Raw genomic sequence first — 144179 nt, forward strand, 5'->3', positions numbered from 1 at the left:
GGGAGAGCGGAGAACGATCTCCGCTTCCCCCCACCCCTGCCTGTCACACAGCACAGGTCCGAAGATCGGCGGGCGCTGTTTGCCGGGCTTGTCAAGCCCAGCAAGGAGCGCCCGCCGATCTTCGGCTCTGTCCCCCGATGCGCGACGGCTCGGGGAAGCAGGCAGGGAGCTCCTGCTGGGTCCCGCGCCTTCGCCTCTCGCTCGGTCGGGGCTACACGACATGGCTTATTTTCGGGGTATGTCTTATTTTTCACCAACCCTTAGAAATCCTGTCATGGCTTATTTTTTGGGGATGCCTTAAAATATGAGAAACACGGTAGAAGATGCAGGAATTGCACATTATGGTAGCTACTCTGTGCAACTGGCTCTTTCCTGCTTCCTGCTTCTTCTAGGCCAGGGGCTATGTCTTGAGCACACACCACTCCTTATACGCGAAACCGCATCCACGGCAGCAGCAGCAGCAATAAAAACTGCGGAGCCAAGTGAGCCCACGAAATCAGTTCAGAAAGAGGACAATCCCAACGGACAAGTTTCGCAGGGAGCTGAGAGACTCACAGCCTATGCACGCTTTTCTGAGGGGAAAGATCCACGGTATTCAATGCGATTTACTTCTGATTATGTAAACCAAGATTGCCCTGCTAAGTTTCCTTAGAGGCTGGAATGGTGGGGCAGAGCGGCGGCTGCAGCCGGTTTTTGAAATGTAACTTTTTTTCAAAGCGAAGGCCAAGTTCTCTCAGAGGTAACGCCCGCCCTTCTGTTACCGAGAGAAAAGCGTTCTTGGATGGGCGAGGGGGAGACGGGAAAGTCCCACCGCCCCTTCTTCTTTTTCTTCTTCCTCCTCCTCCTCCTCCCCGAGGTGGGGCCGGCCGGTCTCTGAGGAGGGCGGGGGGGGGTGGAATTGCAGGGAGGAACGTCTCCGCGCTCTGCGCTACTTTGTCCCTGCGAGGCCCCTGTACTACCCGCGGTGCCCAGGCTGGCCGGCTGTGGAGAAAAGTTTCTGCAAGCACGAAGGGGCTGAAGAGCCGGCCCGGGGACCGAGAGGCGGGAAAAAGCCGCCGCCACCACGGCAGGGCAGCGGGGTCGGTGAGGTGTGTGCGTTTGCCGCTGCGAGGCGAGGGACGAGAGGGGGACGGAGGGAGGGAGCCAGGGAGGGAGGCTGCAAGTTGTCCGGTTGCCATGACGACGAAGAGGATGCCGGCTGCATTTGGGCGCCCGGAGCGGCCGCTTCCTGGGAGGGGAGCGCAGCATCTCCGCCGCTTGTGGGCGCTTTTCGGGGCTGCCGGGTGCTGGGTGAAGGAGGGACCTGCTTGTGTTTTTATCAGCCAGCTTCCTTTGGGGTCTCTGACAATCCGTGCGTGTGACCCGCCGGGTCACTTATTCGGAGATTCTGCCGTGTTATCCGCTCTCAAAAGCAACGTAGAGACTGGTGGCAGCTTCCTCTGCTATTATAGTTTAATAAAATCGATCTAAGACGTTGCATGGATATATACGCGGGGTAGGCAGGCTTGTGGAGGACGGAGGGGAGGTACATAACCTCTGGCAGTGATGTTGCGGCTTTAAATGCACGTGTTTTTTATTCATTTGATTTATTTATAAAAGTACTTATATACTGCTATAGCGTAAGCCATCTCCAAGCGGTTTACAGCAATAGTATATGCATAGAATAAAAATGCATTAAAAATTAAAATCAGATGTATTCTTAATTGCCTGTATAAGCTTGGTAGCAGAGCAAGGTTTCTGCAGGCTGAAATAGGTGCCTGCTGAATCTCTGTTGGCAGAGCATGCCACAGGACAGGGTTGATGACACCAAAGGCACGGTTTCTTGTTGCTGTCAGGTGAGCCTTGCCAGCTCGGGGGAAGACTAATGATGCTCAGTGATCAAGCTGGGGTAGAAGGGTTTAGGCGGTCCTTAAGGTACCCTGGACGTAAGATGTTTAAGGCTTTAAAAATTAATACAATAGATATGCAGCCAGTGCAATGATTAGGCTTTCAGTCTGCCAATAGTCTTGGATTTTTCCAGGCCTTTTATCCTTTCTTGCGAGTACATAACTTTAAGGAAATACGCTATTTCAGAACCTTCTTGTTTCCTGGACTAAGCAGTCCTGGTGCCATAAGGCAACATGGAAAGTCTTTGTCATAAACCCACAGTTCTCTGCAGAAATATTACTGCACTTTTGTATATTATTGTTTTGTTACTGTTTTACAATTCAAATTGGAATGTTGTCTCTGTAGCTTTTACAGAATTGTCTGAATCAGGAAAAACTATCCACTAGTTAAGCATGCTTAATCAGAAGTAAGTCCCACACAGTTCAATAGGTCATGTGATTATGCTTAGGACAGCAGCCTTAAAGTGTTTTCTCATAAGAGACCTAAATTGATTTGGAGCTTTTTGTATGCTGTTTATATACAGTGAGCATGGCGTGTGACATAAACTTTATGCAAAAATATAGCATAAGGTAAAGGTAAAGGGACCCCTGACCATTAGGTCCAGTTGTGACCGACTCTGGGGTTGCGCGCTCATCTCGCATTATTGGCCGAGGGAGCCGGCGTATAGCTTCCAGGTCATGTGGCCAGCATGACAAAGCCGCTTCTGGCAAACCAGAGCAGCACATGGAAACGCCGTTTACCTTCCCACTGTAGCGGTTCCTATTTATCTACTTGCATTTTGACGTGCTTTCGAACTGCTAGGTTGGCAGGAGCTGGGACCAAGCAACAGGAGCTCACCCCGTCGCAGGGATTCGAACCGCCGACCTTCTGATCAGCAAGCCCTAGGCTCAGTGGTTTAACCACAGCGCCACCTGGGTCCCTAAAAAATATAGCATAGATAGAGAGAAAATATAGCATAGATAGAGAGAAAACATCTGGAATGCAATGTAAATTTTATACTGCTTAGCATTCCAAACCCAGATGAAGCAATGGCTGCTTTTAAGGTTGACATGTTTTAGAAAGTTCTTTCTAATATACCATCTAAACCTCTTTGGTTACAGTTTAAGACAGGAACTGGGACCCTGTGGCTTGCCAGATGCTGTTGGACTCCAATTCCCACCAGCTGTAACCAGCATGGCTAATGGTTAGGTATGATGGGAGTTGCAGTCCAACAATATCTAGAGGCCACAGGCTCGCCATTCCTGGTTTAAGATTTCCATATGTCTCTGGCTGTTACTTTTTCATTCTTATGTCCATGCTCCCTCTGGTGGGTTGTAGCTATGTGCACATCTGTAGGATACAAAAGTTAAGAAAATATTTTTACTGGGCAAGGTGCTATCTAGCATTCTTAGATGAGGCTACTTATCTAGATCCATTTCAATCTCATTATGGTTCATTTCCATCACTAAAACAGCCTTGGATACCCTGATATGTTATCTGGTTGGGAGACCAGAGGAGAGTGTGACCTTACAATTTTTTCTGCCACTCGCATTGGCTTTTGGTTTCCATAAGCAGGGGTAAAGGTAAAGGTAAAGGTACCCCTGACAGTTAAGTCCAGTCGTGAATGACTCTGGGGTTGCGGCGCTCATCTTGCTTTACAGGCTGAGGGAACCGGTGTTTGTCTGCTCCACAGACAGTTTTTCTGGGTCATGTGGCCAGCATGACTAAGCCACTTCTGGCGCAATGGAACACCGACACCAGAGCAGCGCACGGAAACGCCATTTACCTTCCCATTGGAGCGGTACATATTAATCTACTTGCACTTTTTTGCGTGCTTTCAAACTGCTAGGTTGGCAGGAGCTAGGACCGAGCAATGAGAGCTCACCACGTCATGGGGATTCAAACTGCCTTTTGATTGGCAAGCCCTAGGCTCTGTGGTTTAGACCACAGCGCCACCCACGTCCCTAGATCAGGGGTTGTCAACCTTTTTATACCTACCGCTCACTAAGGCATCTTTCTTGATGGTAAAATTTCCTTACCGCCCACCTAGAATCCTGAAATGCCCACTAGTGGGCGGTAGGGACCAGGTTGACAACCCCTGCCATAGACCATGCTGGATTGGCCGATTTAGTTGGGCATTAGAGACTCTGCTGTGAAGTGGTTACATTCCTATCTGGAGAGCAACTTTCAGAAAAAGTTGCCGGGAGACTTCTGCTTAGCCCCCTGACTTTTAATATTCTGAGTTCTTGTCTCCCATGCTGTTCAGCATTTACATAGAACCATCTTGCTGCTTTTCTCTGATTTGTTCAGAAATGTTATACAACTAGCCATGGCTTACAGCAGAAATGAAACTATAGTGAAGTAACACTCTAGAGGCTAGCAAAATGTATTACTGTATTGCTTAAGTGTACATGGATTTCAAAAAATGAGACATCTGATGCTGTGGATTTTAGTCCCTAAATCCTTAGGCCATAAGAAATTTGTTAGCTGTTAAGATAGTAGTATTGTTCTTTTTGTTGTTGCACAATGGTCTACAGAGTTGTGACGGTATAAAGGTAGTAAAACATTTTGATAAAATTAAATTAAAAAGCTATTTGTAAAATTGAAGTTCTTAAGTGCCCACAATAGCAAGGGAGGATGATGATGAGAAAACCAAAACAACTTGGCTGCACCCCATGAACTCCTAGCATCCTTAGTAGGTCTAGTGGGCAGCCACACCACTGATTCTTCTAACCATTTAATGGAAATGAGCACTTTTGCAACATGGGAGTTCTCTGTGTTGGTGGTAATTACTGTACTAGTTTTTATTATTGTAGACCAAACTATAACTTCTGAAAAAAATATAGCCACTTGTTAAAAAACAGCACACTGTGATACATCTCCAGAAGTGCTAACAAGGCTTAATGCCTATCAGAGGCATAGTCTTGACCCTTGTTTCCTACATTACATGATTTTTGACAGAATTTTCAGCTACTTTATTAAATTTGATTAGTTCACCCTTGAATGTATTCAATTATATGAATCTAATTCTTAAAATCCCTTCTGTGTTGTTGAAATAAAAGCCATCTTATGGCTACTGGGCCATAAGACACAAGGGCAATAGACTAAGATGATTACTAATTTTCTCTCTGCTTCTAAATGAGTAACTAATTATGTTATCTAATTTTCAATAGATAGTCATATTCACTCTCCTCAAGAATGTTCACAGCAGCCTGTAAAATAGATGCTTTAAATCAAGGATTCACAAATCATTAATTTGCTAAAACACATTAGGAAGGAATGGTGGGAGTACTTTTTCCTGTAAGGGAGGAGAGAGAAGCCAGCCGTCTTGTCCAGAAAAAAATTACAAAACGGGGACAGGAGCTGGTTTTCTTTACCCTGTGAAACCAGTAAGTTTAGTGTAGCACAATTTTGTCCATTTGCAACATTAACAGAAATGCTACCCCACTGAATTGGCACTACTTAGGTTCACGAACTGCTCCTAGAAAAAGCCTGCTAATTGTACTCCTTGACACTTAGTCCTCCCTGTGCATAACTTTTTCATATTTTCTAGCTTGGAACCTCCTTCTTAGCTGACATTCCCTTCACCCTTAACACAAGAACAGTCCTATTGGATCTACCTGTAAAACAGAATCTACCTGTAATACTGTAATACAGAATCCTCTGTGATTCAGTTTCATTGGATGGAGTTCTGGTATGGAAAAGAGAGAAAAGTGCTATACTTTCTCCCCAGCCCACCTTCTCTACATTGTGCACGGTTTTATAGATTTCTATTATATGCTTGCCGATCGGAAGGTTGGTGGTTTAAATCCCCGCGGTGAGGTGAGCTCCTGTTGTTCGGTCCCAGCTCCTGCCCACCTAGCAGTTCGAAAGCACGTCAAGTGCAAGTAGACAAATAGGTACCACTCCAGCGGGAAGGTAAACGGTGTTTCTGTGCGCTGCTCTGGTTCGCCAGAAGCGGCTTTGTCATGCTGGCCACATGACCCGGAAGCTGCACACCAGCTCCCTCAGCCAATAACGCGAGATGAGCGCTGCAACCCCAGAGTCGTCCGCGACTGGACCTAATGGTCAGGGATACCTTTACCTTTTATTATATGCTCCCTTAGTTACTTATGTCAATATTTATTAATGGGGTGGGGAGGCTAAAAAAAAAGAGAAGGTTCCCCCCTACGGTAGTTCCCACTTGACAGTTCCCACTATGAGAAAGCCTGTATGAGTCTAGCTTACACATGTTAGAATATCTCTATTTTCATTGGAGAAATGTTGGAGTGTATGGAGTTAACTGACCCCCGAGCTGTCTAAGGGCAATCCTGTATAGGAAAGTTTGGGTTTTTTTTTTAAAAAAATGTTTAACGTTTTATTATGTTTTTATATATTTTGGAAGCTGCCCAGAGTGGCTGGGGCAGCCCAGGAAGATGTGTAGGGTATAAATAGTAAAATTATCATTATGGAATGGGATGTCCCTATTTTCATTGGAGAAATGTTGGAGGGTATGCAGTGGGGAATTGCACACCTCTACAATCATATCTTTATGTTGTACAGACTGCATATCCAGACCATAGATGTGATATAAGAGCCTTCTAACTTACTCCAAAGAATGTTACATTTACAATATGATGTAAACAGGGATACATTACACTGACTTGGACAGAATTGGGTTCTCTGTAGTGTGTTGAACAGCGCAGTCTAAAAGCAATTTTTTTATAGGAATGTTCAAGCACTTGAGGAAGTGAACCAGACAAGAATGCAAAAATCCCACTGAAAGCAGTGCTCCTAGCAACTAGCCAAGGCCTGCAGTAAACATGAGCACAGCAAACTTCTTTGTTATGTGAACTTTTGTGGTTTCCATTTACCGGTGGGGCTCTCTGGACAAGATTTTATCTGCAGTTTGTTAATTTGAATGTGGAGATCATCACAATGAGTCAATTTCATAATTTCACTGTTAATATTTCTATCCCTTTATCTTAAGGCAGTCTCTTGTTTAGGATCTTTTACACCTTTATCTGAATACAGTACATGCTTTGTTGTGGTCACATTGTATGGTGATGGGGTTATTTATGCCCTGATCTTTAGAGCTGCTGAGTCAACAAAGTAGAATCAGTTCACAAAATTTGGTGCAATGTAACAACCAGGATATCACACTTGGGGTATGAGCTAATGCAACAAGGTAGTATGGCTTGATAGCTAAGATGCTGGTAGGATATTGCAGCAGAGTTTGTGAGGGCAGTACAGTGGTACCTCGGGTTACAGACGCTTTAGGTTACAGACGCTGCTAACCCAGAAATAGTACCTCGGGTTAAGAACTTTGTTTCAGGATGAGAACAGAAATCGTGCGGGGGTGGCGTGGTGGCAGCAGGAGGCCCCATTAGCTAAAGTGGTACCTCAGGTTAAGAACAGTTTTCAGGTTAAGAACAGACTTCCAGAATGAATTAAGTTCTTAACACGAGGTACCACTGTAGTATGCAAAATTGGTAGAAAGGGCTTCCATTCAGCAGGGACCCATCTATATTGGTGCCAGCCCATGTAACTGGATTTTTTTAATTTTTAAAATGTAAATCATTGCTGTCAATCTCTTTTTTGTCAGCTGTGTCACAAATGGGAGTTGTGGGATGCAGTAGTTTTGAGCTTGGAAACATTTTACCAAAAAGGAGAAAGGTTATTTTGGTTAATGGATACAACTGAGATTCAAATGATGTACTGCCATTATCCCCTCTCTGGAAATTAACTGAAAGGGAATAGCTGCATCACTTAATTTAAATGTACAGTACTCAAAAGTAGAACGAGAAGGGCTAGTGCAGGCACCCCCAAACTTCGGCCCTCCAGATGGACTACAATTCCCATCATCCCTGACCACTGGTCCTGTTAGCTAGGGATCATGGAAGTTGTAGGCCAAAACATCTGGAGGGCCGCAGTTTGGGGATGCCTGAGCTAGTGCAATTTTGTTGTGCAGTTATCCCGCATACTTATTTTGCAATGTGTACCTCCCAACATCCATGATGAAGGAGGTAATTTCCTGATGATTTAGAGAGATCAAATTGCACAAAATGTCTGTAGATTTAATATATATGTATATTGTGCTGCAGATAGCTATAGATAAGAAACATTTTCTTTCACATAATGTTTGAATGGAACACTTGGGTGACTCTGAAGTGTAAACCACAATAATGTTTCTTCACTAAAAAGCAAAACAGTGTATTGAAAAACAAATGCCAATTGAATGTGACCATAGAAAGCAGATACTGTATCGTACTAAGGTGCCATCTGGTGGGGAAAAAACAAATGACACAGTTAAGGAAATCACTTAATACTTCACAGGGTTGGATTAACCATTAAGCAAAATAAGCACTTGCTTAGGGTATCAAGGGAGGGCACCACAGATTCATTGTCAGATTTTTAGCATTAATGGTCACAAATTGCTCAGTTGAGCGTTCATTTTCTCAGTTGAAGTATATTAAAAAGTCCCAACAGAACAACTATGCAACAAGGTAGGCCGGATGCCTTATTATCTCTACTAAGTATGGAGGCATATGTCTTATATAAGATTTGTTCTAAGGAGCTGATGAAAGACTTTGCAATGAGAAAAAGTAGGAGAATTCACCCCCCCCCCATATGAATAAAGTGGAAGTATACAAAAATAAACATTACTCTCCATCTTTCTGTAGGTTTTATTTCATGTCAAAAAATAAAATTTTGAATTAGATAAATATGGGGGCACCAAGATCTTTTAAGTGCCTAGGACCTTCAAAGGTCCTGCTTCCACCACATGGTGCAAGACGTCAAGTGCTAAACCAGCCTTGAAAATAAGTCCAGACTTAGTTCCGGTTTCCGCCTGCAGGAATGGCGGACCTGTTTTCCATCCCTCTGACCTTCGTAAGGAATTTGGCGGTTGCTAGGGGAGTAAATGGCAACCCCCTACCCTCTCCGGGGTTACGAACCCCGCGATGCCCCCAGACCCACTCCGACTGTTTATGGAGTGGGGGGAGCTTGGGCTGAAGCACTTACGAGGGCCAGGACTCCCGGACGCTAATCTGCATGGCGGGGATTTCCATGATTAAAGAAGATAATTAGGCTTAAATCTATGGACATACTTCAGAAGGAGGGGCAGAAGCGCTGTTTACTGCCGAGAAATCTATGCTGCTGAGGGTGAGGAGTTAAAGGCTGTATTTCATCTGGAAGAAGAATTGATGGGGACGGAGCGATAAGGGAAGCGAGTCTTTTTTATTTATTTTTCATATGAGTTACTTCGTACCTTCCCAGACGTGATGTCCTGGCTTGTTTGGAGTGAAAGAGAAGCAAAAGACTGTGTGAGTTGAACTTTATAAACTGTTGTTATTGAGCATATTTTTTGAAGATGAGGAGTTGCTGATGAGAAAAACCCCCCTCTAGTTGGATGGGAGGAGTGCCTGGACGCGTTCGGAGGATTTATGAGTTGTGACGCACTTTGAATTGGAGCAGCGACCTGAAGCTAAGTTCAGCTATAGGGCAAGGAGATCCATTAATTTACCAAGAGTCTATGCATGGTGTGAGGTTTGGTTCTTCTGCCTGGAAAAGCTGTAAATTTTATAAAGATCGTTAATCTATGAGAGAAAACGAAAGTGATTTGAGTTTTTTTAAGATGGCGCTGCTTCGTGTTGAGAGTCGACGCAATAGGGACGCTCCAGACCAAGAAGATTTATGGGGAGGCTGGACTGATTAACTCACACAGGAGAAAGAACATTTGTGAAACTTTGTTTGACATTTATCTCAGCAGCTGGGAAATAATCGGTTGAAAGAGGAAAACATCTATGTGACTGTAAGGGAAAGATCTGGATTATTATGAACTCGGAGAGACGATTTGAACTTTAGAAAAAAGACGGCAGTGGACGGTTGCGAGGAATCCCCAATTTCTTGAAGCATGGGAACCCCCCCCCAAAAAAAATTCTAGATGATTTGGCATAACATTCGGTTTGATTGATATATATGTGTATAATTTGAAATAATGAATGTGATATAATTGGTTTGAATTGGAAAAATCAATAAAAATATATTTAAAAGAAAAGAAAAGAAAATAAGTCCAGACTTTGACAAGCCTGGCAAAGCCTTGGCAAAATAAGCCCCCCCCCCGGCAGAACTTTGCTTTCATATGCTACGCACAGAGGCAGGGCAAAGGATGTAAGCTCTGTTCCATAAAACACCAGATGTAGCAGCAACCATTTTGAAAAGGGGACATTCATTCTTCATATGAGAGCAGCACAGAAGAAAGCCCAAGGAAAAAGCACTTTAAGGCGGTGGGGGGGCTTACAGGTAGCTTGCACAAATTTACAATACTGCCAAGACAGAACAACACAGTGCAGGGACTGCTAAGAATGGGATTTTTAAAATAATTATTTTTCATGTAGATAGAAGTACGCACTTCTGTAGATAGAAGTGGTTACTCACTTTTTCTTAGGCTCCATTAATAAATGTAACTATTTATGGGATAATTTATTCCTGAGGAGACTAAAATAGGATTGCAGAACCCCCTCAGACCTGTATAGGAGAGAAACAATTTTACACTGTGGGGCCGGACTATATTTTGAAAGAAAAAAAAAAGAATGAATTCCTATGCCCCACAAATAATCCAGAGATGTATTTTAAATAAAAGCACACATTCTACTCATGTAAAAACACCAGGCAGCCCTACAAATAATCCAGAGATGCATTTTAAATAAAAGGACACATTCTACTTATGTAAAAACATGCTGATTCCTGGATCGTCTGTGAGGCGGTTTGAGAAGGCGATTTGGCCAAATCCAGCCCCCAGGCCTTAGTTTGCCTACCCATGGTTTAGATGCTTTGTCACAGAAGCTACAAAGAAGAGAGGTTTATGTTTATGGTGAATCCATGGCAGGATAAATTCTGTGAAGTTTTATTAGTGGTCCATCAACCCCTCCCTTCCCTCCTTTTCTTGTCCCACCTTCCTCCTGGAGGAGCCTGGGGCAGCTGGTTTGTCTTTCAGCCTGCACTGAGATGGGGATCAATGTAGGATGTGTGGTCTGTATGCTTGCATGCATGCGTGTGTGCATGTGAGAGTGTGTGCTCTAGGAATGTGTGTGCATGAGTGAGAGAATGTGTATACAGTGGTGCCTCGACTTACGAATTTTATCCGTTCCAAAGGCACCTTCGTAAGTCGAAAAATTCGTAAGTCGAAAAACGCCATTGGAAACGCGATTTCCCATAGGAATGCATTGGAAACGGAAAAATTCGTAAGTCGAAGCAACCCTATCTAAAAATTCGTAAGTCAAAAAATCCCTATCTAAAACCACCGTGGTTTCCTTTCGGATGTCGAGACATTCGTAAGCTCGCGGCCATTACCCCCATTCGCAAGTCGAAAAATTCAGTTGTCGAGTCGTTTGTAAGTCAAGGTACCACTGTACTACTCCTAGTGTGTGCATGGGCACCCTCCTAAGTCTGTTGTGGAATGTGATGCAAAGTCATAAACAGGATAGTTTTTGGTGCCCCCTCTATGCCCCTGAAGTTCAGTTAGCTTTTACCAGGGGCCAAGCTTTTAGTTTGGCAGTTCCTGCCCTTTGGAACTCTTTGCCAATAGAGGTTTGGCAGGTGTCATCTCTGTTATATTATAGATCTCTTTTAAAAATTGTGTTGTTCAGGCAGGTCTTTGAAATACATTTTTTTTTTTACTGACCGTTTTTCATTGATATGTCATTGGCATTTTTAAGGTTCTTATGACAGTTCTGTGTTTATAAGCTGTTCAATGCCTTGTTTTATTTTCTATGAAAGTGTGGTTTTGAAATAGCTAAATAAAAAATGAATAATAATATCAGCTGAGGAATACAGAACGCAATGGAACTTAAGAGAACAGCGAGAGACATAGGAGTGTTTGGAGACGGGTTTACTGAAAATCCATTGTGTAAAGATTTGATGCCAAACCATACAGCACACAGACTCCCCATTCTCTTATGCCATAAAGTGTAAATGGATGAAGGAATGTGGCTTGATTAAAGAAATCACCAAGCCTTTCATGACAGTACAAAAGTGCCACCTTGTGGAAAAAACAAATAACTGCAGTGCTAGGTAACTTATTACTGTAATGAAAACACAGACGTATTTGGGTCTTTTAATTTGGTTCTGATCATAAAATATTGCAAACATTGAAAGTTAGTCCTGTAGGTTTTTAAAGGCATTTCCCAATTTTTTTAAAATATACTAGTTTATGCTACAGTTTTTAATTTCAGGGTTGAAGCACCTTCCGGTTAGCTAAACTAGACAACTGTCGTTTATGCTTCAGCACTTGATCTTTATTATAGCTGCACTTTTCCTTGAGCACAAGTTCCCAAGTTCACCTTAAAAAAACCATTAAAAAAACTTCTTATCAAGTTTGTACCTTTCAGCATTTAATTTTCTGCTTGCAGCAATGTTGCATTAAACTATAAGCTACATCACCCTTGGTCTTTGAGTGAAGCTTCATTGAAGGTATTGTCTTTATCATATGGCAGACTTGTAAATAAATGTTAAACAATTTTGTTGAAGTTCAGTGGATAAAAAAGGTCAGCAGTCTGCCTTCTTTATTCCCGATAAAACTACAAAGATAATAGCTTTGATTTATTTCCCTTTGAGGAGAGAATAACACAGTGCAGTATAGAGAATTTTTCACACTAGATATCTACATGATTTACATACTCTTTTAGAGAGTGCTGTTTTCTTCAACTTTCTCCCCCAAAGAACTGTTAACTTCCTTGTCTTACATAGGCACACAAAATAGAAAGTCTGTAGTACTTTCCATTTTTTCGAGATGAATATTGTTCAATTTGTTTTAGCCTTTGAGTTGAATATATCATTAAGTTTTTCAGAAGTCCTTGATTACATTGTAACAAGGCAATTTTTTGAGGGTGGAAAAGAATTGCTTAGAGCTTTTATATTGTTACCTTGTCCCTTTCCTGGGGGTGGAACTGCAAGCGATCTGGGAACTTTATATTTTCTGCGCTCTAGCCCTGAATGCAGAGGAGCTTTGAGTTGCCTGAGTGCTTTGCCTGTATCGCTGCAGCACCGAAGGGGAGAAAGACGGAGGCTGCCCTTTTTTTTTCTTTGCTATAATTAAGAACAAAGTAAAAACGTTTCCCACCAACTGAGAGGCTGGAAAGGGGGGGTCGACTTTGGATTAAGCCAGCAAGTGGCTGAAGAGGGGTTTATTGCTGGGGAACTGTGGATCTGGGATTCTCCCTTATTTGGATTAAGCCTACAAGTGGCTGAAGTATTTGGCTTTTTTTCTTTTTCTTTTTTTTGGGTTTTATTGGAGCGAACTGTGGATTAAGCCTATAAGTGGCTGAAGAGTTGCGAGACTTGGCTTCTTTGTTTCAGGTTCCAAGGGTGCTTTGACTGCTGGAGGGATAAAGAAGGAACTTGCTAGAAGGGTTTGATTTAATGTAACTAGAAACTGCTGGTTCTCTGTCTCTGGGAGTGGAAAAGTACTGGAAAGACTTGAGGTTTCAGAGTAATCCACCCAGTGGCAGACGGAATAACTGTTGATTCTAGGTATTGGAATTTATTACAGCGCCATCTGGGGGTGGTTGGGTTATTGCAGGTAAATTGTAGGAATTTATTAATACTGGTCCCCCTAGTGGTGAAGAGGGGAATTTCCCCTCTTTCCTGTTTTTTTGTAGAAGAATGGCTGGTAAAGAAGAAAGGAAGGCAGCAAGCACACCAAAAGATAGAAGAGGTTCAAAGCAAGAAGAAGTCAAGGATTTAGAAGCTCTATGGCAAAAAATTAAAGATGAATTTAAACACAGTGAACAACGAATGGATAAAAAATTGGGAGAGATCGATAAGAAGATTGAAGGAGCGGTGGGAGAATTATCAACCCAAATAAAAGATCTGTCGGTGAGATCCAAAACAATGGAAGAAACAATCAAGAAGACCCAAAAAGAGGTAAAGGAGGTTAAAAAAGAGACTGACAAAGTGAAAGATAGTATGAAGAAAATGGACCGGGCACATGAACAAATGCTTGATAATTTGGCATTAATTGAAATGAAGCAAAGGCAATTGAATTTGAAATTAAGGGGTATCCCTGAAGAATCGGGAGAAGATATTAAGTCAAGGATAATTGCCGAATTGGCGAAATGGATGGGAAAGACGGATGAAGAAGTGAGCCAGACAATTGTGAATGTATTCAGAATTAAGGTAAAATCAGCAAAGGCCAAGGCAAGGAAAGCACCTGGTGATTGCGTGGTGGTTCTCAATACAATGGAGATGAAAAATGAGATTTTAAGTTTGAGCTTCACCAACAAGCTAATCATCGGAGGCAAGCCTATAATCGTGTTTAAAGAAATTCCTGGAAGATTTTTGAAAAAACGTGACAATTATAAAGCAATGGTGGCCCTGCTTAGGAAAAATGGAATCCAGCATAGATGGGAATACCCCGAAGGAATAATGTTTTTCTATAAAGAGAAAAGACATGTGCTGACAAGTATGCATGACATTGGGAAATTCTTGAGAAAGTACGAAAAATTCTTGGGAGAGCTGAGCCCAGACCTGGTTATCCTAGCTGAAGCGACCGCAGAAGAGGAAGAAGAACCAAAACCACAAAGAAGGAGAAGAAAGAAAAAAGAAGGAGAGGAAGAGAAATCAGAAGAAGAAGAACAGGAAAAAGAGGAAGAAGATAAAGAGTCAGAGAGTGAAGAAGAGGAAGAAGATAAAGATTTAAGTAAAGAACCCGACCAAGACTAGATAAAATCTTATCTTCCTGATATTAGGAAGTAAAATGGCATCATTGAAGATACATACTTGGAATGTACATGGATTGAATAATAAAGTGAAAAGAAATAAAATTGATCATATTTTGAAGAAGAAAAATTTGGATATAATCTGTCTTCAGGAAACACATGTGGCGAAAAAACATAATTATATTCTTAGAAATAAAAGGTTGGGTAAAGAATTTATAAATTCAGTAGAAAATAAAAAGAGAGGAGTGGTTTTGTATATAAAAGACAAATTGGAACCAAATCTGATGTTTAAAGATGAAGAAGGAAGAGTGATAGCGGTCCAAATATCGACCCAAGGAGAAAAAATGTTGGTGGTGGGAATTTATGCACCGAATGAGAACAAAGCGGAATTTTACAAGAATTTGGAAGAAAGGTTAGCAGAGTATATGGACCAAAAGATAGTGCTTATGGGTGATTTCAACGGAGTGACAGTACCAGAATTGGACAGGACAAAGAAAAGGAAGAATGAAGGCAAGTTACCAAAATCCTTCTTTGAATTGGTAGAAAACCTGGGCCTAGTGGATATTTGGAGGTTAAAGCATCCTACGCTTAAACGGTTTACATTCTTTTCAGAACCAAATCAAAGTTCTGGAAGAATAGATCATATATGGATCTCCAAAGAACTAGTACCCAGGGTGAGTAAAATAGAGATAATACCACGAACACTATCAGATCACAATTCAATATTCATGGAAATGAAAAGCAAAGATCAGAATTCCTTTAGGTGGAGAATGAATGAGGAGCTTTTCGAAGATAAAGAGGTGGTAGTAAAAGCTAAGAATATCCTGAAAGATTATTTTCATTGGAATCTACATAAAGACACTGGACTTGATATGGTATGGGATGCAAGTAAAGCAGTAATGAGAGGCTTTCTAATACAGCAAAATAGTTTCCTGAAACGAAAGAAAGAAAAGAAGAAGGAGGAAATCCTGAAGTGTCTCATGGAAAATGAGAAAAACCTGATAGATAAACCAGAGAATCAACAAATCAAACATAACATAAAGATGCTACAGACACAATTCTCCATGTTGATCAGTCAGGAGATAGAATGGAAAATAAAGCAGATGAGACAAAAAAATTTTGAATTAGCGAACAAAACAGGAAAATTATTGGCATGGCAATTAAGGAAACGTCAAAATCAAAATATGATAGTGAAGATAAATATGGAAGGAAAAGTGACTGAGGAGCCAAAGGAAATAAAGAAAGCCTTTCAAAAGTTTTACAAAGAGTTGTATTGTAAAAAGAAAGAAGAGGAGAAGAAGATCAGTGATTATTTAAGCAAACATGGATTGAAACAAATCCCAGAAGAGGAAAGAAAGAAACTCAATAATAGGATAACAAGGCAAGAAGTACACCAGGCAATAACGAGAATGAAAGTAGGAAAAGCCCCAGGACCAGATGGATTATCAGCAAAATATTATAAAGTTTTAAACGGACAGCTGATACCGATTTTAGAAGAAGTGATGAATGATATTCTTGCAGGAGGAAAGATCCCAAATACATGGAAGGAAGCGTATATTACATTGATTCCAAAACCAGGAGCGGATGGCTTAGAAGTCAGAAATTATAGACCAATTTCTTTATTGAACAACGATTATAAGCTGTTTGCAGACATTATGTCCAAGAGATTGAAAGAAGTTTTGAATGAAATGATATATAAGGATCAAGCTGGTTTTCTTCCTGGTAGACAGTTAAAGGACAACGTTAGACATATAATAGATGTAATAGAATATCTGGAAACCAAGATAGATAAGCCAGCAGTATTAATGTTTGTGGATGCGGAGAAAGCATTTGACAATATATCATGGCAGTTTATGAAGAAAAATCTGGAATCAATGGTTGGCAAAGATTCTTTTTTGAATGGGATTGAGGCAATATATTCAGAACAAAAAGCAAGATTGATAATTAATAACACATTAACGGAATATTTTGACATCACAAAAGGAACTAGACAGGGGTGTCCCTTATCCCCTTTATTATTCATCATGGTCCTGGAAGTACTATTGAATAGATTAAGAGATCTTTCAACTATTAGAGGAATTAAAGTAGGTGCAAAGCAATTTAAAGTGAAAGCCTTCGCGGATGATTTGGTCTTAACTCTAGAAAATCCTAATGAAAGTGTTGCAGCGGCTATAGAAGAAATTGAGAAATTTGGACAATTAGCAGGATTTAAATTAAATAGACAGAAAACAAAGGTGATGGCAATGAATATGACGAAAGAGGAAAAGCAAGAGTTACACCTAAAATATGGGTTCGATGTGGCAAAAAAAGTAAAATACCTTGGAATATGGATGACAGCAAAGAACATTAATTTATATAGTGATAATTATGAACCAGTATGGAGAGAAATAAAGAAAGACCTGGAAAGGTGGACTAATATGAACATGTCATTCTTAGGAAGAATAGCAGCAATTAAGATGAATATCTTACCTAAAATGTTATTCTTATTTCAAACTATACCTGTGGTGAAGGGTACAAGACAATTTCAAGAATGGCAAAAGATTTTGTCAAGATTTCTCTGGCAGGGGAAAAAACCTAGAATAAAACATAAAATCTTGGTAGACAGAAAAGAAAGAGGTGGTTTCTCCCTGCCAGACTTAAGACTTTATTATGAAGCGTCTTGTATGTGTTGGATTAAAGAGTGGATAACGTTGAAGAATACTGACCTGCTAGATTTGGAAGGTTTTAACAATAGATTTGGGTGGCATGCATATTTATGTTATGACAAAAAGAAGTCTCATACTGGGTTTACCAATCATGTGATAAGACGATCTCTGTACGAGGTGTGGGAAAGAAATAAAATGCTGTTAGAGACCAAAAAACCATGGTGGGTTTCACCAGCAGAGGTATTAACAGTGAAGAAAGTAAATATGGAGGGGAGGTGGGCCACTTATGAGGAAATTTTGATAAGAACTGATAAAGGATGGAGACTTAAACCCTATGAAGAAATTAAAGGAGTTTTAACAGGATGGATACAATACCATCAAATAAATGATGTTCTTAGGGAAGACAGGAAAATAGGTTTTGAGGACAAAAGGTCCAAATTCCAAATAGAAGTGCTAGAAGGCAAAACAAAGCTTCTGTCAAAAATGTACAATTTGTTATTAGAATGGTATACGAAGGATGAGTTGACAAAAGAAGTGATGATCAAGTGGGCAAAAGATTTTGGGCACAATATTGAGTATGACGCGTGGTTGAAATTATGGACTCAAACGTTGAGATTTACAGCATGTACTGCTTTGAAAGAAAATGTGTATAAGATGATGTATAGATGGTATTTAACACCAGTTAAATTAGCCAAAATGTATAGAATGAGTGACAAAACTTGCTGGAAATGTAAAGAGAGAGATGGTGAATTTTATCATATGTGGTGGACATGCGATAAGGTAAAAAGATTTTGGGAGATGTTATATAATGAGTTGAAAAAGATGTTTAGATATACTTTCCCAAAAAAACCTGAAGCATTTTTACTAGGAATAATGGGAGGAGAGATTAGAAAAGAAGATCAAGTATTGTTTATGTATGCGACAACCGCGGCTAGGACTTTGTTAGCCCAAAAATGGAAATTACAAGAAATTCCAACGATTGAGGAGTGGCAGATTAAAATGATGGACTATGCTGAACTCGCAAGGATGACTTGCAAGATCCGCGACCAGGGGGAGACAAGGTTTCAAAAAGACTGGAGTAAATATGTGGATTATATGGAGAAAAACTGTAGATCTTTAAAAACACTTGCAGGATTGAAATAAATCCTATGAATTGACCAAACAGTCAAAAAGGAACTGCAAAAATGTAGTAAACAAGAAACCCGCATGAAGGGAGGGGGGGAAGTCGAAGCTCGGCAGAGCAAAATGTTAGATGAAAATTTATAATGTTGTGTATAAAAGAATGTTTTTTTTTTTTATTTTAATTCGGATAAATTGGAAATTGAATAAAAATTATTTAAAAAAAAAAAAAGAATATATCATTAATTTCAGCTTGTTAGCATGATGGAGTGGTGCAATTTCTTCTGCTGACTCCAAATCCATGTATATATCTGCAGTTATTTGTCTCCAACACCAACTCTGCCTGTGTCATTATCTGATGAGGAAGGTTGTTGTGTACAAAAACTATCATTGTTATAAATTAGTTAATTTATAAGGTGCTAGGAAACTTTGGGGTTTCTTTCTAGGCTGGACTTTGTGTACCAGAGTCTGCTGCTGTCTGAGAATATTTCTCAAATTAGGAGGGTGGACTTCCTAGATGAGTATGTCATGTGCAAGGAGCACAGATAATTTGACGCCTGCTATTGAAAACAGGTACAGTATCTGTGGATTTCCCAGAAATGTGGACTTAAATCTGCTGCATTTGCTGGAATTGGATCATAGTACTTAAGGCTGAAGATGCAGTGGTCAGATAGAGGTGTGTGGGTGCAGAGGTGGAGGAGGCAGGAAGCAGAGAGGCATGGAATGTACATGAAACTGCACTAAGTACCGGTATGTAAATAGAGTCATACCTCAGTTTAAGTACGCTTTGGTTTGAATACTTTCAGTTTAAGTACTCCACGGACCTGTCTGGAACGGATTACTGTAATCCACTTTCCATTACTTTCAATGGGAAAGTTTGCCTCAGGTTAAGTACACTTCAGGTTAAGTACAGACTTCTGGAACAATTACACTCATACTTCGGGTTAAGTACGCTTCAGGTTGAGTACTCCGCGGACCCGTTTGGAACGGATTAATCCACTTTCCATTACTTTCAATGGGGAAGTCCGCTGCAGGTTAAGTACAGACTTCCGGAACCAATTGTGTACTTAAACCGAGGTACCACTGTATAGGAGCTGTCTGTAAACCCTAGCCATAGTATGTGGTGAGGATGTCTACAGTTAAACTGCTATGATGCAACTGCAGTTGAGGAATTTCCCTTTTGCCCTTTGAATTGAGTATGTGATTTACAGGGATGGGGTTAACAAAAGTGAGATTGCCACCTCTCTTATTTTATTTTGTGATTATTATCATTGATATTATTATCAATAGGTATGTGCTTTTGTGTGCATGCACACTTCTTCTGAAGAAGTGTGCATGCACATGAAAGCTCATACCAATGACAAATTTAGTTGGTCTCTAAGGTGCTACTGGAAGGTTTTTTTTATTTTTTAAATTTTGTTTCGACTACGTCAGACCAACACGGTTACCTACCTGTAACTATTATCAATAGGGTTCTACATAGCCCTTCATCTTAAGTTTGTGGGAAGTTTACAGGTTAAAAACAGCATTACCACCCAATTTTATTTTATTTTTTATAAAAAAAAATCAATAATAAAATAACATTGGTTTGTACAATCCGCTAAGCCAAACCTTGTCCTAGCTCAGTGTGGCAGAGGAGCAAAAAAGGACCAGAGATGGGCAAAGTAGCTGCAAGCTCTTCTCCAGAAGTCTGTATGCTTGTGCAGCCTCACAAAGACAGTGTTTGCCAAGTGGTGCAAAGCTGGTAAGTGATTTAAAAGCAGCAGAACTGGATAAAATAAAAACAATAAAGTCTTTGTAAAAGTCTTTTTTTTTGTAAACCCCCCCCCCCCCCGGGAGAATAAAAGACCTGGCACAAAAAAAGAAAGCACATACGTGCCAGGTGAGTATTTCTGGGAGAGGAGTACCACAACCAAAAGTGCCCCTTCTCTAGTTGCCACCTGCCTTACTTGCATCAGGGGGATGTTCAAAGAAGAGCATTGGCAGGTGACCTAAGTGTACAGTCTGTATTTGGTCTCTGTATTAGATTTTAAGAACTGTTGAGTTTCTGAGAAATTATTTTTGTGAATCACATAACAGCAGCAGTGTTTGCTTTGATAGCAAGCAGGTTTTTCTTGATACTTTGTGCACTGGAGTGCTTTATTCCTATAGCTATGTCTTAGGAGTCGCAGGTTCAAGATATGTGAAGGTGGGGATTTGTATCTTACGCCAGATGAAATGAAAATCTACTTGGGCAATAGCTCCTCCATTATCTTACTTCAACAGATAAAGCAAACACTATAAATCAGCATTTTATTACTAAGGCAAGATACAAAAGATGGCTTTAACAGTCCTGCACAGAGGGAGTAGATAAGAAGCATTTGTCCTTTCATTAGTGTATGTAATACCATATTTGAATTAATATTCAACACAATAAAAAGTGAACAAAAATTGGCAACAACTGATGGTGGTGAGCAGCCATTCTGAATTATATGATTTTAATAATTTGTGGCAATCTTTCCTTTTCTTATGTAATTATTTTTTTGGAAAGTAAAAGGCTACAGCCTTACAGCAACGTATAAGAGATTTTAATAGAGATTGAACAGAGAATGCAGTGTAGTGGATTTGAACAGGGAACATACTTTCCATACAGCGTATACTGGCATTTCTCTGGAATATATAAAATAGGTATGTGAAATATACCGGTACCTCACAGACGTAGGCTGCAATCCTTACTCCCTGATGGAGAGAGTTAGGATGGTGTGTAGAGTTTTCCCACTGGCTTTTGTCCCAGCTCCACCAAAGTCGGTAGAAAGCTACTGTTGGTGGTTCTTATTCTGATGGTAGACAACTGGAAGGATAGAAGCAGATTAGTTTGTTTTGAGATGGGGTGGATAATACTAAATATCTGATGAAGCCACCTCTTGTGTTTTATTTTTCTCATTGGCTGATAATGTTTTCTCACTTCCAGCTGTGTTGTATGTCTGTGTGTGAGATTAGTGTTCATAGCAGTATGAAGCATTAGTTAGCGGCTTGACTAGTTAAATAATTACCTTTACTTGTACAGACTTGGCCCTTGTTGTCCTTGACAATAGGATGCTCTCATGTGCAATTAAACATTAATTTGCCCCCACTCTCCTTGGGTCTCTGCTTATGGATTTTCTTCACTTCTAGTTATGCCCCACTGATTATAAAACCTTGGTTTCTAGCCTCTGAAAACCCAATTAGACTTGTGCTGCTCTGATATAAGGTTGATTCCCCCCTCTAAACTTTCTAGGCTTACTATTTTGGAGCAGCAAGTATAAATAGCAAGTAAAATATTCGCTCATTCCTTTTTTAAATATAGGGAATGGGAACATTTTGAAGTTACAGTGGTGTTTCGTGCGACCAATCAAATGTGAGTGTATCAGGTAAGAATTATTTTTTTGTTAATAATCAATTTTATTTTCAAATGCTAGGTTTGTAGAAACACAATAGGTTTCTCTTTTAGAAAAAGCACATACATGCGTCTAAACATATTTCTTACGCTGCAATGCTATACACCCATCACAAAGCAGCAGAGTTCTACCACGTACCACTCATAGTAGTTACTGAAGTGTGATAAAAGACAGTATTTACCACACTGCATGTCTACAGTATGCATTGCAATGCAATGTTGTACACTCACTAGTTCGTCACATTTAGGCTACTTAGTTACTTAGTCAGTCCAGATAATAAGTAGGCAGAAGTAAGAAAGATGAACTCTGAAGCTATGCAGTAGTTGGGGAGATACTATATTTTGGCTGGCAGGTATTAATTGGCCAGTCATGTATCAATGAAGAACAAGAAGGCGATGACTACAGTGCTTCTTTCAGGTTTAATATCAGTCAGATCAAAGAATCAGATATTAGGTGACCAGAATGGAGTGTAAGTCAGTCAGATACGCAAGGAACCTCTAGGCTGTAATGTTACTATAGCAAGAGTTAGACTGCATATAGTTCCCTCTCAGTGGACGTTTCTTTCACTGTTCTCTGTTGTTAGACTCTAGTGCACAAACTCCGTAAAGCAGTCCAGACTAGGTTTTATGGAAGCAGTAGTTTGCTGACCTAGATGGGGATTTTGCTGGAGTTGGTGATATGACAGCTTAATTTCTGGAAGAAAAGCAGAAGGCCTTGGAGGGTAATCATACTATGTGGCAGGGTAGCCCCAGATACTGATGGAGTGTCTTTTTTTTGGTAAATAAATAATAATAATAATAATAATAATAATAATAATAATTCTCTTTGTTTTAGGTGTAGGTTGTGACTTCTCTTGAAAGTATATTTTGTAGGATCTAGTGACTGCTTCATTTCACACATGTTATAGACAGTTGTGGACCTGTGAAAACAGGTTATGTAGGCAGTAAGCTTCATATATATGACAGGTTGCAGAAGTCCCTTGTTTGTATATTCCTGTTCTGTCATCAGTCATTCTTCCAGAAACAAAATCATTTATTTACTTTGCTTTAAATTTTGCCCTGCTGAAGGATGCAAGGTGTTGATATAAAGTACAGAACACTATAGGTAGACCCTTGCCCCTTGGAGGACTTGACAACAGAGACGTACATTGACCAAGAGAGGATGGAGAAAAATAAACAAATACATAAAATAAAACATTAGTCTTCCTGCAAATACATGCATAGAACAATATCAGAGTTATAATTATAATTCATATTTTTAAAATGATGCTGTGCACTGTTGAAAAAAAATCCAATCATAACTGGCAAGAAATCTGCTTTTTTGAGATTAGAAAAGGAATTTTCTTGTCAAGTGTCTTACAACAAAGGACAGATTTTTTTTTTTAACTTTGAGGAAATGACATGGTGATGTCCTTTCAAATGAGGAAATGAATCCTCTTCCTGTGAAAATGAAATCCTCCACATATCTCAGTTGCCTTTTAAGCCTTTCAACCTGTCAATGAAATTGTGTAATCAAATAATAGCATGCCTGAAGCTTATAGCCTTTTCTTGAGAAGTAGTATCATCAAACGATGCGCTCTATTGATTTTAATCACACTGAACCAGATTTTTTAAACTTAGAGTAACAGTATTGGCTTCAGTAGGATTACTCCAGAATTTATATCATATAAGCTCAGAATTCTGTTCATTTAAGAAAAATATTATCCACTATAAGGTATGGAACATCACTATGTGAAAAAAATATGGTCGGATTTTCTTTTTCTGGAAGCTATTCAAATAGTCCTTCCCTCTGAACACCTGCTAAAATTGTCAGATATTTGCTTCCATTTTGTGATGAGTATTCAAAGTTATTGCAGTGCTCAACATGCTGCTTTACTTTTTCTTCCTAGTCAGCCTGAGTTCTTGTTCACTTTTTCATTTTTTATCTATTATATATTGTACTTCAACACTGCTATGCTAAAAGTGCATTTTCTTTTTAGTTTATTAAAGGTATTTTCCAGTTAATCCTAACACATCTGAGCATGTCTACTGGTTGCCACACATGTTCAACCACTAAAACTTGCATGCTCTTTACAGTTTTATTATTTATTTATTTTGGGGATTTATATATGTACTGCCTTTCAAAACATTTCTTTCCAACTACCATAAAAACATCATTCAATACATCAATACTATAATTAAAAGAGGAGTATAAAGCAGTTTGATAATTATCCTTTGAGCAGAAAACTTTCAAATTCTGCTAAATTTTGCTTTGCAGGAGCTTAAATGAAAGAGTATTAACAGTATGTTTTATTGACTTTGTTTTTCCATTAATTTTTCACTTTATAAATGGCATGGGCGTACCCAGGATCAAAACTAGGGGGGGCAAGGGGAGGGGCCAAGGCACGGAAGGGGAGGGGCCACAAAGTGGACGGGAACGGCGAATTCGCGCTCCGCCGGGCTGTGCCCCTCCCTAGAAGCAGGGCTGGTGGGCGGAAGCGGAGCCCAGCGGAGCGCGAGTTCAGCGTTCCCGCCCGCCGCGCCGCGCTCTCTGGTTCCCCGCCACGCTTGGCCTTGCCAGAGGGCGCGACGGGGAGCTGGAGGGAGGGCGCAGCGCGGCGGGCGGGAACGGCGAACTCGCGCTCCGCCGGGCTGTGCCCCTCCCTAGAAGCAGGGCTGGTGGGCGGAGGCGGAGCCCAGCCCAGAGGAGCGCGAGTTCGGCGTTCCCGCCCACCGCGCCGCGCTCCCTGGTTCCCCGCCGTGCTTGGCCTTGCCTGAGGGCGCGCCGGGGAGCTGGAGGGAGGGTGCGGCGCGGCGTGGCGGGAATGGCGAACTCGTGCTCCGCCGGGCTGTGCTCCGCCTCTGCCCACCAGCCCTGCTTCTAGAGTAGGGCAGCTGCCCTAACTTGCCCCGTGGTGGGTACGCTCTTGATAAATGGAGCTATTAAGTCCTTACTTCACTATAGAACGTTTTAGTTTGTCAGGATTTTGTAGGTGGTATGAAACAAACTAATTCCATAAACACAAGGATTTTGCCCCCTCTCTCCCCCTTTCATGGCCCCCAAATCTGTTCTGCGGTTTTTTTCCTACCCTCTAGATCAAATTTGAGGAGGATGTGGGGTTCTCATGCGCAGGGAGGAGGGAGTTCTGGTGTGTAAGTGGGAATTTTTTATGCTGAAGGAAAAATCTAGTTGGACAATACCCTGTAAACTGTCTTCTGAAAACCCTTCCCCCAGCTCTCCAGAACAGATTTGTGCCAGTTTGTAGGAACTACAGGGAGCAGCAGGATTCAGCAACCTCTAACTCAGTGGCTGTCACTGCCCCAGAAGATCAAGCACCTATTGTTCATAGCAAAATAAAAAAATTCCTTCAGTAGCACCTTAAAGACCAACTAAGTTTATATTCTGGTATGAGCTTTCGTGTGCATGCACACTTCTTCAGATCTGAAGAAGTGTGCATGCACACGAAAGCTCATACCAAAATATAAACTTAGTTGGTCTTTAAGGTGCTACTGAAGGAATTTTTTTATTTTGCTTCAACTCAGACCAACACGGCTACCTACCTGTAACTAGAACTATTGTTCATATTTATTGCAAACCTTGAAAGTATTTGATGGGGGGGAAAGACTTAAGATCTTGCAAATCACTTTCTGGTTTTGTCACTTGCCCCAAATATGCTGTCCGAGATGCTTTCCCCCTATATGGTTTCTCTTTCCAAGGTACCTCCAGAATTTCAGTACTTTCCCTGTCCCTCCCCAGTCTGCATCATCCTGATCCTGGTCCGAACCTCCAAATTCCAACCACAAGATAAACTCTTTGCAGGAAACATGGCTAAGGTTATGCAAATTTATACAAGTTCATTTTATGCTATTCAAAAATCTTTTGGTTTCTTCTTACAGAGTCTGTATTGCCATGGTGCAAAATTTGATTTTATTGGGAAGAAAACTTCACAGTGACCTTCAGCAGAGTAACTAGAATAATAACTCAGTGAGTTGATACACTTTGGCAGTACAAAAATTAAAATAAAATAGTAGCAGGGAAGCATATATTTGCTTTGAGATGCAACTAGGCATATATAATGTGGTGAAGCAAATGTAACCTGTTTCCATTTAGACAATTTTGACAGTGATTGATTTTGATCTATAATGGCATGGCTGAAATATTGATAAACTTGAGTTATCACCTTCAAATGTTTGAATGCGACACATCACAAAGTACATAGGTGAGATGGCAGACCCAGTTGTGTTATTGCTTGTGAATGTACTCTTGGAAAAATAAAAGGATAATAATAGAATCATAGAATTGCAGAGTTGGAAGTAATAAAATTGTGTGTTTGTTAAGCAGAGATGAAATGTTTGGATACAGTTACATAGTTTTGTTTTTTGTTTAATTATCTAGCTATTGATTTTAGACTTTAATAACAGGGCACCATTGCACTTGAGCTTCCTATAGCATTCTGGTCAAAATGTAAAGGGTCCGTTTCACCTGTAAGGACTTTACGCACCTTTTGCTTTGATTACTACAAGCTTTGGTCTGTCCAGAAGGGATTATAATTATTTATCCTGCATTTGTTTAGATAACTTCTGTTCTTCTTTGATATTTTAGGAATGCTTTAAAATGTACTCTGGCTCTCTGCATAAAAAGAGATTAGGAAGCTAGCTATAAATTTGATACGCTTGGCTAACACAAAAAGTGTACAAGAGATTCTTTAGGTTAATTATTCTTCAGTATCCATGTGGTGGGTAAATCACATTTTCACTTTGCATGGTTGACCATTAAGCTCATTGATATGCTGCTATATGTCAGGGATCGCTGACTTCTGCATTGTTGGGACCATGCCGTTCTCCTAATCACCTGGTGGTAGGAAGTGTCTATTAACTAGCAACCAACTTTCTCATGAGTAGTCAAGCTCCATAATAAAGTAGGTGCAGTTCAATACTTAGGGTATCACAATTATAGAACCCATGTGCTCAAGGTTTAGCCAGGACATTACACACAAAATCCAAAAGGGAGTATGTGTGTGGAATCACTATTTCTTGGGAATGGAATCTATTTTCCTTTTCCTTACAGCTGAAACTGTAGACCAACCTTTTATGACACCATGCTTAGAATTTGGTAGGGCTGTAGAGGGTGCTGTAAAATGATATGGGGCCGGGCTTGCCAGTTGGTCTTTCCTGTCATATATTTAAAGTCAAAATTTTAAATCCTTTTCATATAGTCTGGTAGCAAACATTGGAACAAGCAGAGCTGATCAATTTGTAGAGATGAGCAAAACCAGGACCTATGTTAGACCCACTGCCAACATGTGAGATGCTGGGGCCACCTGATTCCTGGCATGCCCATGGCAGCAGCCAACAGGACTGAGGGGGCAGCTTTGACTGGAGCTCTGGACTACATGCCCAAACTCACCATCCTGCCATATTAATTATGCTGCCCTGGTGTGCTTCTGGCATGGAATCCGGAGCTCCAAGTGGCAATGGGGACTGCAGGGGGCAGCTCAGCAATGACACAGATCAGAGCTATCTTGATTACTGTAGTTGAATCCAGCCCAGAATGATAAAGTAACTAATAACAAACAACAGAACATTCTAGCATGCTGCTTCTGTATGGTTTTTTTTGGTGTGTCTTTTAGTTTATGAGCAGTAGGCAGATTGAACTTAGTCTGTAGACTTCAGTGGTTTCTTTCTATCCATTCTTACTCCAGCTCCCTTCCATGACAGTGCTACCTATGTCAACATGGTCCTCACTTTTTGAGGTAAGATTTTAGGTTGTACATAATATTCCTTCTAATATTACATCATAAAAAATGTAGCATTATATATTCCCCTTTTGTAAGCTGAAATAATCAAGATAAATAATTTCCCCTGCTTAAAAAAGCTAAAGGACCCCTGACAGTTAGGTCCAGTCGCGAACGACTCTGGGGTTGCAGTGCTCATCTCGCTTTACTGGCCGAGGGAGCCAGTGTTTGTCTGCTCCGCAGACAGTTTTTCCGGGTCATGTGGCCAGCATGACTAAGCCGCTTCTGGCGAAACCAGACAGCACACGGAAATGCCATATACCTTCCTGCCAGAGTGGTACCTATTTATCTACTTGAACTTTGACATGCTTTTGAACTGCTAGGTTGGCAGGAGCTGGGACAGAGCAACGAGAGCTCACCCCATCATGGGGATTTGAACCGCCGACCTTCTGATCGGCAAGCCCTAGGCTCAGTGACCTGAATAAATAGGACCTTTTCTTGTCTCTCATTGTGGCCTACTCTGCATGGAATCCATTTTTAACCCCCCCCCCACTGCCTTGCAAGTCTCTTCTTGCATGCATTCTACACTTTGCGCAATGTGAGGAGCGATGTTTATTTGATCCCACACCATTGCTTCTGCTTTTATGGAGAGCTAATCTTTGATATTACTGGTCTCTCTGAAAGAAAGAAATGACTGCTCAAGAAAATATTTTTCCAGTAATCAAACTATGTTAGACCTTTAATAGAACAAGAGTTTTCGATTATTAAATTTTGAGTAGTGTTTGGGTTTAAATGTTTTGGGACTAGACAATTGGGGCAGAAACCAACCAAAATTGAATACTTTTAAGTCTCATTGATTTCAGTGGAAGAGCTTCAAGCATGTGCTCAACTCTCCTATTAATTCATTTGTCATGTTTACAGCTGGTTTGTTCCATGTACTTACACTATGAACATAGACCTGTATATGTAATGTTCTCTAGCTTCAGTATGCCTGATTCCCCCCCACCCCCAAAATAATAGAAAAGAAGAATGGAAATGTGCAATCTCAACCTCTTTTGTCTGTAGGCCTAGTTCGCTCTTGAGAAGTTAAGCAGGCTTAATTAACCAATTGAGTTGCGGTAATTTGGATATAATAATCATTTCCCATAGTGGAATTCAGAGTTTATAATTTCACAGTAAAATTAAGAATATTAATAGAATAATATACAGTATAAAAATAAGACAGAGGAGTTCTGTTGTTCCTGAATAGAAAACAAACTCAGAATATGAAAAACGCTACTAACTTTAGGGTCACACTGGATATTATAAGAGAGACAGAGCTATCTCTGCTCAACATCTCTTTGTAATGTCAATCATGAACAATACAACACCATTACACTGTGCACTTTCCCAGCCTCCACAAGGCAATGATGTGAGGCATGGGTGGGGAGACACAAAATTGGTAGATGGTATACCGTGCATAGTTTATATTGGGGACAGCCGCTTCACGTTTGATCCTTTAATAATGTTTACACACACAAATACCTATATGAAGGGAAATACTTGGTACTTCTCTGTAGTGTCCTATTTCAAGAAAATCATATTTTAAAAGATGGTTAACTTACAAATTTGTTTTTTGCAATAAATCTAGTCTTTTTAATATATTTTGCTACCTTAGATTGTATAAAAATGTGTGTGTGTGTGTGATATATAGAGAGATCGAGAGAGGTCAGAGGTCTGTATTACAGTACAGTGGTGCCTCGTAAGACGAATTTAATTTGTTCCAGGACTCAATTCGTCCTATGAAAAATTCATCTTGCGAGTCGCGGTTTCCCATAGGAATGCATTGAAACTTAATCCTATGGGTTCCAGGGGACTGGCGGCGGCATGGGATGGGGCTTCGGAGAAGGAGCAGCACTTTTCCGAAGCCCCGTCTGATGCCGGCTGTGTGCGAGGCGGGGGGGGGGGAGAAACGCTTCTCCCCGCCTCTGCCTCCCGCCTGTCTTCCCCGGCATGGGACGGGGCTTCGCTGAAGGTGTCCGAAGCCCCATCCGATGCCGGCTGTGTGCGAGGCGGCAGGGGGCAGAAGCGCCACTGCCTCCTGCCTGCCTTCCACGGTCTCCGAAGCCGCGTCCCATGCCGGCTGTGCGCGGCAAGGCGGCCGGGGGGGGGAGAAGTGCTTATTCCCGCCGTCTCCTGCCTGCCTTCCCCGGCATGGGACGCAGCTTCAGAGAAGGTTTCCGAAGCCACGTCCCATGCCGGCTGTGCGCGGCGGGGGGAGAAGCGCTTCTCCCCGTCGCCTCCCGCCTGTCTTCCCCAGGGGATGGAGCCGAAGCACGGCGGGCGCTGCTTGCCCCCGCCTGTCTTCCCCGAGCCAAGGGGAAGACAGGCAGTGGCAGCCACCGCACCGCTGCGCTTCGGCTCCGTCCCCCCTGGCAAAGGAAGATCAGCTGTCAGCTTCCTGCGCTGACAGCTGATCTTCCTTTGCCGCCTTCCCGCGCTACATTCTATGGCCGCGCTTCGCAAGACGAAGCGGCGGTCATAGAAAACCTCGTCATCTTGCAAATGCCTCGCGCAACGCAAAACTCTTTCGTCTTGCGAGTTTTCCGTTGTTCGAGGCATTCGTCTTACGAGCCACCACTGTACTGTCATTGCTTGAAGCCATTGCTAGTCACAACACATTTTAATGTCACCAGACCACTAACTGTGACCTTCCGATTACTTTTCTCAGCTTTTTGTTCTGCTTCCTTCAACAGTGGACACTGAGGTGCCAATCTTTGTGCTACTGTTTAATTTGCACAGCAGGATCTACACGACCAAACAGATGGCTGATCTCAGTCAGGAAAATACAACTGCAAAATGCACTGAGTGTTGCACATCATTTGAACCAAGCAATGGTGTACTTTTTTGCCCCCGTTGCAATAATGGCACCATGTGCCCTGAACAAGCTGTAGTAGAGACCTCAGATTCACCAACTACTTCAGTGAGTGAATGTTCGGATCCCGAAGACACCATGTCAAAGAAACAAACATCTTATTTAACAAATGTAAGGATACTAACTTCAAATATTTTATTTTCTTCCTGTTCCACCATCCTTCCATCACCCCAGTGTATATTCAGATAACTTTCCCTTTCGTGAAATGCCTTTGTGAAATCAGGCCAGCGATATTAACGTCAGGCAAAATAGGAAAATGTCAGGATTCAAACCTATAAAGCACTCCCCTCTAGGAAAGCTGCTTACCCATTCAGCCATAGAAACAGGCAGAAGTTGGGTGCTGGATGGGCAAATTACTTGTTTCTTAATGGACCTCTGCTCCATCTTCCTGTGCTGTTTTTCTTGGCCGGCTAGCTCTGCTAAGTTATTGATAATATACATACCTTGTTCCTCACCACCACCACCCTGCCAGTTGATGGACTCCTTTACAGTGGCAGCAGTAACTGTTTCACTTGTGGGTTCACAGCGGCTGCCCACTTTGAATGGAGGGCTCACTGAACTTAAATCCTGGTAGTAGAAAAAGCATTGGGGCCCCTCCCAGTTAAGACTCTCATCCTGAAGCGAGATTGAACTAGGATGGGAGAGGGGATCCCTATCTGCTAACTCCCAGTAACAAGGAAATGGCAGCTGTATAGAATCTTTTTATTGAACGGCATGACAGATGGAATAGCGTCTGAAACAAAGGCAGGTGGGATTGACAGCCTTTTGTCCCAGCAGGGGTTTGTTGCCATTGAAAATTGCATAACAACAGGCAGAAGAGTTGCAAGTGTTATGCTCATCATGGCTTCTTCTACATGTTGGATATTCCTTTACCTGTTAAGCAGCTGCCTGCCTGTCATCTTGCAAAGGTGCAGCAGCCTGTCTGGTAGCTCCACAGAGGAAAACCTACAAGTGTTCTGGTGACTGCTAAGGATGAGTATGCTGTCCAGAACTCGCCTTAGACTGACTCATTCTCTGATCCCTCCCACACCCCACTCAGGCCAATTTGAGGGCGTCAGAAAAAACATCCACTATTCCCAGAAGCCCTTTCTGCCGGTCCTCTACCTCTGAAACGCAAGCTCCCTAACCTTCGTCTTTTAAAACCTAATAGGCATGGCACTTTGAGCAGTGACAGCAGAGAGATGAAACAAGTCCCCCTTGCAACAACTGGTGTGACATCATGAGATCAGTTTCAGTTGATGTTGAGAATGTAGAAATGTTGAATCATTTGATTTTCTTTGAAATAATAGCTCAGATTTAATCTCACAATTTTCAGAAGTTACAATAATTGTGTGGAGAAATTAAGCAGAAGTTGTGATTGACCTAAATTTCTATTATTCCCCTGATGCTTTTTATAGAAAAGATGTACAAAGGACATTTTCTTTTGTTTTCAGTCCACTGCTATATACTGCATTTATTTGAGAACACAAGTATTTTAAACTTGTAGAGCACAAATCTTTAAAAGCTTTTGTTGCAAAACCCCCCCAACCCAAACCTGAAATAAATACACGTTCAAAACAAATGGGATGGGAAAGCACTTAAGATTGAAACTCCAGAGGATTACCCATAATTTGGTAAATTAACACAAATTGGCCTCCTTAAAGTAGTGCTCTTAAAAAGCGGGATGCAAACTTTGAACAATCTCAAATAAACTTTGTTTGAACATACCATGAGTGATTTACATCTGATATAAAAAGATAATATAGTAACCTATGATTATACTCTTTATGTCATATAGTATAATCAAAAAGAATTACTTCGTTTTGCTATTGGCAACTGAGTTTTATATCTCGGGTGGTCAGTGGAATGCATAGGATGTTTTGAAAAGCATGAACATTAAAATTAGAATTGCCGTACATGAAATCCATTATTGTTATAGATTTCTTTACTTTTTTAGTGTAAGATTCATATCATATTAGCACAAATAATTTTAGCATCATTTTGTTCTCTTGGTTATACATTTACTTGTCTTTTTTCCAACATCAGCTACTTCATTAATTTAGTATCTAATTGATTAACTTAATGCAAGCACTTAATACAGTGTCATTTTCTGTTAGCGTATACCAGTTGGCTGATTCACACAAAAAGAATAATCTTCTACTCTGCTCAATAAAAAAATGTATTAGGCATTAGTAATTCTAGGGTTCTAGGATTTTTATTCAGGCTTTTCAACACCAGTAGCATTTACAGTTGTAAATACAAATACATTTCCACTACAGTTTATTTAGTGGAATTCCTTATATATATTGTCCAGTATCAGTTTAAAAATGATATTTTAAAAGCAGCCATTAGGCTCTTCTGCTTGGTTGGCTTATATAGGTGCAGATTGGATCAGATTGCCCTATTTTATTTTAACACGGTCCCTTCCAACTCTACAATTCTATGTTTCTATTAGAAACATATGAATACAGGTATATGAACCTGCTTTATAAAAAAAGTTTTATTGTGCATTGTCTTGGCTATTTCTGGTTTGAGGGTGCCATACTGCTATATAAATATTTTGGAATAAAAAAACAAAAATTGAATTGGATCATTCGTTCATCTAGCTCAGTACTGTTTCTTTACTGTGATTGGCAGTAGCTTCTCCAGGACTCAGACTGAGTTTCTCCCCAGTCTTGAGACTTGTATTGAATATGGGGTTTTGGATTGACTGTAAGTACATAGAACATAGGAAACGGACTTTTAACCAGTCAGACCTTCAGTCCATCTAGCTCAATATTCTTGACACTGGCTAGCAATGCCTCTCTGGGTTTCAGGCAGGGATCCTTCCCAGCCCTCCCTAAAAACACCAGGGATGGAACCCGAAACCTTTTACATGAAAAGCATATGCTCCACCACTGAGCCATGGCCCTTCCCCTGCAAAGCATGTGCATCACCCTTAGGGAATGATCCCTTTGGGGACCATAGCTGGTGTGCTGCCAGCTATCAATGCAGGATGGTGCTGTTCATGGTGGCTTTCACTCTTTCAGCTTGTGGTACATGGGGGTAACTGCTCACCTGCTACCTAGACATACTAGTCCTCTTGTAGAAATCAAGGAAATAGAGAGGCTTATTGGGATTGGGAGACATGCTGCAGAATCTGGATTCTGTGAGTGAGACTTGCTTTTCAGCAAGCATTTCCTAGAACTGAAGTAGAACATAAAAAAGCAATGCAGGCTTAAATTACTTTGGAACTCCTTATTGATATAGACCAAATGTATCAGAATGGAAAAAGAATACTTATTTTTATATAAGGTGTCTTTAGACCAGGCATCCCCAAACTGCATCCCTCCAGATGTTTTGGCCTACAACTCCCATGATCCCTAGCTAACAGGACCAGTGGTCGGGGAAGATGGGAATTGTAGTCCAAAATATCTGGACGGTCGAAGTTTGGGGATGCCTGCTTTAGACTCTCTCTCTTTCCACTTATTCATATTCCGACACAGGGGTAGCCAATGTGGTGACTTCCAAGTATTACTGGACTTCAGTTCCCACTATCCATTACAATTGGCCATATTTGATGGGGCTGAGGTGCGCTGGAGTTCAACAACAATTACTACATTTGTCTGTCTCCTGCTCCATCATACATTTTGATTGTTTTGCGATCTATTGTTTTGAAATCTAATAAGTTCACCTTTTCTAGGTCTCGTCCCACTTCATATATTTTCTCGTTTTCTTGTAATAACTTACATATAACTTACTGCATGTGCCGGAAGGTACATAAAATAGCATATAGCCTTTTAAAAACAATGGTTTGTAGTTTAATTTCATGCTTCTCTTTTTATGTCCCCAAAGATGCCAAAGTCAGAACTAACAGACTCTCAGAGGAAAATGCTCATTACCACCCCAGGCATTCGTGGCAGTAATACAGAATTCAAAGTTCCTCACACGCGAATAGAAGATGGAGCAGCAATTCAGGTTCGTAGCTGTGCATTCCTCCAAACTTTTGGTACAATTTTTAATTAGAAGATGGCAAAAATAGCTGTGTAAATAGCTGCGTTGGTCCATGGGTGGGAGAGTGGTAATACCTGTATAAGGACCATCCTGACTGACATAATATCATAGAATCACAGAATTGCAGATTGGGATCCAAAGGGTCATCAAGTCCAACCCTCTGTAATGCAGCAATCCCAATGTCAAAAGCAAGCTTTCAAGTTCCTCAACACTCTTCATTAGGCTAGATGTCAGAGACTGGGCAGAGGAGGAATGGTGGAGAACGTCTCCCTAGCCAGACCCTTCCAGAGAAGGAGACAGTTCAGAATTACAACAGGTGTTTGAGGGAGGTCACAGCTCAGAGGCAGATGAGGGGAAAAGCTGGGAGGAGGAGGAAGAGGAACCACCAGGGGAGAGACAGCTGACGGACTCAGTGTCTTTAGGAAGCATTCCAGACCCCACCTCCCAGAACCCGGCAGGAATTGAAAGTAGGAGAGCAGAGAGCTTAGAGGCAGAAGGCACAGCTCAGCCACAGTAGTGACGATGCATAATGGGAGAGGCGGAGAGGGTGCAACACCATTACTCCAAGAGGCTGCATTTCTAAGCCTCTCTGTGTGAATATTGAATAACAAGCATCAGTAAGAATTTTCCTTGTCTTATCCATTCCTGGCAACCTACCATGGGGGGTTGGATGCTCTGACTCCTGACACTGTATATTCAACAAAGCAAGATGGAGGGGGGCAATAAAAATGGTCATTTATTGTTGTTAATGTAATATAATATTCATTCAAACGCCTTCTTGTTTGCATTTCTATATCTATCAGAACAGTTTTGCTGTTCTGTTACAGTGGCATCCTCAGGTTGCTTGGCTAAAAGATCTAAAGCAACCTGGTGAACACAATGGAACTAAAAAGGGCTAGAGTGGACACAGCTACAATATACAAATGGATTAACAGGATGACAAGCGGTTTACGTGGTGTTAAACCCATTTTTCAAACAACAAATTGTTAGCAAAATTGTGTACTTTGTAGATACAGCACTTGGGATTCTCTGAACTTAAGAAGAGCCCTGCTGCCTTGGATCAAAGGCCAGTCTAGTCCAGTTTCCTGTTCCCACAGTGGCCAGCCATAGGCCTATGGGAAACCTCCAAGCAGGTCATGAGTGGAATAATGCTCCGCTTCTTGTGTTCTGTAGCAAGTGCTATTCAGAAGCAGAATGTCTCTGATACTGGAGATAATATATATTGATAATAATGTCTATTAGCCATTGTTAGCAGTAACAACAGCAACTTATAAAGTACTTGCGGTTTTCTAAGTACTGAACATACATTAAAGGAAAGGCAGCCTATACATGCAGGCTGACAATCTAATAGACACAATACAAATGGAGAAAAAAAAGAAATGGGGAAGGGAAAAGGAAAGCAAGTATTAGAGCAGCTGCTCCTTCATCAGCCAATAGATGGGGCTGATTTCCTTGGAGGCCGCTCCTGTTGCTTGATCATTTTGAACGCTCTCATGTGCAACTTTTCCAGTTCTACAATATCTTTTGCATCCCGGGGTGGCCAAAACTATGCCCTGTAATCCAAGTGCAGCCACACCATATATTTGTATACAGTATTATGATATGGGCAGGTTAGTTCCCCCCCCCCTTTCCTAATGATTCCCTGGCATGCAATTTGCCTTTTTAAAGCAGCTGCACACTAGGCTGATGCCGTATTTTCATTGAGCTATCCACCATACCCCCAATATCCTTTCCTGATCAGTCACCATCAGCATGTATGTAAAGTTAGGATTCTTTTGCTCCACTGTATAAAATGGAAGCATCCTCGAAAATTTGTTTTGCAAGTGCATTCTTTTCCAAGTGCAAAGCACACTCCATTGCTGTCAGCCCACTGTTCCCATCATCACAACTTGGTTTTTTGATGTCCTGCAAAACTCAATGTTCCTCAGTAATAAGGATTTGAATATTTAGTGAAATTCATGAGTCTTGATCTTTTCCTCATATATATTTGACTACTTATATACGTAACTTAGGGGCTCATCCACACTTTCACTTGTCCTGTGACAGGTTTGAGCAGTTTTCTGTTTGCCACAGCTTTCTGGGCATAGGTCTGAGCAGTTTGCCCTTGTCCCACAGATTTCCCTGAGAGAACCTGCAAATGTCAATCCACAGAAAGCCCAGCTGGCGCTTAGTCCAATTCAGCAGCAAAGATTGAGTTTCCCCGGGGGGGGGGGGAGTGGTGGGGCAAGGACAAGTCTGGATGAGTCTTTACTGAGTGTTCCTCTGTAACATTTGACTTCTTAATTTTTTTTATTTTTTTTCTTATTTCTGCAGCAAATTTATTCATTTGGAAGGAAATTAGGACAAGGCAGCTTTGGTGTGGTGATTGAAGTAACAGACAAAGAAACAGGCATGAAGTGGGCAATCAAGAAAGTGAACCGGGAAAAGGTAGGCTTTAATTGTATTGGAGTATGAGTTTTTATTTTTCAGACAATGATAATATTATTTATTACAAATTAATCACCACAATACATTTATGTGCCCCAAATTCACATAGCAAATGGAGAATATATTGATTTTCACACTGTCATCAGTTTTCTTCAACTTTCATTTCTCAGGTTACCCATTTCACTGTATCTGAAGAAGTGTGCATGCACACGAAAGCTCATACCAAAATAAAAACTTAGTTGGTCTTTAAGGTGCTACTGAAGGAATTTTTTTTATTTCATTTCTCAGAAAACATGAGACATAATATCGTGAATAACTCTGAGACCTATGGATAAAGGGTGATATACAAATATAATAATAATAATAATAATAATAATAATAATAATAATAATGCTAAGGGACCCAGGTGGCGCAGTGGGTTAAACCACTGAGCCTAGGACTTGCTGATCAGAAGGTCGGCGGTTCGAATCCCTGTGACGGGGTGAGCTCCTGTTGCTCGGTCCCAGCTCCTGCCAACCTAGCAGTTCGAAAGCACGCCAAAGTGCAAGTAGATAAATAGGGACCGCTCCAGCGGGAAGGTAAACAGCGTTTCCATGTGCTGCTCTGGTTCGCCAGAAGTGGCTTTGTCATGCTGGCCACATGACCTGGAAGCTATACGGCGGCTCCCTCGGCCAATAATGCGAGATGAGCGCGCAACCCCAGAGTCGGTCACAACTGGACCTAATGGTCAGGGGTCCCTTTACCTTTACCTTAATAATGATGCTATCATTTTCAAACAAATGGTTCAAATGAAATAAGTGGCTTCGAACTGCCTAGTATGTTCTGAATATTTTAATTCTAGGAATCGTATTTGGATAAATAATTGCAGAATCAATTTTGTAATTATTGAGTTACGTAGTGCATGATCCTATCCTGCACTGGTTCATCACCCAACCACAGAGGGAATGCTGTCGGGCACAAGAGTCTCCTGTTTCTACCCTCCTCTTTCCTTCTTGGTGAGAAGGCAGTGGCATATCACTAGGCCAGTAGGGGAATAGAAGGCTTGCACATTCCTTACATATCTCAATTCAGCCTGCTGCCTCTGATTGTTGGCATTTCAAGCCTGAGCAGAGGGTCAAGGCTGCATGGGGATATTTATTTATTTATGTATGTATTTGGAGCACTTTTAGCACACACCTCAACATACAGTTCCAGGGTGAGCTGTCCAATTAAAAAGAAAAGAACACTAGTTCTAATATAATTAAAAGAGCAGGTAAAAACAACATATCCATTAAAATACCATACATAAAAAGGCCTGTGACTCTGGTGGGATTTTATTGAATACATAAAAAAAGAAAAATTATATTTGTCTCTTCAACAAGTCTCAACAAAATTAGGACAACTAACATCTAATTGGAGTAATATAGAGCCTTTTATTCTTGGTACTCCTTGTACCTCTGATGGTTTCAGATGGTTTATAGGCTTATTTTTCTGTGTATCTTGCAACTCATGCACGCCATACCTCTTGCTCTCTCTTCACTTACCTGTCTGTATCTTACTGCAAATATCTGGATAGTTTTATCATTCATCTTATGAATGTAACAACCCATGCCAACCTTGGCTTGGTTTAGATTTTTATGTGTTTGTCTCATGAAGTTCTGGTAGGGGTGTTTGACAGGACTAAGGCTATGGAACCTGACTTTGAAGCTGCCACAAGAAATATGTTTCTCTCACTCTTAAAGGCAGGGAGTTCTGCAGTAAAACTACTTGAAAGGGAAGTGAGCATCCTGAAAACAGTAAACCATGAGCATATAATACATCTTGAACAGGTGTTTGAGACTCCCAAGGTAAGACATTATCAATAGAAATCCTATAATGCAGTTAACCCAAAGGTGCAAACCGTGTGTGATGATGACAGATGGTTGTGTTAGAATTGTGTTGCGGTTCAGTTCCTATAAAGTGGAGATGGGGCTTTATAGAGTGGGAGAGGCTGCTGAAGCTCCCAAGCCACCCAGCAGTGCTCTGATATAGTCCCACTAGGAATAAAAGACCTTTGAAGAAGGTGAAGTGGGTGGGGCAAAGGGTCCTTAGCACCTGCCTCCCACCTCCACATTTTGCACCTTGAATGACTCTTCTTTTAAAAGCACTTATAACCAATATCACTTTATATTTTCAGTTTTTGAATGTTGTAACATTTAAGAACACAGTCGTACCTTGGGTACCAAACGCCTTGCAAGTCGAACGTTTTGGCTCCCAAACTCTGCAAACCCGGAAGTGAGTGTTCCGGTTTGCAAATGTTCTTTGGATGCCGAATATCCGACAGGGTTTCCATGGCTTCTGATTGGCTGCAGGAGCTTTCTGCAGCCAATCAGAAGCTGCGCCTTGGTTTCAGAACGTTTTGGAAGTCGAACGGACTTCTGGAACAGATTCCATTCGTCTTCCGAGGTACCACTGTAGTTGGCTGTTCAAAAATATGAAGAATATTAATTCTTCAATTTTTGTAAAACAAAATTATTTTTCTACTTTTAACTAAATATTTGAGGCATTTAGATTGAAAATATATATTAATACTTTATTATACACATACACACACACTTATATTGTTTATTTATTAATGTTAGCGTGTGTACCTTGTATTGGAGCTATGTGAGGATGGAGAACTTAGAGAGATTCTACAAAGAAAAGGTCAATTTACGGAGAATGAGACACGGCACATCATTCAGAGTCTTGCCTCAGCAATAGCATATCTTCACAAAAGAGGTAATGTGATAATTATTACATTTTTATAGATTATTATATCTCATCATCACAATTTTGTAGCTCTTACTTGTTTCATAGTATAATTGTGGCCCTATCAACTGAAAAGCAACATTCTTTTAACACACACACACACACATTTTCTTGTTGCTCATTTACTAGTAAAAATGCCATTACTTTCTCCTATTTTTTCTAATTCTTTTTCTTTGTTCATTACATTAAGGGGCCCACCTTAATGGGACCTCCATCTTAGGAGGAAATGTCGCTGAAGGGTTTGCTAGGTGAGAGAGATTGAATCCTATGCAGAATAGTGATCCTCCCTGCCTCTGTTCATCCAGAGTTGATGCTGAACTGAATACCCAGGTGGATACAGCTGAGTCGGGTCAATGCCCTGCTTACCCACCTATGTTTCAGTAATACTTGCCAGCAAGGCTTTTTTTCAGCTGGAACTCGCCTGATCTAAACAGCAGCAATACCTCGTTGGAGACACAGTGGCAAATAGGCCAGGATTCTAAGTCCTGGAGAAAGAGCTAGTAGTGGAAATAGCTTTTAAACTGCTGCCCTTTATTCTCCTTACCTGATGAAGAGTTAGCAAGTAGATAGAGGTGACAGCTCATACACCCTCTGGGCAGTGCCACAGAGCCCAATCCTTTCCAACCTACTGCTCCGGGAGTTATAGATATATTAGCATGTGATTACTAGTGGCTGCTTGCTCTGCACACGAACCCAAGCCCATGCCATGCACCCTTGCCAATCGTCGTTCAACTGCCACTCCATCCCCTCTACACAAAAATAAAATCCCTTATCATTTCTCTAAAATTTCTGTTACTCAAATGAAGTTGTGAAAGTTTATTCAGATCCTGCCAGTGAATCCAGTCCATTCTGTTGTTTCTGCAAATAAACTGTAAATGGTTCCCAGACTCTTTTGAAGCCCTTTTTGTCCTTCTCTCGTAGTTTGTCTGTTAGCTTAGCCAATTCTGTATAGTTCATCAGCTTTTCTTGCCATTGTTCCTTTGATGGTATTTCTTCCATCTTCTAATATTGGGCAATCAAGATTCTTGCTGCTGTTGTAGCATACATAAATAATGTCCATTTTTCTTTTGGTAGCTCTTGATTTGAGATACCTAACAAAAAGGATTCAGGGTGTTTGACAAAATTAATTTTAAACATTTTTTTCAATTCATTGTATATCATTTCCCAATATTTTTAATGCATTTGCATTCCCACCACATATGATAAAATGTTCCTTCCTTTTCCTTACATCTTCAACATCTGTTATTTTCTTTCCTAAACATCTTTGCCATTTTCACTGGTGTGATATACCATCTGCACATCATTTTCATGTAATTCTCTCTTAATAGTATGCAATCTGTGAATTTTATATCTTTCCATAATTTTTCCAAACTTTCCAATTGGGTGTTGTGTCCCACATCCTGAGCCCATTTAATCATAACTGATTTAACCTCTTCATCTTTGGTTTCCCACTCTAATAAAATACTATATGCTTTTTTAAAAAACAATTTAACATTCTCTTCTACTATTTCTTTTTGAAATCTGGAGATTATATAACTAAACCCCTTTTTATTGTATTCCTTAAAATTTTCATTTAATTTCCTATGGTGTAGCCAACTTTATAAATAGTATTTCAGCTCATCATACTCTTTTAGTTTGAGTTTGCCTTCTTCTTCTGTTAATAACTCTCTATATGTCAACCAGCTTACTTTTTTGGTCAACTTAAGTGAAAATACTTCAGTGGGTGACAGCCACCATGGTGTTTCCACTCAAACAGATCTTATTGTTATTGTTATTGTTACCCCCCTTCCCTCTTCAAACCCCATGCCTCCCCTCCCCTTACAGCTCACCTAACCCACCCTATCCTCGCCTGACTATTGTTCTGCCATCGTGCCACAGTTGGCCAGCCAGCTAAACTGCAGCATAGCAGTGTGTTTTCTTACAAAAATATGTTAAGAAATACATGTATTGATTATGGATAATAACTCAGAGCACAACTGTGAATGAGAAATGGGACAAAATGAGAAAGAGTTGTTTGTCTTTACTTCTGGTGAACCTTATGCTTTGTCTTTCTGAGCACAGGAAGCTAGTTGGATGATTTCCTTTGATATGCTAATTTTACAAATGGGTGCTTTTAAAGTGCATCAAATGACAAATCATATTATTCAAAATTATGATTTTCCCTTGATTAGAAGAACGGATCTAAGTTTGATCCAGATTTGGAATGTACAGACCAACCTTTTTCTATAAAAGAAAGCAGTGTCTGCAACGTGCACTAATGTAGGAGAAAATGCACTAAAAGTGTAGCTCATAAATTACTCAATCAAAAGGGTTTAAAACATTTATGTCAGAATATTTTCAATGCAATTGATAAATAACACTTACTTTTTGTTCTCCATCTTGACAGATATTGTTCACAGAGATCTGAAATTGGAAAACATTTTAGTTAAAAGCAGTGACATTGATGAAGAAAATGAAATGAAATTAAATATAAAGGTAAGCCCAGAAATTGCAACACTTTACTTTAAGCAGTACTTTTGCCTGTGGTTTTTTTAAAACCCAGGAATCAAAAGTCAAGTTTCCTAGTACAGTAAATGCCTATTAGTAGCTTTTGAACTGAAACATAATGGTGTAATCAAGCCAAAAATAAAAGGTCTGAGATAAGAACAATTGACAAGAATGTAGGAGTCAAGTGCCATTGAAGAAAGTTCTTGTTGAGTGAAGAGTAGTATAGTTATAGGCCATTTAAAAAGAAATGTTTTTAGAAGTGTACTGTGTTATTCTTATACCTTTTTGGATATAGTTCCAAGCCATTAGCAAGAGTGAGCTGGGGAGCTGTAATTAGTATGAATTATGCATACTGCCAATTTATTTTAAACATTTTAGTAATTTTGAAAAACATACGATGCTTTACATATCAGCCACTTTCTATTTTGTAGACTTTGGATATTATAAGTATTTACTACCTAAACGCATTAAACGTATCAAGAACTTACACTCATTTATTTGTATGGAAATAATTGGAACTTGATGGTTGCTAAATTATATATTACTTTATCCTTACTTAAAATTTTTATTGCTGTTATAAAATGGCTGTGAGGATTGTATAAAAAGTGCATGCTGACATGACACATAGAACTGAAGCACAGAGGTTCAACCTGCAGTAACTAAAGCAGCATACTATGATAAATTGTATTTTGCTTAGAGTGTTCTGTGTGAATCCAAACTTTCCTTTGCACAAGTTCACATGAACATTCCACCAGTCATTTTGCTTCTGAACATGCTTTTGCTTATAGGTGCATGGAGAAATGCACAATAATTCTCGAGCTGGGGGCTGTTTGTGCTGTGCACTGGAAGGGAGAGGGAGAGAGAGGACAGTCATGTTTCCCCTGGCTCTGCAGACTGGGCTGTGACAGCTTGCTGATGTGACTATGCAGCCTTGTTACTTCCCTTCTGTTGGTGTCAATGTGGTACATTCAAGCTTCTGTTTGTTTGTTTTTCCTGGGAAGACTAAAGAGAAAACCCGTTTGTTCTGGCTGCTTTGGGACTATGCTCAGCCTCTGTGATCTTCCTACCCTATGCCTTGTTTTCTTCACCATCCTTCTTCAACATCTTTATCAATGACTTGGATGATGGGCTTAAGGGCATCCTGAGCAAGTTTGCAGATGACACCAAATTGGGAGGGGTGGCTAATACCCCAGAGGACAGGATCACACTTTACATTAAATGTAAAATGACCTTAGCAGATTAGACAACTGGGCCAAAGCAAACAAGATGAATTTTAACAAGGAGAAATGTAAAGTACTACACTTGGGCAAAAAAAATGAAAGGCACAAACACAGGATGGGAGACACCTGGCTTGAGAGCAGTACATGTGAAAAGGATCTAGGAGTCTAGACCACAAACATGACATGAGTCAGCAGTGTGATGCAGCAGCTAAAAAAGCCAATGCAATTCTGGGCTGCATCAATAGGAGTATAGCATCTAGATCAAGGGAAGTAATAGTACCACTGTATTCTGCTCTGGTCAGACCTCACCTGGAGTACTGTGTCCAGTTCTGGGCACCACAGTTCAAGAAGGATACTGACAAGCTGGAACATGTCCAGAATAGGGCAACCAAAATGGTCAAAGGCCTGGAAATGATGCCTTATGAGGAACGGCTTAGAGAGCTGGGTATGTTTAGGCTGGAGAAGAGAAGGTTAAGGGGTGATATGATAGCCATGTTCAAATCTATAAAAGGATGTCATATGGAGGAGGGAGAAAGATTGTTTTCTGCTGCTCCAGAGAAGCGGACACGGAGCAATGGATTCAAACTTCAAGAAAGAAGATTCCACCTAAACATTAGGAAGAACTTCCTGACAGTAAGAGCTGTTCGGCAGTGGAATTTGCTACCAAGGAGTGTGGTGGAGTATCCTTCTTTGGAGGTCTTTAAGCAGAGGCTTGACAGGCATATGTCAAGAATGCTTTGATGGTGTTTCCTGCTTGGCAGGGGGTTGGACTGGATGGCCCTTGTGGTCTCTTCCACTCTATGATTATATGATTCTAGTTTCTCCCAATTTTGAATGTTTCCCCTAAGTGCCATATTGCTGTCACAACTGACACTTTGCTTTGGACTTTGAAATGTGGTTTGACTTCAGTGAGCATTGGTATCCCACAAAGACTATTGTGTGGGTGGGAGGGGGGTATCCTTAAGAGGCCCTAAGGCTTTCAACACCCTAGACCAGCGTACTGGAATGGGGTCTGTCCCACCCACAGGGAAATGGCCAAGGCATGGCTACCCACCTGCATTTGGGTCTCTGTCTACCACCAATATCCCCTCCATACTTTCTTAGTAGTCAGATTAGGCCAGCAGAAACTGAATCCCAGCAGTTGGGCTAGGCAGGAAAAGTCCTATATTCTGGGATATTTATTTATTTACTTATTGACATTTCTATTCCACCTTTCTTCTACCATGGTCTCTCATCCAGGCCCTAACCAGACCCAGAACTACTTAGCTTCAATGAGGTGGTAGCCTCACAGATCTTTATGCCATATAATTTAACTGATACAATTTCTCTTTTTTATTTACTCACTCTATTGTGCTGGTTCCCTTATTTTTCTTCTTCCCAGTCCTACTATGGATATGGTTTTCTGCTATGGCATTATACAGATAGTGGTAGCGGTTGCAGAAGCTCCCAGTCACAGAAGTAGCTGCTGAATATACCCTTGAGCCGCTAGTTTACCTTTTAAGGCAGCATTTTGGGGTAGTGTATAGAATGTTGTACTTGGACCAGGGACATCTGAGTTTGAACCCCCCTGAGCCATAAGGAACACCAGGTGACTTTTGGTCAGTCACTCCATTGCAGGCAAACTTATATTTTAGGGTTGTTGTGAGGATAAAATAGAAAAAACCCTCACATATATATTCCTGACTGCCTTGGAAGGAAATAATATTACTGCATTTCTGCTTGTGATCTCTCACAAACAACTGCAAATAAGTGCAAGGAACAGCTGGTGGACTGGTCCTTGTGTGGACCAGTCATTTAGATAGGAAAAAGTTACCCTTTTTTTAAACACAGAGAACCTCTGTAAGGAAAAACAAAAATGGCATGAAGAAATTATTGTTCTACTAACAACAAAAGCTGTTTTAGAGGGGGGGAAATGCTTCATTGTGCAGTGGAAAAATGTGAAATATTCTGAAACCTTTTTCTGTAGCTTAGCTTTTCAAGATGCTCTCAGGATTCATTAAAAGAGAGGGGAGGGGAAAGGGAGCAAGGTAGTTATTAACTTGTCCTCAGGTATGTTTGTGTATTTGTGTATTTCTGTTGGCACACTCCTGCTCTGTGTGGCAGGTGCACAGCAGAACAGCCCCAGGCACTTCACATCCTTTCTCCTATGCAGTATCCTGGACCCAGTGCACATGTGTGTCTCTTGTTAGGTGCAGGAATAAGCACTATACACAGTGGAGCTTGTACTACTACGGAAGTCAGGCCCCAGGAAAACAAGGAAGGTGGGGGGAGGTAGTAGCTGAATTGGCTGACCAGAAGGAGGGGAGCCACTAATGTTGGCTTTGTGACCAGGAGGACGGAGATGGCAGGAAGGTTGATGTGGTGCAAACAGACCTGCAGAACTGATCTAGTGCCACGCCAACATCCTTGCTGCCTTGCACCTCTCCATATCCCTCCCTAAGTAACAGCATTCCACCAGCCAGGAAGCTCGCATAGCTCCACTCCACCTGGTGAGCTGCTCCTGGATACAAAACCGGGCTGGGCTTCTTCTTCTTCCCTAGTCTCTGCCCTCACATAATAGTGTTCTGGCCGTTGAGGTAGCATTCAGCATTAGGCTGCTGTTGAATAGCAGTCGAGAAGGATGGGTGAGTCTGCCCCAGCTTCACCCCATCCTGTGCACCTGTGGAGTCTCCTCTGTATGTGGAGAGGAAGTGTGTGTCCCAAACACCCAGCAAATCATTTATCTCCTGATTCTTTCCTGTCTGACTTCCTTCCCTCTTGTTGCTGTTCCCCATCTTTATGTCCCCTAATGATCTCATAACTAAAATATTCGGCTTTTTAAAGTGCTTTGATCAGACCCTATAGCAGCACACACTTAGCTTGAATCTCATTAATAAGCTCATCACTTTTCATACGCTCAAATGCTAGTGCAATTTGCAGTGTAAGTATTAAAGTTGTTTAAAACTTGGCTCTGAATATTTATAGGAGGATTGGTGCAGAGCTTTCTCTTCTTTAGGTGTGCTGTTATAGGAGATCATTTGGGAAATCTAGTCAGATTCTGTTAGGTCTCTCTGAAGTGGTTTTGCAATGAACAATGAGCTCTTCAGAGGAATAAAAGAGTTGCAACTACATACCAGCAGAGAATTTTCAAGACAGTTGAGTTCTGTTTCCTGTAGGTGACTGATTTTGGTTTAGCTGTACAAAAGATGGGAGGAAGCGAAAGCATGTTCCAGTCTACCTGTGGGACTCCTATCTACATGGGTAAGTTCAGTGCTCATATGGTAGGATTCCCATTTAGTTTCATCACATGAAAGACTGGCATTTGAATGGAATAAAACTTTATTTTGTAGCCCACAGTCTGTGAATAGGTGGTTTCCATCTGTTTAGATGTATATATACAATGTCTTTATTTTGCCCATTGTTGCTTTGGCATAATAATAATAATAATAATAATAATAATAATAATAATAGGACAGGAAGTGTCAAGCCCCAAACAGAATGCCCTGAACAGATGCACCCTACACTGCAATATTTTGTTGCAAGGCCCCACTTGTTTCATATAAATTACTATCTTTGCATTGGCTCAGCAGGCAAGGACATTGTGAAGCTGCATACAGCTTGTTATGGTGACTTTTTGATCTAAAAATCAGTATTGTGTGTGACAATCCTCTCTGTAATTGGCTTTTCTATTCTGTATTTTAAGCTATGTTGTTGACCTGGGTTTGATACCATACATCAGGTTTCCTGCCTTGTTATGACCCTTGGTTTAAAACCAAGACTGATCCAATAGCTGTGATATTATAATAACATGTCAAAATGAGATTTTATGCTCTCTTAGCAATTGCTTTACAGCTTCAAAGCAAGAGCTGAATGTAGTAAGAGGATGTTTTCTGCTAGCTGTGACACACACTAAATAAGTTTTGAAGGCCAGCCCGTTGGTTATGTAACACATGCTAAACTAAGACAATTAAAGTAACTTGCTCCAGTGAAACAGATGAAGTACTGATGCATGAGTATTTACCTTGCCCTTTTCTCTGAGGTGGAATGTCCTTGGCAGACAAAGAGAACTAACATTGTACTAGAGGACAGTAGATTAGGCCTTAAGCAATTGTTTAAAGTGTATTGAAATCAAACACAGAGAAATCAAACATTTTATTTGTGTATGCAGCCCCTTCACTCCTCTCTTCATGTTATGCAGCTGTGAAACCGGAGAGTCTTTTCATGTGTTGTCCTAACTGAGATAATGTGGTTACCCACTTTGGAAGAAGTAGGTTCTTAAACAAACTTTGAAACTGGTGACTGTAATTTCCTGGTTTGGAGAAATGGGAAACTTTGGCTAATTAGAAACTATTTGGATTAATTGTGGCCAACAGAAAGGGAGCTGTGAAAGGGCAGCATGTGCAGGTAAAAGGTTTGTGCAAATCTCCATATAGTAACCTGATATGTGATCATCTGAGCCAAGCCAGTGATTAGTGAGAACATTTAATGTACATTTTTCAATCGTAGGACATGTATAAATATATAAAACAGATAATTTGAAGCCATATTTTTATTTCCAAAAGCATGTTTATTTTTTAAATTGATGTTACCCATTTTCAGATTTGTCCTAAATGAATATTTAAAGAACCCTTTCTGTATTTAAATCCAGCATATAACCTTATGCACTACACTTGTTTACCAAATGGAAATGTGTTTATGTGGTGTCATGAAGCATTTGCTATCAGTATTTTATAAGCAACGTTTTCTCAATTTATAACTGGAAAGAAAACCAATAATGCAATTACTTAGCCACAATGTCATCATTCCTAAATGATCAAAGTGAGGACACATCAGCATGAATTGTTAAGGGCTGTACATTATTAATCTCAACATCTGCTGCTTTTCTTTTTTGCTTCAGGGAGGAATAAAGTATATCTCATCAGCACATGCTTTGTTTTAAGCATTCTAAAAGTAATTTTTTTGTATTATTAATAATATTCTTTCTGCTTGGTTGGCAGCCCCAGAAGTGATCAGTGCACATGACTATAGCCAACAGTGTGATGTTTGGAGCATAGGTGTCATCATGTATATGCTGTAAGTAGCTTGTAACATTTATATAAAATGAAAATATCCATCATAAAGAAGGTAATTTTGTATTTAATCTTTCCTTTTGAAATAAAATAAAATAAAATAAAATAAAATAAGGGTTGTTACTTGGTTTGGCTACTAGCTGAAATTATTCATTGCTTAGGTTGTCTTTCTCGACTCCTTTTTAACAGGATTGGTTAATCTTTTCAGTACAATTACACCTCAACTCTAGACACTTTTTCAAGTAGGTGTGTTTAGGATCAAAGCTTTAGAATGTACATGTCTAGGCAGCGTGGAGGATCAGAATGTTATTGACAGTATCTTTTTAATGAAAAATAAGGTTTCATGAAAATGTGGTCCATTCTTTCTGTCAGTGTTGGCGTAGACTTGACAGCACTGGGAACCACTTGCCATAGATGCCACTGTTCAAGGCATTTGCTTACACTGTCTGCCCATTGTACTGCACAATTTTATATACAGTGGAACCTCGGTTTATGAACACCTCGGTTTATGAATTTTCGGTTTATGAACGCCGCGGACCCATCTGGAACGGATTAATTCATTTTCCATTACTTTCAATGGGAAAGTTTGCTTCAGTTTATGAACGCTTCAGTTTATGAACAGACTTCCGGAACCAATTACACCCATGCTTCAGTTTATGAACGCTTCAGTTTAAGTACTCCGCGGACCCGTCTGGAATGGATTAATCCACTTTCCATTACTTTCAATGGGATAGTTTGCTTCAGTTTATGAACGCTTACTCCACAGACTGTCTGGAACGGATTAATTCTCTTTCCATTACTTTCAATGGGAAAGTTCGCTTCAGTTTATGAACGCTTCAGTTTATGAACAGACTTCCGGAACCAATTGTGTTCATAAACCGAGGTACCACTGTACGGTGTCCAGTGATTTTTAGACATTGTTAAAAATTTAAAATTTTTATTTTTAATGACTTACTATATTTGAAGAGTACAACATATCGTATAATAGAAGAATACAGTAAGAGAAACAAATTATTCCAGATATACCAGTAAATTTGAGGGTGTTCCTTTAAATCATGGCCTTAATACTTAATTTATGTCATATGGATTGTAATTTCTATATTTCCTGGATTAATGACAAAACATTCTCACTCCGTGTGTGTGTGTGTGTGTGTGTGTGTGTGTGTGTGTGTGTGTGTGTGTATCTATATCTATATCTGTATATGTACACATCTACTTTACATGGCTACACATACCAGTACCATATACACACATACGTATATACAATTCTACCACTTAGGTAGACTGTTATTTATGTGTAATACATACTCCTGGGTATATGCTGCTTAAATAAAAAAGTTTTATGATTGATTTTAAATGTTTTTACTTCTCCAGTTCTTGTAATCATTCATATGTTTTAATAGAGTAATTCAAAATAATCTAAAACCTCCATTTGATTGTGGGAGTAATGAATTTATTCTGTTATATTTTATTTGTTTGTGCGTAAGAGAAAATGCTCAGATTAAGCAAACAGAAGCTGAAATGTTGTATGTATTTTTTTTTTTAAAAAAAACCATTAAGAAAAAAAACCATGTGGCATGTGGATCCAGGTTTTAAAATATTTTTCCTTTAATGAAACCTTTCAACTAAGCAAACCAAAAGCGAAATTGTGGCTGAGGATTGTATCCAATCCTGCTGTTCCACTCGTGTAACATACTTTTGCTTGCTCAACTGAACTCACTTCTCCCATCTCTCCTGTCACTTGCACACGCTCAAGATCTGTCCCAGAGGGTTGAGGGCCCCCTCCCCCCGGAGCATATTTTGCAGTTGTGCAGGTTGAGAAAATGAAGGGAAAGTCCCAGTGTTTCAGGGAACTCTGCTTACACAGTGTAAGATACAACCCAGAGCCCCTTTGATGTGGAGAGAAAGACTTTCCTATCAGCTCTTCTTGGCTAAAAGTGCTACTTTGGGCAAAACTTGAGACGACAAAGGGAGTAAGCCTTCCTACCCCCGCCTCCCCCTGTGTAACCAAACTGCTCCCAGCAGTGTTGGGTTCTGATAGGTTAACTAGCAACAACATCTCTGTTCTGAACAAGTGCAATCAGAGGAAGAACATGATTCTTACCTAAGCTTATGCAGTGGGGGGGGGTGTATCACTCCCCCACCTATTGTTCCTTCAACTCCTTCAGTGTAGCTTTTCTGCATACCATAATATAGATTGAACAGCTTTATTGCTTTTCTTTCTTTTAATTTGTGGCACAAACTGTGTTCTACAAACTTTTTAATGCTGAGGCAGTACCAGTTTTATGGCCATACTTCACAGTATTAATGTTGCCGCTGAAGAAGTCACATTTACACAGTATAGCACAGCTGAATGCATTATAAATTGGGCTGGGGTAACTGAAATACCTGATTGGCCAATAAGAATTCCATGCTGTTTCTGCAATTTGCACAATTCACAGGCCTTGTAAAAACACAGAGCAGTGAATTGTGCTGATTGTAGTCACAGCTCAGGACTCCTGACATTATACTTTAATTAACATATAAATATTTTAAATTAGCATTTTATAATCACAATAGTATTATAACAATGCAACATTATATTACACTTCATCCAGATGACAGTTAAAAAAACGCAAACATACTGCCTAAGTATTACATAGCTGCCAAGTTTTCCCTTTTCTCGCGAGGAAGCCTATTCAGCATAAGGGAAAATCCCTTAAAAAAAGGGATAACTTGGCAGCTATGGTAGTAATAGAATCCACTTCACACCCCTTTTATTGCTCCAAATGGTATTCAAGAGATATATAAGATATGTGTTTAATTTTCACCCAGTTTTCATAAGCAACACACCCTACTATTGTTAGATGGACTTTTGAGCCAGGATGTCTAAGTGAATGCTTAATGTTGCCATTGTTACATGACGTTCCCTGTAGCTGAATGAGTTTGCATTGACCTTCTAGCTACCAAAGCAATGACAAAAGTGCAGAGGCATGACGTATCTTAACAAGTGCTTATCGGTTAGAATTGGCTTTATCTTGAGCTACCTTGGAAATCCAGGCCTTAAGTTTTGATACATTTGTTCAGATTTGTTGAATTTTTCATGTGATGTGTTTGTATAATAGAATAATGCTGCTGTGGTGCTTTTAATGGAATGTATCTGTAATTTGCTTGCCATTTCTCTTTTAGCATAGGCCAGTAAAACAACAAGCAATTATGTTTTTATTGAGCTCCTTGTGGGCTGTGTTTGGCTTAGTTTCATAGACCACAAGTTCTACCACAAGGCGCATAGTAGCATTTTATGTGGCCAATATTTACAAAGCAGCTATGCTTCCAAACAGGATTGAAGCAAAAATTCTCCCAGTTTCTCTGGAACAATTTCAACAGTGTTGAAATAACACTATTTTTTTTAATGCCTATGAAATATTTTCAAATTCTTTATCCTCTGTTAGGTTTGCTTGCCATCAAGTGATATAACCATGTAGCCAAAGCTGATTGGCCAAATATCCATACACTGTATGATCCTTGATTGCCCAAAATCATCTATGTGACTTCTTCTGGAATAAGTGCTGTCACATTCTCAATAGACTTTATTTAACCTCAGTGACATAATCATGTAGCCCTCAGGTCACAAGTCTTTTTGGACCAGAGAACACATTTTGATTTTTGAGAGTGCTGGGAATGCCAGTCACAAAGTGGCTGCCACAGGAGCATGGCAGAACGCAAATTAAAGAGGCCTAGAAAATAGAACAGAAGTAGGAAAAGTACATTGCCACTGCCATGTATTGGGGTCACTGGCAGCAACTATAGGGGGCCCTGGGTGCCAGGGCATCCATATTTTTTGTGTGGGTGCTCGGCACTCACACTGTGAGGCCTCTGATGTGACTTCCAGTGCTTTGTGAGGCCCGAAAGTTGCATTGGAGGCCTTGCACGGACTTGGAGGTCGCGATTTTGTATGTTTCAGAAAACAAAAATGTTATATAGAATTTGAATGTTTATATAGAGAAAAAGAAACAATGTACATTCATTTTAAAAGCAACAATGGAGATACAATAACCTGGCTTAAACTCCTATCCAAAAGAATTGCAATGTGAAGAACAGCTTGCCTATTCTAGACTAGACTTGCAGCCACCTCTCAAATCCTCACGGGGCTTCTATCTTTTAAGCATATATGTGTACTAATCAGAATATAAAGCATCCTTCCTTTTTTGCTTCCTGCAAAACAGATTATGTGGTGATCCACCTTTTATGGCAGGCTCTGAAGAAAAGCTTTTTGAACTTATAAAGAAAGGAGATATTCATTTTAAACATTCAATCTGGGATACAGTCAGTAAGGCTGGTAAGTAGGCAACTGTACGATAAAAACAAACAACAACATCCCCAGCATGAAATTCAGCAAATTGTTGCAATATTTTGACCTTTTTATTACCATTAAGTACTGTGTTTTCTCATAAATGTAAAATTGATGCTAAAGAAAATTCACAGAACTGTTGCCATGAATTAGCTTCACAGCATTAGAGGTAAAATACTCTGTTGGATTAAAGCACTCAGAGAAAACTGGGAGATGTGTTTGTTAGCAGCTAACGGAAATGAGGTTTACGAGTCTTTCTCTTTATAGCCAAAGCTGTGTTAGAGCTGCTTCTGAGAGTAGACCCTGCCCACAGAATGACTGCTAATGAATTGCTTCACATCCAGTGGATAACAGTAAGTTGCTGTTGTTTTTCTTTTTTTAAAAAAAACTAAACTAAATATTTGCCTTATTTTTCTTTTTATTTGTGAAAATGCCCCCCCCCCCGATAATAGCCATATCCCAATTTTCCTGAAGGCTCTACTACGTTCCAACAAGTAAGATGGTAAGACATTCGTCATTTGCCTTATATGCATCTAGATTGTACTTACAGCATTTGGTGTATCTGCCAGTATATAAACAATGACGTCACTGTGAGGGCTTACTGGGCTTTTATAGACTGGGTAAGCAGGAACAAAAATCCGGGCCACAAATTATTACACTTCTCCTTCTACTCCCTCCAGATTCTGCCAATTCTTCATGACCTTTCTTAGTGTAGTTCCAGTTGTCAGAATTCTGATCCAGACACCAAGTTGCATATTCCATCTGTGTACATGCATACTCATTTTATTGTGCTTCACTTTGATACACTTTGCAGAGAATGGTCCTTTTCTGGCCACAGGAGTGGAGTTGGCTAGGGCTAGAACTGGGTCCGCCCCCCCTTCTGTCCCTGCAGCCAGGGAAGCCTGACTTAATAGACTACAGTATCATGTAAACATATCTTTTCACTGGGAAACAAAACAAAAAAAGTGAGACTTGCTTTATTATGATATTCGCTTTATTGCAGTCGTCTGGAACCAAACCCGCAATATCTCCAAGGTATGTGTATATATTTTTGTTAACTGAAAGCATAAGCAGAATCAAGGGCACTATGCACAGGGAACCTCTCTTGCAAACTTCATTTAAATGGAGTGCATGGATGGTTGTTCCCCAAAGCAATTGTATCTACATTTAAGCAAGCAGTGTAGGTACACTACAGTATGAACACTCTGCAAAACAAATATTATTTTCCCAGTATATATGAAGTTTTGGTGATTACAGAGGTTCGGTGATAATAATGGAAGCAATTATTTAAACAACAACAATAATATAGAAATGAATAAGATGTTATGCGCTTTTGATTACTTTTCCAGACTTTACACATTTCTATTTGTTCCAGTCCATTTCTAGCAAAGGTTTCATTCTAAGGCTCCCCTTCCCCATGAAGAACAAGATCAGCTTTGTTAGTGAGATGTTTAATAATGGAATGTTGTTAACTGTCTTACATAGGGCAGCCTAGTGTTAACAGAACTTAACAGTTCTCTGCTTTCCTTGTGGACTGGGCAGAATCTTCAGGAGGTGGGATCCATGTATGGTGCTAACTAGGTCTTCCAGAAATTCCTGGGAGCTTCTACACTATCACAAGGCTTCTGGGGAAGAAGCAGGGCTTACCTTGGCCTCAAAAGGAGGCCCTGATTGTGGGAATAAGTCTGTTCTTGTCCATGGCTTCACCATGCATGCACCCTCCCTCCCTCGGAGTTAAGACATTTGCTGGGAACTTGTTTGGTTTCCCGGAAAGGAATTTTGCTTGTATCTCATTGGCCCATAATGTGAGGTTTTCACCTTCATCTCAGCAAGAGCTGTTTACATTGTTAGGTGTTCATCTTTTGTTTTCTCTGTCACAACTTGAGCAGGATAAGGCATTGGGCCAATACCATTATTATAGTGGGGACTTGGAGGCGGTGTTTCAGTCCTCAGCCCTGGCTTTAGCAAGGCAAGCCTTTCACTGTTTGTCCTAGGTTGCCAGCTAGAACTCAGATGCTTGTTCCATAGCATGTTGAGGATTGTTATGTTGGCAGCCCACAGGAGGTGGCCCCTGCAGATGGGCTAGGGGCACCGCCTTAATATAAAAGGTGAGATCCCTGCTATCCAGTCCTTGCCCTGTGCCTAGCCAACTGCACGTACTTGCTGTAATCTATTTTCACCCATATCTGGATTGTCCTTATCCAGTTGTCCTTTCTTTTATCTTTGGGGGTTAGGCACTTCATGCATGGTACACAGCTTTAGGGTTTGCAATCACTGAAGCTTTCAGAGCATTTGACAGAGGGATAGCTGTTGAAATGACAAGCATTTGGGCAGAATTATCACAGAATTCTATGAGGTGCTATTTTATGTAAAGTGTTAATTCAAAAATCTGTGGGTGATTGGCTATCCTTTAGAGCAGAGATAGCAATGGTTAAAAGCTTCTGTCAGTGTTATTTTTCTCCATACACTGCTGCAAACAAATTGAAATTATGTTGCATCTATTTCTGGATTATTTTTTCATAATTGCTATAGTTCTTTTCTTGTTCTCTTTACCCAAATAAACAGCTGTCTATTTATCAATAGGATTGGTTGTTAGATTTTTTTTTCTTGTGCCCACAGATGGACTAAAGGTCTTGTTTGTTAGATGTTTATAATTAAATTACTCCCACCCACCTCAGTTCCTAAATTTATGTAAGAACTCATTATGTTAATGCACAAAAGTGTTTAGAGATACTAGGGTAAATGTGCATTTCACGAGTGCCTCAAATATTTCATATTCATATTTGCTTCTGTGTAATCTGAGTTTCACTCTTACTAACGCATAGTCTTCTAGTTTCTAAAACTAAGCACACTGCTTCTCAGTTCAGCAAGTTGGTCCATACTGCACATGATGGAACGCTTTGTCACTAGTGGGTGTTTCTTCAATTCATGAATAAATTCAGCACTTACATTTTCAACTACTGAGGCTGCTTCTCCTTCCTTTTGCCCTCCATTTGGCCCTTTTGATCACACAAGTGTATTCTCCAGTGTGTGGCCTATCCCTCACAAAATAATAATAAAAATCATCACCAGTTAACTGACCATTCTGTGTGAATATTCATTTATTTTTCATCACACACAAATACCGTAAAAGGTTCTTAAACTATGCCTTACTTTCGGAACATTTTCTCCAACAAACCTTTATTTCTCTCCGGAAGCTGTGGTGTGGGAGTACTGCCATTCAGAACAGAGTCTAGCAGAGATCACAGAATGGAAAATGTGTTTCTGACATACGTTGGGTGCCACATGATGGAGGGGCACACTGTTCCCTTCTATGCCTTGAATCTCACTGACATGCACTCCCTTAAAATATGAACATAAAAAGCTTGAAGGAAAGACAAAAGAAAATGAAACAATCTAAAAGGCAACCAATTAGTAATCCTCCACTTTCCCCACAATCAGCACCAGATGCTAGCCAATTAAACTCAACAGGTGCTCAAATGAGGCAATACAGACAATTAACTTAAGTGGTTCCACTTTCTTAAAAACTGTCAGAACACAACCACCCCATTTCATGTGCTATTTAAGTATTTGTAGCTCTTTAAAACATAGTGCTTTTTTTTTCCTGAGGCCACAACTCAGCCTCTTATTTTGTAGGTGCGATTTGGTGCACTTAGAAATTTAATTACCTGAATGTGCTTGCAAATAAGGTAGTTATTTGGATGTCTGCAACATCAATTTGTCTACAGTTAATTACAGATGTAAATTTGCACCTGCAAAATTGGAGTCCACATCTGAAAATCATTCTATAAATTTAGAAGGACTGGGAATACATTACCCTGATTCATGTAGAACTAATTCTCTCTGTGCATGGCTATCTAATCCCAACCTCCACCACTCAGAAACAACATACACATACATACCTTGTGCCAAAACCATAGGAAGGTAAAGACTGAAATATGCTGTTAATAAAAACAATATACGGTAGTATTGCGGTTAGAAAAGAAGGTGTAAATCTAGTTATATTGATTGGAATGTATGGATCCATTGTCCTTTTGATACATTTCTTTAAATGGAAAATATTCACACACGTTATTTTTAGACACATACATGCAAACTTTTAAAATCATAGTGCTTGGGTTTTTTTAAGAACAAAGTATTTCTTGCTTAAAGCATTAGGCTGAATGCTTGTATCTCTTAAAGATACTGATCTTCACTTTGAATTTATTGGGTTCAACATCCATGGGGGAGATTTTCCCCACAACAGATCAAACACATGATCTTTCTTTAAGTGGGCCCACACTCATGACTTTCCTGTTCCAGTCTTAAAGAAGCTGATGCTGATACATGATAGAGAGAAGACAAAGCAGCTACAAGGCTGCTTTTACATTTATAGTCCTTGCTCCTCAGTGTGTTGGGAGGGGGGTAACTGCTAGTTTCAAGTAGACAGGTATTATACCCCAGAGACTTTCAGAACCAAAAGCTTATAAAGACTCAAAAAAGTGAAGAAATTCATTGGGAGAAAAACCACTAAAAATAGTGCTTATTTATATATTTAAGATCCATTTATTTCTATGGAAATGGATATGTGCCCATAATGAGCATTACACAAAGACAAGAATGGGTCTGTAAAGCCAAATAAGTTAATGCATAAGAACACAATGCAAGCCTTGCTCAAGTTCTTTACTGAAACATTTTTGGCATGAAATTGAAGTGGGAGGGTGTGTCCTCCTCTCTCCACCATGATTATAATTGCTTGTTGCCTAGGTTGTTGCTTAAGAAATCTGTTTTTAAAAGACCTTATATTAGGTCTTTTCCTATGTGATCCAGTCATAAGCCATATTTACGTCATTAAACCACATAGCCAATTGGATTTGGTTACAATGATAATGTCACAAAGTTAATTCAGAATAAGGACATAAAGCAGTCTTGTCACTCTGAATAGTTGTTGAAGAAAAATAAGTAAAGCTGTTTTTACTCCTGTTCTTGGTTCCACTCCACAGAAATTACTATGAATGGAACCAGTTTTCACAGGAGCAAAAATATGTTCACCCAAACCTCTTTTCGTGTTTTTGGCTCAAGTAAAAAAAACAACCAAACATTTAGGATTCCATAGAACAGACACCCCCAAACTGTGGCCCTCCAGATGTTTTGGCCTACAACTCCCATGGTCCCTAGCTAACAGGACCAGTGGTCAGGGATGATGGGAATTGTAGTCCAAAACATCTGGAGGGCCGAAGTTTGGGGATGCCTGCCATAGAATCTGCATTTGTGGGCATCAAAGTATCTGATACCATATGCTGCAGCTTGTTTTGTCTTTCTAGTATTGTTTTTTTTATAAAAAAAACCTCTACCTCTTTTCCTTTGCCTGGCTTTAGTAGACACTCGTTGCTGCTGTGGCATGAAAATAATAGTTACATTTTCCTGTTAATCAGAAATGCTTCTGAAACTTCTAGGTGACTAGGATTTTGTGCTTGACAACTTTGTGGAGCTTTGTTGGGAAAACAGCTTGCCATCAGGCAGGCAAAATCATTTTCAGATTTTATTGGACTTGCATACTTGTGATAGAGAATCAATAATAATAATAATAAATTTTATTTATACCCCGCCCTCCCCAGCCAAGACTGGGCTCAGGGCGGCTAACACCAGATATAAAACAATTGATTAAAATACAGCTTAAAAACAAGATTAATGAAGGATCAGAGGGACTGCCAAAGCAATTGACTTTCTATTAAGTGTACCAGTGCTATTTTTAATTGCCTACAGGTAGGTATTCCACCTTGCCATCTCAAGAAGTAGGTGTAAGGAGGACCAAAAAAAGGTGCCACCTAGGATGAGGTATAGATGGCACCAGCTGTTTTTAGAATGTTCTGGCCAACAAGAAGAGGAAATGGATCCAAATGTGCTACAATATAATTCCCAATGTAAAACTCTTCATTATCATTATTTTGTGGGGAGAAAATCAGTTTGTTTGTTTTTTAAAAAAGAGGAGCTTTCTCTCTTTGGACTTTTATAATGTGCTATAATGTTCTACAACCTGTTTGAAAGAATTAATGAAACACCTTGGCTTCCAGAAATAAAGACCTGGACATAAATGGTTCATTACTTCTTTAGGGTGAAACAGACATTTCTCCAAGGCCATGTAATGTCCTAGAGTTGATGAAGAAGTGGAATAACGACATCAACACTGACAGTAAAGAAGTAGACCTTCTGGAAGTTGAACTGAATGGTGCATCATCAACTTCACAACAAGATATTCATGAAGAACATGACAGACTTACTAGCAGCAATGGCAACTTAGAGGCCAGTATAGAAACAGAAACAGAGAGTGGGAGCAGCAAATCCTCCACGCCGACAAAACAAGTAAAAGTTAACCTGGTATTTCTAAGATTAAATCAATCTTAGGGGTGGGGCACCTCAGTCCCGGGAACCAAATGTGTCTCTCTAGGAATCTCTGTCTGGCCCTTAGGACTCTCCCTGGGCCACACCTGCTACTGGACCTGCTTTGCAGCCTCCTTAAGTGTTTTTGTTTGGCTGGAATGTGTCTTCAAACTCTGATAAATGCTTCTTGCTTTCCCTGATGGAAATAGAGAGGGTGTGTGAGTTTTGTATGGAAACTCACCTAATGTACACAAGTAAAATTCACATTTGTTCCTGTGCACACTTTTGCCTCTGGCCCTGCCTCTCATTGGTGTGTAGCCCTTAGAAGTTTGCACAGAAGGGCAGCCATTAGGCTGAAATAATAATAATAATAATAATAATAATAATAATAATAATAATAATACTATACCCTGTCCATCTGACTGGGTTGCCCTCCCCTGAACTAGATAATAGCATAGAGCAGTGCTGGTAAAGGCAAGGTTTGTGTTAAGGAGAATCAAAGTTTATGAATCATAGTTACTTTTTACAGAATGTTTACAGTTACTTTTTTACAGAACAACATGTATTCTTTTTCAGACTCGTAAGAAAAAACACCACAGCAACACTTTACCAAATGGGACAACGAGGAAGAAAAGTTCACATAACAAGTCAACTTCCAATGTAAGCATATTTCTAAAATCGGCCGCTTTCTCTTAATTGAAGGGTCATTTCAGCTATGTGTTGGCTCCCATGTAAGTACTTTAGATGCTTCTGCAGTTATTATGGTTTATATGTCAATGCCCTGAGTCCCACGATAAGAAAAGGGAATTGGGGCACTTGCATGTAGAGCTCCCATTAGTGGGTGCTGGTTCATACCTAGGTGTCTAGGAGCAAGCATAGTGGCCGTCTCATGCAGTCCCAGCATCTTAACCAACAGCACACCAAGAGGCTAAATAAAACTGCTCTGAATCATTTAGAGGATTTGATTCTAACAAAGCAGATTATCTTCTAATTTATAGAGGTTGGTTTAGTTAAGTAGCTTCCATATATCAATTTGTGTGATTTACAGTCTTTTTTTAATTGGTAACTGCTTTCTCACTGTTCTTGGTGTGTAAACTTGGTGCAGAAGTTTTCATTATGCTAGCCTTCAAAACCTTCCTTGCTGCAGTCTTTGTGGTGCCGTAGTTCTTGCCACTACAGAAATACTTTGCAAAGTAGAGGGCGTTAATTTCAGTCCTATAGATTATGTCATCAGGAAGGGAATTCTGCTAGCGTGGGCAAAGATGTGATGAAGCTATCAAAGTTTCCAACATTTAGGGCTTTTTAATTTCAGGAAAAAAGGCAAGTATGTGGGGGACATGATAGAGGTGAATAGAATTATGCATTGTGTGGAGAAGGTGGGTAGGGAGTTTTTCTGCCTCTCTCATAATACTAAAACTCAAGACCATCCAATGAAGCTGAACATTGGAAGATTCAGGACAGACAAAACAAAGTACTTCTTCACATAGTGCATATTTAAACTAAGGAATTCATTCCCACAAGATATAGTTGCAGCCATCAATTTGGATGGCTTAAAAGACTGGATAAGTTAATGAAGGATAGGGCTATTGGTGGCTACTACCCTTGATGGTTGTATTCTGCATCCAGTGTTGGAGGCAGTTCTGAATTCCAGTTGTTGAGGTTTAAAAAGATACGGAGAGTGCTATCACATTCTGGTCCTGTTTGTGGGCTTTCCATAGACATTTGGTCAGTCAGTATGAGAACAGGGAGTTGGACTAGATGGGCCCAATAGAATTGTAGAGTTGGAAGGGACACAATAGTCATCTAGTCCAACCCCCTGCAATGCAGGAATCTTTTGCCCAACGTGGGGCTCAAACTCACGACCCTGAGATTAAGAGTCTCAAGCTGCTTTGGTGATGCAATATTGCATAGTTCCTTCTGTCTGGGACTGGAGTGTGATGGAGTACAAAGTCAGGGTCTGCTGCAGCTTGTTCTGTCATTCTATTACTGTTTCTTTACCTCTTTTCCTTTACCTGTCTTTAGTACACATTCATTGCTGCTGTGCTCTTCCTGGTACTTTTTGAGCATCTGGGAGCTTTTAGGCCTATTGGTTTTTAGCTTACAGAATATGGTTCTGTTGAGTAGTTAGAAGAGGATTCTTCCCACTCCTAACACCATGTATTAATAAGAATGCTGAGTCAAATCTGATTTGCTTTATTGCAACTAACGTAGCTCCAGACAAAGTTGTCTTCCTAATGACATTGTATAACTGATCAGAAATCAGAAATTTCTACTACAATTTGAACAAGCATCATCACATGGCTGTTTCTTTCTCCTATTAATACATATGATATCAAATGTATCCTGTGTAAATTTGTGTTCTTGGTGTTGTTTGTTTTTAAGATTCAGACTGGTGGAAGTGGGTCGGTGTCTCCAGGATCAGCTGCTAGACGGATGCAGGATAGTCAAGAGAAGAAAACTGAAATGGAAAAGTCTTCTTTTTCTCTGAGTCATGGGTCTCCAAGCAAAAGTTCACACAAATCAGCTACCCTTAGTGGCCTACTCAAAACGAAAAAGAAATCTTAGGCCGTATCCATCAACTCAAAATGAAGTTCTTATGAAGTAACTTGTGCCGATGCCAAAATGTGGCAGCTTTATAAAAAGGACCAATGTAGCCTGAACTCTTTTGCCATTTTTTGTTGTTCTGAGATCTATAATCATCAAGAGAACTCTAGCTTCACAGTAGTGCTGATAAAAGTTCTGAAGCAGTGTGAATTCCTAACCTATGTGAGGGCATCCACTGGTCATATTACTTTCAGAGCAAGAGCACAGAATTGTGTAAAAATCTGTCTTTTATTTATTGTATTGTTCAGGCAAACGACTGGTTTCTTTCAATCTACTTTCTATATTTTTCCTAAATTTGCTTTGTATTGTCACAAACGTTTGTTGCGTGGGAGAATAAGGAGCCAAAATATGTAATGGCTAGGTGGTATGTATGTATGTATGTATGTATGTATGTATGTATGTATGTATGTATGTATGTAGATTGTGCTTATAACCCTGTAGGCATTATAACTTGTGTACCAAGGTCAATGGATTTTGTTTCTGATATTTTTATGGCACTTTAGTTTGCTTAGAAAAAATACTTTAAACATTCTTAGGTATTATGAAAATTGCTGAGGTTCATATTGCTGCTAAAACTCTTGTGTGTTTAAATAAAACAGATCTTAGAAAAATAATTTTCATATGCTAGTTAATCTTCATTTTTGAAAGGATGGATTGTGCTGCAGAAGAATCATATTTTTGTAATATGATTCTTTTCTTTTAAAGATAAAGCTCTTTTGCTTAAAGTTGTTTCATTAGATTATTCTTGAATGCTTACACTTGACACATTTTGCACTGTGAATTATTCAGGCTGTCAGGCTGAATATTTGTATAGTGGTCTCAGCCATATGCTTGTATAACATTTGGTTCTTTTCAAACTTTTGTGGAAAATTTAGTGTAGCTCTTCCCATGATTGCACGCAACTGTGGGTCCACAGTTTATGCAGAAACACCAAGTACTTCAGTGAATCCTGTGAATGAAGCAGATTTCATTCTTCTTCTGTCACCTTCCCAAGATGATTATGCAGGGCATTGCCAAGGGCCCAGTTCCATGTAAGCTGCAGGTTCCCCAGAGGTTTCTAGTTCCTGGGACCTGCAAGTGATTTAATGTGGGCATGCTGTCACTTAGACTTTTCAAGCCAATGATGGCATTTTAGATGTTCACAATATCATTTTGGTTTTAATTTGTACGACTTGATAAATAATTTGATCTGTCCAGATAAATAGTTGGATACATCCAAACTTTCCCCAAATATGCATGGGTGATAAGGAGGTTGCCTGTTTCTACTTCAAATCTTGATGTCTTACATTTACTTCATGGGAAGAATTTAATATTTTACTATTAATGTGTATTAGTAAAGTTACTAATGTTATAACCCCCCCCCCAAAAAAACACACACATTCAGGCTTGTCCCAGATACTGGATCTGACAGCCTCTCTAGTTTGATATGAAATGGTCAGAGTATCTTAAAAAGTTGAACTAGCTTTCCGAGTCTCCTGACAGAGGTGCAATAGGTCCCTTTTGTTCTAAAAGACCAGATCTAGTTGGCTATTAGCTCTTGGCACCAGTTATTTTCCTTTAGTCAGATAATTGCTTGTAGGGTATGCCAGGACGTGCTCTATTAGAGCTGCAAAGGTATCATTAGCCAGCCTCAGGTCAATCCTACCTGATCGCAGGACTGGCTTAGTTGCAAACTGACTATGTAGCGTTAAGGTCGGTTCTATTTTGTGTTCAAATAAATCCTTGACTATTGTAAATGGAGTTTTAATGACTGGGGCTGATATATACTGTGCCCTTTGCTCTTTTGTACCCTGCACCCAGGGATATATAGAATTTTCAATAAAAGAAAATATGGCAGTCACTTTACCTCACAACTGGGAGGACTTGTTTACGTACTTATTTAAATACATAACTTTTGCTTTGTTATGATGAAACTTTGGGTAGCCTCTTCAGTGCACTGCTTTTATAGTGGCTAGTATCTTGGTTTTGAAGTTGGAAAATCCAGGGCCAAATCGCCATTTACCTTGAAGCTTATTGGAGCATCCTTGGGATTGTCACTCTCTCTTAGTGCTGCAGTGAAGTTATGGAAGGAAGGAGGGGGTAGGGATGCAAAAGTTAACACCACACCACCATATAGTCAAGAAGCTTTGCCCCCTTAAAAGTATCTAAACCTTAGAGCGCTTTATATTAAAATGACAGCTTGCCTATGCTAATGCTTGTATAGTTTGTAGTCAGTTGCACCACTGGGAAAACTGGAGGAAAGTACCCAATCTGACAAGGCCTTAATCAACAGCAGTCTGATCCTTTAAAAATGCAATACTAGTTCATTTGTTCTGCCTATCTGCATGAAAATTTGATAGATACAATCACCTTGAAGAATGTTTCAAATATTCATGTTATCTAGAGATGCAACAGAGAACCTTTCTACTTATGTTTTAAAAAGGGGGCCTGTGAGCCATGCAAGTAGCTTTCACAAGTATTAGATTTGTTACATAGTAGAATTTTACTAATGACGCATTGAACCTAGTTAGTGAAACAGCTGTGGCTGGCTTTTACAAATGTATTTATTTTGTAGGATGCATATTTCCTGCCCACGCTCAGTGCTACACAAGAAAGAAATGAGATACATGAAAATGCCAAGCTAAAACGACTGTTGATGACCCCCCCCCCAGAAATTCCTCTAGAGTCAGTAGAAAATTATGTCTCAGGACTGAATTTGGTACATTCTGCACTGCTTCCTAGCATTGTAACATCAGTAGGTAAAACTGTACTTTATTAATATATGGCTTAGATTCCGTGCTGGGTGTACACTATCATTTATGAGTAGCAGCAAGATATATGTGGAAATGTTCACATTATTCTTGCTCCACCAGGGTACAGTAGTAGTGTTGTTTCAATGTCATTTCTTAGAAGATTTAAGAATTACTCCATAATTTTGTTTTCCTTTGACTCTATCTGCATATCATGTTTGTACTGGTGAAAACATAATTTGGAAGGGATGCAGAATAGTTGTGTATATTGTGTGACTTGATATACAAGAGCTGCAGGGTTACATTCTGCTTCTGTATTACATGCTACCATCCTAGGGACAGGCACTATCCAATGTTTTCTTTAAGTTACAGCAGCTGTCGTTCAATTTAGATGGAGGAAATTTCATACAGTGCTTGTTTTCTTGCTCTGTGCAAGTTACATACTTAACAGATTCCTTCATACCCTGTCACTTAAATTGTATCCTTGGGATTTGGATAAGTAGTTACAGCTGCTTTTAGCAAACAAATGGTATCAATTTGATCTGATTTACTTAGAACAATAGGGATATGCAGGATTCAGAAGCGGTAAATAGCATTCTGAGTGCGGGGATTGCAGCCATGCTGATAGAAAGACCAGAAAAAATTCTCATGGATGAGGCTGTGGGGTATGGGATGGTTGGGGATGATGAGAGTTTTAGTACAGCAACATCTGGAGGGCCAAATATTAACCTGCCCTGGTCTACGATCTATATTTCTGGGAAAACAATATGTCTCCACTTTCCCCCCTTTCATCTTCAGAGAAGGCATTCTTTCTACATTGTACTTACATTACCTCCTATAGTAACAGGGAAATGAAGGGGATATTTGCATTATAAGAGAGGAGGGGATTTTGTTTTTTCCCAAAGGTTCTTGAAATGGGGTATTGCTGTGGAGAAGGGAAGAACATTTTTTTAAAGGCTGCATAAGCTTGCATATGATACAGCAGAAAATGCATTTCACAGAAGAAGAAAAAGAAAGCATTATCAAAACTGGATGGGCATCTGAGTCACTGGTGGAGGAAAAGGAGTGCAGGGGGAGCGCCCCGCCCCTGGCAGCACCATCCCGGCAGGGTACCATCGCAGCTGCTCCCCCACCCATGCTGGGCATACCCAAGACGTGCGCCAGCCCCGCCCCCGCCTGCTCTCCGCTCCCCCCCCCCGAGTGCTGGAGCATGAAGCTTTTGGACATCATGAACATGCTCACAACATTATATATGTACATTGCAGGAGTAACGGTTTCGATAACTGCCTTGAATTTGGGAGGAAGTGAAGTGAATTAATGTTTTGTGGCAGGCATCAGGAGTTCCTCAGTAGGCAAATGAGGTAGAAAACATTAAAGCTGTCTTACAACAAAAGAGCTGCAAGTCAATATTGGTTTTCCTGAAAAAGAAGTAATCTATTCTAGCTTTTATTGGTGAACTCTCACCAATATAACTGTTTATAGGGCTATCATTCTCTTTCTTAACCCATTCTTTTACTAACACAGGGATAGCCATATCCTCCTCTATGTCTCAAGTTGTTTCTGTAGCCAGGGATGCTTATGGCCAGGTTAGGCTGGTTCACTAGCTATGTCTGGACCAGGGTAGCCTGTCCTCTGCTCTGGTGACTTACTACCTGGGCTACTGCAATGTGCTCTATGTGAGGCCCTCCTTGAAGATGGGTTGGGGGCTACAGCTAGTGCAGAATGTGGTTGCACTGGCCGCTAACTACTGTGCCGAATTCAAGAAGTCAGTACTAGTGTACAAAGCCCTAATTGGCTTGGGACCCAAATACCTAAAAGAGTGTCTTCCTCAATATTAGCTGGGAGATTATGTTGGTAGAGCCATTGCTGGGGGCTCCCTGGTTGGCATTGACCCACGGCAGGGCTTTCTCAATGACGCTTCCCTGTTTGTGGAATGCCCACCCTGGCAAGATGCATCTGTGCCCCTCATGGACAACTTTGATGACAAATATGCTTCCTTGCAACTTTAAAATTATCAACTCCGAAAGCATGCAACTCCTTTCCATATTTTTAGATGTGTTTAACTGTTTTTTTTAAAAAAAATTATGTTTGAAACATTCACATTTTTTTTAGTTGTTTGTATTTATTATTTGATCTATGACTTTGGTGTTTGCTAGCCTGGGCTCCTTGAAGAAGCAAAGTGGGACAGAAATTTAATAAATAAATTTTATAGGTCAGTTTGTTTTAACTGAAACTGATTTGTATGATACCATGGATTTGCCTAGTTTGTTAAAATTATAACCTCTAAATCATTCTGTATGCTCATATGAGTTTAAAATCTACTGTTCAGTTATTTTTACAGTAGTTTCCTTACTGGCTCCATAAAATTCAGGACATTCAATGATAATTTAAATATACATTTTTTCCCACTTTGAAGTGCTGGTCCACAGCTAAATCTAATGATTTATATGTTCATATTTGATGGATGGAATGGTATCCAACCTTATTTTTATTGAAAGTTTCTGCAAAGGTATAAGGGATTGTTTATATCAACATAGGTTTGGCTATGTTGGCACCAGATATATTTCACAATTGTCCATGTCTGAGTGCCCTTGCCTTTCTGCTCTGTATGTCCATTGAATAAAAAATAAATTCAGTCAGGAGAAGTTCAAGGCTGCATTTGTTTCTCATCTCCTTCTGTCTCATCTATCTGCATTAAACACTTTTAGACTATATAAAATGGAGTTGAGAGTTAGCCATAGTCTCTAACTACAATTCTTTAAAGCTAATCCTTGGAACCTGGACACCATGGTCAGAAGTTTCTTAGAAAGAGCAAATAACTCAAGCAAGCGCAAACCAGCATGTAATGAAGCAAGATGTGTCTTAGGGGATGCCATCTGTTTGCTGGTAAAGAAGGATAGTCCTATGTAGCAAGAACAGTACTCAATATGTGCCTTGCCTTTTGTTGCCCCTTTCCTGATCAAAAAGCACTTCTATTTTAAGAAAAAGCTTTCATGCATGTTATGCGTAGATTGCATTCCCTGACAACAGCACATGCATGTTTTGTCGCCTCCATATACAATATATATGCAGCAGCTGTTTCTAAGGCAGTTTGCTACAGGGTAATACATTTCTGCTGCAGGACACTGATGGCGGCAGGAGGAGGAAGGCCTTGCAAGGTGGTGATGGAGGCATGGGACTGTTACATCAAATCCATGCACTCATGGGCCATAATGTCGGTGGCCCATACTGCGCACTGCCAGCCACTCAGCTGCTGCATGCTTGTGCCTGCGTGGTGCTGAACAAAACAGTTCCCAGGTCTCTTCTGCTGCCTTATGACGTCCTCTGCTAAGAGCATCAGGCAACTTATCCTTCTATATTGGTGCTAAGCACTGAAGCCGATTACCTTCCATCAAGCTGCCTCACAAGCCACCATTGTGTTTATGTGCTGGGGAGCAGAGATCAATGGTAGCTTCCTGGCTTGTATGCATTCAGCAAACTACCCACATGTGTTCTCATTGCATGGAGTTCCATTCTTTCCCTTTTATTTTTCCTCCCATTGTAGTGCTTCCCATTTAGGAAAAGAAATAGCCACAGTTATGGAAGTGTTTCTAGCCAGCAAAGAGCTGTTTTTGACAAATAGAGCTACCTGTCGCATGCTCAAAATGTCAAAGTGTCTCTCAACCACTGCCTCCACCCCCAAGAAATAATGATTATCATTCCTTTGATAAGGATTGGCTCCCGACATCTCCATGGCTAATAGGAATTTATTTATTACTTAGTGACACAAAACAATTAATACCCCTTATCAATGGTTTGTACTTAGACTGTTGCGTCCAAGTGTCTTTGAGCCAAATTATAAGTAATTTTGGCATGGCGCTGTTGAGTCCAGTTGCTACCTATCCAGAAAATGTTGAATTGTCACTGGGGATTTCGACTTTGAGCTGTACTGGACTCCCAGCCAAAAGTTCCTCAAAAACATTTAACATGAAGTTTTCCTTATCAGTAGCAATAACTTTGTCTCTACTGCATGGCATGGTCTGTGCAATGAACGAAGACAACTCAGATACCGGTAGAAAAACTGGACAGAACACCTTATCAAAGGCCATGATTATTAAGTTCCCATTTACTATTTTTTTTCTGTCTTAAATATACATTGACCTTCATGATGGTTTCTTTCATTCAGGATCTGTGATATAAATATGCTCTTTGGAAATACATTTCTACTAGTTCCCCCCCCTTCCCTGTTAAAATTCCATTAAAAAGTACCACATGCAGTGCAAAAATGCATTTGAATAAATATCCCAGACTCCTATATAATAGAACAGAAGCTTAATGAAAATGTTTGCTGGAAAAGCATTTATCTTGCATGTTGATGCTATGAAATAGCACAGCTTATCTGTATTGCTTGTAATCTGCTAAAGGACTAGAAAAGCAGTGTGCAAAACCTCAAGGCCTCCTAAGCTTGAAGTCCATTGATAACTTTTTTTTAAAATAAAGCTGCTTTTCTTTTGTATATCTGGTCTGCTAATTAATCATAATAAAGAGATATGAGCAAATTAGTCCCAAACTAAATTATAGTCCTATCCCTCTAATGTAAGGAATGCATCAGGGATGTAGTTGAAGGTTCTCAGCACTGGAACTGTTTTGAAGAAAAAAGAAGGAGCGCATACCGCTCTTCACAATCAAAGAAAAAGAAGAGATGTGCAGGTGAGGGACGGAAAGTAAACCCTGTAGCACAAGGTTGCTTCTCTTTGATATGATCGATGGGGGGAAAATGGGCTTCTGTATGACTAGAGTAAAGAAAGGTCAGGATGAGCCTTTTCAAAGCGACAAAAAGACTTTAATCTTTTCCTTCCTTACCTTTTAAGTGAATGTTAGTACATCTTAAAGGTGCCTAATTGATGTCTCTGGTACACCAGAAGTCCTTTGTTTGTTATTGTAACCTCCAGATTTGGCTGCTGCAGTGGGCTGTGCTGTGGGCTAACTTTAAGCCAGTGCGGGAACACCTTTGCTCAGGGTTTGCCATTGGCTTCCAGGTAGAGGTAGAGATATTTCTAGGAGCAGGTGCTGAAGGTGCTGAAGGTGCTGAAGGTGCTGACTATGACAAGTGCCCTAGTTTCTTTAGCTTGCTTTGTGCCTTAATAGGAATTAAATCTGGCTAAGGTGATAATAGCCCCAATCTTCTTCCTCTTCTTCTTCTTCTTCTTCTTCTTCTTCTTCTTCTTCTTCTTCTTCTTCTTCTTCTTCTTCTTCTCACTCGTAGCCGAGTAGGATTGTCTTCCATAAACACGGTTTTAACAATGAGTCCATAAGTGACTGTGGAATCCAATTCTGGACCCACACGTCCTTCCACAGTGGGGACATTGGTTCCCGGGTGGGAGTTGATCACGGTGTGGATTTGCCAAGCATGCCTTCCTCTTAGCACATTTCTCCCTTGCGTTCTGGGTTCGAGTGTCTTCCTGACACCTTTGGTAAAGGCTGTTCTCCAACTGGAGCACTCACAGGCTAGTGTCTCCCAGTTGTTGGTGTTTATACTACATTGTGATATACTGCCTTGTGACAGTCTTTAAACCTCTTTTGTTGACCACCAATAGCCCCAATATTATATATCCTTCATATATAATGAATGGAAAGCTGACCTGAATGGAATATTGCAGATCAGGGTCTTGATTTTGGAAAAGTAGGGGCACATCTTTATAGCTTATTTCTATGGTTGGTTGTATTCGTTGGTTTGCATTTCAATTATCATTTGACACACATTTCTCAGAGGTGTGCTAAGCATGCCTAGTATAAATCAAGATGGCAGCAGCCCAGGAATTGGCACCATTTGAAACAGTCCAGAAGAGGGTGATTCAGGGACATAAGATTTAATTTGACAATTTAATCATATGAAAATAAGCTTGTCATCAGCAGGCGATTATGTTTAAAAATGCTGAAAGGAGAGCAAGGTATGCAATGCGCATTTCTTTAAAGTTATTTACATAGGAACTTCTAAAGGAATGTCCAACATACCAAGAGGATAAATAGGCAAGGGTGCTTCAGAGTAACAGGGATATTGTCTGGGTGGATTGCTTCAGGGTCCTCTGTGACACCATGCTTTTTAGCCTTAAACCAGACTTGCACAACTTCTGGCCTATCTAAGCTAAACACTTAGGCATTGTGGGCTATTAGTTGCTGGATGGTTCCCCTGCATTTTGTAGTCACAGGAAGGCAACAAAAATAGCTTTTCTAAATCAAGCCTCTGACAGCTGGTAGCCTGCATTTATTCAGTATTGCTCTAACTCCTTCTTTGCCTGACCCCCCATCCCATCCCACCCAACCCCACCAGTGATATAAGTGCTTCCTTAGCTGGGGAGATGCAGTTGAGCTTTATACATCTTGACTTGGAATATGAACCTCACAGACTCGTAATGCTCACATTACTTGCAACATGAGCATTATGTGAGTTCATCCCTTTGGGTTTTTCTCTGACTTGGATTTGAATCCAAGACAGAGAAGAACTCAGTACCCTTCTTCCAGAAAAATGTATAGAATCCCAACAATGTAAGCATTGTAAATCCCCACAGAGTAATTAAAACACAGAGCAGGAAACCTTATGGTCCATTCCCCTCTCGAACCTGATCACTTCCCTTATAGTAGGCATGTCCATCAGGTTGATCGTGATCTACTGGTCGATCGTGGGTGTCCCTGGTTGATCGCGTGATCCTGTTTGATTCCCCCCTCCAAAAAACAACTCTGGCTCCCCCCAAAAAGCTCAACAACTTTGGTCAATCCAATGGGTAGATCACTGCCAGGTTTTTTTTTTATAGTGGGAGTAGATCACAGTCTCTCGGAAGTTGTACATGCCTTCATTATAGGATAAAGGTAAAGGGACCTCTGACCATTGGGTGCAGTCGTGACTGACTCTGGGGTTGCGACGCTCATCCTGTGTTATTGGCTGAGGGAGCCAGCGTACAGCTTCCGGGTCATGTGGCCAGCATGACAAAGACGCTTCTGGCGAACCAGAGCAGCACACGGAAATGCCGTTTACCTTCCCACTGTAGCAGTTCCTATTTATCTACTTGCACTTTGATGTGCTTTCGAACTGCTAGGTTGGCAAGAGCTGGGACCGAGCAACAGGAGCTCACCCCATTGTGGGGATTCGCACCACCGACCTTCTGATCGGCAAGCCCTAGGCTCTGTGGTTTAACCTACAGCGCCACCCGCGTCCCCATTATAGGATAGACTAGCCTTTATAGGCATGCGCTAATCTCTGTATCTATTCCATGTGCTTACAGACATTTATCATGAATGCAATTCCCATTAACACTTAACTGATATATGTATATTGTCACACCACCTGTATCCTCCAAATTCCATTCTATTAAGGGGGTACATACGTCAAACAATTACTGAAGCAAAGGCTTGCTTTTTTATCATTGTCTCATCATGCTTTATAAAAGATGCTATTGCTAACATTGCTTTATGCCCCGTTCTTGTCTGTTTCAGTTTAGCATTTGTGAAATCAAAGTTCCTTGGATTACAGAGATATCAAATTTGACTTGCATTAGAAACATGGCAGGGAATATCATCCCATCCAAATTCTGAACAGAAAGCAGCATTTTGGGACTGAAAGACAGAAAACAGAAAATTGCACATTGCATCTTACCATATGTGAGCATCTCTCATGGGAACTGCTCCACAGCAATCTTAATTAACTTGTATTCAGTCCTGCTTAGGAGCTGAGGCCATTCCCAATGAAGAAAAGGGGAAAACAAAACAAAACACTGCTCTACTGATATCACGCCAATTCACATTTTATTCAAATTAGAATACTACTATATCTTACATACAAAATTGTGGACCAATCCCAAAATTTAGTCACATCCAGGCAAATGGTTTTATTTACTTTCTGTTTTCAGCAACTGTTGATGTGGTGACTGGCTTTTTCTACGCTCAATACCTCGAGCGATAATTTTAAATGTTTTTAAAAATGAAAAAAAAATCAAATAGGAAACAAAATTTAAATAATCTGCTGTGATATTTAAAAAGTAAGCAAGTGAGTGGCCACACATCACCCTATATTAAGATTCAGATAGCTTTAAGGACAGTATGGTATGGAGAAGGTCCTATTTTTTCACCCTCTTCTCTGCTCTTAATGTGGTTTGCCAGTCCTGTCCCCTTCAGAACTTAAGTTGCCAACCCTAGTTTATGGGGTGGTATAAGTCAAATCAATCAATGGATCAATACAATTGTTTTTGTCTAAAGATACATTGTATGCCCACACCGATTGCTCTTCCCAGACTTTTTTTTACTTTCCTGTGTGGTTAATGTGGAGTGAGAGGCATGCTAGGGTTCCATTTCTGCTTCCTCATCCACCCAGAATTGCCAGGGGATGGGCAAGAGCTGTTAAAAGCCTCCACCAAAGTTGGAGTAGACTTGAAGTAAAAGTTCAGTAGAGGGGGCAACGTTGCATATGCCAGTGTAGTGTACAAGCAAGGTATGGACAAATGTAATTGTACATTTATCTATCACCCCCGTTTGTTATCTACACTTCACTATGTTGTGCTCAGGACAGTGAACATGGTGATCTAACCCTAAATGCAACTTTGAGAATTTGATTCAGGTGAGAGATGCTGAACAGCAGTTTGAACCTACCTTAGTTCAAGTGTGACTAAACTTAAGTCCTCTCCATTGCTGACTCATATATCTACTAATGCTCCCCAACCCTGCTTCCCTTAAACCAGGGGTAGGCAACCTAAGGCCCGTGGGCCAGATGCGGCCCAATCGCCTTCTCAATCTGGCCCGTGGACGGTCCGGGAATCAGCATGTTTTTACAAGAGTAGAATGTGTCCTTAATGCATATCTGGGTTATTTGTGGGGCCTGCCTGGTGTTTTGACATGAGTAGAATATGTGCTTTTATTTAAAACGCATCTCTGGGTTATTTGTGGGGCATAGGGATTTGTTCACCCCCCCAAAAAAAATAGTCCGGCCCACCACATGGTCTGAGGGGCAGTGGACCGGCCCACAGTTGATAAAGGTTGCTGACCCCTGCCTTAAACAATGGCCTTTTTACTCTATAAATACTGTCCAATTGCCCCTTTCTGGTGTTGTTTTTTAAAAAAATATTGACAAGATTAAGCCTAAACTGCTATTCTGAACTCTCATCTCATCCTAAAACCCTGACTGATTAGTGGGTATTAAAATGTAATTTGGTAGCTTTGAGTGCATTATATGTTCTCAACAGCTACATATATATTGTGAGTGTCCATGTAATAGGTGGACCTTCTGTCTGGGGAAACAACTCATTTATAAAATCATTTGCTCTTTTAGGTTATTTTGCATTCAGAATATTTGTAACTGTGCTGAAAAAAAAAGTTCACTTTAATATCACATCAATTAGTATTTTCATTAGAGGAAAATCTAAGTACTAATTAAGAATGGAAAAGTGATCTACGGCCTCTAATTCAATATTAATGCACTTAATGGGTGATGCTAACAGTATGGGGAGGAAATGCAGCAGTCCATATGCTTACATCAGTAAGAAAGGGTATTTCTGTCACTTAATATAATTTCATGGATAAGAAGTGGCTGTTTTATTGCTCTTAATGAGCAGAGATCCCATCAAATTCAAAGGCACCAACACACAGGGTATCCTTCATCTCAAAGAATAAAAGATGTTAGATCTGATAATGGAGAGATGAGTACTCCATGTAATGGGAGGACTGGATCTGTCTTATTACAGTTCAACTCAGTGCCTTCACTGGTGAGTTTTTCAAGGGGGCGGAGGGAGTTACAGCATATGACTGAAAGGCTAGGATTTCCAAAGGACCCTAAGGGTGTTTATATATAACTACAATGCAAGGAAACCATTCCTGATGAGGTGGCTCAAACCACAAGCATAAAAGTCACATGGGGGCAGCCATAGCCCCTCAAGGTCTTTAGTGTCACCTGTGTGAGTGCCCAAGCCATCACCTGTTTCCAAATTTCCCTCTGTCTCAGTGCTGATGCCTCTCCATGTAAATTGTGTTCTCCCCAGCCACCAAATAAAGGATAGTGTGATTGTGATGGGCAGTGCATGGAAGCGGAAGGGTTGTCTGCTTGCTCACCCCATATGTCTTCCCTATAAGTGTGCATGTGTGAAATCCTGTCCTACTACCTGCCATGCCCACTGGCAAGTGGCCCCATCCACCGCTGCATTAACTTTCCTGCTTCTTTTACTTACTGTCTAACTCATTTGATGCTTTTGGCTACAGCTAATGGTTCATGATAGGGACCCAGGTGGCGCTGATAGGGACCCAGGTGGCGCTGTGCTGTGGGCTAAACCACTGAGCCTAGGGCTTGCTGATCAGAAGGTTGGCGGTTCGAATCCCTGTGACGGGGTCAGCTCCCGTTGCTTGGTCCCAGCTCCTGCCAACCTAGCAGTTCGAAAGCACATAAAAATGCAAGTAGATAAATAGGAACCGCTATAGCGGGAAGGTAAATGGCGTTTCCATGTGCTGCTCTGGTTTGCCAGAAGCGGCTTTGTCATGCTGGCCACATGACTTGGAAGCTATACGCCGTCTCCTTCGGCCAATAATGCGAGATGAGCGCGCAACCCCAGAGTCGGTCACGACTGGACCTAATGGTGAGGGGTCCTTTTACCTTTACCTTAATGGTTCATGAGCAGAGAGCTTAACCAGGAGCCTGGGTTCAGATGGCACTCTAAGCTCAGCATGCACACAAGTAAAAATGACTGAAGAGGGACAAAGCATCTGTGAGCTTCTCCAAGAGCCCAGTAAGCCATAGTTTGTTTGGCCTACCATGAGGTGCAAACCAGGCCAAAGGCTAAGGAAGGTCTCTTCTGATTTTGAGCCATGCGATGACCCAGTGGGGCACACCTGGTTTATAATTAATACAGGAACTTGCTTGGCAATAATACAAGTGTTCCATGGGAAAAAAAAGAAAGCAGAAGTAGGTCTTTCAAAGAATATGGTTGGAAAAATACTACTGAACATGACAGGAGATGGGAATCATTTAAGAAACCAGAAAATGACCAAGAGCTTAAAAAGCAAGTGTGGCTAGGTCAAAAGATGAAGGTGTCAGGAAAAGGACTAGCAGAATAATTAAACTTTTCTGTGAATTATTGCTTCTGTGCTTAGCTTAAATATTTCTCTTCGCCTCTGCCTTTCACTTTTTTCTTCACCTGCTAGGGACATTGTAGAACAGTAAGGTGCCAACCTCAGCTTGTAAAAATTACATGAAACACATTTTCTCTAAGTTGTGTTTGAACTTGTCTAACCATAAAGTTATTCTCTAGCAAAGACACCTTGGGGGAAACATCTGAAAGGAGCAGGGAAAGAAACCTCTAAAGTTGAATTGTTGAACTAAAGATTATCTGTGTTCTCTAAAGGTTTCATTAGAGAGGCTCCTGCAGATTGATTCCTGAAGCTTATTTTGAATTACTGGATTGGGTGTGTATGCGTGAGCAACTATATCACATTAATTTCTACAAATACCCATATTTCTTATACTCTTTACAATTATTATTCAAAGGTTTTGTTGACAATTTGAAGCAATTGTAGTTCTAAGCTTGGGCTGGCTGAATGCAGTAATGCAGAAGGTGGCCACTTTTCAATCCCTTTTCTGGATTAGTTGAGGAAATGCTATTTGCTCTCCACCATCTCCAACTGTACTGTATGTATGTCTCCACATCAAATAAATCAACAGGAAATTCATTTTCCAGCATCTGTGGAGTGTTCGCATCCTGATCACATGTGCTTATATCACATAAACTTTCTGACCCATAGTACGCAATAGGATGGAATGGCCAACATACGAAAAAATACTTCAACCATCCATATGACTGACCAGGAAATTGCTGCCCATGGCTAAACTTTAGCCTGCAACCCTTCAAGATATTTTTTGAAGAACAAACACAAAGCAGGTTCAGAAAGTTATACTCTCCCACTAACAGCCTACGGGCAGTGGAGAACAGAGATGTAGGTTGAAGAGTACAGCTACCAACCACCATATACTGGAAGTCACATTTGATCAAAGCATATGATATATAAATGTACAAGCAGTCTGCCAGATTTCTATTCTTCTTCAACCTAAGTCACATGTGAAAGACCAATTCATGGCCTGTAGCAATATACAAACTCCATATATATAGGTTATGGAACCTTCTAGACAGCTCTGACAAGTGGTAATTTGCACCTCCCTTTAGCTTAAGTGGCCTCCCAGCAGTACAACAAAATGTACTGACAGCACTGTTTATAGGCAGGGATGTTTTAGGATAAAGGAATGGAGAAAGAAGGGAGACTCAGTCTGTGGAGGTTTTAAAAGTAAGGATGAGGTGCTTGCGTTGGATCCAGGAATGAATTAGGAAGCCACTGTAGGTATTTAAGGGTGGTCAGAGGGATAAAGGATTAATGGTTCTGGCAGCTGAGTCCTAAATGGAGCTGAGGTATATTTTGCCATGAGCTAGAATAATCATCTTCCAATGTGGTATAAAAACTGAGGTGTAAAGTTGCCAGCATTTCATATCTCACATCTGCCATGAATTCACTAGGTGGCCTTAGGTGTGTTGTTGTCTCTCAGCTTCAGCCTCCACTTCCAGCAGGAACGTGTGGATAATAATACTGACTGAATCTTAGATAATACATCGGAAGCATTTCAAACAGTTGGCAGATGCTGTATCAATGCTAAATATTATTTATTTTTAATGGGTAAGAAAATAAAAAGAGTTATCTGAGGACTGACCCTATCTATTTGTATTCTACGGTGTAATTTTGTTCCATAAAGGTAAAGGACCATTAGGTCCAGTTGTGACCGACTCTAGGGTTATTGGCCGAGGGAGCCGGTGTACAGCTTCCAGGTCATGTGGCCAGCATGACAAAGCCACTTCTGGCAAACCAGAGCAGCGCACGGAAACGCCGTTTACCTTCCCGCTGTAGTGTTACCTATTTATCTACTTGCACTTTGACGTGCTTTCGAACTGCTAGGTTGGCTGGCAAGAGCTGGGACCGAGCAACGGGAGCTCACCCCGTCGTGGGGATTTGAACTGCCGACCTTCTGATTGGCAAGCCCTAGGCTCTGTGGTTTAACCCACAGTGCCACCTGCGTCCCGCCAGAGTATTAATTCAAAGTATTATTTTTTGCTCATTGGCTAGCAAATATTTTCAAAAGAGCAGGTGCGATTTTTTGAAATACAGTTGTACCTCGGGTTACGAACACCTCAGGTTACGAACAACTCGGGTTACGAACTGCGCAAACCCGGAAGTATTTTCGGCCGCGCGCGCGGTTTGCGCATGCGCAAAGTGGCGGTTCGGGTTACGAACTTTTCGGGTTATGAACTGTGACCCGGAACGGATCGTGTTCGTAACCCGAGGTACTACTGTACTGTAATTGTTAAGCTGAAATTAATGATCAATAACCTGTGTTAATGTTTGTGAAAAGTCCTAACAGGTCATAAGGTCCTAACAGGCTTTATAAACCTTATATCACTCAGTTTTGTATTGGAGTTTATGAAGTGAGGTTCAATGTATCCAAAATACACATGGAAGCATGATTATAAATTTTCTGTAGCAAAGAATGCAGAAACATGAATGAATTGCAGAAATCAGGAGTTGGGGGTTAGTGAGTGAAGTTACCGTACACATGAAAATATTTGCATTGCATCATCTATATTTAACCCTGAGGAGGTGCCATTAAAAAGCAAAGCTAAATTAATGTTGCCCGAGGCAAGATTAACTTGTAATGTGTAGGCAAGGCAGATTGCTAATGGACTAGTTAACATGAAAACCACCTTATATAGCAAGATAGAAAACAATTCTTATCATTCTGTTATGAGGGAAGACCCTGGGAGTTCTAATTATGAAATAAGCACCTTTTAAGAGAGGAATTAAAATGACACATTGACGTTTTTATGACTCCTTAACACATGTGGGCCTTGCTCATGTTGAAGGCTACCACCACCACAGGGTGAAATGCTCATCACAGACAAAGGAAATGCATGATGGAAGATTAAGAGGACAAGTCAATCATAGTGTTATGACAAAAAAAGTTTATTTGTTTGTTTATTTATTTATTTATTTTTGGCTACAGCAGACCAACACGGCTACCGACCTGTAAATAGTGTTATGAGTTGGGGGCCGGTGTATTCCTGAGTCCCCCTTCTAATTCCTGGACACAGCAGAGATTCAAGTGCTGTAATAGCCAGCCCAGCCTGGTAATTGTCCTCTAAGCCTGAGTTATTAGGGTAACAAAGAGAAGGGCTCTGTGCTAGTGGGCACATGGGTGGGCCACTGTCCCTCAACTGTCTGTTAGTTAGAAAAACCAGAGTTGAGTGATGGGAGCTAGAAGCTGGATACAAAAGCAGCAGGTTGGAAAGGCAGAGAGAGTGCCATGGCTGATTTCTGCTGGAGTCCAAGGCTTTAGCTATGGGAGAAGCAAGATAATATTGGGGTGTTGATGCTGTGAATCCCTCTGTTGTAGGCTCAACTTGTATATATGTGTAAATAAGCCATATATCATAAAGAGACTACAGGCTCAGGCTCAGGCTCAGGCTCATTTCCAAAAGGGAAACCCAAACCCTGGACAAGTGCCTGGAATCTTGTGCTGCTCTGAGTTGCAATAATATGAAAAACATGGCTGTGGGATTCCATCAAATTCATAGAACAGCATGGTAATGCTTGTTTCACAAGTGGCACAGATCTCTTACACACTCAGAAATTGGAATTATGAATCACACCTTCCTGGGAAAATAGGCAGTCTTACAGACTGGTCAGAAGAGCATGCTCCACCCGAGGTCAGCAAAGCTAGGTTCTTCGTAGCTGGATTGGGTAGAAGTCATTTTTTGTTTCTCTCCCCCCATCCCAGCTTTAGACCAGCAATAAGCCTTCAGTAGTCAACCTTTAAAATATAAGCAGAGAATACAGGTTAGCAGAGGTCAGAAGAATTCCTTATTGCTTCCAAATCCAGACATGGCGGCCACTCACTGGGGTGGTGTGACAAGTTCATATACTGTACCAGAATAACTCACATTAGACAATATTATAATAGAGGGCAAGTAGGAAATATATTATAATTATGAATCTAATAGTCTTATGCACCCACATACCCAACCTTCAGACAATAAAGTGGGTCCCACCTCTCCACCTAGTTGCTTGACCACATCAAGTGTCCACCTGCCACCACTGAGCAAGGGAAAGAGGACGTGAGCCTATCCATCTGCCCTGTTTATGAAAAAAAGATGGCTGAATTCTAGTTTATTAAATAACGATTTTAATAAACTAGAATTCATTTTCCTAACAGGAAGTTGTTAGAGATTCATTCCCCGTGTTTGCATTCATGGGATTGTTGTCTATCACATGATGGTGTATGTTTACATTCCACAGTGGGAAGTGATGAAGACAGGATGTTTGTGTTACTGTGAAGTGGGACTGTTGTCCTTTGTTCTTTCTCATTGCTGCCTGATGCTAAGAGAGAGAGGGAGCCATTTTGCAGGCTTTCTGTGTGTTTATATGTAAATAAACATAGATTAGCCAAAATGCTGAGTTGCTGAGTTCTGTTACACAACTACGCAAACTCTGTGGATCCATAAGTATGCTGATGTCAGTTGGCATCAGTCGCTGTGATGTTCAGGCTGGAGAACATGCCAGTCGGGCATGTGTCTCTGCCAGGGTCCTACTTGTGAGTAAGAGATCCTAACAGTTAAAAACAGAAAAGAAATGATGCTGAGATGTGATGAATAATACTCTCTCATTTTCTAGAATATCAGATGGCATATTTGAAACAGATTAGCATTGTCCACAATTGTGAAGACAAGAGGTTTCTCCCTCTCCTTCTTTTAAAGGATGGAGGGCGGAAGGGGAGGGGGGAAGAGGTGTTGCATTAACAGAAATGAGCACAGCTGTGGTACAAAGTGTGTTTCCCCAGAACATGCATTTGCAATGGTTGTGTGGGAATACAGAGGGAATACTTTGTGTTAGTGCGAAAGCAAGAAGCTATGCTAGCAGCTCCAGGCTATGTTCTCTTCTCGGTGAACAAGGAAAACTCAAATTAACGCTAATGGGTGTTACGCACAGGGGAGAGGGCAACATAACCCCTTTGTGCACTTAGGAAAGTACAATCTGAAGCTTTCCACAATCATTTTAAGATCAAATTCCTAAGAGCGTCTCGACAGCAGGTTATTACTCTACATGCAGAATTCCCACAGATGTGAGTCTGGATGGTTGGTATGTAGCCTTATCAGCTAGTAAGGGTCCTTTCAAGTTGCACCCAGGCAAGGACAAAAGATAGTCAAAACGACACCGGGTTGAGTTTCAGAGAAAGAGCTTTAATCTCTATATAGAGAGACTCCTGGTGACCCATGTTTCATGACAGGAGTAAAGCAACACAAATTGCAAAGCTTTTTATACCCTTCTTTTGGGCTCTTTCCCCATCCTCTGTAAGAGTGCGTACACAAGGGGGTCACACATGCAAGGAGGTGTGCACATCTTCCTGTGTCCAGTTGTTCTCATAAACACATATTACGCCATGTGCGTAAACACATGTTGACTAATGCTGCCCCGGTGCTTGCCTCAAGCAGCCTTGGCTTATCTTGCCTGTTCTGCGCATCAGACTGCACGTCAGACAAAAGCCCTTGAGCTGGGCATCCTGTTCCTTTTTGCTTTGCCCTTTGACACACTTTGGTGCAGAGACACAGAGGCACTGAAAGCATTCTAAACAAGACATCCCAGGGCTACAGCCATACAGTCAGAATTCATACAATGCAAGCAATGCAAACTATAGGATCCGATTTGGCTCAATAATACAATTAGCAAATCACTCCTCCACAGGCAGAGTTCTTAAACTCACAGATCCTTCTTGCACAAGTCTCACATGTATCCTGTATTATGGTAGAAAGTTGCTTTAAGCACAAGGTCTGGCCTCATTGATGCGTGGGGAAAAAAAGAACATTATCAGACAGAAATAAGAAATACAGCAACAAATTATTATCTAATATATGCTTACTCCAGTGATCCAATAGGAATTTCTCTCCATAGCCGAATTATAGCTTGGTTGAAGGGGAGATCTTCATCAGGACTGTGATGCAGGAGAAAAGGGAGAAAACCTCCTTGAGCACCATACTCCTAATCAGGCTACTGCTGCTTACCCTTGTAAAAATATTCACATAGCTTTAAATCATGTGTAACATCACGTTTGTTGGCTCTGAGGATCAGACCTGTGAGATGTGGGAATTTATGTGTGAATAGGTGAGTTGGTCCACTTCCTTGGAGTGCAATCTCATAGCCCTCCAGCAATATGTGCACAAAGGAACCAAGTGGGTGTTGGAGATGATGTGCGTGTTGGGTAAAAGATAAAGGTAAGGGACCCCTGGACAGTTAAGTCCAGTCAAAGGCAACTATGCGGTTGTGGCACTCATCTCGCTTCCAGGTCGAGGGAGCCAGCATTTGTCCACAGACAGCTTTCCGGTCATGTAACCAGCATGACTAAACCACTTCTGGTGCAACAGAACACCGTGACAGAAGCCAGAGCGCACGGAAACACAGTTTACCTTCCTGCTGCAGCGGTACCTATTTATCTACTTGCACTGGTGTGCTTTCGAAGTGCTAGGTTGGCAGGAGCTGGGACAGAGCAACGGGAGCTCATCCCGTCGCGGAGATTCGAACCTTCTGATCGGTGAGCCCAAGAGGCTCAGTGGTTTAGACCACAGCACCACCCACATCCCAGGGGAGCTTTGCACTCAAACATCACCTTCCTGATCCCTTCAGCTGAGGTGTATAGGAAATAACTATACCATTATTCCCACTCCTGTGGCAATGTGGGATCACCATGTGGATGCAACTCATATATTTGAATAATTCCTGGTGGGAGTATCAGTTTCCCTTCCTTTCTTTAGTGTGTGGCAGTGACAAGATCAGGTAAGTTATCAAGGGCCATCAATGTTGAATGGCAGCATCAAACTCTCCATCCTCCTTGCTGCTCTCCTGGCACTTGGGAGATCGGCAGGGAAGGCAGATTAAATATATTGGGAGTGAGTGAATGAATGGTACATCCTTCCTGGCAGAGGAACACATTTCTTACTTAGGAAGAACACTGCAGACCTTTAAAAAAGAAAAAGAAAAGAGAAAGCACCTGCCCTACTCAAAATAGTAGTGGAGGAGATGCAGTGGTACAGAACTTACTGCTGCCTTAAATGACGTTTTGGTTGGTTTTCCATGTGTCCGCCTTCCAGCCAGATATTCTGGAAGAGAGATCTACATTATTGTAATAAAGGCATTGACAGCTACCTCTCTTTCTGGAAGTTGCATTAGAATTCAGGTTGTACACTGGGCATAAGCACCAGCCAAAAACAGCACCCAAAGCAATTTATGATCAACACCCCCCAAATAACACTGATGTGTCTGCAATGCCAAAATACCGTTTTCAACGTTACCTTTAAAAAACAACAACAACAACATCTGCACAAGGAGAATTTAAAAGGATATCTGTCTCTCAAACACTCTTTTGAAACCAGTGGGGGTTAATTAAAAACTAAATATGGAATCTACAAACACCCAGAAATTATTTACACTGCTGTTAATTTCTTCTTTAATATTCATAACTGTTTTCTGTTAATTAAGAAGAGAGGGAGAACATGAAGAAAGGTTTGGAACAAAAGCAGGCTGCATACAGATAAGGGGCTTGGTTCTGAAAGATCTGGACTGTTGCAGGCTGCCAACACTGAGTCAGAAATTTATATGCAGCAAATGTGTGTTGTAGCTGCAAACTAGGCTAGATGTATGCACGAATCTCCTGATGGCTGCTTGTTAGTATTATCATCAGTCGTGCCATTTCTCTTGTTTGCCAGCACATTGTATCTCCAACGGCTAACTTACCAGGCTTTTGTGGCCAAGAGGTAAGAAGGTGGCATTGCACATGAATGCCTGTGGGAGGAAGGCAGTAGAACTGGCACCTCTTCCGGAAAGGGAAAAGCCTTTGATCATGTTTGTGCTGATTAATTTGCATATATGCACATATTAAATTGCCCATTACTTGACACTGCGGATGATTTCAAAACACCAGAGCAGTTTAAAAGCGGCCAGGTGGCACTTCTAATGGGAGCTGGCTCTCATCTCGGCCTCCAACTTGTTACCTCCTACCCCCCACAAGGGCTGGGATGCTGGCATCAGTGTTGCCACCTGCCCCTCCTTGCATTGCAGGAAACGTATTGCCAGGTCCTATCCTGTTCACTAGTCTAAGCAACTAGGGAAACATTCCATTCTCTCTGCTAATGAGGAGGGTTGGGGTCTTGTTTTCATGGGATGGAACTTTTCTCAGCTCTTCCTCTCCAGCCTAGTGGAGATTGAGGGTTTACCCTGTTTGAAGATAAGATCACACTCATATTGGGAACCTTCCCCCCAAATAATTAACTTAATTTCTATTCTACAGAATTTTTGTGGGATTATAAGTGTTCTATGATCATTTACTTTGAATATTTGTATACCACATTCCAACAAAAAGTTCTCGCTGTAAAAAGTAATTCACACACCTTTGAATTAAGTTGTTTGGCGTGTCAGCCTAGGTGTGCTTTCACATGCCAATCATCCACACTCAACCAAAGAACCGGGCTCTTTCATCCTATGCCTGATGCTTCATACAGGTTCTGGCTGTCATGATAAACCCTCCCTCCTGGGATGCTCTTTTTCTACACCCTCCCCTTGCAAGACCAAATTGGGGAGCAGATCACATGATGTCCAGGCCTCGAGCACATAACTCTTCCTGCCGCGCAGTTCTTTTCTGCCATGGGGGAAGGTTCCAGATTTAATTTCCAGCATATCCAGGTAGAGCTAAGAGAGAACACGGCCTGAAATCCTAGAGAGGCATTGCCAGTCAGTTTAGATAATACTGAGCTAGTTGGACTAATAGTCTAAGGCAGCTTCCTATGTATCACAGTCAGCTGACTTGATGGCAATAGGAATCCTTGCAAGAGGGATGGCTTCCTTGCTGGCACCTAGCAGTTTCTCTTTGGCAGGGATGCCAACAGGACTTCCAGGGTCTGGTACACTGTGGATTGGGCCCTCTGCATGCCCTCACCATCTATTGACAAGAACTGCTACTTATGTACCTATATTTACCTAGCCTACTTCCAGGGCTGGCCCTACGGCAAGGCTGGGTGGCGCAGGGCGGCAGGGCGCCTGGCTGCTGGGGGGGGGGCCCGCTGCGCCCGCCAGACAGCCGCGCTGGGAAATGGGGCGGGGCGGGGGGCGCCAGAGGGATCTTTGCACCACGGCGCCAGGGCACCAGAAAAGCTTAAGATGACCCTGCCTACTTCACAGTGCTGTTCCAAATATAAAAGGGAGAGAGGGGTGGAAAGAAAATGTAAACAACCTTGGGCCCCTTGATGGAAAAGCACACAAATGCATAGTGGAATAAATCTCTACAGGAGCCAGTGATGGTCACCAATTTGGATGTCTTTGAAAGATTAGACAAATTCAATGCTAGCCACAGTGGCTATGCTCTGCCTCCACAGCTGGAGGCGTATGCTTCTTGAATACTAGTTGCTGAAGGAATTCTCATAGGCTCTAGCTAGTCACTGTGAGAACAGGATGCTTGACTAAATGGGTTATTTATTGGCCTGGTGTCATTCACAGATCACGTAGAGAAAGCCAGAAAAGCAGCCTCCTCGCTTTAACTGAAATGTTCCATAGTCCTGATACTTTCAGCAAAATACCCAAACAAACAAAATGTTTGCCAGCCATGACAAATAACAACATGCAAAAAATACTCAAGTATGTGCAGTTTAACAACTCTGGTGTCTGAAATACAAACTCTCAAGTTGGCCAATGGCACAGGGGTGTTGTGAGGATAAAGGGGGAAAGGGGAATGAACATAGCTTTTAGCTCCTGCGAGGAAAACCGAGAAACAAATATAGAACAAGCAACAAATATGTGCAGTTTCACCAGTCTCAGCAAAACATACACAAAAACACAAACACAAAACATTTTGGCAACCTTGTGTTACAGTCTATAGGAGTGCTAACTTGCTGCAGCTGTAAGGTGTTTAATTATTTTATGGCTGTATTTGCTGATTCGTTTTGTATTTTAGGGTTACTTTATATAAATAGCAGCCCTCTCTGGTGTACATTCTTCCTTCACTTTGAGATCCATGCATTTTGGGGCTTCAAAGCAGACATGGAAACATGATGAGAGAGAGATGGAATCCATCATAACTTCTGCTTGGCATTATCTCTGAACTGAGCTACAAACAGGGAAACCTGTAAGTCAAATCTTGCCACTGCCTTGAATTTACTTGGTGGCTTTAGCCTTTGCCCCTTATCTGGATTAGGGTTAAAACAAACTGATTTACTGTAAGTTTGTTTCACTCAATAATAAATGTGTGTTCAGGGGCAAGTTCAATCGTGAGTGCAACACCCTTTACAGAAATTAAGACACCTTCTTTCAAGGATGTCATGGGGGTTTAAATTACATTAAAGTATAAAAAGCATATCACAGCTGGTCTAACCATATATCACTTGCTATCGTGGCAAAAATTGAGTCTTCTACGGGTACAAGATTAGGAAGAATGGATGTTCCTATCCTACCTACACCTTACTATGAATTTATTGTTAAGAGTGGAAGGGAAGAGGTGGGAGGTGGGGAGGGAGTATATGCACATAAGGGAATTTTCTAGTAACTTTTCAGAGGCTATTACAGAAGAATTAGAGAAGCTAGGAGTTTAGCATACCCAGTTCTTGCGATGCTCCCCTGGGCCTACCTCTAAATCGCTATATGTACCTTCAGGTGGCGCTGTGGGTTAAACCACTGAGCCTAGGGCTTGCCGATCAGAAGGTTGGCGGTTCGAATCCCTACGACGGGGTGAGCTCACGTTGCTTGGTCCCAGCTCCTGCCAACCTAGCAGTTCGAAAGCATGTCAAAGTGCAAGTAGATAAATAGGTACCACTACAGTGGGAAGGTAAACGGCGTTTCCGTGCGCTGCTCTGGTTCTCCAGAAGCAGCTTTGTCATGCTGGCCACATGACCCAGAAGCTGTACGCCGGCTCCCTCGGCCGATAATGCGAGATGAGCACCGCAACCCCAGAGTCGGTCACGACTGGACCTAATGGTCAGGGGTCCCTTTACCTCTACCTTCAGTTTGGCATACTATTAAAATTTCACACCTACCTTACAAGGTTGTTGCAAAAATGCTGCATATACTTACCTGCAATTAAATTAAATTATATTAAACTCACATACCCTCCAACATTAGGAAATTGGGATGTCCATTCCATAATTATAATTTTACTATTTATACCCCACACATCTTACTGGGTTGCCCCAACCACTCTGGGCAGCTTCCAACATATATAAAAACATAATAAAACATTAAACATACATAAATTCCCTGTACAGGATTGCCTTCAGATGGCTCAGGGGTCAAATAACTCCATACCCATCAACATTTCTCCGATGAAAATAGGGACATTCTACCATACCCTCCAGTATCTCCAATGAAAATAGGGACACCCTAAGGAAAAGTGGGACAGAAACTGGACGGCTTCTCTAAATCAGGGACATCCCTGGAAAATAGGGACACTTGGAAGGTCTGAACTCAGTGAGGACTTTCTTCTGAAAGAAGAATGCACAGGATTAATTGTTAAGTATTCTATATAGGCTTCATTTGAGGCCTTGCTGAATTAGGGCACATACAGTAGCTCTGTATTTTCAGCTGGGATGCCAAATTATGGAACCCCCTCCATGTGGAGATTCAGTTGGACTCCTTTCTTTTCACTTTTTATTTAGCAGAGATTTCCCCCCCCCCATCATGAGTCTGATTTGGTTTTACTGCCCTGTTAAGTTTTAACAGCTCTTTTAAAAACTATTCTACCGTGGGTTATGTTTTATGTTTAAGCTGTGTTTTATATTATCCCTGTCTTTATTCTTAATTGTATTTGTATTCTATATATTGATAAGCAGCATGACAGGGGGCTTATTGAGGGCTAGAGACAGGCTTTCTCTGCTGCAACGACTTAAAAATCCTGCCAAGAAATAAAAGGCAAAGCTCCTTTCCAACGTAGGTGTGAAACAATAGCAGTCTGGCCTAAAACCTAGCCCTGCTCTGCCTAAGCCCTGCTCAGAAATTGCGTACGAGTTCTGTGATTAGATGAGGGAACCCCACCAACATGGTCCATGGGTTTAGTTGAACATGTAAAAGGCGCCTTATGCATTGCACAGGCTTGATGTGACTGGGAGTTTTTATGTACTGATGTCCCTATCTGTGTAGGAACCTCTCTCATTAGCTTAACTCAGGGATGAGCAATGTTTTTCTCAAGGACAAACTTACAGGGACCTCATTCCAGTGATGGGCGGAGCCAGAGGGAAAAGTGGGTGGAGCAATGGAGGTGATTCTCGTTTTTCTACAAGAGGCTACATTTCAACCACACAAGCTGGACTGTGTACACACCTCTTGCCTGGCGATTTATCCAGGCAAGAAAGGGGCATTGTGTTCAGGGATGCATTCCAGCCACACAAAAGCACTCAAGGAGGGCGAGGGATGTGGCCTGGGAATGGGCAAGCACAGGCCCAAACCTAGGGCTACATTCGGCTTGTTCCCACTCGTCTTAAAATAAATGTGTAGGTTTGGGGGAATGGCCAGAGGGGCGTGGTGGCATTAGGGGCACAGCTGTCTACTTTGGTCCTGCTCCCCCCTCACACATCTACTAACCACGTGAGGTAGATGTCTGAACAGGTTTTTCTGTCTCTTATCTCTAGCAACCAGCCCATTTATTGACATGAGGGCTCTTAGCCCATCAGGTGAGTGCCTGGAAGCTCCTACTGGCAGCCTGTCCCTGGCCATACTCAGCCCAAGTCTTTTTAGGATTAATGTTTAAAAGTGGGTTTTAATACAATGTGGAAGCCTGAAAGGGACAGATTGAAAAACATACTCTTAGAATTTCATTAACAAGAGTTGTGCTTTCCTCCATAATGTGGGAATTAACAACTAACACCTGCATTGTGAAGGTTCTATTATTTTCTATTATTATTATTATTATTAGTGGAACACCCTTCTATCAGATGTCAAGGAAATAAATAACTATACTGTACAATAGAAAAAAATTCCTTCAGTAGCACCTTAAAGACCAACTAAGTTTTTGTTTTGGTATGAGCTTTTGTGTGCATGCACACTTCTTCAGATACACTAAAAACAGAATTTTTTTCTATTTTGCTCCGACTCAGACCAACATGGCTACCTACCTGTAACTATACTGTACAACTTGTAGAAGACACTTGAAGGCAGGCCTGTAAAGGGAATGTTTTAATGTTTGCGCATCCTCCAACATTTCTCTGAAGAAAATAGGGACTTCATCACCATCACCATCACCATCATTATTTTATTATTTATACCCCGCCCATCTGACTGGGTTGCCCAAGCCACTCTGGGTTGCTTCCAACATAGGAAACCATAATAAAAAATTAAGAAATTTCCCTATACAGGGCTGTCTTCAGATGTCTTTTAAAGGTTGTATAGTTATTTATCTCCTTGGCTCAGGGGTCACATAACTTCAAACCCTCCAACATTTCTCTGATGAAAATAGGGATGTCCTAAGGAAAAGCAGGACATTACAGGATCAAATCAGAAACATTCTGTAAATCTGGGACTGTCCTTGGAAAATAGGGACACTTGGAGGGTCTGTGTTTGATGTTTTATTATGCTTTTATATTTGTTGGAAACCACCCAGAATGGCTGGGGCAACCCAGTCAGGTGGGTGAGGTACAAATAATAAAATTATCATTGTCATTATTATTAAATAAGTATTTTTTAAGATTCTATACATCTAATGCCCTTTAACTTCTAATGCAGTCAGTTTCCCATTTGTCCAGCAGAGGTCTCTTTAGAATTACTTGTGAGAGTAGTTGGAACTGCCATAAACCCTCCCTTCCAATGGAGAGTTGCAGCAGGGGAGAAGACGAATGAGGAATGAAAGTCAATGAAATGAAAGTCAAAGGATAATCAGAACTACTCTGAAATATACACATTATCTTGCCACTGTTGAGTGGGGTTTTTTTTTTTACTTGCTGAGTGGGGTTTTTTTTTTTAGCTGCAAAATGAATAGGAAAAGTTATAACAATTTACATGGCACCCATCGACAAGTTCAAAAGGAGCATCTGAATAAAATAATATAGGCTCTGGTCTACGCATGTTTATCGCTGTCACAAAATTGCATCAATCAGATTGGGCAGGGAAGAGGGAACTGCTGGTACCATATTCAGCTTCCTGATTACTCTGACAGTTGACCCATGTGAGTGCGGATTATCCGAGCAGGGCTACATATATGCCGGTCCCAGATATGAGATTTGGATCTTGTACACATTGGTGCATGTAGTTCTTCATCCCCACTAGGGAGATGTGTGCAGAAATTTCCCATCCTTTGTGTATATGTATCTTTGCTGGATTGGAACTACAGTACCGTAGTACTGATGTAGTAAAGAGTTATCAGACAAGGGCTTGGGAGACCCAGGTTCAAATCCCCACTCTGCTATGAAACTCACTCTCAGCCTAGCCTACCACGCAGGGCAAGGACCATAGCACAGTGGTGGATCAGATGCTTTGTAAGCCAAAGGCCGGAGGTTTAATATTTAGCATCCCCCGGTAGGGCTGACTCGATATAAGACAGCTTCCTGTGTTGTGCTCAGGATAGGACAGCCTTATCCAGTTTAGCACCCCAAGGAAAGCCTCTCCCCACATGAACCAACATGAACCCTGCAATTATAATCTGATTTATTTGCCCCCTCCTCTGGAAGCTTGGAGGGTGGCAAGATTGGGAAGGTATTTTCAGTGGTGGCCACCTCCGTGCTTATGGAACGCTCTCCCCTAGAGACATGGCTAGTGCCATTTTTATCTCGTTTTAGGCATTGCACAAAACCCATTCTTTTTTTCCAGAGTTCTTGGCCCTTAATTTGAAGTATTTTGTGGTGTCTTTTAGTAGAGTGGAACTTGTGGTCCTGCCTTTTTGATTAATTCATAGAATAGAATCATAGAATCATAGAGTTGGAAGAGACCACAAGGGCCATCCAGTCCAACCCCCTGCCAAGCAGGAAACACCATCAAAGCATTCTTGACATATGCCTGTCAAGCCTCTGCTTAAAGACCTCCAAAGAAGGAGACTCCACCACACTCCTTGGTAGCAAATTCCACTGCCGAACAGCTCTTACTGTCAGGAAGTTCTTCCTAATGTTTAGGTGGAATCTTCTTTCTTGTAGTTTGAATCCATTGCTCTGTGTCCGCTTCTCTGGAGCAGCAGAAAACAATCTTTCTCCCGCCTCTATATGACATCCTTTTATATATTTGAACATGGCTATCATATCACCCCTTAACCTTCTCTTCTCCAGGCTAAACATACCCAGCTCCCTAAGCCATTCCTCATAAGGCATCATTTCCAGGCCTTTGACCATTTTGGTTGCCCTCTTCTGGACACGTTCCAGCTTGTTAGTGTTTTATTTGAATTGTGTTATTTTCGGTTTTTATTGGTTTTAATGTAAGTCCCTTGAGTTACCTTGGTAAGAAAAGTGACGAACAAATAGGATAAGAATAACATGATGACGATAGTGCTACTTGGAGGAAGGGCAGGATATAAATGAAATAAATGTTTCTCTAATTTCAAAACAAGATGGATAATTATTCTGAATGCGGAATTGGAAAATAAGAATTCCAGGTAACTGAAGTAAAACAAATTCTGTGCTTTGCCTGATTTGTTATTTTGCTGTGACAAATACATGTCTAACACAATTTGCTCTAATTTACCCAGAGCCTATGTGTTGCATAGATTCAGGTGTGTTAAATTCTAGCTAAGGAGAGAAAGGTCTTTCCAGTCATGAACTTCCTGTTCAATTAACATATTACTCAGATCTCTCCTCCCCAAGAAAATATTTGCATTTGGTCCAGGACCTTGAAAACCCAAGCCAAGTAAGTTTTACTGCTAGGCGATAAATCCATGAAAAGTTATTTACAGTGACAGCACTGACATAGCCCTACCACTTGTAATGGGAAGTGATGCTATAATTAAAATTGATGTCCATGTGAAGACAATTGTAACTATTGAGATCTTGAGAATGCCTGGAAATGGAATTTCATTGATAGATCTTTAACCTGTGAGAAATAAATTACAAAGTGAATGAAAATCATATTAATTGAAAAACCTGTAATGTCTGTGAGTTAGCTCTGGAGGAAGAGCATTCTAGTAATACGAGGTGAGATATAGATTAAAAAGAGGAAACCCAAGTTTTAAATAGGAAAACAGTTTTCTCTGGAGCCAAAGCAGTGGCTACATTTCTGATACTGCTATATCAGAATGCAAGAGGTGTTAACACAGTTCAAGGAGACATTCCTGCCAGGCCAAAATACTAAATGAGGGTGCAAAGCAAGGCTGAGGAGGAGCACGGCTGAGGAGGCTAGTGGTTTGGACCTGAGGTTCCCTATCCCTTGTGTGTAGAAGTATTATTATTATTATTATTATTATTATTATTATTATTATTATACCTCACCTATCTGTCTGGGTTGCTCCAGCCACTCTGGGTGGCTTTCAACAGAATATACAAAAACACAACATATACAAAACCACAAGTTCAGTCAAGGACCAGTGAGCAGAGCCAGAGGGGTGGGTGTGCATGCGCACATGCGTAGAGGGTAGAACTTGGTGGAGTTTGGTGGGACATGGATGATAGTGGGGATTTGGGAGCAGAGCTTGGTAGATCAGGTGTGTGGTCAATGGTGGCGGCAACAGGGAACTGGACAAATATGAAGCAGAAAATACAAAATTGACAGGTAAAGTACTTCACAGTTGGCAGCTGTCAGTAGGGCAGGGAATGGCAAGTTAATGCAATTTTAGTCAGCACATCTTCATCCTTCTCTCTCTCTCTCTCTCTCTCTGTCTGTCTGTCTGTCTCTCTCTTTGAAATTGAATAATACTTATTTTAAAGGCATGGCTGATTTAATTAGTCTGGTTCCCTTCTTCAAACTCCCTTGCCCAGTCTACTGGGTGCCTCTTATATCTTGCCTAAAATCAAGAAACATATGAGTTACCCATGAGGGTACATTTCAGGCTAGGTTCTTTGACCACAGAGTTGTGTGGATTTTAATTAAAAAAATCTAATGTCAGTTCATGTCTCCCTTCTTGCCTGGCTTCAACCTATCCTGTTTCCATTACTTCTTTTTTCTCCCTTCATGCAACGCTGTCCCTGCTGACAGATAATCTTGGTGTAAGAATCAATAAAGAAGTATTAATAATAATTAAACTATTGCATTGTGAAGCCGTGTTCTCGCTCACTCACTCACTCACTCACTCTTGCACAGAATTAAGTTCTGTTCTCTGGCTCTGTGGATAAGCGCCATGGTTTTCCACGAAGAAGTTTTAGAGGATGTGTTCTTCTCTTCTTTTCTCACACAGCAAAGCTGGCCAGGTGAAACGAGACCGAACGTTAGGTCAGCTGCTACCACCTTCATGAAAAGTTGGCTTTAAGTTCTTTATTTATTTGCCTTGCTGCTCTCTATCTCTTGGTCTCGTGTTATTTATGTCTGTAGGAATAGCCTACCTTCAGCATTTTATTTTACAAAATTTTGCTGGCTTGCTGATTTTTGTGGTTCTCTTTTTGACCCTCTTAATCCATTACCAGAAACACCCACTCCCCAAATAAAAGCCAAGCATTTGGTCTTTTTGCCAGAATTATTTCAAAGTGAAAGTCAACGGCATTTCCATTAAATACACGTGTTTATGTTGTGCTGTGACCTGTGCATCTACACATAAGATGATTGTTCAGCTCTGCATATCAGACAACAGGATGCATTTGTATGTTGGACTTGTCCTACCATGCAGTAGGTTGAAGGAAATTGCTGTTCCATACATGGAAAGTCTCCTTTTTTTGCAGAAGGATCTTTGGTCTAGGAGAGGCTTCTGCTGGAAGGAGGATGTGTGTGGATAATGTCATATGTGGCTTGATCATTAAATTTTGGCTCTGCACCTGGCTGTATCCAGATGGGGTCAAGACTCTCCTCTTGTTCTATTCTTAAAGGAGAACAACAATTTCTAGTCTAGCTTCTTGACTGATGCGTCTTCACATGATAGAGAAAGAGGTGATTTTGCAGATATCCCGTATCCATGCACCACCCCTGTGATCCTACCACATTTGTCTGGATGGTTACCCAACCCTTCAGGGCAGATTTAGGAAGGGAGGGCGCAGCATACTGAAAGGGAAGGGAGAATATTTTTTTAAAGAATCCCACAAGTGGAACTCTTCTCATGGGAACTCTGGATCCAAGCCACAGTTTAATTTAGATATTCTTTGATATCCACAACAGGAGTGGGGCAGCGATCGTTTCACAGGGTGAGGCAGGGAGAGACATGACTGAAACCACTTGCAAAGGGTCTTCAAAGACAATCCCCTTTCAGGCTGTTACCTCATCTGTCCACCTGTCATAGTTGGCCTGCAAGGGGTGGGGAGAGGTAACTCCAGCTCTGTTCCCCATTCCTGGCTGAGAGGGTTGGCCCTTCCTGGAATAGAAAGACACCTAATTTTGTAGGTGACATAAATGCAGGTATTGGTTTCCTCCTGCATTCTTTCACTGGTTGAATACTCTTCTTTCTCTTCAGAAGTCTGAGGAAAGCCTGTGGCTTGATTGTTTAATTGTAGATTGCTCTCAGACTTCTTTAGTTTCAGGCTAGGGAAGCTGTCATGCAGGCCTCTCCAGCCAGGCAGCCTCTAGATGTTTCGTGGCTTTCTTTTGTGTGAATGACTAGGATCCAAACAACTACCTAGAGCGGACCCAAGGCCCTGCACACTTTCAGTGGGAATTTTGACTTCTTTTCTTTCAACAGCTGACCACTGTGCCATCTCACTAATTGCTTTTGAAACTCATCAGTTTGCTATACAGCACATGGGTCTCCTGTTTGAGAAACACAAGCTCCAAATTTCCTTGGGCAGCTAGGTATCTCTGCATGGTTCTTTGAATCCTGAACAATATCTCCAACGAGAAGTGGGGGGGAATCAAGGACTGCTAATGGCTCTGCTGATTTTCTTTACAAAGAGCAAAATTAATTAGATTAGAGAGGTCACTCCTTTCACTGAATATAGCATAATTCCCCCCTGCAATTTAAAAGGAAAGGAAAGAACAGAGACATGGCTACTGTCGCTCATGCCTTGGTTCTTTTCTGTTTGAACTAGTCTTAATGCCTTTCTGCACGGGGCTGCTCTTGAAGTCAGTCTGGAGACTTCAGCAGGTTCAGAATGCTGCTGCCTGATCACTGAGGGGCGTGAGTCATGTATGTGTGAACAGCTCCTCTGAATTAGCTTTCGGGTTTGTTCTTGCATTCAATTCAAGGTGCAGTTTTTGACAGCCATGTTGGCTGGAACTAATGGAAGTTGCCGTTAGGGCTGTGCTGAATGCTGCCCTAAATGGCATCGGCCCCAGCTGTCTCAAGGAATATCTTCTCCTATATGACCCGCCTTCTGACAGATGTGAGCTCTAGGAATGTAAGACGCTTACACGATCCCTTACATGGCGTCAGACCAATGGTCTATCTAGCCAAATAAGGTAGCTGATAACCATGAGCAAGTGCCTGAATTAGATGGACTGGAAGTAGTTGAATACCCTCCTAGGATGAGAGCCCACACTGGCAAACAAAAAAACACCACCCTCCTCCCTGGGTGAGAGGTGTGGGGGAGGGGGAGAGGACCTGTTAGTTCAGTGGGAGGGAGGGGGATTAGCGATGATGCTGAGATGTTTGGTCATTACTGGTTGCTGGCTGCTATTATGATTGTTATTATGGCTGGTGCATTAGGTTATTATTGACTGTTGTGTGAAAGAATGTTGATGAAAGGATGTGTAGTAATATTTCTTTTAATGCAATAAATGTGTGATGGCTGTGTATGTGGGTGTGAGTGACTGATAAAAGTGAGAGCGCTGGTAATTTAGGCCCACCACTCTGCCACTGACAGCTATCCAACTCCAGGTTAGTAGTGAAGCTTGAACTAACCGCAGGATAGGATACTATACCATATCTTCTCCATATCACCTAAATAATGCATCTTTTCATGAGGTGGCCCTTAACACCTGCAACTTCCCATCGTTTTGGAACTTGAGTGAACATGGAAGGCCCTTAATGCAGCGTATTAAAAGGTGTTTTTTTTTGTGTGTGAATTGAATATAGTCTTACTTACCAAGAGCCAGTGTAGTGGTGATCTACACATAAGTCAAGAACATTAGGTAGTCATACCTGTTGCCTTTGAATCTGAGCAGAGGCAGGTTTGACCAGGTTCTACTAAGATATTGAATGTTTATGTCAAGGGTGGGGAACCTGTGGCCCTTCAGATGTTGCTGGAGTCCAGATCTCATCATCTCTGAATGCTTGCCACACTGGCTGGGGCTGGTGGGAATTGATGCCCAATAACATTTGGAGGGTCACGGGGTCCCCATCCTTATATGTGTTCCTTCTGTCAACTTTTCTCTTACCCATCCAAAAGTAAAGAAAGAACCACAGGGAAGGGGAGACAGGGATGAGCACACCATGCAAGTGAGAAATCTGAGATGACAACTAGATGCCAGAATCTGAGACAAAAGTCAGAAGTGGTCACAGGCAAGAACCCAGACCTGAGTGCTACCCTAACAGAGGTCTCGAAGCCTTCTGGTACCCACAATTGTGTCACAGAGAGGTTAGTGATCTTGGCTCTTCTTCCCTGATGATGACCAGCTCTTGTTTAGATGGATAGTGTCTTGTTTCTTAGGTATGAGCTTTTTGTGATAAGCCTAATAACTTGGCACTGTCATGGTGAGAAAAACAGGATTCCAGAAACTCAGAGACATCGGTTTTCAAGGATGTTGGAAGAGAAACGTTCCCAGTCTCAGGGGTGGGTGATGGGCCCTGGATTTTCTTCTAATCATCTGTGGAGCTCTCTGAACAAGAAGGTTCCACTTTGGCTACAATCTATGGCATACTTATTTGGGAGTATGCTATTAAACTCAGTGGGGCTGCACCCACATCTTATATTTTAAACATTTGGTGTATTGTAGTGTCTGATGTTACCAGGCTAGTTAGTCCTAACCTGGAAGTGCTGGTCTAGTTTCCCCCCCCCCTGAAATGCTCACACTAACATACATTCAAGAGCCATCTACCTGGCTTATAGAGCATTTGGTGGGCCTAATGTGACTCCTTTAAATTATGTCAATAGATGGTGGAGGGGTGAGCCAGAAGCACACATCAACACTGAAGCCTTCGTGTGTCTGAGCCATGAAAGTTCAATAACCTTTGGGTGATCATCTAAGCAGCTTCCAACGTCCTATTATGTAAGTGCCCTTTGAGTGTTTTAGTTTACTTTTTTCTTTATAGTAAAACCTAAATGGAAATGGAAATAAATTATGGGGGGTCTGGATCACAGAAATGGTTTTTGTCATCAAAATTTGCTGTTCTGTCAGGTTTTGATAGAGAGCAATTTGTGTGACTCTAATGGTGGGATTTCCTCCCCACCTTTTAACTGCTTTTAACTCCAGAGCATGCCCCTTTTGCAAGTGGCTTTTGAAAGGTTCCCTGCCTCCCGATTCTGTGTCTTTTAACAAAGTACCTTTATTTGTCTGCATAGCCCCCACTCTTCTTCAGGGGCTGGCTATAATTCATGCTCTTAGTGCACCCCCACATATTCAGCTCCCCAATGAACAACTTCATCAAAAAAATGCAGGATCTAATGAGATGGTTACTCTGTGTGACTCACTCACATTCTTTCACTTCTATAGCTACTGTACTTTCACACCTATTTACTGTAATTTCCTCCCAAACATAATTTGTTCCTGCGGTTGGAATTCAAACCCCCCACCCTCAAGCAATGCAGTGAATAATAGTGCCCGGGAATTGGCAATTTGAAGACTCTAGAAGTCTACAAGTCAAAGGGAGAGTGCAAACAAAGCCTAATTATTCTCAAGGAATTGTGGTTCTTCAGCTGAAACTCCACATACTTTGAAAGAAAGACTAAAACCTGTTCACTTGTCTATCTGAAATTGGTACCTGCTTTAGCTGGTTTGTGGTGCTAATGCACTACTGATAGCCACATCCACACTACTTGTAACAGTCATGGCTTCCCCAGAGAATTCTGGGAACTGTAGTTTGTTAGGGTACCAAGAGTTGTTAAAGGTAAAGGTAAAGGCGCCCCTGACCATCAGGTCCAGTCGTGTCCGACTCTGGGGTTGCGGCGCTCATCTCGCTCTATAGGCCAAGGGAGCCGGCGTTTGTCTGCAGACAGCTTCCGGGTCATGTGGCCAGCATGACAAAGCTGCTTCTGGTGAACCAGAGCAGCACACGGAAATGCCGTTTACCTTCCCGCCGGAGCGGTCCCTATTTAGCTACTTGCACTTTGATGTGCTTTCGAACTGCTAGGTGGGCAGGAGCTGGGACCGAGCAACGGGAGCTCACCCCGTTGCAGGGATTCGAACCGCCGACCTTCTGATCAGCAAGCCCTAGGCTCTGTGGTTTAACCCACAGCGCCACCTGAGTACTGTATCAAACTTCCCATGATTCTTTTGGGGAAGCCACAAGTGTTAATGTGGTATATGATTGCTTTAAATGGGTGGTACGGATGAGCCCCCAAAAGACATTCTTGTGTATGATATGTGCCCCTCTTTTGCCTTCTTTTTTGCATGTGAAAGTGACCCTTAATTTTGCCCAGTGGGTGAGAGGGGTAGTGGTGACAAGAAATGACCAGAGGCTGAAATCAGTTTGGAGAATATAGTCTCAGTGCATCTGCAGATGAGCAGCTTATGAAAGATGTAAATGATATCAAAGAAACATTAAAGCACCTTTAAGCTGGATGCTGGGAAAGGGAAAATATAATAAACAGTGTCTACAAGGGAAACATTAGGATGCCAAGCTTATGTGGGAAAGTGAAGTGTGAAATAAACTGTATTAAAACATCAGGTAAAGTAGTTATTATATGCAATGTTTACAATATGCAATATTAAAATGAACTACAATTTATCCATTGCAGAATCCTGTATTGGCCCACCTAAACTCCACCAGCTATCTAGTTAAATCTTACTTATAATCAGAGCAATCCTAACTGCAAAGCGTTTTAGTTTAAGAGAATAATAGCTACTTTGGTATTTGATGCACAATATCAGGCATTAGTATGATATCCCAGTGGCTGTACACTTTCTAGCGAAAGTTTGGTAGTCACAGTGATTTCCAGCTACCTTTCAACGAAGGCTGTTCATCATTAATTATCTTCTCATCAAGAAGTCCCTGATAAGGTTCTGAGGAACAGTCAAAAACCTCTTATCTACAGCAGGTATCTTCAACTTTTTCAAACCCAGGGCCCAGCTGCATTTGGGGGCCCATTTCTTAATCTTTGACCATATATTTCCATGGCGGGAGTGGTCCTGTTGTGACCCACCTTGGATCAGTCCTAACCCACCAGATGAAGACCAGAGTCCTACAGTATTTGTCAAGATAGAGACAGTTATGTTTAGATCCCATGGAAATCTTTGATTAAGGGGGTAGGATTAAGTGGGATAGAAATAGTTTTTTAAAGTTAGTGGAGATTTTGAATTAAAAAGCAACCATCTTTCTCTTTGTTGGGGCTACAGTCTGAAGGGAAAGGAGGACTTGAAGGAGATACTTAGGAACTGTGAGTGAAATAAGTCCTGCAGTTGGCGGTCAATGGTACCAGAGCACCAGACTGAGACAACCTCACAAAACTGATACAAACGTAAAAGCTTTTGTGAAACCAAGTGAAGTGTGTCCTCTGGCTCTTCAAATTACTTTGTCCTGGACTACTGCAGAGGTTGACCTCTGAGTTGATAAAGAACTTCTTGGAGGATTATAGACCGTGTGTTTTATTGGGCCATGTTATCTTTTAAAAGCATGCCTGCAGAATCCCCTAGGATGGATGGGGGACAATATTGAAACCGGTGAGATGTATCTGTTTTCACGAAGGAAAGGGGATTGTTGTAGCAGCATCACCCAGGCATTACAGTTGATCAGATACAGTACTTTACAGTTTTGATTTAAAGGAAGGGCTTACCCTTAATTATCAATATGGACCATAGGTATTAATTAAAAGCACTGAAAAACTTGTACTATACAGAGATACGTGTGGGAGATAGTATATTGAAGTGGGAAGAGGAAGGAGTTGTTTGTTTGTGGAGGAAACAAATGAGAAAAATGAAAAGGAAAAATCCAACATTGTGTATGGTGATTACAGAATGATTTCAAGTAAGTCTATAATTTTTAAAAGAATAAGAACGTGAATAAAAAAACTTTTACTGAAATAATATAGTAAACTTAAGAGTGGAGTAACTTCAAAATAAAATATTTTTACTATAAGCCTTGTTCATACTAGTTTTGATTTTTGAAATTCCCTGCCAGCATCCAGGGCTTTTAGGTCAAGACCCCGAGGAACTGGAGTTTTGTTACCTAGGGTTGCCATATTTCAAAAAGTAAAAACCAGCTTTTTAAAATGATTTTTTGATTGACTTGCCTAAGATCCAGGACAAAGTGCCACCTTTCGGAAATTCTCCCCGGATGCCAATTCTACCTTTGAAATCCCAGTAATGCCTGGGAAAATCTGGACGTATGGCAGCCCTATGTTACCCAAAGATTAAATTTTCAGAATCCTGGGATGCTTCCCAGGTTTTAATGATAGATCTATGTGGAAATCTGTGTATCTCTATAGATAAAAGTTACCAGGGTTAAAATGCTGAGCATCCCTACTTGGAAGCAAGTCCGTTTGAAATTAGATTGGATTATGTTGGAGTAAAACATGAACCCTCTTCACAACTTTATAAATATATTTACTGAATCTATAGAATTGATGGAGCAGGATCATGCCTGCTGACCTTAGCCTGAGTTCATATACATCTTTCTTTCTTTCTACACACCTTTATTACAGCTATCCTTATGCTCATCAGATTTGACAGACAGGAACCCCAAGCTGCTAATGGCAGGAAGCTGTTGTTAAGGGGAGTTTTTATAATAATAAATATCTGTAATCTGCCCTTAATCTTCCGGGCACATTCCAACGCATTGTACGGAACATAAAATAACAGCTCACATAACATATAAAAATAAAACCATAAAAATATTATTTACTTAAAACATTTCTAGACTGCCTCTCATTAAACTAATACCAAGTTGATGTTGAATAAAACAATTTGGTGGAAAATAACAATTTAATATACAATTAAGAAACAATTACAGTAACCACAAATTGTTCAAATAATACCTCAGCAAACAATATTAATATTAAAATATTAGTGCCATGCTTCCCCCCCCCAAAAAAAGACCCACAAGGTGGCTAACATTTGCAGAATTAATGTCACGGTATGAACAATTACAAATGGAAGCAACAACTCACCCAAGCAAGAGAGAAACAGCTTAGAATAGGGCTGTGAACAAAAGAAATATTTCAGAGCTTCAGGTATGGATCAGGTGTGATTTTCTGGAAAAGGCTTATCCTAAAAGTACTTTGGAGGGACTGGCAGCAGGGTCTTCAGCTGCTGAGTGGAGGGCCTAGGCAGGTTACATGGGGAAAGCATTGGGTAAGCTCTCAAACATGCAAGTTTGAGATGGAACCATCAACAATTAAATCCAGGGATTAAACTAAAAAAGTGCTGAGCTGCTCCTTTGACTACCATGCTATGATGGGGAAAACTCTGCCCCCTCTCCCCCAGATATTGTTGAACTCTACCTCCTATCAGCTCCAGCCAGCATGGCCAGTGGTCAGGGAGGATGGGAGCTGTAGTCCAACAATGTTAGGAAGGCAACAGGTTCTCCATCCTCTCCTTGGGAGCTTTTCATTGTCGGATGTCGTTGCATTCAGGTCCTGCTTTTGGGATTCCCATAAGTTGACCACTGTGAGAACAGAATGCTGGACTATATTGGCCATGGGGCTGACCCACCGGGGTCTTCTTCTGTCCCCTTAGAATGCTGCATTCAGGATGAGAATTTCCACTGCGCTTCAGGAGCCTCCTTTGTTGCATCAAGGTCATTTATTCTTTCTTTTTTTTACAGTCACTTTTTGGTTTCATCATGTTTTCAAAAAGTGAAACAGATTGAGCACCGAATATTATGTTGCTGCCTGAGTCAAAGGGAGATGCAGAGATGGCTTGGCTGTGTGATACAGAGTTAAACTCTCTGAGACTTATTACAAAGAAATTCCATTAGCAATATTTAAATGCCAGCTTTGAAAGGCACTCGATAATATGTGTGTTGGCGCTGATCAAGAATAGTACCTTTTAAAGATGAAAAAGTAATGCGACTGTTAGTCTAACATAAAAGTGTCAAGCTGTGGGCAGTCTCTTGTCATTTAAAGAATCTGGGCTATTCCTAGTGGGAATGGGGTTCGAAGGGAGAAAGAAAAGTACATACTAAAAAGTGTAGATGTACATTTCTACACGGAGACATTATTTGTTCTGGCACATGCCCTGCCAACCAGCTTGTGGGGATAAGGCAAACAACTTCAAAATTGCATTACCTTAATCCCCCTTCAGGAGAGCAAGGGTGAGATATCAAAATTATTTTAAATGATTGCACCATAAATGAAGTGGCTTTCTTTCTTTTAAAAAACAAAACTGTACTATTAAATAAAAAAATTAAAGGTTTTCTTAATGTTGTAAACAGACATATAACAACTATGAAATAAAGGAGAGCTGGGATTTTAAAGCATTTTTAAGAAGCTTGGGATAACTCCTTCCTCGTCTGCTTTTAAATAGTTTGCAAGCCATGGAGAAAAAAGTGGTGTTTGTTCTCTTCTGAGCTTATTTATTTATTTATTTAATTTATTAAATTTGTTGGTTGCTTTGTCTTGCCCAGGACAACCCAAAGTGACTTACAACCAAACTCCCCACCACCCCACATAAATCTGTTCCAAACAAATGTCACACTTAATTGGATTGATTGATCTCCATGGGATCTTTAAGCATGGATACATGGATTGACACTGTTAGTGCCCAGACCATCTCAAGAATGGCTGATGAAACCTTAACTGGCTTACCTTGTCATTGCTGTCCAATTCTAAGGTACATTCATAAATAAAACGCATCAAGTTTCAAGCACTGACATTTGAGCAAGTGGCAGAGAAACAAAAGTTTAGCTACAATTGGCTCATTGGAGAAAACCCAAACAAACATGTAATACTACCCCCCTTTTAAAAAACACAGTTTGTATTTATGCAGGACTCTTCATTTTTTTGTGCCAAAACCCAACAAAGAAAATTTGGGGACTCTAGTGGGACTTGTCTGAGAACAGGAATAGTCCGATTCCATGCATGTTTTTTCTGCTTTCAGTGGGAGGTCAATGGAACTTCTGCTTCTTTCCATGGGATTTACAGTGGTACAACTTGAGGTCTCAGATTTCAGTGGTGCCCTGTGCAACACACCCAAATACCACACACCCCACCTCTCTCGCTCCATTCTAGATCATAGTTGTGGCACCACAATTCTTAAAGCCTCCCAATTTCTCCCTTGCTACTGTTCTGTCCAGGAGCAGGTGGTGTGTGGGGTGGGACAGCATTGCTCACTTGACCTCCAGTCAGTCCCTTGACTATTGCTTACTGGGAGGGAGAAGGGAGACGCAACGGTGAGGCGAGTGTGATGCGTTTGCATCTGTCAAATGATGCCAGTTAGAGGATAAGCTAAATGTATGTTCAGTGGTACCTTGGGTTACAAACACTTCGGGTTACAGACTCCGCTAACCCGGAAGTAGTACCTCGGGTCAAGAACTTTACCTCAGGATGAGAACAGAAATCGCGCACCGGCTGCGGGAGGCCCCATTAGCTAAAGTGGTACCTCAGGTTAAGAATGGTTTCAGGTTAAGAATGGTCTGTTAAGAATGGACCTCCAGAATGAATTAAGTATGTAACCAGAGGTGCCACTGTATTAGTTAGTGGCTGGCAGGGAAGCTAAATGTTGGGAGCTACGAGTCAGGATGTGTGAATTCTTGTTGGAAAAATCTCAAAGGGAAACTCATATTAAAAACAAGGTTGTGCATTCATTTTGGAATGAATGAAAAATGTAACTGATGGGCTGATGTGGTTCCACTTTAATTAATTCTGCATTGAATGTATAGAGGAATGAAGCGGGATACTTTTCATTACTCTCTTTCATGCCCCTGTGTCCCTAATTTCCAGCTGCAGGAGGGCTGACTTTCTTCTGGTGGCACAACTGCTCTTGACAGCCACAATTTTATTGCTCCAGAATGCCCTGAACAGTGAAGTCCTTTGGGGGAAATGCCCCTGCATTTTTCACCCCTGTGGAAAATAGCAGCAACTGCCCCCCAAAAGAGAAAAGCCAGAAAAAGAAGGATCCATTGACACACAAATGATGAAAATAACTGTATGAAAACAGTGGCAATTCTGTGAAACCTTTAGCAGTTTGGGGCTGAGAGAGAGCAAAGCACTGGGAAGAATGTGGCTGCTTGTAGAAGTACCATGATTGTCACATGATTCTTGTAAAAAAAACCAATAGAACTCATGGACAGAACTCATTTTACTTGGAATCTGGAACTAACCATGGGCTTGGTTCAACACCCCATAATATCCTCTTAGTTTGTTCATGTGCAAAGAAACAATTTATTATAAAGACACCGTATTAATGTCTTTAAAACAAAGGACACTTTGAACTTTCCTTCAGTTGGTGCAGAGGAGAACAAAACTAAACTGCACTGTTAGAGCTACAGTTCTATGACCCAGCAGCAGCAGCAGCAGCAGCAGCAACAACAACAACAACAACCACAACAACAACAACAATTTATTATTTATACCCCGCCCATCTGGCTGGGTTTCCCCAGCCACTCTGGGCAGCTTCCAACAGAAGAATAAAATAATCGATTAAAGATTAAAAGCCTCTCTAAACAGGACTGCCTTCAGATGTCTTCTAAAAATCTGGTAGCTGTTTTTCTCTTTGACATCTGATGGGAGGGCATTCCACAGGGTGTCATTTATGTTTCTCTCTGTCTATCACTTTCCAATAGATTTAGTATTCTAAAATTTGTATTTGAAGCAATGAATAAGGTTTTTTGTTTTGTTTGTATTGTTTTGTTTCCTTCCTAAGTTCCCCTTATCTGTTACCTCTTGTAAATAAATACCAGTAAAATAAAAAAATTCCTTCAGTAGCACCTTAAAGACCAACTAAGTTTTTACGGCTACCTACCTGTAACCATAAATACCAGTGTTAGGCTTTGTGCTTCTCTTCTAGGACCAGTTTCATAACCTTGCCTTCCTTTTTTTTGTTTACCTAATAATCTCTGCACAGCAAATAGTTGTTCTGAGTCTTTTGCCATCCTCTTCAGAGTATTCCTTCCTGTGATTTGAAGCTTGTTACTAATATATTGTTCTCAGTTAAGATCAGGCATTGCTAACTTGCTTTGCTTCAGTTGTCACTGATGGTGGTATTTTACTTTAGTGCTGTGCCCTTTTGTTGCCCTTCCTTGGCACTTCGATCGGCAGCATTGTATAAATAGTTAAAATGAAATGTCCATTGGAAGATTGCAGAGGAGGATCAACATTAGCATCCTCGTGGCCTCATGATGGAACAAATTGGCTGCAAATGGAGTACTAGAGGACCATGATCTCAACCTTTGTTATTCACAATTCCTTGCTATCAAAGTTCATTGCCTGTCCCTAGGAGACTCAGTATAAATAGCAATCCAATGTATTCAAATGTCTCACCATCTGAATAATTGGGATGTTTCCCAGTCAACTCACATAAATGAGGCTCACATAAAAGTTTCCCACTATTTAGACTAGTCCTGGTCATCTCACTGCAAAGATCTCCTTTATATTTATGCTATAAATTGCAACTGAAAGGACAGTACATGGACTGGTAAAACCAGGTGCAAGCAGCTGAGCAAGTGAACATCACTGCAGGATATTAAAGTACCTGGAGCAGAGTGCAGACACCATGAAAGATGCAATGGACAGCCAGGAGTGAGTTCAGCAAAATGTATCTGCATGGTTCCAACACACATTTTGGAATGGGCATCTGTATGTGCAATCAAGAACCCATCAACTGAGTCTCCCCAAGAAACATTTTTATGATATCTTATATATTGTTTACGACAGACAAGCTGGGACATCTAAGTGAAGGGACTTAGATTTTGAGCATGGTGAGATATAGACTGTTGGGCACACCTAGTGATCATGAAAACCCAGCAGAGTAAGAGGCAACTTGTGACACCATCTGACCAGAACAAACCTTGCCACTCCAAGGCTCCATCTATGTTCAGAGGTTTTAAGGGGATGTAGCAAGCCAAGAATAGGTCATGTAGGGAAGCTCTCCATGAACGATCTCAACTTGGACTCGGCACTCACAGCTCATCCTCTAGCGATATACATCTTGCAATGCTAAAATGATCAAATGAATATTCGTCATAAATATGTATTATTTATGCAGCACTTTCAGTGAGCCCAGTGTTTTAGACCATAAGCAGAAAAGGACAGGACAGGTCACTGCCCAAAAAGCTTGTAGTCCGAGGTTTGCTTATGAAGAGAAAATACAAAGGTTGTTTTACATATGTAGATTTTTGTTGTGGTGGGGGATGAAGATTAAGGAGTTAAGCAATACATTGGAGTTAAGGTCTACATTGGCTCCCAGTACGTTTCCGAGCACAGTTCAAAGTGTTGGTGCTGACCTTTAAAGCCCTAAATGGCCTCGGTCCAGTATACCTGAAGGAGCGCCTCCACTCCCATCGTTCTGCCCAGACATTAAGGTCCAGCGCCGAGGGCCTTCTGGCGGTTCCCTCGCTACGAGAAGCCAAGTTGCAGGGAACCAGGAAGAGGGCCTTCTCGGTGGTGGCACCTGCCCTGTGGAACACCCTCCTATCAGATGTTAAAGAGAAAAACAGCTACCAGATTTTTAGAAGACATCTGAAGGCAGCCCTGTTTAGGGAGGCTTTTAATGTTTAATATATTATTTTATTTCATTTTTCTGTGGGAAGCCGCCCAGAGTGGCTGGGGAAACCCAGCCAGATGGGCGGGGTATAAATAATAAATTATTATTATTATTATTATTGGCTTTCTGGAAAAAAATGATTTCTGAGGAGGAAGGACGAAGCACTATGTACACGTTTCTTGGTGGGAGTGTCTAACGTACAAACATACACAAAGTCGTTAAAGGAAGCAGTAGCCCACAAAGAGCTCAGAGCAAGGGTGGGATGGCTAAAGGAGTAGAGGCCACAGGCAGGGAGTGCACTGGGAGATAGAGGCAGAAGATGGGCTGAATAAACCCATAGCTGGGCCATACTAAGTAACGTTATTCAGTTAAGGGCCATGCTTCTTCTCTGTATACTAGTCACAATGAATGTCAGGGCAACAGTGGAGGTGGGATATTGCCCTCACACCCTGCTTGTGGGCTTCCCAAAGGCTTCTGGGAAACAGGATGCCAGACTAAACAGGCCTTTGCTCTAATATTCTTGAGTTCTATGCCTAAAACTGGTATGGAGAACATTTGAAGCTTAAAAAACATGTCTTAAATATACGAGAGATTATTCAGCGCACAGAAAGGACTTTTTTCCTTGCTGAGAACTGAGCCTGGACATTCTGAAAAGGGCAAACTCATTTACAATGTTAGTTATGATAAGTGGCTCCAGTCAAGCATCTCAGGTTGGGAGACTCCCAGCTGTTTGTGTGTGTTCCTGTGGGCAAGGGGGTGTAATAAGAGTTTCAAGAATTATTTAGAGGTTTTAACACCCTTGTTCTGTTTCAGAAATTGAAGCAGAGCAGTTTCTGTGAACAGATTTGTTAGTCTGAGTTAGTGTAAGTGGATAGTCTACTGATTTATTCAAAAGGACAGGGAGTTCTCCATCTACAAAATTGTGTGGCTTGATTGTAAAGTTTCTCAAGGCCCTATATGCACCCATTAAGATTAAGATTTGTCCTTTATTCTAATAGTGTATTGGAGAAATGAACTTCCTTGCTCAGAGGGCAACTTGGCAGGATCTTGCCAGGTTAGAGAGGTGCCAAGAGAAGGGAGCTCTCTTCTGTATGATTTTTGAGGGCAGTAGCACAAAGTTGCCTGATATCCTTCTTGTGTTAGGTGGCATCATTCTTTTTCAAAGCACTACTCTTAGTTCCTATGGTAAAAAGCTGCAGTCTTTAGGCGCCTAGACTAGATAATACATGTCATTGAGGAACAGAAGAACTTGTCCAAAATATGGGCTAGATAAGAAAAATTATACCTGTACTGGCATATTTTATGCTTGTGGGCACCCTGTTCTGTAAGCATGCCTATCTACTTTCTTCCTCCCCCTTTTGGGGGGAGAAGTATCTTGAACCTAGAAGCCATAACCAACCACTGGATCAAAGGAAGGGCTGAGTAGGTAGATTGGCATCTTTACTACCAGCCAGTTCCTGGGTCCTCTTGCAGCTTAATCCAGTCCTCTCCATCTCGAGGGAAGAGCTTGGAATCTGGATGGTTTTTCTGCTAGGGATCAGAACCAACAATACAACTTATAAGCTGCTTTTCTTGGCTGAAAAGTGGACCAAAGTATCACAACTATACAACAAACAAGCAAGCAAATGACAAAACTTTAAACAAAACGACTTGCACCTATAATAATAGCGATGGAGGCATTGTGTGATTGGCATATAGAGCAAGCAGATCTTCTGAACTGTCTGTCAGATGCAATCCCATGATAAAATACTGCTGTGAAAAGCTGGGCACTCGGGCAAAATACACGATCAGAAGCATGAGATGGAAATGTTGCTGTTCACACTACAGGTGGGGGACTGAATGTGTGAATGCTCTGTCATTTTTTTAAGCAAACACTTCCTGGCACATTCAGAACTAGCATGTCAGGGAAAAGTTTAGGCTAGAATTTTTTGCTCTGGCTTGATCTATTCATATATTCAGATGTCTATCTATAGTCCAGTGGGACTGCTACATTAGGTGAGGTCCCTGATTGTGAAGATTGGTTCCTAGTGTTCTGTCAATATTGCTCTTTCATGTTGGTTTAAATGTCTCTTAGGAGGCCAAGTGCATAAGTAATCATTTGCTCCAGTTCTTCACTACCCAACAGCTCTCTACAACTAGCAAGATGCCTTCTTTGAATGCACAAGGTTTGTTCCCCAGAATTTCCAGGTAGGGCTGTGAACAGTCCCTGTCTGAAACCTTGGAGAGAAGCTGCCAGAAAGTACAGAATTCCAATACAGAGCTAGATGGACCACAATATTCAGTCTAAGGCACCTTCCTCTATATCTCTGCGGATGGCAAGTGTTGTTGGCCTGATAGCACTGAACCGTGCTGTTGACTAATTTTCATGTCTTGTCTTGACCTACTGCATGGGTTGGGAACCTTTACCAGACTGAGGGCCACCTTCGTATATGGACAGCCTTTTGGGGGGCTGCATTCCAGCATTGAGCTAGGCCAGAAGCAAAAGTGGGTGAAGCAATGAGTGTAAATTGAAACTATGCATAGTTGTCTCTCTTCATCTATCTAGGCAATCAAGATACATTGTCAGAGTTCAAGGACACATTCCAGCCAAGCAAAAACACTCATTGAAGGTATGAAGTGAGGTTAAGGAGGGGCTCTGGCTTGCGGAGAGTCCCATGGGTTATGTCTAGATGTCTGGAAGGTCACATTTGACCACTGAGCCTGAGGTTCCCTGCCCTTAACTTGCACTGAGAGCACACATGTTCTTTATGAAGCAGTGCCTAGGCAACTTCCGAGAGAGGCAAACTGTGTCTCATTAGCTTGGTGTAAGGATGTATATAAGTCTTTAATTAGAAGCACTCTTGTAAGAGCAATAGTTGGCTGCTCCCAGTGTGTTTGCTGTGGTGGAAAATTGTCCCTTGTACCTTTTAGATCTGCACATTTTTTATGATTGCATTTTATCTTTTTTAAAGAGGGAATGAGTATGTTTATTAAGGTGGTTGTATTTACTCTTAATGCAGTGTATTAAGCCTCTATTTATTACAAAGGAATCTGTCAACTTTTTAAGCACGTACACCACTAAAGCGGAGCTATGGATTATAAATGTTTCCAAGGCACTTTGCTTTCATTAAAGGCAGAGAAGATTTGGTGGGCTGTGTTTTAGTTTTTAATAAATAGTGCACTTTGTGTGGAGTGTTCCCATTTCTTGAATCAGATTTGCACTTTTTAGAAAGAAAAAGAAAGAAAGAAAGAAAGAAAGAAAGAAAATATTTTCTTTCTTAAATGGGAGCTGACTGTTTTATATCGGGACATTTGAATGTGCCACCCTGCCTTTTGAGTTGCTGTGTGCATCATTATGAACCCTTTTATCTTTTATTAATTTATGTAGTAAGCCATTGTTGGAAGCACACACAATTGCATGAACAAACACACCCACTCTCACTCCTATTGGAAATATGTTCACATTAGATTTGACACCTAGCCTAACAGACAAAATGAATGAGCGGCTAATGATGTCTAAGGGCCAGCACACACACACAGATATATGCTGCTTGATTACTCAACCCTTGATGACGCACAGCTAAATGTATGAAACGACTCCACTGAAATGGATGGTGATAGTAAAGCCTATAATAATAGCCTATAATAATTGGTGTTTGACTTACACTGGCTCTGCTCATTCACACATGCTGCTGGTCTACACTTGATGTCACAATCGCTGAGTGATGAGTGAGTTGTCACCGCGTGATAAAGAAAGTCTAACCATGCAATCCTATGCATGTCTACTCAGAAGCAGAAATGTTGGAGAATTCAAACGAAAACAGAAACAGGAGCAGAAATTGCCAGAACAGAAACCAATCCAGTGAATATGATCGGCATTCACTGTGGTTGCTGTTGTTTTAAGTCTGTAAATGATTACGCCCCCCGCACTTCCCTTGTGTTTCCTTTGTACTGAAATTAAGGGGGTGGAATAGTATAATATTACATAATTTTGCCACAGTGGGCAGTGAGACAGAGAGTGTATTTTTTTGGTGGAAGATGAACTGCAACAGAATGGAAACAATGCCACATGCGATGAATACAGGGTGGAATGGAAGATGACACTTTCTTACTCAGAAACAAGTGCCACTGAATTTAATGAGACTTACTCCCAGTTAAGAAATCAAACAGAATACTTAATACTAAGCATAGTGCTTCACATACATGATCTTCTTGTGTAATCCTTTCATTAGATGGCATGCAGGGGGGGGGTGAGGCTGAGAGATCATGGCTTTGCCTATCTCTGTCCCTCTCAATTTTTATGCTGCCGTTCAATATTTGGTCAGCGGGATGGTTAAGACACTGCGTCAAGCCAACTCTTGGAAGAAGCACAAACTAAATAAAAATGTGATGCTTTTCATAATGCAGTTGCACTGGCATAAGGAGTGCAAGAAGGGTCTTGGACCCAAGCTGATATGCGAGTATGCCCTTATGCAGAAATCTGTACAGGTTAATGTGCTCTGCTCTGCTCTAAGTAACTGTCCCAAATAGCATTGCATCTGGGTCCAAGGAGTTCATCTTTCAAAGGGATCACATGAAAAGCTTGCAACCAAATCAAGAAGAATCTTTTAAATCAGCCCAGAGATGTTCCAGAAAAAGGTTGTGATCCTGGGATACTATCAGTTGCTATCAGTCTGTAAGAAACAAGCCTTAAAAGGGGGACTTTAGTCACATAGCTGGGCTTTGTTTGGCTGTGTTTGCATGTTGTGCTTTGGAAAAAATATTTATATAAATGAATTAATATAGGCAAATGAGTGATAACCACGTTTCTACCCCTTGGGAAGAGATTCCCCACCCCCACCCCCAAAGTGTGACCTGATGCAATATGAACAAGAAGTTTGCATTCACACTTCAGCCTTTTGGGCTTTCTCACATCTGCAGAGTAACAAGAGAGTGTCAGAGAGCTACTGGTTAATTGAAATCAATCTTCTTAACAGATTTCCCCTTCTTCGGCCTGTTTTCTCCTAGGTCTGGGAGGTGCTATCCTCTGACAGCATTTTCATGTTCTTGTCAGCAGTCGGGAATGTTTCTCTTAGGAACAGCCCTGTAAACAAATATTTTGGCCTCTAGCAAGCTTCAGAGTGAATGATCCTTAGGCGGTTTCCTCTGAGATGGAAGACTGGAGCCTCTCTTCACGTTTCCAGCTGACTGGAAAAAGCTACAAATCTTTCTAATGTAGATATTTCCTTCTTCATACCTCTCCTCCCACTGTAGGATGTTCATTGCATTTTGCAAATAGCTAAGAATGTAAGAAGAGCCTGCTGGATAAGGCAAATGGCCCAGCTCTGTCATTTCTTCCACAAATAAAATGTCTCCCTATTAAGCTACTATGGGCCAGCCCTACCATTAGGCTGAGTGAAGTAGCTGCCTCAGGCAGTTGGCTTTGGATGTCATGAAAGGGTGGGAAATTATTAATTGCTTAATTTACCAATGCTGAATTTTTAATCCAAGGGAGGGGGAGATGTGCTTGTGGGCTTTTCCATCAGGTGCCAAAATAATTTGGCTAGTCTTACTCCCAATGTTTGGCACAATGTTGATGGACTTAGGGAGGAAGCACCATTTGCTGCTGTGCCTTAGGCAGCAAAATCCCTTGGGCTTGCCCTGCTACTAGAGCCAAGTTGCCCCCAAGATTGAGAGGACCCATCACACATTGTGTGTGTGTGATGTCATGTTGTCTGGAGGAGGCCAAGCACTTTGGAGGACCTGGCCACTGAAGCTGTGCCATGCCTTATTGATGTGAACCTCCAGAATGTATTTTGTATTTACAGTCAAACCTGAGTTTGTGACCGCCTCCGTTTGCGACCGCTTCGGTTTCCGACCACCGCGGCCCCGGAAGTGTTTACATCCAGGTTCGCGGCACTCAGATGCGCAGAAGCGATCTGCGCAGCTTGCACATGTGCAGAAGCGTGCCTCGGGGAGCGACGAACTTGGGGAGCGACTGGCTCCTCGGAACCAATTGTGTTCATAAACGGAGGTATGACTGTACTGTAGTTAAGGTTTTCACCTCTATCTTCAGTACATTTTCTTTTATTGCTATGGCTAGTGGCTGATGCAAATAAAGATTCTTCTGATTCTGATTCTGCTTGGCTCCACGCTTGGCTTCCTCTGACACCTCAAAATTGAGGCGGCCCAGCCCCCTTCCAGTAAATATTGAGGAAGACGAAGACACCTCGGCCCCCTAGAGTTGGTGCATGTGGTGGGCACATATATTTGCTCACACTAAACCTTTACAGACTACACGGCCCTACAACAATTGAAATGAACATAAGAACAGCACTGGTTGAGGCCAAAGGCTCATCTTTTACAGCATTTTGTTCTCACACTGGCCAACCAGATGCCCATGGGAATCCCACAAGCAGAATCTGAACACAATAGTACTTTCCTCTCCTGCAATTCACAGCATCCCAGCGTTCTGCCTCTGACGGTGGAGGTAGAAATGAAGAGATTATTTCCCCCCAGATTTTGATCATAACAAGCTTTTCTTAGGGCGGCTCCTCCCATTTAATGCTTAGCATGTGCTCACTAATGTGTGAGGGAGACACGTCTGTGTTTTTAAATATATCTTTATGTTTCAGGGGAGCTGGGGTTCCTCACCAGGTTGTATATGTTTCCAGGGGAGCAGACCTATATATGTGTGTGAAGTGAGCATCTTCCTTTCCAGTTCCACTTCACAGCTGTGCCTTCAGCTGCCTTTCCATCCCACCTGATGAAAAGTTCTCCTGGCCCATTCTGCAGTTTCACCTGACATCGTTGACACTGTCATTTTATTTTGACCAACATGATGTACAGTCTCCGCGTGTTTGCCCTGCAATGTGGTTCATCTGATCAATGAAACTATTTGCTTTGCAGACATGTGGGATGCGAGCCATTGAAGTCAATTGGAGTTAAGTGTAAGCATTGACCTAAGTCAGCATAACGCTTAACCAGAACTGTATAATTGGGAACAAAAAACAAGACCACAACTCATAGAATTGTAGAGCTGGAAGGATTCTCCAAGGGTCATCTAGTCCTCTGCAATGCAGGAATCAATGACAGATGTTTTATTCTTCACTGCGTATGCTTACTGAACTCATGGGATGCTATCAGTTGCTATCAGTCTGTTAGAAACAAGCCTTAAAAGGGGGACTTTAGTCACATAGCTGGGCTTTGTTTGTTTCATCTTTGTACAAATTCCTTGCCCACAATGTGATCTGCCACAACACAGCGCCAGTAAGACCTTTACTCGCCTCCACATGGTGAGATGATGCTTGAACTCATGACCTGTTGTTGGTCTGATTAACCCTTTCACTGACTTGGGTCCAGGCTTGCATACACAACCAAGCAGTGTCCAGAACTGTGGGTTTAATGCTATTTACAAAAGTCACATTCTGCTCCGCATAAACATTTGATAGTGGAGGACAGATATAGAAACAATAGAAGCAAAACACACAATAAAATGAACAGAGGCTGCTATATTCTGCACTAACAGAGGTTTCAAATGGCATTTAAAAGCAGCCTCATGTAAACTGCATGACAGTAGCCCAAATTAGATGACACCAAAGCATGAGGGACAATGGCTAGTATGTGTCTGCTTTTTGTGTGTCTCTGCTGTGGCACAGATTGTGTGGATTAATCTGTGGAAATGTGATGAATGGAAAGCTCCAGTTTAAGAGAGTGTGATGCTTAGATTAGAGGAGAGGTTTTTTTAAAAAAATATTTGGAACATTTTCTTATTGCCTTCCCATTAAATATTTCCAGTGTGGTTTGCAACAGAGTTAGATCTGATTTCATAGTTCCTTCCAGCCCTGTGTCTCTAGTAATGTGTAGATAACTGCCTATGATTTACATGCAACGTTTTCCTCAACATGAAGATGGATCTAGTAATGTGTGTGCACACAAACATCTGCTTCACTCATTGTACATGCACTAAGAAGAGGTGTTGGAGAGAAAGGGGTGAAGAAAGGGGGAGAGAACTTTGTTACACATGCTCTGAGGGTCAGGGTATTAATGTGTGAAACAGTCCACAGTCACTCTGCAATTCAAAGGGTAGCATCCATTTAGATAATGTAATTGAATTATCTGAAAAGCTGCCTGGAGCCTTCAAATACGTGGTTTCAGAATGGCTTGCTGAAAGGCACAACCAATCAAATCAAATCAAATCACTTCCTTATTAAGAATCTGTGTATCACGGTTCTCTAATCTTGACCCAAGAGTGCAACTTCCTGCTGCAGCTTTCCCAGTACCTCCAATGGGCAATTGGCTCACCCACCAGTGAGGCTGCTGTGACCAGTTTTGCCAATCACTATTCAGGAGGTTTAGGGCAATTGCAACTTAGGCAGACATCACTTACACCATTGCAGCTTTATGCGTATTGCCAATTAAAAATAGAAAGGGGGCAGGAGACCCTTGCTTACTGGGCTCTGGAGGCCCTCATGAGATCTTGTGGGCGCCTCGAGAGGCCTCACACAACTGTCCCAGAGCCTGGTAAACAGAATGTAAGGCTTAAAACGCTGTTCCCATGAAGGGTTTTCCTTTTCCCTTGCTTACTAGACTGGGAGGCTCCTTTGAGGCCTTTTGGAGGCTTCTGTGAGATCTCATAGGGCTGTCCAAGATCCTGTGATATCTTGGGCAACCCTGATCTTGTGAGATGTCAGATGGCAGGATTCATACCTCCCAGTTCTGAGTTGGAACTGGCACTTCTTCACACATAGCTCTCATTCATTCATTCCCTTTTTAGCATTGAAAGGCTACTGCCTCGTTGCAGTTAGAAGAGAGTGACGAGTCACTCATTCAGTCTGCTGTACTGTTTTAATAATAGCGCTGTGGTGGTTGCCATTGCCTACTTTGGGGACATGTGCCGTTTGGTATTCGAGTGCTCTCCATGGAACAACTGTGACTCGCCCCAGGCCTGGTGGCAAATTGCCTGGTTGCCAATGACTTGTGTGTGGGTCTACATCCACCGCTAAGGAAACCTTTGTGTTTATACATGCACCCCTTGTCACATAGTCAGCAAGATAAAATGGATTTGCTGGTGCCACAAGGGTTAGATTAGGCTAAAACAGAAAAAGAGTGGGTTGTGCTGACATCATGCCGATGAGGGCCAAATAAAACGTTGTACAAATAGTCTCACATTGGCCTGAAATTTATAGAGGGAATAAAACATATTTGTTTAGCTCATTGAAAAGAGAGACTAGTTCTTCTGCTACTGTCCTGCCCGTTATTGATTCTGAAATTAAGTTTCTCTCTCTAAATTGTTTTGGAAGATTTAAAGATGTCTTCTTGCTTTTCTTTTGGTCAGCCCTTTCGAATGGTAATTATCGAAGCTCATTCCTCCCTTCTCTTCTCTGTGGGCTGAAGGGATCTCTTAATGGAAGCGAGTGCCACACGGCAGGTCAGAGAGCAGCCAGCCAAAAGAGGTATCCTCCTGCCGGCATCGTATTTTTATTCCATGGGGAGGCAACAGCCCTCTGCAAAACAATCTGCTGACTTTAAAATAATACATAATAACTATAAAATTACCAAATGTCAGGTAAACAAAAAGTTATTAAGGATGACCTTATTAGTTCTATCTGCAATCCACAGACCAAGGTAATTGTCAAGTCTCACTGTTATTAGGCTGAAATAATAGTTTAGGGACCATCAACATTAAAATTTCATTATGATGGGACAAAAAGGCTCATGTATAATCAATAGTAAGAATCCATTATTATTGACTTGGAATGAATGAAGCATGAACACATTTGTGCAGATATGAACAGTTAGCAATCTTTTGAATAATAAAGAATTAACACTACACAGATAATGCTATTCTGGGAATTGCCCTCCACTTTAAATTGGTACTTGTCTCTGTGTTTTAAAGTCTGATTCAGGTCCCTTGGTAGCATCCATTAAGCTGTTTTTCAGAATACCTGGTGTCTATGAGTTTCTGGATTACATAAAAGATACATAAAAGTTACATAAAAAGTAACTGAGAGGATTGGTTAAGCAGCCTTAGGGCTCTGGTGCAGGCCCCCAACCCCATTGTGTAGGCACCTTGTTTTATTTATTTGAAACATTTAATTCACCCCCTACTTTCCACAATAAGTGCTTAGCAACTAAGAAATTAAACAATACAAAAACAGGCCATGTCAAAAACAGTCCTCACCCCCCTACTGCAATTAAAATTAGGAAAATTGATGTACAATTAGCTAAATAATATTAGCACGAGATGGTTGGACAGTGTTCTTGAAGCTACAAACATGAGTTTGACCAAACTGCGGGAGGCAGTGGAAGACAGGAGTGCCTGGCGTGCTCTGGTCCATGGGGTCACGAAGAGTCGGACACGACTAAACGACTAAACAACAACAATTAGCAGCCAGCCATATCTTTAAACAGTTATCCCTCTCCCGCTCCAGAAACTCAACCAAATAATAAAATAGCATTTAAAATCTTCCGCACACTCTCCTAGAAGGAATCCCCACTGAATACAGCAGAGTTTACTTCTGAGCAAGGCAGGCCCCACTGAACTTGCTCACAAACTTTCAAAGCTGCAGTTCAGTCTTTCTCCTGAGCCCCACAATCACACTGATACATATTCAGTGACTGAGAGACTTTCTAGATGCTTCTGTCCATCTCCTCTGCCTAGCCAATCATAAAAATTGCTAGTAGCAGATCCTAGCCTTGTCTCCAGCGAGAGAAAATGCTTACAAAAAAACAAATAAACAACCATATCATATAGAAAATCTCATTTATTGTTCCTGTAGAAAAGGCATCAGAAGAGTTGGGCAAGTAAACTAGACAGATATCCGAAACAAAATATAATAATTTGAATACCGTAGAGTTCCAAACATTGTTCACCATGATTTAATTTCTTTTTCCTCTGTGAACTAAATCATGGTGAACAATGTTTGGAACTCTACGGTATTCTAATTAATTTTTTTTAAAGAAACAAAATGACTACCTGGAGAACCATACGGAAGTCCTATAGCTATATGGGTCTACATGGAAATCTACGTGAAGACCCACATCCACATCAAGGTACTCATCCATCCAATTGAAAGTCCCACTGGATCCATTAAATAAGACTTACAAGAACCCTGTGCAGGTGTTCTGCTTGGCAACAGCTAGCAGGGGGAGTGGAGACGAGTGCACTAAGCTCCGTGCTCCCATTGCCATTGCCATTGCCCTTCAACTCATGGAGAGCAAAGGTCTGATGTTGTCCTCCCCACATGATGAAGAACCCCAGTTATGGAGGGTTCCAAAGGATGCAGAGAACCTTCATGAGTAATGGAGGGTCCCAGCTGCAGAACTTCACCCTCCAAGAGTGGAGCTTGGTGTTCTCATCCCTGCCAACACATGTAGCTTTTGCATGAGAGAAGAACATTCCAGCAGTGCTAAAGTAATATATGGATACCCATCCACAGGCTTACCCACTGCTGGACAAGCAGACGTCAATTTCTGCTGAGCATAGGTCTTCCTTGGTGCGGGACAAGCACATCATTCTCCCCTTATGAAGATTAAGATGAACCATAAGGTTACTGAAATCATCATAACCTATCCAGGAAGTGAGTAATTTGATTTTCAATCTGAATTTTTAGAATTTTATTTTTGGCTTCCTGATGTAAGGGCTTTGACATTTCCGCTTTCTGTCTTGAGTTAAGAAATAAAGGACGTTTCATCAGTTCAACTATATATGGCTGGTGGGGAGGGGGGTGAAATAAGGGGCAATTTATTTTACCATAACTCATGTCTGAAGCTGCGGCACTTCAGGTTTTAGAGTAAAAGGTTCATTCAGGACACATAAAAACATTTAAAAGGTTCTAAGGAGCACATGCCACAAATCAATGACTAAGTTGTTCAGAGCAGCGCTAACAATGAATATAGCTAAGCATGTATAAATCTAGGGAGGAGGAAACCTTTTTCTCATTCTGTCAAATCCCCTGCTGATTTATAAAACAGACAGACCAATTGCCGGGGGGGGGGGAATCATCAAAGCGTGCCCAAGAATTATACAGTCATTTAAAAAATGCAGTGCCATTGTATTCCCAACACAGAGGATTCATCACAGATACAGCTCCATAATTATAATTGTTAAAACATAATTCCCCCAAACCAAATCTTATTTCTCTATTAGTTGAGTGGTCACTGGTCTTTTTCTACAAAAAAAGAAGAAAAGGAATCCTATTTTCCCTCCTACTGAGTCGCTTCAATCTTTTACCTTTCTAGGGCTAAAAGTAACTTGAAGCAATCCTTTTTTTTATCTATATCTGTAGAACTAAGTTTTCTACTATGAAGCTGCATTTTAAAAGCCGTTGGTTTCCAGGATGAGTCTTTTTTAATTATTAAAGGGAGAAAACCTTTGAAATTTTTAAGATTCCCCTTGTGTGCTTCTTTTGGGTTTCTGTTCTCCCGCTGAGCTGTTTTATCCCTCTTGACTTTGGTGTAAATGTTTATTTGAATTAGAGTGGGGAAGTTCCCCTGGCACGATTATCAAGAGCTGCAATATCTGAGAAAGAGACACGTAGACTCGAGCAGGGGCACAACATCTCTTTTGCTTCTGCCTTTCCTGCAATCTGTTTCAGAACTTCCAGGAAAAATTATGAAGGCTGTAAAAACAATTAAATAATGTTTCAAATAAAAGCATTTACATCTAGGCCATAATTGTTTTTAAGAGAGGTGTGTGTGTGTGTGTAACTGAGGGTGAGACTTTTTTTTGTTCATAAACTATATTTCAGTTATACATTGAGAAGTCTGGGAGTAAGAACAATCTTTCTTTTTTAGAATTTCCCTTTCCCCTCTCCTGCCTCATCTTCTTGAGCTTGTTTTCCAGCATTCCTAACAGCAGGCAGGCAAGAACTAGTACCCATAGGAGCAGGATTAGCAGGTATTCATCAAGGTGGGGCATTTGTTCAGACAGTGGGCAGAACAGCCCCAACTTTGTGCTGCCAAGCTAAGGTCACCCCCAACTCCAGTGCAGATGGAAGACTTCCAGCAAGAACAGTACCATACACATCATACACAGCCAATCACCGTGCTTTGCAGGTGAGGGTCTCCTGCAGACATCATCTTATCAGGAGGTCTGTTCTGCACAGTGCTTTTTTCTCTCTGGGGGTCCTCAAGGGCATGCAGTACCGGCACAATTTTTCTGCACTTACTGTAACAACTTCATGATGAGTACCGGGATTTTTTTTCCCCTAGAAGAAAAGCACTGGTTCTGCACAGTATTGGAATTGGGCCTTTAATGTTGTGGCAACTACCCTTTGGAATCTTGTCCCATTAAATATTAGACAGCTGCCACTTCTGTTGTCTTCTCAGCACCTCCTAAAGACCTTCCTCTTCCAACCAGCCTTTCCATTAGAGAACTTTCCCAGTTCACATCTATACCAGGCATCCCCAAACTTCGGCCCTCCAGATGTTTTGGACTGCAATTCCTATCTTCCCCGACCACTGGTCCTGTTTGTTAGGGATCATGGGAGTTGTAGGCCGCAGTTTGGGTATGCCTGGTCTATACTGAAACAGTTAACATAACCCTTGAACTTCCTATTCAATAGCGCCCAGTTTTATTGTTCCAAACCCCTGAATCCAACAGAATTGTGGATTGTGCTAGTTTTTGCTTTCCAAGGAAATAACAACAACAACAACAACAACAACAACAATAATAATAATAATAATTTATTTATACCCCACCCATCTGGCTGTGTTTCCCCAGCCACTCTGGGCGGCTTCCAACAAAATATTAAAATACAATAGTCTTTCAGATATTAAAAGCTTCCCTAAACAGGGCTGCCTTCAGATGTCTTCTAAAAGTGTGGTAGTTGTTTTTTCCTTTGACATCTGGTGGGAGGGGGTTCCACAGGGTGCGTGCCACTACCAAGAAGGCCCTCTGCCTGGTTCCCTGTAACTTTGCTTCTCGCAGTGAGGGAACCGCCAGAAGGCCCTTGGCGCTGGACCTAAGTGTCTGGGCAGAACGATGGGGGGTAGAGACGTTCTTTCAGGTATACTAGACCGAGGCCAGCAGGTGGAATCCAGAAAATATTAGATGATTTAGTGAAATCACTGATTTAATGAAACTTTGTCCAATTTTCTCTGGATTGAGCCTAGTGCCAGCAGCCCAACCCAGTGGGCTTCTGCAGATTTCTTTGGTGCTTTTCTGTGGTAGGAACCTATTCAAAGTGCTTTAGCTAGAGTTTTGGTGGTCTCAGAAGGGCTTTCTACAAAAGCACATTGTTGCTAGGACCTGCACTTGGTTTATTATTTTTCTAACCATGGGATTGAGATAATTTTGATCCTGGCCAGATTATCAAACTGGTTAATTATTTTCATAATTCTGCACTGGGTGAGAGAATGTTTGTTACCTGCACCCTCAACTCCATCCTTGGTTAATGCTTAACATGACCTGAGCCTAAGACTGGCAAACATTACTACATCTGGTTTCATAGAACTTTGCTCATTGCATTAGAAGGGTAAGACTTTGATTTGTAGGATAAAAAAAGGTTACTAAGTGGTCTAAAGAATCCCCTGAGAAATTTTCAAAAGACACACAGGGGAAAAAAGTTTGAGAACTGCTGGGCCAGATAATAGGAGATTGTATTAGCTTCGATCTTCTATTTTTGTGGTGTTCTTCAATGACAGATTACCTTCACTCCAAGTTGAGCCTACTGTTGCCAAATTATCCATGTTTTAAGATTAGTCTACTCCCTCAGGCAGCCTTTTGTAACCTGGTGGGTTTTTGAGACTATGACTCCCATCAGTCCGATGCTGCCTGGGGCTGATGGAAGTTGTAGTCCAAAATTTCAGGAGGGGGGCAGGATGGCAAAAGCTGGCCCAAGTCTTAAGCTTTAATAGTGCTGCTTTATCATGTAGATAGAGATAAACATTCTATCAAAAATGCTCACAATAGTATTGAATATTTTTGAGTATTGATACATACCCACGACACATATTTTCTCACAAATGCCCAATGTAATATTGGATATTGGTGAATGTTGGGGTCTGTCAGGAAACAAGTTACTTTGGTTTTGATGATATAATTGAAGCTCTTGAGAACATTATGCTATTAAATATTTTGTTGCATGTTATTCTATCTGACATGTAAAAGCAATTCACTGTATGATTTATTAAAAAAGGTTTACAAATAAATTTTGATGTTTCTGCGTGAAAGCAAGCTATTATATAAATGGTTATTCTATTAATGCTGTTTGTGTGATATTATTATTATACCTTCTCTTGGGGAGCTATCATAACTATTGAAACATTTCTCCCCTGCAAAATGAATTATAGTGGGAATGTATTTCAGAAAATATTCCCCCCCCCCACACACTTTGATGGGAAAGGAAATTCTTTCCCCTAAAATGAATATGATTTGAGTTCTGTTCAATTCCTATGTCAGATGTTCTCAACAGTTAACATCTGACATCTTCAATGTTCTTCAAATGAATGAAAGGTGTGAGCCACCGAGATACAGTGGTACCTCGACTTACGAAGGCGATCAGTTCCGTGGCACTCTTCGTAAGTCAAATCCTTCGGTTGTCGAAGCGTCCGTTTTGCACATGCGCGAAGCACGATTTTGTGCTTCTGCACATGCGCCGACCGTGTGTGCCGCTTCTGCACAGGCGCGGGGCAAAAAAACTTCCGGGTTTGCCGACTTCAGAAGTCGAAACCTTCGAAAGACGAGGCATTCGGATGTCGAGGTACCACTGTATAAAACTCTACAGTGTCTGGCATCCAATCTTTTGAGTTTTTAAAAATAGAACAAAAAGCATCTTAGAATCATAGAATAATAGAGTTGGAAAGGACCCCAAGGGTCATTTAGTCAAAGCCCCTGCAATGCTGAAATCTCAGCTATAGCATCCATGACAGATGGCCATCCAACCTCTGTTTAAAGACCTCCAAGGAAGGAGAGTCCACCACCTCTTGTGGGAGTCTGTTCCACTGCTGAACAGCTCTTACTGTCAAAAAGGGTTTCCGAATGTTTAGTTGGAATTTCCTTTCTTGCAACTTGAAGCCATTGGTTCAAGTCCTACCCTCTAGAGCAGGAGAAAACAAGCATGCTCCATCCTCCATGTGATAGCGCTTGAGATATTTGAAGATGGCTATCATACGTCCTCTCAGTCTCCTCTTTTTCCAGGCTAAACATACACAGCTCCTTCAAGCGCTCCTTCATAAGGCTTAGTTTCCAGACCCTTGATCATCTTGGTTGCCCTCCTCTGCACATGTTTCTGCTTGTCAACATCCTTCTTAATTTGTGGTGCCCAGAAGTGGACACAACATTCCAAGTGTGGTCTGCAGTACAGAGTACGTAGTACTATTACTTCCCTTGATCTGGATACTATACTTCTGTTGGGGTAGCCTAGAATAGCAATACCTTTTTTTGCTGCTATGGTACACCACACTGTTGACTCATGTTAAGCTTGTGGTCCACCAAGACCCCTAGATCCTTTTCACATGTACTACTAGTAAGCCGGTGTCCCCCATCCTATATTTGTGGTTCTGGTTCTTCTTGCCTAAGTGCAGAATCTTACACTTGTCCCTATTGAAATTCATTTTGCTAGCTTGTAACCAGTTCTCCAATCTGTTAAAGGTCATTTTGATTTTTGATTCTGTCTTCCGCGCCATTAACTACCCCTCCCAGTTTGGTGTCATCTGCAAATTTGATAAGCATCCCCCCAATTCCTTCATCCAAGTAATTTATAAAGACGTTGAAAAACAACGGGCCCAGGACAGAACTCTGTGGCACCCCACTTGCCACTTTTTTTCTAGGATGATGAGGAACCATTAATGAGTACTCTTTGGGTTTGGTCAGTCAGCCAGCTACAAATCCACCTAGCAGTTACCTCGTTCAATCCATATTTTACCAGATTCCTTGTGAGAATATCATGGGGGACTTGAAATCAAGATACACTATGTCCACATTGAAATCAAGATACACTATGTCCACAGCATTTCCTTGATCCACCAAGTTGTAATTCTATTTAAAAAAAAAGAAATCAGATTAGTCTGGCATGACTTATTTTTGAGAAACTCATGCTGGGTCTCAGTAATCACAGCATCCTTTTCTAAATGCTAACATACCAACTGTTGAACTATCTAAAAAATTAAAAAAATTGTCTAGTAGCACCTTAGAGACCAACTAAGTTTGTTCTTGGTATAAGCTTTTGTGTGCATGCACACTTCTTCAGACACTTCTTTCGTGCATGCACATGAAAGCTTATACCAAGAAAAAACTTAGTTCGTCTCTAAGGTGCTACTGGACTTTTTTTTATTTTTAATTTATTTCGACCAACATGCTTCAGACCAACATGGCTACCTACCTGAATGTATCTGTTCTAGGACCTTCCCTGGCATCAATGTCAAGCTCTTCCTTTTACCCCTTTTTGGAATTTGGGACAACATTTGCCCGCCTCCAGTCTGTAGGGACCTCACCTGTTTTCCAAGAATTCTCGAAGACAAAGGCTCTGAAATTACATCCGCAAGCTCCTTTAGTACCCTTGGCTCATCAGGCACTAGAGATTTGAAAATGTAGAACTATTTTATCACAGTCACAAACTCAAAATTTGAAGTAGTTGTGCTTAGATTTTCAAACACAAGCATTACCCCAGGGGGACAGGGTGGTAGCAGCTCTGTGTGGCATGAGAAACTGTTGCTATGACAAACTGAAGTCTGATGCCAGAGCCTCTTCTGGTCAAACATGCTTTGTGAACATTGAGATTCCCAAACTTCTACTCTTTCTGAGTAGGCAGGTAGCCTAGACCAGAGAGCTGCTACCGTATTTGTTTTTTTCAGATTTCTTATGCATTTCTGTGGCACCTAGTTCCAAACCAAAGAAAGAATGTACTTGCACAAAACACAGTATAACATAAGCAAATTAAAAAAAATATGTAAAGTAGGGGTGGGGACTCTCTGGCCTGTGGGTCAGCATGCTTCTAGACAGTGCTTTTGCCTGCCTACAAATGTGTCCCTGCCTTGTGACAGCACCTCTTGCTTTCCTGGTTGGAGGGTGGATATATGTGTCTATGTGTGCTTTAATTTGTTCAAGGAAGGACTCTTCACTTCACAGCTGATATGCATTCTCCTCATAATATTTGAGTTTCTACTAGCCATGCTTTTCATTAGGGCAAATGATCAAATTATACACAGAGCCATGGGAATTATGGGCATCTATAAAAAGTGTAAATAACAGCTGCGGGGCCTCCCGATAGCCACTGGTGCATGTGAGAGTGGGCATTTCTCCCACACTATTCTCCCGAGGAACACCCCAGGCACTCTTTGGCACAGGAGAAAGACTCTGATTGGCTCCAGTTCTGGTTCTTCTCAGATAAATATCCGTAGGCCTGTACCCTTATTAATTGGCTTCTTGCACGGTAAAGCTTTATTATCAATAAAATCTTACATTGGATTCCAAAGGTAATACAAAGTTCATACACTTCCTATGCCTATATATCCTTAGTGCTCTCTAATTCCGCAAGCTGCAGTCTTTTGAAGACTGAAAACCTGTAATTCTGAAGAATTCTATAACCACGGACTTTAATAATTTACCTATGGATACTTGAGGTGCAGTACCTGATCTCAGTTTTGAGGCTGAGCTGAATTTTGACACACAGCAACATCTTGTTGTTGTTGTTTAGTCGTTTAGTCGTGTCCGACTCTTCGTGACCCCATGGACCATAGCACGCCAGGCACTCCTGTCTTGCACTGCCTCCCGCAGTTTGGTCAAACTCATGTTCGTAGCTTCGAGAACACTGTCCAACCATCTTGTCCTCTGTCGTCCCCTTCTCCTTGTGCCCTCCATCTTTCCCAGCATCAAGGTCTTTTCCAAGGATTCTTCTCTTCTCATGAGGTGGCCAAAGTATTGGAGCCTCAGCTTCACGATCTGTCCTTCCAGGGAGCACTCAGGGCTGATTTCCTTAAGAATGGATAGGTTTGATCTTCTAGCAGTCCATGGGACTCTCAAGAGTCTCCTCCAGCACCATAATTCAAAAGCATCAATTCTTCGGCGATCAGCCTTCTTTATGGTCCAGCTCTCACTTCCATATATCACTACTGGGAAAACCATAGCTTTAACTATACGGACCTTTGTCGGCAAGGTGATGTCTCTGCTTTTTAAGATACTGTCTAGGTTTGTCATTGCTTTTCTCCCAAGAAGCAGGCGTCTTTTAATTTCGTGACTGCTGTCACCATCTGCAGTGATCAAGGAGCCCAAGAAAGTAAAATCTCTCACTGCCTCCATTTCTTCCCCTTCTATTTGCCAGGAGGTGATGGGACCAGTGGCCATGATCTTGGTTTTTTTGATGTTGAGCTTCAGACCATATTTTGCGCTCTCCTCTTTCACCCTCATTAAAAGGTTCTTTAATTCCTCCTCACTTTCTGCCATCAAGGTTGTGTCATCTGCATATCTGAGGTTGTTGATATTTCTTCCGGCAACATCTTAGACATTACTTAATGGAAGGTTGCCCAAGCCTGAACCCAAGCCGTCCATGTGTTTTTTTTCAACCTCCCTCCAAAATAAAAACCCTGGACATTTGCTCACAATTGTAAAAAATCCCCCTGAATGGACATGTAGCTGCCCTAAAGGAGGACATGTCTGGAATTTCCCAGATGTATGGCAACCCTACTTATTGAGAGCGGAATCTGGTCAGTAGTATGTATGAATGAGAAACCAGTGGTGCCAGCAACAGACCATTTTATATCACCACATGTGCAATGCTTTCCAAAGGAGTCCTTTCACATAGTTGTCAAGTGCAAAGTTATCAAGTGGCCGCCACACATGGGACAACCAGCCTCTTATAAATGTGAAGTTCATGCCTGAAACTTATACCACTGTGAAACCACTGTCTGTATACATCTATTTATACTTTCATTTACAGTAACTCTGGCTTTATCTTCTGGACTTTCTGCTGCCATTATAATTCTATAATAAATGCACTAGGAAAAATACCGTATATGTAGTACATATACATAGGTGTAGAAATGCAAGTACCATTTTGGGCCTAATTTGGGCTTAAAGTTGCATGATTGCAGGTGGCAGTGGCTGGATGTGTAATTACGGCAATTGCACACATCCCTCAAAGTTTAGTCCCCCTGTCTTGAATAATGGGCACTTGCCATTTGTTTTATTGTAGGTTTGCTGTAACAAATCTATAGTTAGATATTAGAAAGCTTTTTATGCTCTCTAAAATGTCTGTAGTTAGGTGTAAGACAGCGTTTTCAACTGAAACAGACAGAGTTAGTTTAGTAAGTTTTGAACAATGTGTTGAATACCTTTAGGAAAGGGAAGGTGGGTCTTGTTCCTTTGAAGACAGTCCCGCGTTCTGAAGAGATGTTTGTGTATATCAGCATCAAATTGGATGGAATGTAGAAGATATCAAATTAGGAAGCATGAAAAGATTGAAAGGAAGCATGTGCTGTTATTTAGCCGGGTTCAACCCGGGATATTTAAACCCTTTCTTTAGTGACCTTCTCCCATCTACATCCTTTCCCAGCTGCTATAAGCTTGGTGGGCGAGGGAGATATAGACAGCTATAGCATCTTACCATTCATCTGTAATGAGTTATTATTAACATATCTTACAACAGAAAAAGGGCATGACATAATATAAAGAAAAAATGATATAATTTTAGCTGCTTAAAATAAGGAGCTGTGAGGATGAAAGAGGCTGAGCCTGGGACATCTAGCCACCCCCTCATAATACCTCTGGCAATGGCCCCATGCCACTTCCATGGCTTCCAGCATGGTGCAGTGGTTAAGAGCAGTGGACTAGTAATCTGGTGAACCGGGTTCGCATCTCCGCTCCTCCACATGCAGCTGCTGGGTGACCTTGGGCTAGTCACACTTCTCTGAAGTCTCACAGAGTTCTTGTTGTGGGGGAGGAAGGGAAAGGAGATTGTTAGCCGCTTTGAGACTCCTTAGGGTAGTGATAAAGCGGGATATCAAATCCAAACTCCTCCTCCTCCTCTTCTTCTATAGCAAATTTCTCTTCAAATATCACATTGGCATTTACTAGTGGTTCCTGGTGCCACTAAAACTGGTAGGGCAGAAGTCAGGGTAAATAACCATAGGTGGAACCCAGAGCTAATGACAGGCAGAGCCACCTCTTCTACTGGCTTTTACAGTTTTTACTTGTCATTTTTTTCTCCATGCTGGTCCTTTTTGCTTTTTAAATGGTAAGAGCATTTTCAGTGAGTTGGAAGCCTGTGTCAATCAAATTCTTTTGTCAATGAGACAGTACAAAGTTTAGTTCTCAATCCTTTGTTCCCTACAGTTGATCATCTGAATGCACTTGTGTGCACTCAATAAAGCCTTGTTTTGTGTCATTTCATTTATAAACCATGAAGAGAGAGAGAGAGAGAGAGGAGAGAGAGAGAGAAGAATATACTGAATCCAAAGAAATCTCCCTTTCTTATTCAAGGCATCAAAATTATTCTTCCATCAAAACACAACAATTGTTATGAATGATATCATAATACTGTGAACTGCTTAAGAGCTTCCACTTTAAAACTGTAATGGGCCATGCAGACAGAAGGGGGGGGGGGAAAGGCTAAAAGCATAAATTGAAGATAATCAATGTGAATAGACCTCACCCATTGTGCAGCTTGAATAGGATAAGCACACATTATCTGGCATAATTGGTTCATGTGATTTTCTAATTGAAGAGAAGAAGTAATTAGAGCCTAATTGAAGCAAAGTAACACAATGTCTGTCAGCATTTCTTCTTCCACCACACATTATATTATTACCTGCCATCTTTCACATTGGGTGGACCAAGAAAATAAAAATAAAATAATTTCCCCCTCCCCACAGCCAACCCCTCCCCAACTGCCACAGTGAATAAGACTTTGGATTTTTAATTGCCTGTGGAAAGATGCAGATAAAAGAAATGAAAGCAAATAAGGCTGGGATTAATTATATGAAAACACTGAACTTAGAAGTGCAACCACGTTTTCCAGAACCCAGGAAGGATGTTGTTTTTTCTTTTATGTTTAGATCACTTAGGATGCAGTCAGGATCTCGGCTCACCCAGAAGTTGGGGAAATCTCTTCTGAGGAGGATCCCTTGGAGAAAGTCTGATTTGCCTTACCCCAGTAACCCTATCTGGAGATTCCCCAGATCTAGCTCCTCAGTTGTCCCCCATTGCATCCCCAACCCCTCTAGCCTGAGAAGCAAAGGTGGTGGTAGTCTGGGTGGCAAGTCAAAAGTCACAGGATGAGCACCCATTCAGCTGCTGAGCATCTTGATTGGCAGGGGTCTGCTCAGGAGAAAGGGTCTAATTGCGAGGAAGGGCCTACCCAGGAGGAGGGAGTAGACCAGGCACCCCCAAACTTCGGCCCTCTAGATGTTTTGGACTACAATTCCCATCTTCCCAAACCACTAGTCCTGTTAGCTAGGGATCATGGGAGTTGTAGGCCAAAACATCTGGAGGGCCGCAGTTTGGGGATGCCTGGAGTAGACCAAGCTGCAAGCCATCATCCAGCTGTAAGCAATGACACAGCATAAGACCAGGTTCCACACACTCCTATGGACTTTTGCTGGATTAACAGCTCCCTTCAAAGCTTATTAATATGCCAGCTCTGACTACATTGGTCACTCTGGTCCAGTCTCCATGCTCAATGTTTGTCATGGATAGCTGTAGTTCTAGGCATACTGTACTTACTTTAAGCATTACAATATTCACTTGCTTCAGAACTTCATACTCTCTGTTTAAACTCCCCTTCCCATTTTACTGGTTAAACATGCATGTATAAGTCCCGTTAATCACAGGGCAAATGGTGGTAGTGGCTTAGAAAATGGCAAGAGAAAGTATGCCATTAAAAAAATAAATACTGTAAATAGTGTTTATTAGGTGGAGATGTGAGTGAGTGAGTGAGTGAGAGAGGCAGGCAGGCAAAATACCCATTTGACTTCTCAGTAAAAATAGGTTTGATTTGAGATAGGGCTTACTGAGGTTAAGCACTCACTCTAAGAAGTTTTCAGCACCAAGGCTTGATCTTATGAAACACATGATAAATGCACTGATGACACCCATGTCTCTCTCACTCCCCTTGCCCCGTTCCATCTGAATGTGTTGTGTTGGTGTTAAACTAGTGCCTGGAGTCTGGATGATGCTCAGTAATCTGAGGGTGAATCATAACAAGATGGAGACCCTTGGTAGTTCCCATGTCTAAAAAGTGGGGAGATGGTCTAGGGTTGCATTTCCTTTGAAGAGGCAGATGGGTATCTTTGGGGATTCCTCAATATCACTATAGGTCTCAAAAGTGGCCAGGAGAGCCTTTCCCCAACTTTAGCTCATTCACTAGCTATCATAGGTGCCAACTCCCTGGGGCCATGGGTGATCGAGCACCCACAAAATTCACCATGAAGGGGCCGGGCACCCACAAATTTTGGTTCCAGTACCACCCACAGTCGCTGGGCTAAGTTGGCATTCCTGCAGTTCCCTGGCAGGGATGTCCTCACAACAGTAGTAACCTCACATCTGGACTTTTGGAATGCACTTAGTGTGAACCTGTCCTGGAAGACGGTTTGGAAACTGCAGCTAATGCAGACCCTCTAACAGTGAACTTGGGTGATGCCTATCAGGGCAAACCAAAGCCACCTAAAAATGTTGAAGTAACATTTTCAGCATAGTTATGAGACCCCCTAGGTGTACAATGGGACGCGGGTGGCGCTGTGGGTTAAACCACAGAGCCTAGGGCATGCCGATCAGAAGGTCGGCGGTTCGAATCCCTGTGACGGGGTGAGCTCCCGTTGCTTGGTCCCAGCTCCTGCCAACCTAGCAGTTCAAAAGCACGTCAAAGTGCAAGTAGATAAATAGGTACCGCTACAGCGGGAAGGTAAACGTCCATGTGCTGCTTTGGATCGCCAGAAGCGGCTTTGTCATGCTGGCCACATGACCTGGAAGCTGTATGCCAGCTCTTTCGGCCAATAACTCGAGATGAGTGCCGCAACCCCAGAGTTGGTCATGACTGGACCTAATGGTCGGGGTCCCTTTACCTTAGGTGTATAATAAATACATTAAATAGCAACACCAGCTGTGAGTTTCTTAGACTTGTGAACTTCTGGGGTGTCAACAAAGCACTGGAGACAAAAAGATTAAGAAAACGGGAGGAATCCATCTCATTGTCTGGGGAGGGAACATCCAGATTTTTTGTGGATGCCAGAGACTGGAACTTTTGTCTTTGTGTGTGTGTGTTGGTGGGTGGTGGGTGGGTGGGAAGCTCCTGCCCAGTCACAGGTATGCTAAAATGCTTTATTTCTATATTTCCTCACTTCCATTCTGGGGAAGAGGGAAAGTGGGTTTAAAGGAACCAGAACCTGGCAAGATAGATGACCTTTATATGCATTGTGAGTGTGAGAGTAGCACCCTGTCATTACTGGGGAGCAGGGCCATCAAGCACACTGCTGGCCCTGCCTCTGAACACCCAACCCAGAGCATGGTCAACTGCAGTGAAAAATCCTACAAACGAACCCCTACTGCTTGTGTTTGGGCTTCCACACAACTGGTGTCTAGCATGCAGATATGCTGTAGTATGATGTTACGGGACCTGCCTCTTCTAAGTCATGGTACATATAACCTTTACTGAAAAAAGAAAGCTTTCAAACTATCCCAAAGGATCCCTTCTCATCTGTTTTCCAGCTCCCCATTCCCTGGACATTTCCAGACGTTAGAATGGCTATATACGAAGTCGGCTTCTAGCATAGCATCCACTTCACCATAGTGGCACCAAAGACAGTAATGACCACGTGGTTGTGTGCAGCCCCCTGGATCCCAGTGCGGCTTCTGGTAGTTGGGGCTGCCTGGAGGTCTCCGCCTACCTCAGCCAATCATCCAATCCCTTACCTGCGAAGCGTCAGTTGGCTTCCTAAATGGGGGGGGGCGGTGAAATGGGGGTGGGTGGGCTCTCTGCTTGAACATATGTTCTCCAGAGCCAGCCCAATCCCCACACATTCTGGATAACCCTGAAGTCTCCTAGATCCCTGGCTGGGGACTGGGAAGGATAAACACCCAATGTCTGAACCAAGGTCTCCCTACATCTGAATCTGAATAAAGTTGTGGCCAATTTTAATCCCATAGCAAGTTGTCTTGAGTCATTATTCTGCTCGGGGGTCGCCTGGGGTTGGGGGGACTCTGCTTGTCCATGCAATGACCACATATGTCTGCTTGCTGCACATACTTCCATTTGCAATTAATCATATCATCAAGTCTTGTCTGAACCTTAGTTATTCCTGATATGAAATGTGACTCTTCACAGTCCTCCTGATTAAACCCTAATGATACAGATAATAATTCACAAGTGAATATCAATTCTACCATCAGAATATGTTATCCTCTGAACTGGGACAATGAAACTAATATTCCAACTAATATTGATATACCTGGAAGAACTCCTGTACCATGAAGAGAATGTAGCTTGTTCTGAGATGTACGGTAGCTCATTCAGAAATACTAACATGTTGGAAAGAATTGCATTTAGCTCACTTCAATACATTACAAAGTCACTGAGCATGTTGTATGTTCAAGACATTAGATTGGTATCATGTGTTACCTATTAGCAAGTTTATGTTCAGACTACAACCACAGTTTGTTTTCAGTTTAGATATTTTACTCTGTAATTTGGACTCTGTTATATTGAACTCTGTAATTTGGACTTGACATTAGATTTGATATATTTTAAGAATAAAAATGTAAATCATGAAAAGATATAAGGAAAGGGGAATATGTGGATAAACAGGGCACAGAAGGGGTATTCAACTTTCCAGAGTCCAGTGCTCTTGAACACTCATTCCCCATCTTCAGGATGAATGCATTCAGAGAAAGGAGGAGGATGGGGGCAGACACCACATTTAGAATTGGTTAACACCCAGGAAATATATTTCAGCTGTAATACCAAAAAGGAGTGAAGAAACTGGAACAGCTGCTACATCCACCAAAAGAACGTGTTAATGAACCATTTATGGGAGCAATTGAGCATAAGGAAAGAATGAAGCTTTTGTCTAAAGCCAAGAGGGGGGCAAACGATTAAGATGAATTCCATCTGTTCAATTAATAATGGCACAATGTCGGTGATCACACAATGACAAACTCTTGTCATTGGATACAGTAGGATTGGAGGTGCAGAGGGCCAATTTAACCATTGTGAAAATGCACAACTGACAAGGCCAACTCCAGAATTAGGGTATTGTGGCTCTAGAAAGCAAATTCTGGGATATTAACAGGGTTTTCTTTTCCTGCTGAGGAAGATTATTTTGTGTAGGTAGCACCTTTTTGTAGGTTACTAAAGGCTTCCAGATATTTTAAAAAAAGCCTACCAGATACTTCCTTAGCATTAAATCAGATCCCAGATCCCATACATAATGGATGGGGCATCAACCTGCTTCAATTGGGGATGACCAAATCTCTCAATTTTGGTGTCTCTCTGTTTTTTATTTTTCCATTCTTAAATCCACTTCTCCACATTGCTGCAGCATTTTGTGATATTTTTTTAAATAAAAAATCTTCATAAAATTTGTTAGCATTTTGGTGTGAATATCTTCCAATAAGCACATTTTTGCCAACAGGTTTAACTAACATACACATTTTTGCCAGCATATCCCCCTGATATAATATATTTGTGGCATATATTGTTTGTTGGAGAACTGCATAGCAATATTAAGAGAAATGTGAATTTTCAAGGGGAACTGTGTTTTGGTTTGCATATGGAAATGTGAATTAGGTAATTTCTCATTAAAATGCAAACAAAAATGAATTTCTCCCTGATCCCTTGTTGCAACCAGAAGTTTTATGTGCAACCAAAAGAAGAATGAGATTGCAGATAAGTTGAATGAATTCCCTGCATCTGTCTTCACAGTGGAAGTTAAAGGGCAAATTCCAGTGCCTGAACTAACTTTTTCAGGAAGGGCAGCATCACGAAGAGAGCTCGTTTTTTGTATGGCTCATATGGGATTTGCAAGAGATGTTTCACAGCACTGATTACAGTGAATACATGGGTTCCTCTCACACACCTGCTCTTCAGCATAACATCCAATGGTGAAACGTATCTCTCTCCCACAAAGTGAGATGAATGAGCTCAATATGTGGATAGAGCTCACAGATCTCACTTTTGGTGCAGAATGAGCAAGTTCCCTTTTAAACATTACACTGGAAGTGTGAAAAGTAGATGAATGAGCCATTCACACATCTGCCCCATGCCATTTATCCTACAGTGTACCAACCTATTATTAAAGGTACAAGTCATCTCACAAGGTGTGGATCTAGCAATCTTTAAAAGAAGCTTACTTTCCACGCTCTAGAAAATTTAACTGCTAGTCACAGATTTGTGGAAACTCATTGTGGTTATTCATTGGGGACGGACTTTGTCCATATATTATTTTGTTATATTTATAACAAATTTATAAACGGCCTCCACCCCCATCGTTCAGCCCGGACACTGAGATCCAGCGCCGAGGGCCTTCTGGTGGTTCCCTCACTGCGAGAAGCAAAGCTACAGGGAACCAGGCAGAGGGCCTTCCCGGTAGTGGCGCCCGCCCTGTGGAACGCCCTCCCATCGGAGGTCAAGGAGATAAACAACTACCTGACATTTAGAAAATACCTAAAGGCAGCCCTGTTTAGGGAAGTTTTTAGTCTGTGATATTTTAATGTATTTTGATGTGTTTTGGAAGCTGCCCAGAGTGGCAGGGGAGACCCGGCCAGATGGGCGGGATATAAATAAGAAATTATTATTATTATTAATGTCTTGAATTTCTTCCATCATGGAACCCAAGGTGGTGTATTGTTTGGTTTGTAATTATGTTACATATATTTGTGTTTTTTATACTGTAAACAGCCCTTTGATCCTTTGATGAAGGGCAATAATATTTAGATAAAAAAATAAATGAAAATAAAATTTGCATGCTACTCTTCATAGAAATCCCAGAGCCCTTTGCACAATAAAACATTAAAATACAACAGACAGACACCTGACGAACAAACACAATTAAAATCTACATAAAATGCAACTATAATCAACATGCAAAATTACAGCGGCTGATAGAAACAAATCAAACAACCGTACAGCCACAAAAAACAATACTAACTATTGTGCAAAATGATCTGACAGCATTCAGAAGGCCAGGGAGAACATGAATGCTTTCAGCTGGCATTGGAATTGAACTCTTGTAGCTGCCTATCATCCTTCCAGAGGCAAGAGGTCAACACGTAGGGTCAGGGCTTTTTTTCCAGCTGAAGCTCATTGGAGCTCAGTTCCGGCACCTCTCAGGAGGGCGCCATTGCCATTCAAAGAGAACAAGGGAGAAGTTCATGGTGAGCTCTGGCACCTCTTTTTCTAGAAAAATAGCATTGGATAGGGTGGTGCTACAGAGAAAAGCCAATTTCTCAGTTCCAGCCCTTCAGGCCTCACCCAATAGCAGAGTCAACTTCTTGTTTCATTTGTATATGTCTGATTAGATCGCTGACTGTTTTAAGAGGTACTAGGTCTCCATGGGGTCACAAAGAGTCGGACATGACTAAATGACTAAACAACAAAAGGTCTCCACTGCGCTTTAGAGTGAAATGAATGGTTAACTTTTATTAGCAAACGATGAGTATGGTGGGGCAGAGCCACTCTCCCGACACTATCTGCTACGGCTAGCAAGTCACAGTGCTTGCATTCACATGGCAGTTTAGTCCGTTTCCACGATGTTTCCACAGTGATTAATTTCTGCTTTCACATGATGTCAAAGCCACTTGTAGAAATATAGTAGGTCATAGTGCAAGTTTAGCACGCATTTCAATGTTTTTGGCAAACTGTTTTCTTCTTCTCCTGGAATCTAGGGTGTGGCATTCAGAAAACTACGCAGCATTCTCCTGTTTTTGGAAATGATTTGTAGTCATGCCGGCACCACAGAGCAACCATCTGCTTTCGAGCAAGATCAGTTCTTGGAGCACTTAACTTTTTGACATGTAGTCATCAAGCCTTCTCTGATACGTATCAGAAATGCTGATTGAGTAGTATTGGAAATGCTACTTTAGCACGGCTTCATGGAAAAGTCTACACATTACTGGGAAGCTAGAGGCACTGTTGTACTTCTACATTTCTATTTAATACAAATGCAAGTATGCATTTAATTACATCTAGAACATTACCACAATACAATAATGTACAATCGTGGTTCCAGTCTTCCACAAGTTCAGTCACCACCAGCAGCATTGTGGAATGAAGACAGCTGATGGATGAACATGAGCCTATGGGGGTCCACCTCATTTCATAGATCCTATACTCTTAGCCCGGTTAATCACAGCATCAATCTAAACCAGTGCTCTACCTGCCCCTCCACAATGCATATGGCCATAATGTTTGCATTCACTTAAAAAGCAATAATGGTATTTCCCTCATTGATGTCATCACCGTCGTTAACATCCACATCAGTCCATCACATAGGACATCAAGCTGCCAATTAGCATTTGCCCTTGTTAAATAGGTTCAATAGCCATACAAGCAATATAGATATTCAATAGATTTTGCATTGTAAATAAAGAGGAAGTTGTGAAAAGATGGGGAGGGTCAGAGTGAGCAAATGTACTGTGAGAATGAACAGCAAACGGATGAGAGCTATGAAACCTTAGGAATAAAAGAATAAGAGATTGACAGAAGTATGCCGAGAATAAAAAAGTTACAGTTCTGGGTACCTTTTGTTTAAGGACATTCTGATTTCACAGACGTGGAGATACTTATTACTGGATTAATTCCCAACCCCAATATTCATACACTTGTTAAGCCCATCAGGCCCAACTATCTTATTAGAGAAGATAAAATGTATGGTATTGTTATTATTTTCACTTGTTTTATTTCCTCATTTTGTACATTTTATGACTCCTTGTCATGGTGATTGATGGTTAATAAATGTCAACGGCATATTGATATTTCTTGACTTTATTTATTTACGTTCCTGGATTGAGGTCTATGGCAACTTTAGAAGCTCATCAAGGGGTCAATGAACTCATAATTTTGGGAAACCTCTGGGCTAGATTGTGATCTGTGGGGCTTGAGATCTTGTGTGGATAATCTTGCTTAGTGGCAAAGAATTGGAAAGTAGATGGAATGGCTGTACAGCTCAGCATAGCTGTCAAGTTTCCCCTTTTCTCATGAGGAAGCCTATTCAGCATAAGGGAATTTCCCTTAAAAAAGGGAGAGCTTGACAGCTATGCATCTCAGATGAACAGAACATCTTCTGTGGGCTCAGCCCTCAGGTGTGTACATTCCATGCCCCCAGGCCCTGCCTACAATCTGAAAAATTTGCAACCCTATTTGAATGAATATCACATGGGGCAACATTTGAACATTTTACGGTGCCTCTCTCCTAAAACACACATTTTTGCATGCAGTTTTGCGCAGTGCACCCATTTTTTCTCTAATAAAATGCCTTTTTATGAACACTTTCCCCAGGTAAACACATTGCTTTGCATAGATTTAGAAGAGTGAATTTCGAAGGATATATTTCAAAACTGTCCTTCAAAACTGCACCAAAGAATTTAGAAGAGGGAATTTTGAAGGATAGCTGCTTTGTTCCACACATTGTTTTTGGAAGTACAAATTAGCTAGGTTCACATTAAAATGTGGAAGGAATCAAATTTTTTCCCCATCCCTAAAAAAAAAAAAAGACACAGCACATGACCACGACTAGAACATGTCTTTCCCCTTTGACGTTTTGATCTGACCAACCAAGACTGCTCTTTCATTTTCAGACTTGTTGCAGCCTCTCCTTTTCCTTGATTTCCTATATATTGGAGTGAGCAAATCTCAAAAGGCCAGATTCCCAGCTGCTGCAACTATTGATGTATAATGACAGTACTCCTGCTTAGGTGCCAAAGGCAACTGAACCCCTGGGAAATACAACAGCAGTGAGGCTGTTTTATATATAATCCTCAAACATTTCTTCCATCTTCTGCTGACAGAGAGCAGGCCCTTGACAAGTTAACTCCCAATCTTTGCTCCGCCCAAGGCTTTAGCAGTCTCCAGCCACTTACCAGTACCAGTGAGGGATCAGATTGGGAGATGCCCGGTCATGTTGCCCCATGACGATGGTTCTCCATTTATGGAATGCCCTCCCTGGCAAGAGAGTGCATCTGCTTCCCTCCTTATTATCTTTAAAACATTTGTGTTCATCCAGGCATGTGATAGGTGAAAGATTCTGTTCCTGGCAATGTTGAGGTTATTAACTATGAGCAAATTAACTGTGAGGGTACAACTTTTACGCGTTTTAAGATGTTTTTAGTGCTTTAAAGGTTTTTCTTTTACAGGTTTTAAATTATTTTTTAAGTTTTAAAAATATTTTTCTTTTACTTTTAATAGCCTTGCTCAAGTATTGTAACACTGAAACTTTAGATGTGGATTTGTTAGGAATGTGCTTTAGTACAAATATACCGTAACTACCGGTATCTCCAACCATTACTTTTCTTCTCACTTGAGCAAGTCATTTCCTTGCACAAAACAGCAGTCAATATGTTAATGACACCCAGCATCACATCTCCTTTTCATCAGATCCAGGTGAGGCACTGGTTGTTCTGAACCAATGTTTGGACATAGCGATGGAGTGGATGATTGCCAATAAAACTGAGACTCGGTCCAGAAAAGATAGTGCTGCTGTTGGTGGGTGGGTTGCCTGCCCATTAAATTGGTGCCCAACCAGTTGGGTTTTCACTAATGGATCAGTTTTGGAGTGCTCTTGGAATCATCATTGTCACTTGAGGTGGCCTGAGTGGCTTGGAACACCTTTTATCGGTTTCATCTTATGTATGCCAATTATAGCCCTATCTGGACAGAAAGAGCCTTAGGATCATGTTTGGGTAACCCTCAGTTGGATTATTCACTTTGAATAACGGTCCAGAGATTTCAGCTGGTCCGAAATAGAGTATTGTGATTACTAATGGGGAATGGACCATTTTCAAAGGCGGCCTTGTTTACAACACAGATATGACATCATTCATAACCTGCACTGACTCCCAATCAAATTCCAGTGCTTGTTTAAAGCCCTAAATGACCCGGGACCAGGTTGTTTGAAGGACTGACCAGTTATTATATATACACACCATACAGTGGTGCCTCGACTTACGAATTTAATCCGTTCTGAAGGCACCTTCATAGGTCGAAAAATTCGTAAGTCGAAAAGCGCCATTGGAAACACGATTTTTCATAGGAATGCATTGAAAAAATTGTAAGTCGAAGCAACCCCATCTAAAAATTCATAAGTCGAAAAAACCCTATCTAACACTGCCGTGGTTTCCGTTCGGATGTCGAGAAATTCATAAGCGTGTGGCCATTTGCCCCATTTGCCCCATTTGCAAGTCGAAAAATTCGGTTGTCAAGTCGTTGGACAGTGTTCTCAAAGCTATGAACACGAGTCTGACCAAACTGCAGTGGAAGACAGGAGTGCCTGGCATGCTCTGGTCCATGGGGGTCACGAAGAGTCGGACACGACTAAACGACTAAACAACAACAATGAAATCATTTGCAACCTTGAATGGGAGGGGAAAGGGTCTGGAGGCTATTAGCCACTTGCCATCACATATCCCCTCAATTTACTATATACCATCCATACAAACATTAGTGCTGCGTGATCAACACTTGCGCAATGTTTCTGAAGGATATTGCATAATATTGATACATATATGGAGAAGGAGTGGTAATTCTACTTCTAAGAATTAGTGGGAGAGCATTGTTCAGCAACACAAGGAACCCATGTGTACATCCTCTGGACATCTCTTATCTGCTTATACTAATTCATTTTGCTAGCACGGATGTTTGGAGTTGCTTCATTTCTACATCTTTGCCGCACATCTGCACAAAATGTGAACTTGGTAGGACTGAACAAAATTAGCTTTTATAAATTTATGGACAATGTAGACTTGGCTACCAAATTATATAAAAAGAAATGGCTTTTTCTTCTTCTTGAAATGCTCCTTTTTAGGCAAATGGAATGGACAAAACTTGAGTTATTTTCAGAACCAAAAGGTAGGTTACAAAGTTATAAAGTCTACCCACAGGGAAAGAGGAAGCATGGAGCAAGCATCTCCCGCTGCAGCCAAATTAGGTTAACTGATGCTAAGCAAGAGCTTTCTTAAGTGAGTGAACTTTCCTCTTGCAGCTCAGTCTAGAAGATACAACTGTGCCTGGCATATTATAGCATAAATTTATGCCAGTGCCTGCTTGTTAATCTTTGCAGAGGAGGAAAATCAATAAAAAACATAACGAAAGATCAAATCGTTGTTGTTTATGTTCCCTGATAAATTTTCACCTAATTTTCTTGTATCTTGTAAAAATTACTGACAAGGACATTATTGTGGAAGAATAATCTTGAAAGAAGTCAAAGGGTCGGCTTGTTTTTATTTCTAAAGCCTGGCTCCTTTGTGATTTGAAAGAAAATTTAATCGTTTGCATGTACTCTGTGTTGATGGAGGTCATGCTTAGACTCGAGTCTACAATTATTCTTAAAACTATACGTTTACTATTGTGATGCCTAGGAGGGGGAAAACAAACAAAGAATGTGGGAATGTCACACAGACGGTGACCATGGCAGACCATGAAGCCAGTTTTATAGAAATAGACTTTTATGCTAAGTGATGCCATTTATATCTAGCCACACACTGGTTTGCTCTAAGAAGAGGCAGGAGGATGGGGTTCATTCTGTATGCAGCTGGGGCTGAAATATTATAAACACATTCAGGGAAGTAAATCTCTTAAAACTCAATGGAGCTTACTTCTGAGTAGACATGCATAGGATTGCATTGTAAGATAAATATGTTTGTAAAAATGAGTGTATTAGCCAAAATTTCATATAGACATATTTAGTGGGGGAAATGTTCACTGAAATGCTGGTGAATTTTCATGAGGACTTTAAAAAAAGCAAAGTGATGTGAAAATGTGGAGAACTGAAGAGTGGAAACAGAGAGAAATTGAAATTGACCGTCATCACCCTTATCCCTAAGTCAGTGTACATAGATTTTAAGCAAACTTTGGAAGATAAACACATTCATGGATCCGTCCAAGGAATATAAATCTTAAAGTGTTCCATGCAATGAGCATCAGGGGACAAAAAGAAAAGAATAGTAATTTCTTTAGCTCCGAAAGGAGCCCCTGACCCACCGAGTCCTACAATGGTAAACTAGAATAGATGTCAGATACAGTATTTCTTTTTTCCCCAGCAGATGAAGAGTTCACTGCTCAAAATGCTTTGGGATTTATATTGCATGTAGCAACTATTTTGGTTTGAACCCAAAGTATTGCCTACTATTTATGGCATCTATCAAACTTCGCTTGCCCTCTGTATTTCCCCCCTTGTTTCTGTTTCTCCATTTGGTTTCAGTTCTGTCTGCCTGTTTAAAAATATTTGGTCCTGCACTCATCTTTGTGTGCTCTGTTTTTCTCTCTTCCCCCTACCTGCTTAAAGTAGGAATCCTAAGCACTCTTGCAGTTTCCATTAAGATAAAAGTGACTTCATTCCAAATAAATATTAGAAGTGGGTTGTAAGACCTGCATATGATTGAAAAACATGCATGTTTCTACTCAAACCAAAGTTGGCTCAGTAAATGAAACAACTTTATCTACTCTGTGTCTCTTCTAAAAGGAATGACTGGTCCCCCTCAAACATTCCAGAAAATACTTAGTTTTATGCCAGCAATAAAGATGTTGCTATTGGTATCAAAATGGTAATTGCAGCAAGTACTTAAGAGAAAAAGAATACAGATTTGGGAGACCATGTCAATGGCAATTCAAATGCCATTGAATTGAGGAAGTGGAGGAGGGGAGCTAGGGGCAAATGCAGCATTAAATTAAACAAATAAAACACGAGTAGCCAACAGTTGCAGGGAGAAGGTCAGGCAGGCCAGAGCTCAGAATGAGCTCAGGCTTGCAAGAGAGGTTAAAAACAATAAAAAAGGGTTTCTTCAGCTATGTTTGAAGCTGGAAGAAGAACAAGCAAGTAATAGACCATCTGGATGGAGAAGACTGAGGGTGACAGAGAGAAGGTGGAACTGATCAACACCTATTTTGCCCCTGTCTTCATCTAAAAGGAAAGCAGTGCCCAACCTAATAACAGAATAAATGATGTGAGGAAGGGGCTGTCGCCCAAGATAGGAAAAGAGGTGGCAAGGAAACACCTAGCTACTTTAAATGACTTCAGATCTCCAGGGCCTGATGAGCTGCACCCAAGGGTACTAAAAGAGCTTGCAGGTGTAATCTTTGAAAATTCTTGGAGAGCAGGTGAGGTCCCTGCAGATTGGGGGCAAGTACATGACATCTGATGGTTCTACCCCAGCCGATATGTGCTGATTGTGCAGGAGATCAAGCTTACCATGCATACCTAGTTCAAAAGACATTATCAGTATGCAAAAGCTGGGAGCAGGCCAGCAGGTATGGATGTGCTCCTCCTCCACACATGGATTGCACACACCTTTGCTGTGAGAAGAGAATTTAAGACAAGCTGATGATAGATATCCCTACTTCCAGTTGATTTTTGATTGGCATGCAGAGCTCTCACTAATGACCTGCTCCTTCCTCCACTCCATGTTAATACACAGCAACCACACTGACACCCCTTTGCATTATGAACAAACCTTTAAATCAAACAGCCTATCAACCAGCCCCTCTGTGCTGCCATCTGTTCCCTAAATGAAAGGAAAAGATAACATTCTTCACACTAACGTGAAACCACAATGCATTCTGGGCAATGTTATGCAAATTGACACCAAGCCACTATAGGCAGGTTTCTCAGCAGCATTGCCTCCCAGGGGTTTCCCAGTTTGTCTCTTAAAGATGAAGCACATTGCCCATAAATATTTTACCCTTCCCTGGGTTTCATGGGGCTGTTGCTTCAGCTGCACAGGGGGAAAAATAAATCATGCAAACAATAAATTACAGGTTAAATTCCTCAATTAATATTTCTAGAGGACTAATTTCAAAGATTTATAATTGGTTGTTGGAAGTCAACACTAAGGATATGTCAAAAAGGGGCTTGGATGGAAGGTTTTCGTAGAGGATTAGATTTAAAATGATCTAACAGAATGTCCAAAAAGTGCTCTACAAACCTTTGTGCATACATACATTTGAAAAGCTGCTGTTGTCAGTGGTGCTTTAACCTCAGAGGGTTTAGGCACATTGTGGGGAACATTCATAATACATGGATTGTGTTTGGGCAATATATAGCTACTAAAATCCAACCACTATGGCTTTCAGAATTTGAAAATTCACTGTATTAGAGCATTTGATGTCAGGGAATGTACCACAAATGTAATGGTGATTGAATCTCCTTTTTGAATGAGATGCTGGAACTGCATGCCCCATTTGGGGATTTTGTAGCCAAGAGGCAGAGTTTGGTATGTTCTGGCATTATCTCAGGCTCATCTCTGATAAGGAGGGTGAAACGGAGTATAGAGATGAGGTGGAGCGGCTGACAGAGTGGTGCAGAGTCAAGAACTTGCTCATAAATACAAAGAAAACAAAGGAGCTTGTGGTGGACTTTAGGAGACAGAAGAACGAGGTCCAGCCACTTTTGATTGACGGAATTCGTGTGGAGAGGGTAACAACGTTTAGATTTCTAGGCATTGAGTTACAGGAGGATCTGTCCTGGAGTGTTAATACAAGGGGGCTTGTGAAGAAGGCGCAGCAGAGACTGTATTTTTTGAGAATTTTAAGGAAAAACCATCTTCCACAAAAGCTGCTGCTTGCCTTCTATCACTGTGCCATACAGAGCGTGCTCACGTACGGTTTATGTGTGTGGTACGGAAGCTGTACTTCCCAGGACAGAGCAGGGCTGTGAAGAATTATTAAAACAGCAGAGAGCATTATTGGCTGCTCACTCACCACCTTAGAACAAATTTACACCACCAGGTGCCATAGAAAAGCACTAGATATATCAAGAGATCCAACGTACCCTGGTCACCATTCCTTTCAGCTCCTGCCATCGGGACGGAGATATAGAACAATGCAGGCAAGAACGAGCCGTCTCAGGAACAGTTTCTTCTCTAGAGCGATTTTGACCTTAAATGGAAAGCCTGGACTTTGAAGTCATCTTATTTTACTTGTTATTTTGTATTATATTTACTGTTTTTAATTAGGTTTTTGTAATTTTGGATTATGCAGAATGCTTTATTGGAGTGGATGTAGCAACCGAGTAATTTCGTTGTTCCCGCAAGGGGACAATGACAATAAAGATATCTAGGTTATCTTATTAACCTAGAATTTTAGAACACACCAGTAATTCAGACACTTAGTGAAAATACTAATAATGGGTTAAAGCTGATGATGGTTTTGCACCATCAATGGCACTTTTGTTTGTGCAAGTTGGGGTGAGGAATGCTGGAGAACTAAATCAGAAGTGGAAGTTGCCACTCTTTGCATTTTCATCCCAGGTCCAGAAGAGAAATCAATCTATTTATCATTTTAAAGTCTACAACCAATACAGAACTTATGACTTTTTTTTACATTGTCTAGCCATTTCCTTTACATTGAAATGAATGGTGTAGAAATAATTGTGCCATTAATTATGTTAACTTTCTAACTTAAATAAATTATGTAAATAATTATGTAACATATGTTAAATAGTGGACAGTAAGGTGAATAACATAGTATTTGGTGGAAACTGCACTGCAGCAGAATGGATTGTGAAGGAGACTGGCTGGAATGGAATTCATTGCATTCTTACATCCTGATCTGGAATTCACAATTTTTCCTGATCTGACCTTTTTACTGTAGAGTCTGTTCCACCTCTCTCTCCAACCCCTTTGCTCCTGAAGGTTTTGTCACCCTTCAGAACAGCTTGAACTATTGCATGAAGAACTGCAGTAGTCAGGGGTGAGGTTAGCCAATGTTCAGTGCCTTTTGGGAGAAGCACTTTCCGCAAAACCACTTTTAAATACAGCATACTTAATTTAATACAGTATATTTGTGGTTTGGTTTCACGTTGCTTCTTGGACTCAGAGGACCCCCAAAGCAATGGGCAATGCATTACAATACGATAAAAATAAGATACAATAAAATACAATCATCAATCAATCAATCAATCTAGTTGGTGAAATA

The 144179-nt window shown here is 41.2% G+C and overlaps 1 protein-coding gene across 10 annotated transcripts; it reads left to right on the plus strand.

The window, feature by feature from the left end:
- Window positions 1–520: 520 nt before the first annotated feature.
- STK33 (serine/threonine kinase 33) lies at window positions 521–63428 on the plus strand. Of its 10 annotated transcripts, none has more exons than XM_060275839.1 (15): window positions 902–1088; window positions 27425–27475; window positions 30193–30482; window positions 34185–34307; window positions 36657–36770; window positions 38492–38596; window positions 39371–39509; window positions 41926–42014; window positions 46402–46486; window positions 48223–48298; window positions 52500–52612; window positions 52892–52977; window positions 58718–58981; window positions 59561–59644; window positions 61367–63428. In XM_060275839.1, exons 3-15 carry the CDS (start codon window positions 30261–30263, stop codon window positions 61547–61549), a joined length of 1683 nt encoding a protein of 560 aa, XP_060131822.1. In that variant the 5' UTR covers window positions 902–1088; window positions 27425–27475; window positions 30193–30260; the 3' UTR covers window positions 61550–63428. The 10 variants fall into 10 exon arrangements, with proteins under 10 accessions (XP_034978787.2, XP_060131848.1, XP_060131822.1 ...); XM_060275837.1 differs by lacking the exon at window positions 902–1088 and adding an exon at window positions 25187–25707; XM_035122721.2 differs by lacking the exon at window positions 902–1088 and adding an exon at window positions 25188–25707 and having other exon boundaries at window positions 58718–58966.
- Window positions 63429–144179: the final 80751 nt, after the last annotated feature.

This window comes from Zootoca vivipara, chromosome 1, assembly GCF_963506605.1.
Source record: "Zootoca vivipara chromosome 1, rZooViv1.1, whole genome shotgun sequence".
NCBI classification, from domain to species: domain Eukaryota; kingdom Metazoa; phylum Chordata; class Lepidosauria; order Squamata; family Lacertidae; genus Zootoca; species Zootoca vivipara.

Bases quoted from the DNA above. Each gene is read 5' to 3' on its own strand.
- STK33 (XM_060275839.1), top strand. From the start codon at position 30,261: ATGGCTGATCTCAGTCAGGAAAATACAACTGCAAAATGCACTGAGTGT. The intron at 34,308-36,656 runs GTTCGTAGCTGT...TTATTTCTGCAG, and splicing joins AAGATGGAGCAGCAATTCAG to CAAATTTATTCATTTGGAAG. The intron at 52,613-52,891 runs GTAAGTAGGCAA...TTCTCTTTATAG, and splicing joins GGATACAGTCAGTAAGGCTG to CCAAAGCTGTGTTAGAGCTG.